General features: G+C 38.6%; 1 protein-coding gene and 1 pseudogene across 4 annotated transcripts; one reads left to right on the forward strand and one right to left on the reverse strand.

Moving 5' to 3' along the window:
• Positions 1-4,203: 4,203 nt before the first annotated feature.
• Positions 4,204-89,956, reverse strand: FERMT2 (fermitin family member 2). Of its 4 annotated transcripts, XM_030319119.1 has the most exons (17): positions 89,916-89,956; positions 89,334-89,499; positions 56,362-56,595; positions 36,667-36,801; positions 27,374-27,406; positions 26,809-27,034; positions 26,596-26,698; positions 25,018-25,125; positions 20,556-20,690; positions 19,671-19,720; positions 18,417-18,541; positions 12,057-12,163; positions 11,701-11,922; positions 9,067-9,087; positions 8,310-8,434; positions 7,281-7,422; positions 4,204-5,477 (listed from the first exon to the last, which is right to left on the reverse strand). In XM_030319119.1, exons 2-17 carry the CDS (start codon positions 89,488-89,490, stop codon positions 5,304-5,306), a joined length of 2,097 nt encoding a protein of 698 aa, XP_030174979.1. In that variant the 5' UTR covers positions 89,491-89,499; positions 89,916-89,956; the 3' UTR covers positions 4,204-5,303. The 4 variants fall into 4 exon arrangements, with proteins under 4 accessions (XP_030174979.1, XP_030174981.1, XP_030174980.1 ...); XM_030319121.1 differs by lacking the exon at positions 27,374-27,406; XM_030319120.1 differs by lacking the exon at positions 9,067-9,087.
• LOC115516463 lies at positions 32,834-33,411 on the forward strand (annotated as a pseudogene).
• Positions 89,957-118,244: the final 28,288 nt, after the last annotated feature.

Here is a 118,244-nt window from a genome sequence, read left to right on the forward strand (position 1 = left end):
AGATAATGCCTGGCCAATGAAGCCACATGAGACTATAATTAGATTCCGTGAGATAATGGTCTCAAATTATTTTAAGTGCTTATATTTTTTAGCAATATGTAGGCCTGTGCCCAAATATCAAAAGGGAAACTCAACTAGGAGTTGAGCGTATGCGTACTGGTAACTGTTTAATAAAGGAATAGAGGATTTTCATGTACACATTCAGCCTGGGAAACTTTGTATTGTTTATTAAATAAAGCAGAGAAAGCCAGAGAAGAATCAGCACAGTGGGAAATAAGGTCACCAGATAAGGCTTTTTTTGCTACTCTGTTTCCTGTTCTGGGTGGCTCTACAGTCCACTCTGAGAATTTCATTCCTTTTACTCAGATTGAAAATTTCCCATTTCCTGTCACTCTCTACCACCTCCCCCATTCTTGAGCTGCCAAACCGAAGCCGTTCAAAGAGATGAAGACGCAGTTAATTTGTCGAAGAGCTCAGAGCTTTCGGTAAACAACTTCTTCCTGGATATTACTGTGTAGAGATGACTGGACCTTTATCAGCAGATTAAGAATTGACCGAATTATTATCGTACCACGTCTCTTAGGTCTGTGCCCACACGGCACAGCTCGTCCTTGCCACAGCAGTGCCGGAGAGCCACAAAAAGAGGGAATGGCTGCAATAGCTGCACAAACGTTTGGGGAGGTGGGTGTGACAGGATTTTTTTTTTGGAACAAAGCAGAGCACGGATGGCAGCAGCGTTATGCGTGCAGGAAAGGCTTCAGTAAGGATTAGTGATGATGCTGTCACAAAGGGCTGAATTCAGAAAGCCCTGTTCTCTTAGGAATTCTCAAAGCCGTGAAGATGTTACCACATTTTAAGTGATTATTCTAAAACCAGCAGCAGACCTTGTCAAAAGTCTATAGGGTAGAAACGGTTATGAAAGGTATGGTATAGGACTGCGTCTTAGAGGATCAGAACCAATTTTGCGTTACAAAACCTAACCTTTCACTGGGAAAGTACTATAATCAGTGTAGGTATAGTGTTGAGTACTTTAAACATTTGTCTTTAACTGTGTGTGGGATTTCTTCCAGATAAATTAAAGGTCAGAAACCCAGGTTGGTCTGATCCCATCACATCAGCAACTGGTAATGAATTAAAAGCACCTTAATAAGGCTTTTTTTTTTTTTTTTTGAAGTGTGGTTGACACACGATGCTGTCTTAGCTTCAGGTGTACAACACGGTGACTTGGCAAGTCTATCCATTATGCTGTGCTCACCACAGTGTAGCTGCTGTCACCATGCAGTGCTGTTTCAGTACCACCGACTGTAGTCCCTATGCCACACCCTTTATCCTCGTGTCTCACTGCATAACTGGAAGCCTGTCTCTCCTCCTCTCCTTCACCCATTTTGCCCATCCCTCACCCGCCTCCCCTCTGGCAGCCATCAGTCTGTTCTCTGTATTTATGGGTCTGTTTCTGCTTGTTTATTCATTTCCTTTGTTTTTTAGAGTCCACATGTGAGTGAAATCATATGGTATTTGTCTTTCTCTGACTTCATTTAGCATTATACTCTGTAGGTCCGTCCATGCTGTCGTAAAAGCCAAGATGTCATCCCTTTTTATGGCTCAGTGATACTCGTGTGTGTGTGTGTGTCTACTGCATGTTCTTCATCCATTCATCTATGGATGGACACTTTGGTTGCTTCCACAGCTTGGCTATTGTAAGTAATGATGAAATAAACATAAAGGTCAAAATTGTTTTAAAATATTGTTTTTATTTTCTTTGGGTACTGGATCATATGGGATTTCTATTTTAAAATTTTGGAGGAACCTCCATATGGTTTTCCACAGCAGCTGAGCTAGTTTGCATTCCCACCAATAGTGCGCGAGAGTTCCTTTTTTCTCCATATCCTCACCAACACTTGTTTCTTGTATTTTTGAATCTAGCCATTCTGACAGGTGTGAGGTGGTATCTCATTGTGGTTTTGATTTGTAAAGTCTTTTAACATAAAAAAAAGAACAAAAACTATGTTAAACATAAAAACGTACAATTTGCCACAATGTTGCTTTTTTGTCTAAGAGCGCAACTGCCAAGAGACTTTCCTTCTACAAAGTTTGTGTCTCTAGTTGGTGTCTCTGGTAATGTGTTAATTAATGCCCATCCTTTCCTAATGTGTGTGTGTGTGTGTGTGTGTGTGTGTGTGTGTGTATATATATAATCACCACATGTCCACTTTAAATACCTTACAGTTCTGCCAGCTTTACCTTGGTAAAGCTGAAAAAACTAAGTTCATGTCTCTACGTCCCTGACCTTTGAAGTTCAAGGTTATGTAAAAAATAATCTGTACCAAGTTAAAATTACTGATTAACTACATCATCGGCAGGTCTCTAACTTGCTGATTTAGGAGAAATAGAGTTGGAAGAGAGCTTCGTAGTTCTCCTGTCCCCAGTGCCTTCATGTTTACATGAAACTGAGCCACACAGCAGAAACCTAAAACTATGTCTCTGGAAACCTTGGCCAGTGTTCTTTTCATGGACTGATGTCATTTCTGTAGTGGGACTACTACCAATGGAGTTCCTCAAGATCTGTGAAGTGTTTACTGCGTAGGAAGGAAATCTGGGTCCCACTTCTAGCTCTGCCTTCGCACTAATTAATTATAGCTGGGAGACTGTGAACAGGTCACTTGGCCTCTCATCTAGAAAATGAGGATGGGTTGTATGATTCTTTAGAAGAGACTGTGTATATGGAAGTATTTAGCATGTCTCCTCACATGTAACTGGTGTGCAAGAAGTATGTTTGTTTCCTTCATACTGAATCATGCTGATGCTGTAAGAATTCTAAGTTGTATTAATTCCTTGATTTCCAAAATAGCCATCATTATATTCAATAAACAAATATGTGTTAACTGATCCTAGGTAGAAACGATGAGGCTCAGACCCAGTCCTTAAGGGAGTAGCTTATTATTATGGGCAATAATAATGATGATTGCTCTTAAGTTCCAAAAAGGACCAAATTTAGTGGCTGTTCACGAGTAAGAAAATTTTTGGCTGCAAGGAAACTTAGAAGTGTTTATGGAAGAGAGAACCCTGGAGCTCTTTCTAAAATTTCTAAAACCCCAGAAAGATGGGATCTGAACAGGTGGGAGACTGGAAGAAAGTCTGTGGAACGTCATGGAGATGGGCGAGTGTAAAGTGTGTCCAGAGAACGTGGGCCACCCAATTTGGGATGAAGGCTGTTGGAAGATGAGAAAAATGCGGGCTGGGATACAGACGATAGGAGACCTCTTAGCACCTGCCTGGGGACTTTGGCTGTTATACTATAATCAACCAAGGTCATCAGGGTGGCATATAGCCAGTGCTGTGCTGGGACTCAATTAATGTCAAAATTGCCAGTATGGCAAGTGGGGCAAAACCGAGAGACAGAAAAATCAGCCATCAGGAGAGAGGCTATTCTCACTTGTACAGAGGCCTTAAGACTCTAAGGGACTTGAGTATGCCTTCGTCTAAATCTACCTCAGGGCTTTTACCAAGTGACTATACAAGTTGGTGACCTGTATTTAAGATGAGAAAAGGAGATACATTATTTAAATGTTGTTTTAATGGGAAGAAGCCCTTATATTTGGAACAAGGATTGTTATGACCTGGACTTAGAGTACAAAGAAAAGCCATGGAGAAGGTGATAGGAGCTTTGCTTCTAGAGGCCATGGCATCCTGGCAGGCCCAGGACAAAGACCTGAATTCAGGTGTCCATGATAGCAGTGACAAAAGATTGCCTGAGGGAAAAACCAACCAGACTTGGCCTGATCAAATGCAACAGATAAAGGGAAAAAGTCCAGGACTGAAGTTTTGCATCTGAATGATATAATTAGCATTAACACCAGGGAGCAGATTCATACATGTGAGTTGTGGTCTTTTAGACCAGGAGTTATTTTGCCGTTTAAAACAAATTCTGCCCGAGGCAACAATGTCTGTTCATTTGTCATATTTCTGTTTATACAATCTAATATTTAAATATTATGCGGTTCATTTTTAAGTAGTAGAACAAAAAATGGGGTGGAAGAATCTGTCCTAGAGGTTAAGTATCAACTATCTGGTGATACTCTGGATACCAGCAAGTTGTTCTCCTAACACAAGAGGTAGGCAAAGTTCTTCCCAAAGGCAAGAGTTCATTTCTACGGTTAATGCTATGGAAACAGTAAAAACACAAAGTACAAAAAGAAACATAAATAAAAGATCTTGCTTTTATTTAAAATAAAATGCATTTATACAGTCTTTAAACCATGGATTATTGGACAATACTGGTAATCCACCCCTCCCGGCCCCCTCTTGGGTTATGTGACCTAGGAATTTTGACTATAGCACCAATGCCGACTGTAACAGCGCAAAAGACAAGAACATGGCCAGTCCAGGCATTAGAGTTAAGGACATTGTGGCAAATCATGACTATAATGAAGTCATTCTTAATTTAGCAGATATGAAAACTGCACATTAATTATATTTTTAAAAGCATTTAATTAATGCAAAGATGCTACATCTAAGACATTTGCTAGTTGTGAGTAGTTTTTTAAAAAACTGTACAATTTATAAAATTTGTGTTTGTACATTAGTTACACAAAATGCATACTTCATAGACCTTTACTTCATATTGTAATGCAAAAGTTGCATTATTTTAGGCAGACAGTGAATATGCTGGTGAATACTAAAAGTGTTGTAATACAACAGGGTGTGAAAGTCAAAACACAAGACAATATACATACATGCTTATTCAAGGACAAAAACAAACCAAGCATAAGGGACCGATAGCATTTTCCTTCAAGGTCAAACAATAACATTATTGAATATCAGGCATCTTCCACAGGCCTGATTTATTTGGGGATGGGAGTGAGGGATGGGGAATCAATAGCTACCAGAAAGGAGGCATTTTTAAAACACATGATCAAATTAAACATACATTAAAACACATGCATTAAACATGATAAATAGACTTCATATAGTTTAAGCCCTGGATAGCTTTAAAGTAGATGGCTTGAGTTTCTTAGTTTGGCTAGCTTAAATCAGTGATGTTTTGTTCCTGACTTGCCCACTACTTTCGTTTTCAATTCCTGGCCCTAAGGAATGTGTGCCATATTCATGTCCATATATTGTATCATGATAGCAGATTAATAGTCGTGCTTGTTAGTGCACATATTAACTGGTCTGGTAAGGCAAAAAAGTTTTCATGATAAAATAAATTTCAAGCTTACTTTATTAAGCAGCATATAACAAACAACAGCTTTCAAAGTTAAATATTGTTATGGCCATGGAGTTTCATTACACAATATTTCTATTCACACCCAGCCACTGGTAAGTTTGTAGAACATCTCTTCATCTAAACTCTCATTTTGGTCTTTCGCACGCGTTGAGAGAAATATGTAGCCACCAATGAATTCGTGAACCACTTTGCAATCTACTTCGGTACATATGAAGGACAATCGTACTTCATCTGCAAACTCTACCGTGACCTGGAACAAAGACAAAGAACTGTCAGTCTCAGTAAAACTCCACATGGTTAGGCACAAGTGACGCTACTGTGCTGTTTAATGTCTGCCCTATCACAAGACTATTTGTCGACCCTCAATTTTTTTTAATCCTAAACTAATAATGCCTTCAGTTCCAAAAGAATACAAGTTGACTAGCCCCTCCCCGACTCCTTTTTAGTTTTCATGTTCTGAAAAGGAAGACTGAATGCAAAGGGTTTAGGTCATTATGTTCCCAAATGGTCTCTGGTGATTCAATTAATGAGAATGTCTCTCTTCAAGGCCTGAGAGAAAACCTACTTCCTGCATTTAATTTAATATTTGCTTCAGATACTTAACCTTTAGGTATCATGTTTGAATACAGTAACAACCCCTCTTATCCATGGGGAATATATTTCAGGACCCTAAGTGGATGCCTGAAACCATGGATATAGTACTGAACCCTACATACACTATGCTTTTCTTTCCTTTACAGATACACCTATGATAAAGTTTAATTTGTAAGTTAGATACTGTAAGAGATTAACAATAACAGAATTATGACAATATACTATAACCAAGTTATGGGAACATGGTCTCTCTCTCAACATACCTTACTGTACTGTACTCGCCCCTGTGATAATGAGAAATGACAAAATGCCTATGTGACGCGATGAAGGTAAATGACATAGGTGCTGTGACATAGTGTTAGGCTCCTACAATATATCAGGAGGAGGATGGGTTATCTGCTTCTGGATCAAGGTTAACCACAGAAAAGTAACCTATTATTCGATGCAGTAATAGGAAGTGCTACAACAAACCCAATGTCCCTAAAACACACAGCTTATCAGTAAAAGACTGTATTTATGTACTTCAAGTCTGGGGGCAGCATGATATACAGTAGTAGCTGTGCCAGGTTTTAGATCCCCTGAGCATCTGACTTTGAATCCTGATTCTGTGACTAAGTGTGTGGTCATAGCAATCATGGCCCACAGGCCTCTAAATGTGAGTGTCCTCATTTGTAAGGTAGGGACAATCCAACTATCCCGCACAAGGCTGTGGTGAGATTTAGAAATACAAAAGCATCTAGCATCATGACTGGCACAGAGTAGGCATTCAATAAACAGCAGCTGCTACTAGGAGTGAAAGGGATTTAGCATTACAGGAAAACAATCTTCTAAGCAGATCATTATATTCTTAGAGTTCTAATAACTGGGCTAGTTATGAACTAGGCAAGTTTAAGTGGGAAATGAATAACCAACCATGTTTTATACTTTACTTTAAGAGGTAATGGTGCAAACAATCTATAGAATTTACAGGTCTTTTAATTCTTAAGTTTTAGAAGGGCTATATATATATTTAAAAATTTTTTTTCTTGAAGTTTATTCATTTTTGAGAGCAAGGGGCAGAGAGAGAGGGGGCCACAGAATCTGAAGCAGGCTCCAGGTTCTGAGCTGTCAGCACAGAGCCCAACGTGGGGCTTGAACTTGTGAACTGTGAGATCATGACCTAAGCCGAAGTCGGACACTTAACCGACTGAGCCACCCAGGTGCCCCAGAAGGGCTATATATTAATTCAAGTAACATCGTTATAGCTTGCCATTTATTTATTTATTTATTTTGAGAGTGTGCGCATGAGCAGGGTAAGGGCAGGAAGGGAGAGAGTGAATCCCAAGCAGACAGTGCGCTAACACTGCAGAGCCCAATGCAGGACCTACGTCTTACAAACCTTGAGATCATGACCTGGGCCAAAACCATGAGTTGGATGCTTTAACTGACTGAACCACCCAGGTGCCCACCCCTAGCTTACCATTTTTATTTCCCAGTTCACATTCCACTGTTTCATGTTACTGAAACGCCATGTTTTAATTGCGTCTCCTGTGCTGGCATCCATCCTAATCAGTCTGTTATATGCAATTCCAATAAGTTCTTCTTTTTTTCCTCCTTGGAACCTATAGTATTAAAACATAATAAATGTTTAAAAACACGTTGGGGGTGGGAGGAATGTTGCTCTGTTTTTCTTTTTTTTTTTTTTTAAATTTTTTTTTCAACGTTTATTTATTTATTTTTTTGGACAGAGAGAGACAGAGCACGAACGGGGGAGGGGCAGAGAGAGGGAGACACAGAATCGGAAACAGGCTCCAGGCTCTGAGCCATCAGCCCAGAGCCCGATGCGGGGCTCGAACTCACGGACCGCGAGATCGTGACCTGAAGTCGGACACTTAACCGACTGCGCCACCCAGGCGCCCCTGTTTTTCTTTTTTAATAGAGGGTGCAAGTGAAGCGAGGGGCAGAAAAAGAAAAGTGGGGCTCATCCGATGCAGGACTCAAACTCACAAACTGTGAGATCATGACCCGAGTCAAAGTTGAGTGCTTAACCAACTGAGCCCCTGTTTTTAAGATGTGCTCTTTAACTCTCAAAAAAGTGATATTCTTATATAAGTAAAAATAGAAATGCTATCATTTTGAGTTTTTTTGGGGGGGAGAGAGAATGCACAAGTGGGGGCGAGGGGCAGAGGGAGAGAAAATCTTAAGCAGGCTTCATGCTGAGCGTGGAGCCCGATGCCGGGCTTGATCCCATAATCCTGGGATCATGACCTGAGCCGAAATTAAGAGCTAGACACTCAACTGACTGAGCCACCCAGGCAGCCCAATCATTTTGAATTTTTAAAGTAAAAATTACAAGAATAGAAAATACATTTCGATATTCTTTACTGTAAAATTGCTTAATGGATCTCAGCAGGTACTTTAAATGTTTAATTGAAATAGATTAAGTAGATTAAGTAAAAACGTACACATTAAGATTTATACATAGATGTTTAGTAGCAGAACCACTGACCTTGCAATAAAGTGTGTGATGCCAAATTCTGGTAATGACTGCCATGCTTGAATAAATCTCATCTTGGCTTCAATTAGACTCATCTGAGCTACATTCTGATGGGCCTCCAAGATTCTTGCTGTTATCTAAACATGATTAAACATCACCTTTACCATCAGACAATATTCTTTCATTGCAGGAGCAAAACAAAAGTAACCAACTGTGCCCCACCCCACAATTACCTCTAAGAGTTGGAATTAGGAAATTTCTGAAGCCACATTTAGGAATTTTAGTTAAATAATGACTCTTCAAAATAAACCTTGATGTATTTCTTTTTGATTTCAGTTTCCACATATCCAGAAACAAAAAGTACTTTCAGGAGTAATAACTGCCACTCCCAAAACATATTCCAAGGACACACACATATTTTGCTTTTATAAAACGATATGTTCTAATCCTGTACATGACAGGTTTTAAATTTAGCACCAAAACACAATATCAGAATGAGTACCCGCAATATAAATTCGTAGTGGACTATTTATTAGCACCTTTAATACTTGAAACCACCATAAAGATTTTTTTAATTTCTAAAGGTATCATTAGGAAAGTTAACTTTTAACTTAAATTATACTCACTTTGGGATGACTACTCCCACAAAGAGTGGAAATCCATGAAGGCGATGGGGTGGGGGGGTGGGGTGGGGGAACTGTAGCTAGGGCTTTAAATATTTTATGTATTTATTTTCTTTCCTTTTCTTTTTTAAATATGGAGAACTTACCAAATCTCTTATATAGCCTGGCTGTAGATGGCAATGCGAGGAAAGAAAAAGGAAGCAGAAAGAAAAAAAAAGGCAATCAGAAAAAATGGCAATGAAGCAAAGAAAAAGTTGCGGTAACCTGCAAACCAAAATTCCAGCCAAAAACCATGCAAAAAAAATTACTTCAGGTAGAAACCAAGCAAAGTAAATGCAAGCATGAAAATGAAAACGAGAAAGCAGCGATTACTTTCCACTTTGAATACTGAGAAACACTTCCATATTATTTTAGATTGTTAAGTGTTACTAAAATTATGGGTAGAAATTTGTAGGGAAAAAAATAAAAAAGAGCAAATACCCTTTTCCCTGCTCATTTACCAGTTCTTACTGGTTAGGGCAGAGCTAATAATTTTAGTAGGAAATCAAAATTAACATTCAAAAACCTTTAATGTTTTCAGATTGAGTCAGCTAATATGACCCATGCACCACTTTTCAGAAATAAGTTGAAGGCATAAAATAAGTGCAGTGACCTTACTGTTTCTTTATTTACACAAGAAAAGCAACCCCCCTCAATTACCATCTGTTTTTTGCATCCTTTTTCCTGGAAGGGAAAATGAAGAGATGCTATATACTACACTAGGAATGGTGGCTATACACACAGTAGTCTCTTTCAATTTGTATTAACATGGATAAAATACCCAACAACTCTTTTCTTTAAAATGTAAAAATGCAGTTTGGGAGTCACAGTCATATAAGGATATATATATATATATATATATATATATATATATATATATAACAAGTTTAAATAATATACAGTTTTGGGGATTTAAAGTAGATTAAATATAACAAATTCTCTATATTGGTGGGCCCAAAGGAAAACCTTATGCCCTGATAGGAATAAAGGACCCCATGGCCTGAACCTCATCCTACTGGACTCCTGAACACCACTGTACTATATAGTTTAACTATTAAGCCCTATGTCCAACGACGAGTACAGCATGTGACACACAATAAGCAACTAAACTTCTGCCAATCAGCACTTTCTAGGTGTCAGGGCAATACATGGTCTCTACCTTCTGGGAACAACCCATAAATTCAGTCAGGGAAAGAAGGATTACAAAAGAATGTGTGTTTGATAAAATGCCAACGTGGAAGACAAGGCTGGAAGAATCCTTAACCACAGACCACACATACTGCCACCCCACCAGTTGAAGACAAATAGTCACTGTTTCTGTCCCCCAGAGAATTTTCACTTGACAATCTAGTTGAGAAATCAGGGTTGGAAAACTATCTTTTAAAAGTGAAAATCATTTGAGAGGCTTCTGAGAAAACAATTCAGTACCCATCTCTGACAGCTAAGCCAACATTTGGCAGTCTTCACAGTTAGACTTGAAGATCTTTTTTTCCTGGTACCTCACAGTGAAAGAAGCTTGCTAAGATTTGAAACTGTTCCTTGCCTTTGAAGGCAAATGGATTTTTTTTTTTACAAGTAATTTTTACTTGATTTTTTTTTTTACAAGTAATTTTTAAATGAAATAACGAAGAATAAAAAAATAAAATTAGTACTTGATTCACTTTCCCTTTTTAACTTACAATCTACATTCCACAAATCTCCCCAGGGCAGCATTTCCTCCATTCCTCACTACTCCCACATTGTAGGGACTGTGGGATAAACAATTTCCATGTAGCTTACACAACCTCTGAAACTTAAAGACAAATACTTGGTAATTAACCTTCTGAACATTTCCAGCTAAGTAATTTCAAACACATATGATAAACATTATATTTAAAGTTAAGAATTAGTAAGTGTTCTGGGTATTTTATTGGGCCCTCCCAGTAATGTTTTAAAATTATTCTTTAACAGATAAAAATCAAACTAGATAGAAATGAAGTATTTATTTTAAAGGCCTTCTTCACCCCACCTCACACTGAAGCCTTTGCCTTTTATGGCATGATGTTTGGTGTAGAGAATACTGGGGGCTATCCCAAACGAAATTCCCCTGCAAAGAACCTTTTATGTTGTACTGAAGAACCATTTTCCTAAATAGCAATCCTTTTATGGTATTAATTTCCAGGAAAGGAATTCTAAACAAAGTGAACAAAAGCAGTGAATTTCAGTCAAAATTTACCAAACTCTGTCACATCACGCAAATCTTGGTTTAGGTTTTTGACTGTTAAGAAAAGACGATGTTAAAATGTAGACTATTTCTACCATTGTAAAGTTTATCTCCAAAGCTGGAAAAGTCCATTTTGACAGTGGGAAGTTGTTCTACACTTTGCCGGGAAATGCTGGCTGTGCTTTATACCACACATATATAAGGAATAAAACTGCATGAATTAAGGAATTCAAAGCATCCACACCATTTCAATTCCCTGAAAGAACACCCTGTTAACAGAGCGGTTTCCTTAGGTTGTTTAGAATAAATATGCTTCCTACTATTTTACCTTATGATCTGTCCTATTAAAATGATAAACATTTTTTAAAATGACTTAACTGACTGAAGGCCATCCACATCCTATTTTATATTCCAGCCACCTGATATGAAATTCAGACCATCATTAAAGCCACAAAGTTTTAACAGGGGAAACTAAATTTACAGTACATGTACAAAATCATACGAGAAGAAAAGAGATGAAATGAAATGAATCAAATACCTGCTTGTTCTTGTACTTTTTTAGATAGCGAGGGGACACCAAACATTCAGGATTTATATCAGTTGTGATCTGCTCTGGTATTAACTGAGGATCTGGGTTTAAATGCTGCATCTTCAGGAAGGAAAGAATATTTTGAACTTCTAAGTTGTAAGAACTGTCTGCCATGGTCTTGCCTTTGGAGGCTAATCTGCAGGCTGCCATCCAGTGTGCATACTGTTTTTCCTGTTGAAAAGAAATACTGAAATATGAAATGTATCACATGATGGGTCCTTTAAGTAGAAAATGTAAGGACGACTGGTCAACTCACTAGGGAACTGAAGAAAACTGAAGTTCACACTTTTAATTGGAAAACTTACATTGTCACAACGAAGCCAGATTTCATTCATGCCCTCTGCAACTGGAATCAGGAGTTTAATGTTAAATTTTTGGCCTGAAATGTTTACATCTGGGGTAACTTCACATCCTGTAATAAAAAAATTATTAAAATGGTCAAATTTACCTTTAAGAAATCACAAGCCGCTATAGGTAGCTCTCATTTTATGGTATCTTAACATGCTGAATTTTGCTGTTTTGGAATCTTTAAACTGGGAAGCAAGGTTTTATTGCCCAATAATTGTTTGAGGTGGAGCAAAAGAGATCTAGTGTAGAAAAGGGGTATAATGCAGTTTGTGGTCCTCATAAAACTTCATTGAAGAGAAGGAAAGGGTCCTGTTAAAAGGATATTACCAAAAAACACGACCCCACAAGTTTGATATTGTGCTGTTTTAATATCATTCAGTTCCTTAAATCTCAAGGTATTTGGGACTTTTAAGTTGCTAAATGTATAGGGATAACATTTTGGTAAGAATAAGCGACTTTTTAAAAGTAACCTCTTTGCCCACTGTGGGGCTTGAACTCATGGCCCTGAGATCAAGAGTTGCCTGCTCTACTGGCCAGAAGCCCCAAGAATAAAGGACTTTTATGATGCCTTTTCTGTGAAGCATTAGCTAGCAGCTTTACAGATGGGCACACAGGTGGGCTGAACATACACTCAGTTAGATGGCAGGATAATGGCTGGCATAAACAAGTAGTAACCAGTGTAACATAGTGGAGAGGCACCCTGCAATCTGACCTTGTTCCACACCTCTCTGTCACTTAATTACTGCCCATTTGTGGAACATCTCTAAACCCAAATTTCCCAACCTTAAAACTCTACCTCACAGGAATGCTGTAAGGATAAAGAAGATAACAGACATGTCAGAGCTTTCTAAACGGTATTCCAGTTATCACCCTCAATGTGTCTTAAGACCATCAAGTCAGCTCCTAGACTGTTAGCAGGGCCTGTGGTCACTTTGCTCTGTGTACCGGAGCAACATCTCTCTGTACGGAGAGTATAAGGAACAAGATAATAAAGCCCTCTACATCTACCACAAAGAAAGAACAAATACAAAGCACTGTATTGAAAACAACAGAATATTGTACTTTTTTAAATGTTTATGCACTCTGATAAGAGGGAGTGGGCACCACACGCACATGCAGGGGAAGGGCAGAGAGAATCTCAAGCGGGCTCCACACTGTTAGCGCAGAGCCCAACTGTCGAGCCGGACGGTGGCTTGATCCCGTGAACCGTGAGATCATGACCTGAAATCCAGAGTCAGACGCTGAAACGACTGAGTCACCCAGGCGCCCCAAGAAACAGAACATTTTAGATAAATGGAAGATCCTCTTCTCCTTTCCAGAAACACCTATCATGAATTTAGTGGACTTTCTCCCTGTTTGCTTTCTTTTAAAAAATATTAGCTACAGCATTTACCTCTTTCTGTACAAGGATTACAAACTATCAGGAAGTTTGCATTTAATCTGCAAAGGTAACACAAAGAGGAGATGTTTGAAGATAGTTCTTCTGCAGATTTCATTACTCACTGAAGCAGACTTAAAAGTACACAATCCCGGGGCGCCTGGGTGGCTCAGTCAGTTAAGCGTCCGACTTCGGCTCAGGTCATGATCTCACGGTGCGTGAGTTCGAGCCCCGCGTCGGGCTCTGTGCTGACAACTCAGAGCCTGGAGCCTGTTTCAGATTCTGTGTCTCCCTCTCTCTCTGACCCTCCCCCATTCATCCTCTGTCTCTCTCTGTCTCAAAAATAAATAAACATTAAAAAAAAAAAATTTTTTTTTAAAAAAATAAAAAAAAGTACACAATCCCATAATCATGTCTCTTTTAAAAGTAATACACCAAAAAAACCTAAAAAGCTTGGCAAGGCATAGTGAGTTGTAACTCAAGTGCTACTTACTGTAGGCGCAGAGGCACCTGTCAGGCCACACATCTCAGACAATTTTCACTCCGTGCCACCTCGGGTACCTACGACCATGGCAACGTGCCACGCTTCACTGTAGCCCAATTGCTGCTCCTCTGACACGTTCTAACCGCAGTCTTCAAACTCTGAGTCCTGCAGCCCTGACACCTTCTCCCCATCATGTTTTCACTTCTTCCTTTTCCTGAGTCCAGCCTGGACACCACTCACCAGCTATCACATCCAACTCCCTAGACTCACCGTATTTCCATTAATACACATTAACCAAGACCTTAACCCTGGCTCCATCCAACCACCTCACTTTTACTTGCCCAAAATAGGCTGCTGAGCACTCTAAGGAGGGGAGGGGGAGGAAAAACCACAAAACCAAGCAGATAGGTTTCACCAGAAATTCATGGATTCCCAAACTCTACCTGGCCCTCAACACTTGCATCCTGTGTTTTCAGACACTCTCAACAATGTTTATCTCAAATCTTCTCAGGCCTCCGATGCCGCTCACTCTCAGGGGACAACTTCATATCTTTTTTCCAAGAAAGCCATGAGAAGTAGTCACACAGCTTCCTACCACCACAGCCGATAAAGCTTGCTGCCCTCACTCCCACAGTGGGATGGCATCTCTCTGATCCCAAGTGGGATGTTTTCTGCCATCCCAGGAACCTTGCTCCATCACAGAGATCCTCTTCCTCTTCCAGACACTACTTCTCTATTTCTAGTGTGATGTTTCCATCAGCATTTCACTTCCTTGAGTCTCTCCAATCTTGAAACAAAATGCCTTCCTCCTCCACCTTATACCTCTCATACCTCTCTCTGCTGTTACTGCCCTCTTTCCTCCCTCCTTATTATAGGTAAGGTTCATCAAAAAACTATCTTTGTTTCCTATTTACTTCTCAGTGACTGTACTTTGGCGCCCATACTCAAAAGGCCACTGAAATCCGCTCCAATCTGTTCGGCATCAAGGCCACCAACCACCTCCAATGTGGCTAAATGCTATGTCGGCTTCACAATCTTTATCTTACTTTTCTGTACTATTTGATGCCAGTGATTATGCTGTCCTTTTTGAAACAACTTTTATCTTAGTTCCCACCATGTCTCATTTCCATGGTCTCCGTAAGCATTTTTTGTTTCCCTTCCTCTAATCTTCCCTGTATCTCAAACACAGGTGTTCCGCAGGGTTCTGTTCTTAGCCTTTTCATATTATAGACAACCATTCTAATGGCTGCCATTTATCATTAACGCTAAAACTGATACCATCAGTATCTGCAGTGTGGATCTCCCGTGATCCAGTGGCCTACAAGTTACCTCCAACAGCTATCCCACAGGCACTTCAAATTTAAAATAACCCAAAATTAAACTCACTGTCCTTCTCCCTGAAATAAGCTCTTCTATATTCTCAACTCTATCCATCCAACTTGTACGAGCCAGAAATAAGTCCCTCCCCATAAGCCTCTCCCAAATCAATCACTCAGGATGCTTGCTGACTGGGCTTTCTCAGGATCTTCTGAACTTGAACCCTTTTCTCCATCCATATTGATCACCTTAATCTGGATCATTGTCACTGTTCTAAAATTATTCCTGTATACTGTAGCCAATATAAATAGGATGGATCCCGTTATTTTCATGTTAATACTTTCTCAGTGACACTTCATTGCTGCCAGTTTAAAAAACAATCCCTAACATTTTTATCCTCCAAAACATGCCGATTTCTTCAGCTGTTGTCCCTCATCTATGTAGAAATCAGATTCAATAGCCACTAGGAAGCATTCATCCTCTGCCTTGAACTCTACATTCCAACAGCACAAAACCCCCTGTGGTTGCTGATGCTTTTCTCCAGGAATTTCTGCATACCAGTCTCTGCCACAAGGTTTTTACCAATTCTCCTTCCTTCCATGGGCCTTGAGTTAGACACTGGATCTAACTCTGGCATTATTTCTGCCAGGATATTCCCCACCATCGCTGAACACTGAGACAGCACACACCCTTATCTTTGCTCCTCCTTGGACCTGTTACTGTTTAAAGTACTATTCATTGCCCAAATTGTCACTGTTTATCTCCCAAATGCTCTAAACACCCAGAGGGGTGGGTCTGTAACCTGTTCCTGCTCATGTCTCCAGGATCTAGCACAGCTGGGGCACAGGAATTCAATCAGTATTTGAACTGAATTTGTTTTTAGAACTTTTCATTTTAGATCTCCAAAGGCCTTAGAGAACATCTAGTCCAAAGTCCAAAGGCATGGAGAACACTCTCATTTCTTAGAGGAAGGTACTGAGGTCCAAATGGGCTATTTTTCTAAAATCATAGGGCTTATTTAGTAGCAGAACAGGAAGTAAGCCACTTGATTTTTAGGCTAGTGATATCTTCATTAGTGTGATGTGTGGGAAAATGCTCTTTTGGGAGGACATGGAAAAGGTAGGATGACAGCACACTGTAAGCCATTTTCCATACTAGGACTTGACTTCTCAGTCATGCAGGGGGGAAGGTTAGGGATGTAACACGGTTAGAGAAAGCAGGGGCCAGAAGACAGATCTAGTCTCTAAATCAAGAGCAGATAATCTGGGCTGGTCCTGGGCAGCTGAGGACAGAAGCAAGAACAAGAGCTGCAACAGATTCTAAAAGTAACAAATAACAAAAGAGACCCAAAAGTTAACTCATGGGTCTTGGAGAGAAAGGCAGTTAGCCTAATTCAAAGTTTTAGGAAAATTACAGTATTCTAACACATGGGCAGAGCAATCTTCTATGCAGGCCAGGGGTTTCCTTTTTTTAAAACAACAGTTCAGATAACTAGTGAGCAGAACACTGAGCAGAGATTTGGACATTTCGTTGAAATATACTAAAAATATCCTAATGTACTATGTAGAAAAGAAAATGAAGACTATAGATCAGGGAAAGCACCTTTATATTTTAAGCAATAAATACAATATTTTGAGAATAATTTCTGTGAATGAGTCAGGGGCCCCCTTCTTGGGTACTTTTGTCCAAATATGGACATTTCTAGTTAGAAAGGCATATTGCTTTACATATAATGATAAATGTACATGCAAAATGTAACCCAGAGGAGAAACGGGTTGGGCCGATAGGAATGAACTTCTTGAACAACTAGCCTGCCAAGGGAACTGCAACCAACAGGCTGAGACACCAGGAGGCTACCCCGCAGCTCCATAGCCTGGAAACACCATGCTCCTTTCTCAATTCTGCCTCTCTAGCCCCATAACTTAGTTGGGAATTGAAGTCTTACATGAATGCATCTGATTGGAATAAAAATCTCACAGCAAACAAGTCCAGAAAATGTATTTTAGTTTTCTAGCCTTTGCTGTAAGAGTGTGGAACAGTGAGACGACAATCCACCAAGCATGCTGGTGCCAAGGGTGCAGGGAGTGTGGTGTGGGCACATAGGAGAGCAGTTCTCGCTGGAAGTGAGCCAAATGGTTTTAGTGAATATCCCCATAAGTGAAGTGGTGATCAACAATCTGCAACACCCTGCAGAAAAATCACGGCAGGAGGCAGCAAGATGTCCTCTAGCCATAGAAGAACCAGACCAACCTGGACAGGAAATTCTCCTTCTGCCTGAACCACTGCATCAGTCAGATAAAAGAAGTGAAGGAGCAGTGTGAAGAACCAAAGAAGTCACCCAAGTGGGGAGTGAAATGGGAAAAAAAAGACCAAAGCCAGTAGCTCTGAGTCCTCAGCCAGGAGCAACTCAGGCCACAGCAAACAAGGTTGCCACAAGGGAGTAGAAACATGTCCAATAACATGTGCCTCAAATACCAGCCCCTTAGTGACAGCTTTGGATTTGAAGAGACAAGAGGAAACCAAAGAGATTCAGGTTGTTGACGAGGAGGAGCCTCAGAGGGGTATCCTGGGGCTACCCCAGGAGCCAAACTGAGAGCAGAGTGTCGAACGAAAATGTTCAGGAAGAGGTGTTGTGGGAGGGTTAAGAAGTTGGCCAAACCCCATAGGTGCCTGCTGCCCCATTGCGGAGCCAAAAAGAGACTGGGGGTCGTGAGGGGGACCAGCTTATCATCAGTGAAAGTCAGGAAGAAGAGTAGGATGCTGATGAGGAAGGGAAAAGCCAGCAAAAACGGAGAGGACTACAACACGGATGAGAATGAAGAAAACCTGAATGACCTAATGCTGAGGATGAGAAAAGAGGCACCACAGATTTACTTGACGAGAAGAAAAGTGGAATCACTTCAAATGAAGACTGTACAAAGAGATTACAACGAAATATTTGTGGGAAATGGAATGCTTAAAATTGTGACAAAAACTATGTACCAAAAAAAAAGAATCTAGACCTAAAAAAGTACCATAAAGGAGTAATGTATCTGCTGAGAAACACACCCCTGCCCCACCCTGCAAAGCGAAGTTTACTGACTGTTAGCCAACAGAAAGTTTCTCCATCAACACTGGTCACTCCAAGGCTTTCCTTACCTCTTAGGTTCATCTGATGAGCTGGTGTGCCACTGGATTCTTCTTTGCTCTTATAGCAAGAAATAGATGTATCTTTAAAGGTGCACCAATATTGCTTGTAACCTTTTAGAGTCAGTTTTTTTGGCCTACATGTCAAACAGAATTAAGAGAAAAACCACTTTTGAAATAACTTTATCAACAGTATGTTTTAGCAGCAAAGTTTCAAAACATTAAAAGTCTGAGGCCAAGTTTTACATATATTCAACTAAGTTCCCTTGGGCCAGCATGTTATATTCAATGTTGCTGTTATTGGATTTGTCCCCTCTCGATCAATCTACTCAGGAAGATCTCAAACAGTGAATGGGTAGAGGAGAAAGGAGGGCCAACAATCTAGTATTTCTGTCAGTGGTAGCCATCTCTAACACTAGCAGGTCACATGGAAAGGACAAGAAACAAAAGGTGAAGTAAATGTCACCAATCGGAAAGCTCCTAGGTCCTATAATCACCAGCAGATTCCTGAGTGTGTGCAAGGCTGCCTTTGGAGCCTCTCTGAACGAGGGTACTGGTCTCTCTCAGGGTGTAACTGAATGGTGCTTCAACTTGCCACCCAAGGCCAACACGAAGATGACAGTAATCATGACAGAGAGTGGGTAAGTAAAGGTGTGAAATGCGAGAAGAAAGGGGGTAGGGAGCGGCATCTGATATCATGCCCTTATCTTAGAAACTTTCCATACGGTAAGCTGTTATATGTTTAGCTACAGTAAATGGTTTATTCCATAATGGCTTCACACCTTCTATTCCATATTACCTCCTCTCCTTTCTCCCTTTTCTGCTTTAATGCCTAGATTCTGTGGACTGTGCCCAGATTGATAAAAGTCTAGATAAGATACACAAAAACCTTATTATAAAATATGCCTTGAACAAATGAATAAAATTCAATAGAATCTGGGGCTCTGAACAAGGAAATAACTGCTGGCAATAATAGTTCATTATGTCCTGCTTTTACCCGGAGGGGATGTTTTATACTAAAATGCCACTGTATGTTTCAGTCTACATGATGCAATCTAGGTTACATAATCTTTGCTTTTCCCCTTTAAGAAAAATGTTTATCAGATAAAACAACTCATGAGTACTGCAATTTTAATTTGGTAAAGATGGTTATTTTCTCTCATAATTCATAATGCATATGCTAAAGTAAATTCCAACATGAATGTGACTACAAAATTGATACTTGTCATTCATTAATATTTGGAATTCCTCCCCTTTTGTACTTACTTAAAAACTTTAATATAGTCAGCAAGTTCAGGAATAGAAGTGATGTCACCCTAGGGAAAGAATTAAATCATTTTTTTTTCTGATTTTTCTTGAAATTTGAAACTCTGATATTTAGTATCTGCCATCAAGTATCAGTTTATTCAATAAACAAAATTACATAACATACAGATTATTAAGGTTTTAAAAGTACAATCATAATGTATGGTCATATGTACAAAGCCATTTTTTTTAAAGTTTGTTTTGTGAGAGAGAGAGAGAGAGAGAGAGAGAGAGGATCCCAAGCAGGCTCCACGCTGTCAGCGCAGACCCCAATGTGAGGCTTGATCCTACGAACCATGAAATCATGACAGAGCTGAAACCAAAAGTCTAACCAACTGAGCCACCCAGGCACTCCACAAAGTCATTTTTAAGTGGCATACAAAGCTAATAAAGGCAGTTCATATAACCTATAAGAACATATTATTCTAATTCAGCTAAAATTGTTTACATCTGCACATGAAAATTTTATAAAATCCTAACAACCCTTAGGTCAGTGTTTCTTCTGTAACAACTAATTCCTAAGCTTTAAAACTAAACTTAGCATTTAAAATTTTTCCCAAGATCTGCTTTTCTCTTTTTGTAACATTTTAAATGTGAAGCTCCCTGAATGGATGTTACCATGACTTCACTCTACCTTTTCCTCTGCAGAAATGTTCTTCCACTGCTTGTGAGAGAACGTGCAGATATCTCAAGATCTATCTTTACTGTATCCTAGAGACTAGAATATTAATTTAAAAATTTTCCCTGAAAGTTTCTGGTAAGTCAACACCTGTGTTCTCTAAAGCATTAAATCCACAAAAAGGTAAGAATTCAAACTAAACTAGTAGGGAAAAAGATTCACCATACCAAAATTGTTGATGTTTTCCCTCCTTCCAAAGTGATCTCCAGGTCTGAAAGAGCAGCATCAACTTCGTCTACTTCTTTGTCACTGTTGTTCAAATGATTCTCTGATGTCATGATTGACAGCTTATTGATGTGATACTGAAAACAGAAATGATATTTTATTTAAATGTCTGTTCTAACTAGTAAAACTTTAAAATGAGATCACTATTCGCATCTATATTGAAAGCTTTTCATTACCTAACTTAAAAGATATAGTGTCCAAGAACTAGAATAGGAAAATAAATGGCAGTGCACCTACAATCAGTGTCCTAAACATCCCAATAAATATTTATCCAGGATATATAAAAATGATTTAGTTTGGGAAGCCCTAGGACTTAGAGTTAACAGGTTGTCCACTAAGCTCCACATGAGCAGAGATTTTTTACTCTTTTCTCCCCACTGCAGTATTCCGTGTGTCTAGAACAGGTCCTAGAACCAATGAATACTGAATGAATTAACAGAATATGCATCAGGTCTTTTGTAAAAATATATTAACATTGATTACCTTGTGTTACTATTATTACCCTGCAGAAGAAAATGAGTTGAAAGCTAAAGCCCTTCTTCCCCAGGCCCCCCAGCCTCAATTCAGTGCTGAAAACATGAACAGAGGAAGATGATGTTTATATCTCAGTTACGTAACAATGATAAGATGGATTACATTTATATGTGAACACACACACATGCATATTTGTGTATATATACCAGAGTAGTGGTAAATACTCCTTATGCAGCTAGAAAAATCTTTGCATAAAGAAAAACTAGTAATGATTTTAAATATATTTAGGTCAGTCACTTAGAACAAATATTAATAATCTATTAGATTCTGATGCTAAACCTTACAGAGGTTTCACACAAAGGTAAGTAGAACTTTTGAATCATTTAATCAGTTACCTCTCTTTTTTTTTTTTAAGTTTATTTATTTTGAGAGAGAGAGAACGTGCGTGTGTGAGCACGAGCAGGGGAGGAGCAGAGAGAGGAAGACAGAATCTCCAGCAGGCTGCACGATGTCAATGCAGAACCCGATGTGGGGCTTGAACCCACAAACTAGGGCTTGAACCATGAATCATGAGATCAAGACCTGAGCTGAAATCAAGAGTTGACACTTAACCGACTGAGCCACCTAGGTGCCCCTAATCAGTTTCCTTTCAAAGCATTAAGTAGCACTCCAAATTTCTAAAGTATTCATTCATTGAATAGGATCTGTTCATGGGAACACTGAATGAACTAATCTGAGGCCAACTGTCAGTGTTCCTCTGTATTTTAAGATTAGTGAATTGATAATGAATAGTCTCTGGCTATACCTTCAGCTGTGCTGAAATGAGATCCCTCCAGTGATAGAAACTTCCATGTTCACAAATCATGGAGAATGTGGTAGGTTGAGGCCCTCAGGAAGTTGCCTCAAATGTCAGTAACATTAAGAATCGTCAAGAGAGTTGGTTAAAAATACATATTCTTAGGTTCACCCCACAGAGATTTTAATTTAGCAAATCTGGAGTCCAGCCCAGAATCTGCATTTTTATTAAGTGACTTAGGTGATTCTGATGCAGAAAGTCCTTTTAAGTTATACTGGAGAAACCCTGGCTATGAATGGGAATGGTCATAAAACCCCAGCTTTGCTTTCAGAGGTGCATCGGTTATCTTTTAAATGTTACAATACAGACTCAGACCCAAATACTTTAAAAACAGTGTTATTAACCTTTCTGTTTTTGATCCACTCCTCCTTACTTTGTTTCCTTTTACTATTGTAGATAGAAGCCCCAAGTTCAGAGTGCAGACTGTCTAAAATAAAAAGAATAGGCATTTCTTTTTTTTTTAAATTTTTTTTTTCAACGTTTTTATTTTTTTTTTTTTTGGGACAGAGAGAGACAGAGCATGAACGGGGGAGGGGCAGAGAGAGAGGGAGACACAGAATCGGAAACAGGCTCCAGGCTCTGAGCCATCAGCCCAGAGCCCGATGCGGGGCTCGAACTCACGGACCGCGAGATCGTAACCTGGCTGAAGTCGGACGCTTAACCGACTGCGCCACCCAGGCGCCCCAAGAATAGGCATTTCTTTCCCATTTTTTCAAAGTTTCCCCCTTCTGTACTGGATGGATTCTTAGAGCCTTTGGTTCAGTTTCTGGGAAGGCTTCTAAGAACTCAGGATTTCTAGTCCAAAATTCTCTTATAGAATCTAGATTCTAGGGGCACCTCGGTGGCTTAATCAGTTAAGTGTCCGACTTTGACTCATGTCATAATCTCACGGTTTGTAGGTTCGAGCCCCAGGCTGGGCTCTGTGCTGACAGCTTGGAGCCTGCTTCAGATTCTGTGTCTCCCTCTTTCTCTCCCCCTCCCTCTCTCAAAAATAAACATAAAAAAATAATAATAAATCTAGATTCTAAAATGGTTCAGGAGAGCGATGCTTTGGGACATTGTGTCCACAAATTAAAATTCAGGTCTTGAAGTGTTTTCTACTGCACTAAAATGGACTGTCTACTGTACACTGGGTGAGGGAAAGCTATGAAATGATCCTATTTCTGTGAAAATACAACTGTGTGTGTCTATCTGACCCTTGGACAACATGGAGGCTAGGGGCACTGACTCTCCCAAAACCTTACTAATAATAGTCTGCTCTTGACCAGAACTTTATCAATAAGAAACAATTAACATATATTTTGTATGTTATCTATGTATATACTTATTCTTACAATAAAGTTAGAGAAAAAAATGTAAGGAAAATACATTTACTGTAATGTATTTATCGAAGAAAATCTGCACGTAAGTGGACCCATGCAGTTCAAGCCTGTGTTGTTCAAGGGTCAACTATATTCTCACTCAGCAAATTTTTTTTGAGCACCTACTATGTGCTCATAGGTACGTCTGTATCTGTTGGTTTTTTAAAAAGTGCATTATTTTTATAATAAAAAGATAAATACTATGTAATAAAAGTCTGTGATTTTCCCCCATATACATTTTATATGTACTACTCTTCTGTCATTGGCAAAACCGTCACTAGAAAATTATAAGCCTATATTCTAAGTGAGAAAGATGTAGGTAGAAAACTATAAACCAAGTGAGATACTTTGAACAAAATTACTCCAGAATTTAATTCACGAAATTCTTCAGACAGTCTGAATTATCCAAAAACACAACAGAAGATTCTTAACTAGCTGATTAAACAAGTCTCTACCTAAGCTAATTTATCTGCCATCAAAGATTTTCCTTGTTTAAGCTTTGTTTCGACTCCCTTCTTTTATCATATAAACTAAGGAGAAATGAGCTTTTCTTCCATTGTAAATCGGACAATTTTTTAAGTCTTAACCAGAAAACCTTCCTGGATGCATAAAAGCATTTGGAAGACTGGGAGCATTTTTATTTGTGTTCTAAAGAGAAGAAAATAAAATCCTTTTTACAGTGAAAGCTTTTAATAAGTAAATGTCAACTTTGCTTCCTGTACTTAAAGAACACTAATTTTGTCAGGACTTCTGGCAAAACCAGAATTCTACCATAATCTGAGAACATTCACCAAAGCCTCATTCAACTATGTGAACTGTAAGAATGACTAATCTGTGGTCAGCTGGATCCCAGTGTCTCTAAGAAGGCAGATCTGTGGATGCCTCCCTAATGTTATTTTACTAAAGGGGGAAATTTTTGAAAATGTAAGCACTACCGTATTCTTAAAAAGTTGGTATGCAAGAACTACAGTTGAGAAAACACTGGTTTAATCTAAGGAAAACATTACCTACTTAAAAAAAATTTTTTTTAAATGTGTGTATTTTGAGAGAGAGGGAGCGCCGTGTGCCTGTGAGCAAGGGAAGTGCAGAGAGAGAAGGAGACAGAATCCCAAGGAGGCTCGCACTGTCAGCGCAGAGCCTGAAGTGGAGCTCGATCTCATGAACTGTGAGATCATGACCTGAGCTGAAATCAAGAGTCAGACACTTAACCGACTGAGCCACCCAGGTGCCCCTATCTACACCTTAAGGATTATCATTCTGAAAACTAATTTATGTTTTGTTTCAGTAGTCCATTAAAATTTATCACCTTTAAAATGTATTATTTTTTCTATAGCCACTTAAAAATATTATCAGCCCCAGCTACTTAGGAAATATGCAAATAATAAGCTTCATTTTAGAAATGGGATTTTCAACGTAGATCTTATTTCTAAAGCAAAATGGGGTAGTTTTAAACTAATATATATCTGGGGTGGGAGAATAGTTTTCTTCTATAGGATACAAAAAAAATAGCTGAAGTATATACCACTAAACTCTGAAAAGACAAAAAGTTAAATTCATGTATTTACTTTGCCTTCTAAGTGTATATTCATTTTCAACACAACAAAAAGCAAACACTATCAAAATGCTACTGAAATTACAATGCAACTTTACTATTTAAAAATAATCCCCTATCCTTTCCATTGAAAAGTCCCATTTACCAATACTCTCCACTACCTGCAGGGCTGCAAACATCATCATTTCTTCTTCTGTGCATTCAATTTCTTCTAGGAGAATAGCCCATTTGGCCTGCTCATAAAGCTGATTGATTCTGATTGCATCATACTGCAGCAAAAGAGACATAATCCTTTTGTAATACATCACCTTTAACATAAAATAACTTGAAATTTGAATATTCACGTTCAACGCTTGGAAAAAAAAGTTTTAATATACATTTTTTTCCTGGGATTTTTATTTAGTATCAAATACTCAATAATGAGAACGATACTTACAGGGTTAAGTATGTCTATATATACCCACATCTAATTTTCCATTAAAAATAACACTGAGATGTCCAAAACATTATTATCCAATATTAGAAATAGATTCTGTGTTATTTTACAGGGAAACAATCATCAGATATTCCAGAGTTCTTAAGAAAATGAATCTGATTTGAAAGACATTTAAAGGGTAAAAGTGACTGCTTTTCAGTGTTGGTACTGCAACCTGCCACACTAAAATGTTATAATCAGAGAGTAAATTATTTTAGGGAACATCTTATTCACTAGGGTAAAGCATGCTTAGACAAAGTGTCAGGTCCTTGTAAAGAGCAATTATTTTAAGAATCTGAAATAAGAGAGTACATATTTGTACTTGCGGAGAAGATTTATTTATATATTGCTGAATTATCCATTTAGTTACATTAAGAAAAATTAATAGTAATGTCTTAACAATACATAGCATCCCCTTCCCCAGCAAATGTAACTATGTTCCTAAAACAACTTTGGTTTTCCTAAAATGAGACATGATATGACCTAAAAGGGACTAAAATTATTTTTATAGTTCCAATATATACCTTTTACAGTTACAATAAAGAATTACTTAAGCACATAATAAAAAATGAAAACTATATACATGAAAAACTAGACACTAATCTAGACATGAAAAGGATGAGAGGTAGTCAAGAGAGGTTCCCTTCCTCCCAAGGATGATAAATAAGGAAGCAAAAGATCCAAATCTCTGTGCCATATGTATTCTAGGGAAAAATACTTGAGATTTCATAGCAAATTTAACTCTTCTAGGAAAAGCAAAGTGATACAATCATTTGATACTAAAAACATATTACAAAGTTTGGCTATTAAATAGGAAGAAATGTAGGCTTAAAGAATTTTTAAGCAACATCTTTTGATTTATAATTAGAAATCTGAAAGTCATTTAAAAGGTACTATTTCAGAAAAATCTTCTTTTACAAAAAGCACAGCTGAAGAGAAGTGTTAAAAAAACAAAACAAAACAAAAACAACCCTAAAACTAACTTTACCAATTCTGTAGTACCAAGCTAGTGCTTTTAAAAATACAAATCAACCAAAAGTTCAATTATTTTAACAAAAAAGAAAAAGGTTTAATTATGCTTCCGACTTACTAACACAATAGAATTATTTCAAATATAGATGCCTTTGTCTAAAGCTTAGGCTTTTAATATTATTCAGACTTGCTATATATAAATGATTCCTAACCCCACTAACTGCAAAAACCAAACATCCAAATGAACAAAACAAAAAGAAAAAAAAGAAGATCCCTCTAAAACCCTCGGTACCTTTGGATTCAAATCAAAAAAGCTGTAATACTTGAATCGGAGAAGCAAGGCCTCATTTTCCTTCACATCCTGTTCCATGAGAGATCTTGAGGAATCAAGCCACCTGGACAGATTAACGAGGGCATTAGAACAAAGCAAGACAAGATTAATAAAGTATCTCTACCTCTCACTGGAGAAAGAAATTCTTCAACATATCTGCATTTTAAAACTTACCCTTGGTTGATTTTTGCTTTGTCAAGAAGAGCCTGGGGCTTGAACATTTTTGCCAAGATTTCCGGTGATGTGATTGGCTGACTGACAGCAAGTATACCAGGGTTGCCTTCTGACAAAGCACTGTCACCAAACCAAGCAGAAGTTGGTGACAAGGGGCTTCCATCATGAGCGTCGTAAGTGGGGGTCATTGTTTTACTATAAAGTCCTGGGCTTGAATATATACTTCCTAATAAATAACATGAAAAACAGGTAGTAAGTATGAAGCACAGAATCTTAGTTTTCAGTAATACATACTACGATGATATAAAGCAAATTGTGAAACAAAAGCTTCATTCTGGAAGGAAAGCTTAGTGCATTATTTTACCTGTCTTGAAAACATGTAAAATTAACTTTAACTCTACTTGTATAACATTAGAACATGTAATAACAAGGTCAAAAGAATATAATTAAGTTGGCAGAAAATCTGGGGGAAAAATCAGTTCAAGAGAATTAGAAGGAAGACAAGTTAAGGATATAGCTGAAGCAGACAGACCAAGTTTTTGTTTTTAATTGTGGCAAGGCTCACCTTTCAGAGGGCCAATGTAAAGAACATCAGTGCCTATAGGAAAGGAAAGAAAGGAATTCAGAAGATAAAGGAAAGGCAACAATAGAAGACAGAAACAAAGAATGAAAAGGAAAAGGAAATGGGAAAAAGAACACAACAGATTTTTTCCTAATATGAATCATAAACTAAAGTTAAGTATTTCAAATGAATTTAAGAGTAAAGAATCTTAGAAACTGTAACCTAACTGTAAAATAAATGTTTTTGTCCAATCAAAAGAATGAAATTGTGCTTAAGTGTCCAGGGACAAACATATCCACTTTTATCACCCTTTGAAATCCATACCTTGTTCTAAGAACTCAATGTAATTGAATAAATGCACATAAATTAAGAGAACAATTTTGTGTTAATGTTTTCTTTTTTCTTTTTTTTTTTTTTTAACGTTTTTATTTATTTTTGAGACAGAGAGAGACAGAGCATGAACGGGGGAGGGGCAGAGAGAGAGGGAGACACAGAATTGGAAGCAGGCTCCAGGCTCTGAGCCGTCAGCCCAGAGCCCGACGCGGGGCTCGAACTCACGGACCGCGAGATCGTGACCTGGCTGAAGTCGGACGCTTAACTGACTGCGCCACCCAGGCGCCCCAGTGTTAATGTTTTCTTATTGAACAGCCAAACTGGTTCCAACAGATTTATAAATAAAGTATTAAAGCAAAGGGGTAGATAAAATTTTGCTAACAAAGATACATTTTATAATTAAGCCCCTGAAGGCAGGGATATTGTATCTTCTAATTCCTCAGTGTTCAGTAGGCCAGACACAAAGTAGTGGCTACATAAATAAAAACTTGAATTAAATCAACTGACAATATATCCTCTATCACCTAAATTATAAAAATTAAGGAGATAAAATTAAGACTTAAAAAACAAAAAGTTCACAATGGCATTAAGTAAAAGCACCTCCCCTTGAAGTCCTAACTCTGTTCATTATATTTTGTCTTCGTAATTAAAAAATGTGTAAATAAGTATCAACACTGTTAATGGATGATGGAAAGAGAATGGCTGTTTCCCTTACCTAATTTAGGAATATGTTTAGGAATTTCCTTTCCACTCTAACAATCCTTCCCTACCACCTCACCCCAATACAATGATAGAAAAAATTACCTATGAAAAATTGGTGACCATGCTAGAGATTTTTGTAGTTGTCATGACCTAGTCTAGGAAAAGAACACAAAGGAAAAAAAAAAAAAAATCTTGCTAGCCACAGGGTATCTGATTTGATGTCCCCAGTAGGTATTCTTCAATGTTAGTGACTAAAGCAACTTGCAGAATCTAAATGTTGTTAAATAAGCAACAAAGAAGGCTGTCAACTCTCCTTTTTAGCTTTAAAGAACACTGGAATAGTGAGTGATATCCTTAAAAGCTAGAACTTTAAAACTACAACGGCATTTTGTGAAAGGGTTACTACTTGGGCACCCATACTTATTAAAAGGGCTGAAAACGGGTGCCTGGGTGGCTCAGTCAGTTGAGCGTCCGACTTCGGCTCAGGTCATGATCTCACGGTTCATGAGCTCAAGCTTCACATCGGGCTCTGTGCTGACAGCTCAGAGCCTAGAGCCTACTTCAGATTCTGTGTCCCCCTTTCTCTCTGCCATCCCCTGCTTGCACTCTCCCTCTATCAAAAATAAATAAACATTAAAAAACATTAAAAAAAAAAAGGCGGCGGGGGGGGGGCTGAAAACATTACTCCAGCTCAGCTTGGCAAAGAATAATCCTGCTAGAGCATATATGTATAAGGGATAGGAAAACACTATCTTCTAGGCAAAATCTTCTCATTGTGTATTTCAAAGATCTAGCAAAATAAACCCTTTACTAGGAATGTCAGAATATTGAAAATTCATTCCTAGTATGATGGACTGTAATTACGATTCAGAATTAAAGTTAGAATTGACAATTTTCTTCATGAAGTTTCTAAAACGAAATATATTCCCCTAAGTCGCACAACATTTAATGGAATCAGCCACCCAATCGATTCTCTTCCCGCTCAATTTCCTATACTTTGTATATTCTACACTTCATATTTGATCACTTCGTTGTTCCTATTCTTATTCTCTTAGGCACTCCACAGTCATAACTCATTTAGTGTTTCCAACAATCCTATTATTCTCATTTTAGAGGAGCAAATGGAGTCACAGAGAGATTAGGTAACTTGTCCAATGTCAAAAGCTATTAAGTTTCAGAGCCAAGCTATAAATCAGCCAGTCTGACTGAAGCTATACACACTGCCTCCTGGGCACCATAACTTATTTAAGCCATTTCCAATTGGTGTGCATTTATTTGTTTAGAATTTTGACTTCACCACTGCTACTGCAAACAAATGCCTTGCAACAGTTGTGTTTGTACCTATTTCCTAATTCTATCAACACTGCTGGGACAGAGGATATATGTGCATTTTACACTCCTTCTAAGTCTCAGTTCAGTGACAATCCCAACTACCCTGTAATTCCTGATTGCCCGATTTAAACATATTTGAAAAAAATAAATAAATAAAACTTACTTGAAGCAGAAAGCTATTACAGGGCAAGATGAAGCAACATATTTAGTCAGCAATAAAATGGGAGTTTGCTGAATTTTGTGGTATGATAACAAAAACAGTAAGGAGGAGACAGAGTTCAACAAGCACTACATTTTAGGGCCACTTACTATAAACATTAAAAACCCTATGTAACTTTAGAATTTGTCTCATAACTTGGTTACTATAAATTATATTCTTATACATTCTTTTTTAAAAGAGAGTACTAAAGAATTTAATACATTTTAGATAATTTCTCATCAAAATATCAATCTCATACCATATTTAGAAAACAAATTTCAGGTAAATTAAAGTGCAACCGCTCTGGAAAGCAGTGTGGAGGTTCCTCAGAAAATTAAAAATAGACCTACCCTATGACCCAGCAATAGCACTGCTAGGAATTTATCCAAGGGATACAGGACTACTGATGCATAGGGGCACTTGTACCCCAATGTTTATAGCAGCACTCTCAACAATAGCCAAATTGTGGAAAGAGCCTAAATGTCCATCAACTGATGAATGGATAAAGAAATCGTGGTTTATATACACAATGGAGTACTACATGGCCATGAGAAAGAATGAAATATGGTCCTTTGTAGCAACGTGGATGGAACTGGAGAGTGTTATGCTAAGTGAAATAAGTCAGGCAGAGAAAGACAGATACCATATGTTTTCACTCATATGTGGATCCTGAGAAACTTAACAGAAACCCATGGAGGAGGGGAAGGAAAAAGAAAAAAAAAAAAAAAAAAAAGAGGTTAGAGTGGGAGAGAGCCAAAGCATAAGAGACTGTTAAAAACTGAGAACAAACTGAGGGTTGATGGGGGGTGGGAGGGAAGGGAGGGTGGGTGATGGGTATTGAGGAGGGCACCTTTTGGGATGAGCACTGGGTGTTGTATGGAAACCAATTTGACAATAAATTTCATATATTGAAAAAAATAAAAAATAAAAAAAAATAAAAATGTTGACATTACAGGAGTTAAAATATATAAATATGAAATAATTACATAAAAGCATAAAAAGGAAATGTAGAAGAATTGTTATAATACTTGTGAAGATTTTCTTAACCAAGAGTGAAAAACCCCGAACTATAAACAACAAATTTGACTACGTAAAAATGTAAAACTTTGGCACAGTAAAAAAGACCACAAAGAAGATTTAAACAATGCCAGTATAGGGAAAATATCTAAGATACCAAAAGATTAGTGTATCACTAAAACAAAAATATAAATAAAATGGATAAAGTCCATGATTTGAAACTAATAGAAAAAAATGTAATGTCTAATGTACATTATTCAACTATTATTCATACTAGTGTTTATCAGGGAAATTAAAAATGTAATTCTGAGATACTATTTATTGTCATATTAGCAAAATTCAGTAAAGATTTACAACATTTAATATAAGTCAGAAGGTAGGAAAAGGGGCATTTTCTTTTTTTTTTTTTTTTAATTTTTTTTTTTCAACGTTTATTTATTTTTTTTGGGACAGAGAGAGACAGAGCATGAACGGGGGAGGGGCAGAGAGAGAGGGAGACACAGAATCGGAAACAGGCTCCAGGCTCTGAGCCATCAGCCCAGAGCCTGACGCGGGGCTCGAACTCACAGACAGCGAGACCGTGACCTGGCTGAAGTCGGACGCCCAACCGACTGCGCCACCCAGGCGCCCCAGAAAAGGGGCATTTTCATGTACTGTTGATGGGAGTGTAAAACTATTACTTTTACACTCTTTTTTAGAATATATTTGAATTTCTGGGAACTTTTTGGAGTAGAGAAACAGTTCAATATACATTTTCTACATGGAAAGTTTTGGCACTATTTATACTAAACTGGGGAGACCTTTTACTCCAACACAGAAAGATCACCAAAACACTGTTTAATGGAAAAACTCCAACGGAAGAACAATACATAATACATACTAGGCTACCATTCACGTTATAAAAACAAAATGAGACATGCAAGTGTATCACATAGAAAAGGTACTGGCGAGTTGTGCTCCAACTGTCTACAACACAGTCACACAGCAATCAAGAAATGGCTACTTCTTAAGAGGGAGCAGCAAGGGAATAAGTTGAAGCAGAATTTTCACCTTCAGTTCATTTTCTATACTATTGGAATTTTTTTTATAACGAGACTGTATGAATTCTGTAATTAAAGGAAGATAAGATCCATGAGTACATTATTACCACGTGAGAAAACACAAGTTACAAATGTATAACACCCCACCCCCAACCCCTCGGGAGCTGCCCGTGGCTTTATTTATGAATCTGGTTTTTGGGTAGTCAAAGCAGGAGACTCCGCTTCAGTGCAAATCCCTCTTCCAGGAGCCATGACTCACCAGAAAAGGGTGCTCGGATTTTGTTAGACACGTTTGCTTTGTGTAAATAAATGTTTACAATTTTATATTAAAGAGGAAATAAGCGTTATTTCTGAGTGTGTATTTTTTACTTTAACAGATTTTAAAACTATGATCCTTTATATATGTGTTTTGGGGGAGCTATGATAAGTTTTATGGCAACCAGTTGGTATTGTTAACTTTCTATTGTCATCAAAGTACATAAAAATGCTATTAATCCCCTTATCCTCCTCCTGCCCTTAACTCTGGTATACACCAAAAAGAAATCTTTACTCTCCTTCTTTTATCATTATAAAATAATAAATGTATTTTGCTAGTATGAAAAAAAACACAAATGTATAACACAGTCCCACTTTCATTAAAAACAAAAATGAATACATAATTCTATAATATTTGAATTTTTACACTCAGCATGCATTATTTTTATAATTAAAGAACAGTTTAAAAAAATACCTTGGGGAACCATAAAGTGAACTACATGAAGACTTCAGCCCTGTACACATGGGGCAGAGTCAGCCAAGAGGCAAGCAAAAGCCAGAGCTGTCCTTGCAGCCCATGCGAGGATGTCTCCCAGCCTCAAAGAAGGTGCTTGGCTTGGTTAAAGCCAACCCTCACACTACTCCTTTTTAATTGGAAACATTTTAGGATTGGACCAGAAGACTGTGTTCCATCAATGAAACCCCACAGGCTTGGGCAGACACCTGTGGCTCCTCAACAAAAGATGTTCACCTGTGTCTACACATCTGAGCCTTCCTAATGAGAGCTCATTTCCCTTGTACTGTGGATCACCCAGTGCCAGAAGAAAGATTTTTGAAATATGAAAATTACTTTTCAGCCTCAAAAAGGCTCTTTGAAAAAAAAGCTGAGTTGGGATAGAGGCTGTTAACTCAAAACCAGATTGAAGTGTTGGAAAATGTCTTCAGAGTAAACTGCTATCCTGGCATTGATATTGGAGAAGACTAAGCTCAAAAACTGAACCTAGAAGAAGAGAATCCAGATCTGGTCATACAAAGCTGAAAAGGTCCCACAGACAATCACTTGTTTTTAATAGTGAAAAAAAAATTTCAACACAAATCTCCTGGAATAGGAAGAAAACTAAACATGTGAAATTATCTTACAATTGCAGAACATGAAGAATCAATGGAAATATCAAGTGTTAAAAATGTGATGTTTTCTGCATTTAGTCTGTTGTCATTTTTTCCTGAAAATATACTGTAAATATTACTATTATAGCATAGGACCTATTATATTTGGGCACTTTTAGTTACAATAAAGCCTTTCCTACATATTTCAATAAATATTTTCAGAAAAAGGCAGCTATTGTTTGAACAAATTTAATAATTTAGTTTGCTAAAAAAATAAAAATTAAAAAAAATTAAGTATCTTAGTGCTTAAAATGGCAAGCTCCAAATAGGAAAAATGGCACCTTGCTTAAGTGATTTTCCTAACAGTGCCAAACTAGTGAAGTATTGATTAATTTCTGTATATTTTAGGACCCAGAATTTTCCTTTCTCTAAGCTGCCTTTAAATTTTTTTTTTTTTTTCCCCTGATGCAAAAGCAAAAGAAGCCTTTATTCGAGCTAGCTCGAGCTCAATCCCCTACCTGCACCGACACAGTGGTGAGATACCGGGGAGAGAGCTAAAATTTTTAAGAAAAGTTTCTAATGAGATAATTTTCTATTTCTATTTACATAGTAAATCTTAAATTAGTAATCTGTTAAGTCAGTACTATACTGTAAAGTTAATTCTTACTTGGAAAAACTCTTCCCCAGACCCGGGATCAGGCTAGTTCAGTGTGTTCCCTCCCTCATAGGAAATTAGAGATCTGCTATTTTCCTTCTTACGGCTAGGAAGTGGTGAAGCACTCAAGAACATGCCATCTGAGCATAGCTGTATGAGCAAGGCATTTAAAAACTCATAAAATTTTATAATTCTGTGTAAGAATTTGACTAAAGTCTGGGAATCAATTCACTCATGATACTTAAATCTTGGAACATTATTTTTTAAAAAAACATAGCCTTGCTGAAGTATAATTTACGTGTTAATATTTTACCAAACATTCCTATTACTATTCACAATATTTATTTCAAATATTGTAAGTGGAGAGATGATATTATGTAATGCTTAGAAACATGAATGTTGGGAGCCAGCAAGTCTGGATTTGAATTCTAGCTCTGCCCCTTATTATAAGCTTGGGCAAATCATGTAACTCTTGTCGGGTTCTTTCCTTTTAAGTAAAATGAGGATAATACCACCAAAATCACAGGGATTTTTGAGGATCAAATGATAAAGCATGTATTAAATAACAGTTATCATTTATCGAGTATATATAGAATTATTGACCATGCTCACACTGAGATGCTCATAATTCAAAAAGTATGCAGTATTAAACCGAGCCTGAAGAGTCTATCTAATCCTTACCATACCTGCCATAGAGAAATTCTTGTGAAGCATAGTGTCTGACATCCTGAAGATGTCATGTATTGAGATACATCGACCTGTGCTATTTATTACAGACACAGTATGCAAGTGACCATATTTTTCAGTATTTGGTCCAATAATCAACTAAGGTGCTGACAAATCAAAAAAGCATATAAACTAGATGGAGTATACATCTGTAAATATTCATCTGTAATTTAAAATCTCTCCAGTTTACTGTATGTAACACCTCAAACAAAACAAAAAACAAAAATGAACCCACATTACCTAGTCCCACTTACATTCACTAAAAACTGAAAGCAGGGATGATGTCTACTGTCAGATGCCTTCAGCAATATAAATCACCATGCATAAATCAAATTTTAGAATTAACCTTACTCTAATGAAAGACACACTACCTCCTCAATCTGTAGGCTTCTTGCCACTAGTAACAACTCTATTCCCTTTATTCCCTCCTCCACATATGACTGGATATAAGTTTGATATTCTAAAATTATTTATTTTGTAACATGACTCTATAATACACTGTCTAAATTCCTCAGCCTGACATTAAATACCCTCCAGTGTGATCCTGAAGTTCCTTGGAGGTCTTTCCCCGTGAATTGGCTCAGCTGGATTATTCACATTGTGTACTATTCTTTTGCCAAAGTGTTCCTTGTCAATATCATTCTGCTTGGATTGCTGTTTCTTACCATCAAAATCCTAGTCAGTGGAACTTTTTAAAAGCTGAAGTCACAAACTCAGTTTCCCAACCTATAACTAAATATACCCTATTTGGAATTGTTTTGCCTTCCGAATTCCTGTAACACTATTTGCTACAACATTTATATATTACCTCCTAAAGTACAGTAACCATGTTTTTCAATTAGCCTATAAACTTATAAGAATGGTCTTATTTTTTGGTATCTCCTAAGTGCCAATCAGTACATGTATAAAGACATAAAAGTTACAAGTTACATATCCTTAGACATTCCTAACCTTATTGTGCCATTTCTTCAACCTTAAAATGAGTAATAATATAATCTGCAATGAGCTGTAGTGAGAATTAAGTGAGTTTCCTCAAATAAAATATGCTAAAGTAAATTTACATGAGCATAATGTATAAAATGGGCATACACTAAGCACTAAATTGTTTGTTTTCATTATTGTTATCACCCCAGAATTTTTAAAAACCAAGAATAAAGTGATTTAACTAATTCAGTTCATTATGGTAACTATAATGTCCAGTCTCTGCATATGCCCAGAACTGAAGAACCATGTAATTTAATTGGTCATCTAGCTACCCAAAAGACACTGCCTATGCTCCTGCTAGATGCCACATAATTGAGTTAGGTTCTGGTAACAAACACATGAGAGACAGTTCCATCATGCAAGGAACTCATAATTATTAGGTAAAAATATGCAATATAATACCAAACACAGAAAAGTCCAGTGACTTAAGATAGAAGGATGCTTAACTCAGGTTGGGGAGGTAATGGAAGGAAATTTGAGAAAGCTTCTTAAAGGAGCAAAGCCTTAATAAAGGAAAAAGGTGGAAAGGCAAAGGGATCAGCATATGCAAAGCACAGAAGTTTTAAGTAACCTGGCAAAAGTAATATCTTAACTAAGTAATCGTGGTTTTCAAAGAATACAGGAAAAAAAGAGCTAAATACTACAAAACTGCTGGTTTCTGCAGTGCAAAGAACTGAGCCCACTTAAGGCACTGCCCCTTTTTGACTATTCCTGAGCAGTGAACCAGCCTTCCTTTTTATTGATGCAACTACTAACACCTGACATGATCTACACATGACAGACCCTCCCTGGTGGTGATTTCATGATTGAGAGAAAAAAATGCTGAAGGTGAGTTTTTTAAACTTGACTACTCTTCTGACCTTTGTAATCCATTTGTCAGAAAGACATAAGTATACAGACACATCTATGGTTCTCACAATGAGCCTTTGCTCAGTCAAAGTCTCACCTGATCCAGGAGTGATAAGAGGCCCCTCTAATTCAAGTGCCTCATCTTCAGACTGGTCATCTAGCTTTTTCTTTTTTTTCTTTGTTGGATCTCTGGGTTTTTTCAAGAGAGAAAGTTCTTCAGGGTGTCTGATATCTGTTAAAATAAGAAAAAAGATTATTTTACTAGCATAGTGTAAAATTTAAACACTTTATATCTGATAAATTCATCTATTAATCCACTCCAATATAAGAATTCATAATTTCTTTCTGTGTACATATGTGTTTGTGTTGGGCCAGACATTACTGCCACGCAAAACACTAAAGTATGGCACTTCTAAAAATAATCTACCAAAGCATTCAATTCATAGCTATGTAATAAAATAGTAACCTTGAATTGGAAAGAAAACAATCTGCTAGAGTACAGAAAGAAAATATTAGAACTCTTATTTACATATTTATTTTTTAAACATTTTAAAACCATAAAAAATTAAAATTTATATCCTAGCCATAGCAATTAGGCAAGAAAAAGAAATAAAAACATACCAATTGAAAAGAAGTAAAATTGTCACCATTTGCAGATGACATGTTAGTATATATAGAAAGCCTTAACTACCCCATCAAAAAGCTGTTGGAACTGGGGTGCCTGGGTGGCTCAGTCAGTTAAGCATCCAACTTCAGCTCAGGTCATGATCTCACGGTTTGTGAGTTCAAGCCCCGCACTGGGCTCTGTGCTGACAGCTCAGAGCCTGGAGCCTGCTTTGGATTCTGTGTTTCCCTCTCTCTCTGCCCCTCCCCTGCTCACACTCTCTCTCTTCTTCAAAAATAAACAAACATTAATAATAAAAAAAAAAACTGTTGGAGCTAATAAAACTGAGTGAAGTTTCAGGGTATAAAAGCCTATTGTGTTTTTATACATAAATAACAAACTGAGAAAGAGACATCAAGAAAACCAATCCCATTTAAGTAAAATACTATGGAATAAACTATACCAAGAAAGTGAAAGAACTGTACACTGAAAACGAGGAGTTGATGAAAAAAATAAAGACACAAACAAATGGAAAGATATGGTGTTTGTGGATCGGAAGAATAGGTATTATTAAAATGGCTATATTACTCAAAGCAATCTGCAGGTTTTTTTTTTTGTTTTTTTGTTTTTTTAATTTTTTTTTCAACGTTTATTTATTTTTGGGACAGAGAGAGACAGAGCATGAATGGGCGAGGGGCAGAGAGAGAGGGAGACACAGAATCGGAAACAGGCTCCAAGCTCTGAGCCATCAGCCCAGAGCCCGACGCGGGGCTCAAACTCACGGACCGCGAGATCGTGACCTGGCTGAAGTCGGACGCTTAACCGACTGCGCCACCCAGGCGCCCCAGCAATCTGCAGGTTTAATGCAATCCCTATAAAAGTCTAACGATACTTTTCACAGAACTAGAACAAATAATTCCAAAATCTGTATGGAACCAAAGAAGACCTTGAACAGCCAAAACAATCTATAGAAAGAAAAACAAACCTGCAGGTGCATGCTGCTCGATTTTAAACTATACTACAGGGGTACCTGGATGGCTCAACTGGTTAAGCATCCAACGCTTGATTTCAGATCAGGTCATGACTTCATGGTTGTGAGACGGGAGCCTGACGCTGGGCTCCACACTGAGCATGGAGCCTGCTTGGGATTCTCCCTCCCTCCCTCTTTCTTTCTCTCTCTCCCCGGCCCCTCCCCCACTCATGCACATGTGGTCTCAAAAACTTTACCACAAAGCTGTAGTAATCAAAACAGTACAGTGTTAGCACAAAAACAGACATATAAATCAATGGAACAAAATAAAGAGCCCAGAACTACACACACACACACATACGGTCAATTAATTTATGACAAAGGAACTAATAATATACAATGGGAAAGAATAGTCTCCTCAATAAATGATGCTGGGAAAACTGGTCAGCTATACTGAAAAGAATGAAACTGGACCATATATGAAAATTAACTTAAAAGTGCTTGAAGACTTGAATGTAAGAACTAAAACCATAAAATTCCTAGAAGAAAACATATGGTAATAAGCTCTTTGACATCAGTCTTAGAAATATTTTTTTGGACCTGACACCAAAGGCAAGAAAAACAGAAGGACAAATAAACAAATGAGACTGCATCAAACTAAAAAGCTTCTGCACAGCAAAGGAAACCAATAGAACCAGAAGGCAACTACTGAATAGGAGAAGATATTTGTACATCATATATCCAATAAGGGGTTAATATCCAAAATAAACAACTCATACAACTCAATAACAAAAAAAAATCCAATTAGAGGATCTGAACAGACATCTTCCCAAAGATACACAGATGGCCAAAAGGCACATGAAAAGATGCTCACCACCACTAATCATCAGGGAAATGCAACTATAAATCACAATGAGATATCACCTTACACCTGTCACAATGGTTATTATCAAAAAGACAAGAAATAATACGTGTTGGAGAGAATAGGGAGAAAAGGGAAACCTTATGCACTGTTTAGGAATGCAGACTGGTGCAGCCACTATGGAAAACAATACAGAGGTCCCTTAAAAACTTAGAACTATGACATGACCTGGCAGTTCCACTACTGGGTATCTATCCAAGGATAACGAAAACACTAATTCAAAAAGGTAGCTGTTCACTGCAGCATTATTTACCATAGCCAAGATATGGAAGCAAGCTAAATGTCCACTGATAGATAAATGGATAAAGAAGATGTGGCGTGTGTATAAACACACACACACACACACACACACACACACACACACACACACACCACACTCTGGAATATTACTCAACCACAAAAAAAGAATGAAATCTTGCCATTTGCAACAACATGGATGGACCTAGAGGATATTATGCTAAGTGCAATTAAGTCAGAGAAAGACAAATACCACAATTTTACTTGTCTGTGGAATGTAAAAAACAAAACAAAACAAAACCAAGATGCAGTGATACAGAAAACAAACTCGTGTTTGCCAGCAGAGAGGGGAGTTAGGGGGGTACAATGGGTGAAGGAGGATCAAGAAGTACAAACTTCCAGTTATAAAATAAGTAAGTCATGGGGATATAATATGCAGCATGGGGAATATAGTCCATAATATTATATTAATTTTGTATGGTGACAGATAGTAAGTGCCCTGTGGTGATCATTTTGCAGTGTATACATGTGTTGATTCAGTATGTTGCATACTTGATACAAATATGATATTTTATGTCAACTATACCTCAATAAAAAAAAAAACCTTTCCATTACATGGTAGCCATCATTCATTCTGTATGTTGTAAATTACACATGACACATGAAGTAAATTTAAGTACTTTCGTATCATTACCAAATCTGAAAGTTTTAATCAATTCAAACTTTTCTGCCTTGTATCAAATGGCTATAAATTTGTGTTTATCTTACTCATTTTCATGTGAAGAATCTGGTAAGAGGAAAAAATGGCTAAATGACAGTAACAAAAAGAATTAACAGCCCATATAAATAGATATAGAATATTATGTTACATACCCTGTCCATAAATTGTTGCAAGAATTGTTAAGAAGTCAGTTTTACCTAAATTGAGCTAAAGATTCAATGGAATCTTTGTCAAAATTCCAACTTGATCTTTTATACAAGATGACAAGTTGATTCTAAAATTCGTATGGATATGAAAACAATCCTAGCATAGTCCAAGCAATTTTTAAAAGACTAAAGTTGGAGAACTTACACTACCCAATATCATATAGCTACTGCAGTTAAGACAGTGCAATTATTAGCTACATGATAACATGTATATATGAAGAGGAACCAGAAGCAGACCCACATATAAGTAGTCAATTATCTTGGACAAAGGTGCCATGGCAATTCAAGAGGAAAAGAAAATCTTTTTTCAATAAACAGTGCTGAATGAGAGATTCATACATTAAATGGATCATAGACTTTAAAAAAGTAGACAAAGATTTCTTACATAGAACACACACATTCCACAAGAAATTGTCCTTTATTAAAAAACAAATAGGGGTGCCTGGGTGGCTCAGTCGTTTGAGCGTCCGACTTCGGCTCAGGTCATGATCTTGCAGTCTGTGAGTTTGCGCCTCAGACTCTGCGCTGACAGCTCAGAGCCTGGGGCCTGCTTCAGATTCTGTCTCCCTCTCTCTCTGTTCCTCCACTGATCACACTCTGTCTCTCTCTCAAAAATAAAATAAAAACATAAAAAAAATCTGCTCTTTGAAGAATACTGTTAAAAAAAGGCAAGCTGTATATTGAGAGAAAATATTCACAAAACATATTACATATATTTGACAAAGGACTTGTATTTAAAATTTATACAGCTCAATAATAAGCAGACTAATGGGCCAAAGATTCGGATGAGCACTTCACCAAAGAATATATAATGGTCAGGAAGCACAGAAATACTCAACATTATCGGTCAGTGAAATGCAAGTTAAAACTGTGAGACATTATGTGCCCACAGAGTAGCCAACATTAATAAGATTGATAATACCCAGTGTTGGTGAAGATGTGGGGAAGGAACTGAAACTCTCATACTCAGCTGGAGGGAATGGGAAACATTTCTCAAAACTGTTTGGCAGTTTCTTATAAAGTTAAACACACAACCCAACCATTCCACTTTGAGGTACTAACTGAAGAAATTAAAAGCACATATGTAACAGCTTTACTCATAAAAGCCAAAACTGGAAATAACCCAAATTGATAAACAAAATGTGGTATTTTCAGATCAGTGGAATACTACTCACACTTTGGAGCACAACTCGTGAGTAAAAAGGGAAAACTGATACCTACAATAACATGAATGTATCTCAAAATCATTACACTAAGTGGAAGAAGCCAACTAGAAAAGCATATATCCTACATAATTCCATACATAAAATTGCAAAAAATGACAACAAATCTCTAGTGACGGAGCAAATAAATGGTTGCCTGACTAAAGTTTGAGAGCCAATGCCAATATTCTCTATCCTGACTATTGTATCCTCAAATTGTATACTTTAAGTGGGTACAGTTTATTGTACACCAATTATACCAAAATTAGATTAATTAAAAAATAAAGAGTGTAAAGAGGAGAGCCAAGAACAAACGAAAATGAAAAATGGAGCAGAAAGGAGGAGGACCGGTCTACGTATCTGGCAGCACTATGCTCACTGTATGTCAGGGTCTGAGTAGAACAGACGACAAAATACAAAAGGACCGCATAACCTGTGATGTTACAGACTGCTAAGTTACTGGATCAGAGTTTTATACGTGGCAGTTTGTACCTTCAGGAGCTCACAATATCCATTAGATTCAATCCAGTATTACAAAGTCAGGAAGCTTTTTGTTTGTAGGGGACCCGAAACTAGGAACGGAGCAGACAGGTGTAGAGCTGGTGAGACATAATCTGAGGCACAAGCGCACAGCCCAGCTAACCGAATCCTGATCTCAGTTCTACTACTTATTAACTGTGACTGTGGACAAGCTACTCAGCCTGCCAGCGTCTGAGTTTTCTCACCTGTGAAATAACAGTACCTCAGGAGGTGGTTGTGAAAATTAAATGATTGATATGGAGCCTGGCACATAACAAGTACTTCCTATTAGGTATTAATTTTTTTCTTTAATTTTCTCTATTAAAAAATATACAATTATGGTAGAAATTTGAAAATTATAAAAGTGGTTGAGTCACTTAAAACCTATTCTTGAAAAATGGAGTATGACTATGTATATAAGTGATTATTTTAATAGATGTATAAAATTCCACTGTGTAAATGCAGTATAATTTAATGATTCTTCTAATACTGAACCCATGATAAATAATGACTTTACAAATATCTGTGTACATATTTTTCCACATTTTATTACTTCAAGAATTCACTAGAGTGGAATTACCAGATCAAAGGTTATAATAATTTTAAGGCAAAAGTGGAACAAGATGGGCATATGAGTTATTTAAAACTGGGCATTCCAGTTTATATGCAAACTGGAAAAACAGTGTATTTCCTTGTTTTAATTGACATTTATTTATTTACTAGTCATGTTGAACATCAAGAGTTTTCAGCCATTTATATTTCCTTTGCTCACGTTTCTATTAGGAGTCTTCAAATCAAAGTTAATCTGTATGTAAACTGCAAACCACACTGGACTTTCTTTTTTTGAAAGATGTATTTTATATATACTGTATCCCATGTTTAAAAAATAAGTCCAAAAAAATCTTTTAGTAACTATATGGTTTTTTGGTTACTCTGTTGGTTATTTGAATTTTACTCTTAGGAACACTCTGGTCCAAGTCATGTTTTTGTTTTATTCTGTATTAACAGGCTATTTTCTGGGGAATGTTTTTCTGAAATACAAAAACAGAATTACCAGAAAAACTGTCCTGAACAGACATGTTACAAGAGAATAGGTGAACACAACTGTTCTTTAATTATTACTAAATTTGGGGGAAGTACATTTTAAGTACTAAGCGGCAGAAACCATGTTAAAAATAAATGCTTGTTCCTTAAGTTCTCTCTTTATCTAGAGAGGGAGAGAGTGAGTACAAGTAGGGGAGAAACAGAGAGAGGGAGAAAATCCCAAGCAGGCTCCATGTTGTCAACTCGGGCCAGAGGTGGGGCTCAAACTCAGGAGCCGTGAGAACATGACCTGAGCCAAAATCCAAGAGTCGGATGCTTAACTAACTGAACCACCCAGGTGCCCCAAACTCTGTCACTTTCTTAGAAGCTTCCAGGCATAGCTGATTTCTTTTTAAAGTTAGAAATATTGCAGCATATTGTTTAGCTAAAGTTACCCAGTTAAAAATCAGATTCTCTTCATTCTTATATATTCAAGGTATAAAGTTTATCAACTTATCTTCCAATGCTGTTTTTGAAGTTTAATGGATTAGCACTAATTGCTATGATTATGTAGATTCAGAAATTCTTAAGATATTTCAAGTGTATCTTTTGAGCCATAGTTATCTTATTAATAGAACTGAATCACCATTTTCTAGAGTACTTTTAAAAGAAACAAGATTTAACATGCTAAGGGACCAAATCACTTATGAGTTGCATTTTCAGTTCTCAGTATACCCTCAGCTCTAAATGCCATCACTGCCATGGTGGGAGAAAACAAAGGCATTAGACAATCCCAAGCTTCTAAATAATCAGTTGACTACACTACTTCAGTATCAAGTGGGGGCAGGGTGGTGATGGTAACCTATCTCTCCACCCATTGGTTCCCTCAAAGTAAATCATGTGCTGGTAGAGGGTGAAAAATCTAGAAAAGTCTAGAAGAACATACAATGAGTCACACCTGAGAGATAGGACATGCCTCTGTCACAATTCACCATAGGTTTAGTGGAAGAGGGGAAGGCAAGCATGTTTAATTTGAAAAGGCATCCCAAATGTTTCTGGCATGTCCCTTCTGCTTGAGAATCACTATACTACATGAGTCATCCTTTGAGATTTTTGTTCCTAGGTCATTTCCTGTCCAGTTCACAAACCAGCTATTAATGTTATTAGAAGAATGAATCCTGTTAAGTATAACTAGCTTTCTGCTCAGTCATAAGTATATAAAAAGGTCATAAGCATATAAGAAAATCATAACCATATGTGTCCAGGACAATTGCTTGTGAAGTTAAAAATAATACTCATAATACACGCTTTGGCCATACCCCATACACTCTCAGTGACTCAGGGCTTCCAGCAGCTTGTTTTATAAAAACTCTAGTGATGGATGTTAACTAGACTTACTGAGGTGATCATTTTACAATGTATTCAAATATCATTATTTTATATATCTGAAACTAATGTTATATGTCAATTATATCTCAAAAAACATTAAAACAGGGTAGCCACTGGCTATACGTGAAGGTGGTTTTTTTCATTTCGTTATAATGAAAAAGCAAAGTAAACCTACACCCTCCACATAAGACACTAATGATCTCATTCATACAGGAATTTAGGACTGATTTACTTACTGTGTCTTGCATCAAGAAAGACTAAACTGGTGAATTTTGAAATCTGAATCACATGTAAAAGTGGGCCAGGTGAAGAGCTTAACTAATTAAAGTTTATACTTAACTAAAATATACCTGGAGGACTAGGAGATATTTTGTCTTGAGACTTTCTTGTTACACATCTGTATTGAGCTGGTGCATTAATTCTCACTACTCTCCAAAATCATACAAAAAAAAAAAACATATATATATATATATATATATATATATATATATACATACACACATACATATAAAACATGTACTTATAAGAACAAAAAGAATGGGAGAAAACAGCACATAAAAAAGTCAGAAAAACTTGGGGAGACATAAGCCAGATTGGGAGAGTAGTCAATGATGTAACAAAGTGGAGAAAAATAAAATTAAGGGGTTTGCAAAAGGAGATACCAATGGGAAATACGCTGACTCACAGTACCAAACATCAAGCACTGAAAACAGACATGAAAAATGAATCCGGTCCCATAATGGATTAAACTTACCTCCTAGATACATGCCCTTTAGGATTTCTTAGAAGAGAATCTAAACAGCCCTAGGGAAAAATCTTTTAGATAGTGACATTTGATAAAGCTTACTCGGTAGCTAAATATCCTAGAGAGGGGTGACAAGCTAAACCTATTTGTATTTGTAGTGCCCCATTATTAAGTATATGAATGGACAATCAATGATTGATAGACATTTGATAAAGGAGTCTGTGGAGGGTTACAATTCTAGAGATAACTCCTTAAAATTTCTGTCCCTGGTTATACACAATCATACACTAATCTAGAGACTGCTGAGAAGAGACTGCAAATGGAATGAAGACTACTAATCATCTGATTTAAGGGAGATTATCCGGATTCTTTCTGTGGGTCCAATGTAATCATAGAAGGTCAGCCAAACAGAAGAGGAAGGCAGTAGAGTGAAGCACAGGAAAGAGGAGCCAGAAGGGAGGGCCAGACAGATGTGAAGAGTAAGGACTAGACTTGCTATTGCTGACTCTGAAAATGGAGGAAGGAAGCCACCTGTTAAGGAATTTGGGAGGACTCTAGAAGCTGAGAATGACCTCTCACAGATAACTAGGGGAAACCCTGGTCTCTACAGTCACATAGAACCAAATTCCACCATGAAGAATTCTTTCTCAGAGACTTCAGGAAGGAACACAGCCCTGCTAACACCTTACTTTCAGCTTTATAAGACTAACTAGAAGAGCCAGCTGAGCCACACTGTGCCCAGACTCTTAACCTATGGGAACCATAAGCTAATAAATTTGTGTTGTTTTAAGCTGCTAAGGTTATGGTAAAATTTGTTATGGCAGCAATGGAATGAACGCACAGAGCTTCTAACATGAAAAAGACCTAATGAAAAGAAAAACAACTTGTGAAACCAGAGATAATGCAGAAAATAGAAGAACAAAACAAAACCTTCTTAAATATAGTTCTTAGTAAGACAATGACATCTATGACAGATGAATAGCATGTTATAAAGAACAGCTAAAGATTAAGAAAGATCTTAGGAGATGCAGTGAAAGCAGTTCAAAGAGGGAAATATATACTAATATATACCTCAAGAAATAAAAAAAGTCAAACAATCTAATCTTACACATAAAGGAACTAGAAAAAGAAGAACAAAGCACAAGGTGAGTAGAAGGAAGGAAATAAAAATGAGAGCAGATATAAATGACATAGAGCCTAAAACAAAAGAAAACAAAACAAAAATCAATGAAACAAAGAGGTGGTTCTCTGAAAAGATAAACAAAATTGATAAACCCTTAGACAGACGCATCAAGAAAAAGAGAGAAAGGACCCAAATAAAAGCAGAAATAAAAGAGGAGAGGTAACAACCAATACAGTAGAAATGCAAAGAATTATGAGAGAATACTAAAATTATAGGCCAACAAACAACCTAGAAGAAATAGATAATTCCCAGGAAAATACTATCTTCTAAAACTGAATCAGGAAGAAACAGAAAATCTGAACAGACTACCTGTAACAAAAAATAAAACCTACCAAAAACCTACCAAAAAATAAAAGTCAGGACCAGATGGATTCGTGAATGAATTCTATGAAATATTTAAAAAAGAGTTAATACCTATTCTACTCAGAGTATTCCAAAAATAGAGAGAAAGGTTCCAAATATATTCTATGAAGCCACATTACACAGATACCAAAAACAAAGACACCACAAAAAAAAGAAAACTACAGACCACTATCACTGATGAACAGATGCAAAACTCCTCAACAAAAACTACTTTCAACAATACATTAAAAGGATCATTCCCCATGATCAAGTGGGATTTATTATGGGGATGCAAGGATGGTTCAATATTCACAAATCAATCAACATGATACACCACATCAACAAAGCAAAGGATAAAAATCATATAATCATCTCAACTGCTGTGGAAAAAGCATTTGGCAAAATTCAACATCCATTCATGATACAACTCTCAACAAAGTGAGTGTAGAGACAACATACCTCAACATAATAAAGGCCATCTATGAAAAACCTATAACTAATATTATACTCAGTGGCAAAAAACTGAGAGCTTTTCCTCTAAGATCGGGAACAAGACAAGGATGTCTACTCTCACCACTTTTATTCAACAGAGTACTAGAAGTTCTAGAAACAGCAATCAAAAATAAGAGGCATCCATACTGGGTACAGAAGAGGTTAAACTGTCACTATTTGCAGATGGCATGACACTATACACAGAAAATCATAATGACTTTGACACACAACTACTAGAGGTAATCAGTAAAACTGTAGGCTACAAAATTAATACCCAGAAATCAGTAGTGTTTCTATATATATTTCAATAATGAAATAACAGAAAGAGAAATTAAGAAAACAACTCTACCTAATAATTGCACCAAAAAGAATAAAATACCTAGGAATAAACTTAACCAAAGAGGTGAAAGACCTATACTCTGAAAACTATACAATACTGATGAAAGAAACTGAAGATGACACAAACAAATGGGAAGATACTCCATGCTCACAGACTGGAAGAATTAATATTGCTAAAATGTCCATACTACCCAAAACAATCTAAAGAGTCAATGTAACCTCTATTAAAATGCCAACATCATTTTCACAAAAATAGAACAAATAGTACTAAAATTTGTATGTAACCACAGAAGACCCTAAATGGCCAAAACAATCTCGAGAAAGAAAAACAAAGCTGAAGGTATCACAATTCCAGATTTCAAGATACACTACAAAGCTGTAGTAATCAACACACTATGGTACTGGCATAAAAACAGATGCACTGATCAATGGAATAGAGAACCCAGAAATAAACCCATGCTCATATGGTCAATTAATCTGTGAAAAAGAAAGCAAAAGGGGGGGGGCAGCCTCTTCAATAAATGGTGCTGGGAAAACTGGATAGCTACATGTAAAAATAATAAAACTGGACTACTTTCTAACACAAAAATAAACTCAAAATGAATTAAAGACCTAAACGTGAGATCTGAAACCATAAAAATCCTAGAAGACAATACAGGCATTCTCTGACAATGACCATAGCAACGTGAAGCAAGAGAAACAAAAGCAAAAATGAGACTACACCAAAATAAAAAGCTTTCCACAGCAAAAGAAACCATCAACAAAACAAAAAGGCAACCTACCGAAAGGGAGAAGATATTTGCAAATGATTTATCCAATGAGGGGTTAACATCCAAAATATATAAAGAACTCATATAATTCAACACCAAAAAACAATCCAATTAAAAAATGGGCAGAAAACCATTCGAATAGACCTTTTCCAAAGACATACAAATGGCCTACAGATGCATGGAAAGATGCTCAACGTCACTAATCTCCAGGGAAATGCAAATCAAAACCACAATGAGATATCACGAACACCTAGTCAGAATGGCTAAAATCAAAAAGACAAACAACAAGTGTTAGCAAGGATATGGAGAACAAGGAACCCTCATGCACTGTTGGTGGGAATGTAAATTAGTATACTCACTGTGGAAATCAGTATGGAGTTTCCTCAAAAAAAAAAAAATAGAACTACCATATGATCCAATAATTCCACTACAGGGTATTTACCCAAGAAAAATGAAAACACTAACTTGAGAAGATATATACACCCCTATGTTTATCTGCAGCATTACTTACAATAGCCAAGATATGGAAGCAACCTACATCCACTGATAAACAGATAAGGAAGATGTGGAGTGTGTATGCATATATATTACACATTATATATCTGTGTACACACACACACACACACACACAGAATATTATGCAGCCATAAAAAGGATGAGATCATCCATTTGCAACATTATGCTAAGTGAAATAGGTCTGAGAAAGTACAAATACCATATGATTTCACACATATGTGGAATCTAAAAAAAACCAAATCAATAAACAAACAAAAATCAGAATCAGACCTAATAAATACAGAGAACAAACTGATGGTCGCCAGAGGGCAGGGGGTTGGGAGGGATGGGTAAAATATGTGAACAGTAGCGGGGGATAAAATAGCATCATGTATAAACGTGTTGAATCACTATGTTGTACACCTGAAATTAACATTGTGTCAACTATACTCAAAAACTTTAAAAAAAAAAAAAAAAGAAAGATCTTGGGTATTAACAGTGGGAGAGGGAGTCCTTTTTGTTTTAATTCTTTTTTTCTTTTTGAGGTTTAACTTACGTAAAATCCACAAATCTTAAGTGTATTCATGAATACCTGAGTAACAAACATCCAGATAAAATAGAAAACATTGGAAATTTTAATTTGATAGTCACAATAAAAAATCCAATAGAAGACATGTTAAGTCAGGTAAAAGAATCAATCCAACAACAATGCCTAATCAATTACTAGTAACAGAGAGAACAGAGAAAATAAAAAAGAAGAATTAGGGCATATTACCATGAAATTTCAACATGGCAGAGAAAAGAAAAGATCGTGAAATTAGTTTCCAGAAGGGGAAAAACAGTTTACAAAAGGATGAAAATAAAAATTAAGAACACCATCAGGACTATTACTAGCAACACTGAAAGCCAACACACAACTTAATAACACTTCCCAATTTTGAGGAAAAATAACTTTCAAACCAACAATTCTATCAAAGGACAAAATAATGTTAACATCTCAAAAATTTATATCCCATTCACTTTTTTCTTACTGTGCAGATGATACAGTCCACCAAAATAAGTGAACAAATCAATACTGGGGAAAATGCAAGGATTAAATATGAGAGAGGAGAAGACATTGTGCCTGGACGATGGTAAAGGGAAGTCCTGGAGCCAAGACTACATACTTGAGACTAGAAAACATCCACTTCAGATTGGAGCAGGAGTACTGAGCGGCTTCAGAGTTTGTCTAGGGAAAAAAAGGGGGGGTGGGGGAGGGAGGAAGGAAGGAGTAGATGATATCATAGAGAATGTAGAATACAGAAGAATCAGCAACTGATACAGGTTGAAAACTAAGCAAATGATAAACAAGAAGGCATATGAGAGGATAAAGTACACACTTTGGTTCACCAAGTAAAAATATATACCTTGTTGAAATAATGTAAATAGTAATTATTTAGTCAAAAATTATAATAGTTATGATAAGGGGGAAAAGAAACATTACAGCAAAAAGAAGTGAACAGATATCTAAAGCTGATAAAATCAAGAAATAATGGTATATTATTTAGAATTATGGAATCAGGGGCACCTGGGTGGCTAAGTAGGTTAAGCATCCAACTTCAGCTCAGGTCATGCTCTTGTGGTCTGTGAGTTCGAGCCCAGCGCTGGGCTGGCTATGTGCTGACAGCTCAGAGCCTGCAGGTGGATTCAGATTCTGTGTCTCCCTCTCTCTGCCCTTCCCCCACTCACATTCTGTCTGTCTCTCAAAAATAAATAAACATTTAAAAAATAAAAAAATAAAAAAAAGAATTATGGAACCAAAAGTCAGAAACAATAAAAGAGTAGAAAGTGGCACTAATGTGAACAGGAACTGGGGAGAAAGAGGGCAGAAAAGTGATTTTATAAGCCATTTTTTCTTTTTCACATTTTAAAATTAGTGTTAGTTAACATAAAGTGTAGTATTAGTTTCAGGAACAGAATTTAGTGATTCATCAGTTACATACATACCTGGTACTCGTCACAAGTGCCCTCCTTAATATCCATCACCTATTTAACCCATTCCCCCCTCCCCAACCCTGTAAGTCCTTTTTGACTTTAACTCAATATAAAAGAGGCAGGAAAATACAACCCCTTACTAGCTATTAAAGGGGAAAAAAAGAAACTAACAGAAGCAGAAACAGTCTAATTTATGAAAATACTTTTCATTTGGTATCCTTTTTCTTCTATCTGAAAAACTTGCTATAACCTTTTCATGGTTCAGGTCTGCTGGTGATGTCTTTCACCTTTTGTCTACAGAAGTCTCAATTTTTGTCTTCATTTTAAAAAGATTTTGCAGTTGGGTAAATAATCCTAGGTTTCTTCCTGCAATAATTTTCAGATGCCTTCCTATTGTCTTCTGGTTCATGTAATTTCAGAGAAGTCTGTTACTGTTCTTTTATTTGTTCTTCTGTATGTTTTCTCTGTTAGCCTTTGAGGAATTTATCCTTATTCTGGTTTTCGGCAATTTAATTCTGATGTATCCTGGCATAGTTTTCTTTAGGTTTATTCTGTTCTAGGATCATTGCATTTCTTAGATCTGTGGGTTTATGGTGGGTTATGGTTTAAACCATCAGTTCTTCAAATAATTTGTGTCCCTTTCCCCAACTCCCATTCTTTGTGGGACTCTAGTTTCATGTATGTAGACCGATTAATCATTCTATGAGGCCAGCATTACTCTAATACCAAAAACCAAAGGCATTATAAGTAAACTATAATAGGCTAATGTCTATGCAAAAATCTTCAACAAAATATTAGCAAGTAGATTCCAACAATGCATAAAAAGAATTATACATTGTGACCCAGTGGGATTTATGCCAACCATACAAGGGTGGTTCAACATCCAAAAATCAACATAATTCATCTCATCAAAAGACTAAATTTAAAAAAAAAATCACATGATTATACCAAAAGATGTAAGAAAAAAAAAAAAAGACAAGGTCTAATACCCATTCATGATTAAAATCTCAGTAAATGAGCATAGAGGCACATTTCTCAACCTGATAAAGAATACCTACAAAAACCTTTTAGCTAAGGACACACTTAATGGTGATAAAGTTGGAAGTTTTCCCACTAAGATCAAGAGCAAGGCAATGATATCTCTCTTACCACTGCCTTTCAATATCTTACTTGAAGTACTAGCTAATGCAATAAGAACAGCGAAAAAAAGGTATACAGACTGGGACGGAGAAGACTGTCTTTATTCACAGGTATGATCATCATCCCTATAGAAAATCTGAATGCATCAACAAAAACTCCTCAAATAATTATAGCAAGGTTGAAGGACACATAGTAAAGGTACAAAAGTAAACTGCCTTCCTATATACCAGCAATGAACAAGTGGAATCTGAAATATAAAACATGATACTATTTTCTTAAGTATTTTTTAAAAATTTTTAAATATTTACTCATTGTTGAGACAGAGACAGAGAGACAGAGAGCATGCAGCACAGGGGCAGAGAGAGAGAGAGGGAGACACAGAAACCAAAGCAGGCTCCAGGCTCTGAGCTGTCAGCACGGAACCCAATGTGAGGCCTGAACTCATGAACCGTGAGATCATGACCTGAGCCAAAGTCGGATGCTCAACCAACTGAGCCACCCAGGTGCCCCTAAAACATGATACTATTTACATTAACATACACAAAAAGAAGTACTTGTGTATAAATCAAACAAAATATGTATAAGATCTAAATGAGGAAAACTACAAAACTGTGATGAAAGAAATCAAGAAATAAATAAATGGAGAGATGTTCCATTTTCATGGATATGAACACACAATATTAAGATGTCAGCTCTTCTCAACTTGATCTACAGATTCAATGCAATCAAAATCCCAGGAAGTTATTTTATGAATACCAACAAACTAATTCTAAGGTTTATGTGGAAAGGCGAAAGACCCAGAATAGTCAACACCATATCAAGAGAGAAGAACAAAGTTGGAAGACTGATGCTACATGACCTGGAGACACACTATAAAAGTAACATAATCAAGATAGGGTGCTACTGGAAAAAAAAAAAAAAAGCGAATAGATCAGTGGAACAGAAATATAGTGCCCAGAAATAGACCTATATAAATACAATCAACTGTTCTTTGACAAAAGAGCAAAGGCAACACAATGGAGGAAAGATAATTTTTCAATATATGATGCTAGAACAATTGGACATCCGCGAGTAAAAAATAATTTAGACCCAGACCTTACACCCTTCACAAAAATTAACTCAAAATGGATCACAGTCCTAAGTGTACAATGAAAAACTATAAAACCCCTAAGTAACATAGAAAAAAATCTAGATGACCTTTGGTTTACTGATGACTTTTTAGATATGATGACAAAGGCATGATCCATGAAAGAAATAACTGATAAGCTAGACTTCATTAAAATTAAAATTTTCTGTTCTCTGAAAGAAACTGTCAGAGAATGGAAAGACAAACCAGACAGTGGAATATCTAATAAAGTACTGTTATCCAAAATACACCAACTCTTAAAATTCAACAATAAGAAAACAACCTGATTAAAAAATAGGCCAAAGGGGGCGCCTGGGTGGCTCAGTTGGTTGAGTGTCCGGCTTTGGCTCAGGTCATGATCTCTCAGTTCATGAGTTGGAGCCCCATGTTGTTGGGCTCTGTGCTGACAGCTCAGAGTCTTTAGCCTGCTTCGGATTCTGTGTCTCCTTCTCTCTCTCTCTCTGTCCCTCCCCTGCTCATGCTCTGTCTCTCCCTCAAAAAAAAAAAAAAAAAAAAAAGGCCAAAGACCTTAACAGACACCTCACCAAAGAAGATGTACATATGGCAAATGAGCATATGAAAAGATGCTCCACATCTTATGTCATCAGGGAAATAAAAATTAAAACAATAAAATGTCACTGCACATTTATCAAAATGGCCACAATCCAGAACACTGATACCACCAAATGCTGGTGAGGATTCAGAACAATAAGAACTCTTACTCATTGCTGGCACAAATGCAAAATGGTACAGCTACTCTGGAAGACAGTTTGGTGGCTTCTTAAACAACTAAACCTATTTTTACCATGTGATCCAACAATCACACTCCTTAGGGTTTACCCAAAGGAGTTGAAAACATAGATCCATACAAAAGCCTCCACACAAATGTTTATAGCAGCTTTACTTACTAACTACAAAACTTGGAAAATATCTAAGATACTCTTCAGTAGATAAGTGGAGAAATAAAGTGTGGTACATCCAGATAATGGGATATTACTCACTGCTAAAGAGAAATAAGCTATCAAGCCATGAAAAGATACGGAGGAAACTTAAACGCATATTACTATACAAAGGAAGCAATCTGAAGAGACTACCTAGTGAATGACTCCAATTGTAGGATATTCTAGAAAAGGCAAAACTATGAAATAACTATAAAGAGATTAGTGGCTGCTAGGGGTTGGGAGAGAGAGAAGGATGAATAGACAGAGCACAGAGGATTTTTAGGGCAGTGAAACTGCTCTGCATGATACTATGATAGACAAATGGCATTATGCATTTGTCCAAACGCACAGACTGTATAATACCAAGAGTGAATCCTAGTGTAAGCCCTGAACTCTAGATGATAATGATGTGTCCAGTGTAGGCTTATCAACCGTGCCACTCTGGTGTGGGATGTTGACAGCAGGAGGTTGTACATGTGTGGGGACACAGGGTAAATGGGAACCCTCTGTACTTTCTGTTCAATTTTGCTATGAACCTAAAACTGCTCTAAAAACTAAAGGTTTTTCCCTTTTTTTTTTAATTTTTATTTTAGAGAGAGAGCACGCGAGTGAGGGGCAGAGGAGGAGAGAAAGAATTCTAAGCAGGCTCCACACTCAACACAGAGCCCCCTACATGGGGCTTGATCCCACGACCCCAGGATCATGACCTGAGCATGTCAAGAGTTGGACACTCAACTGACTGAGCCACCCAGGTTCCCCTCCTCTAGTTTTAAAACACAAGAACTTTAGATGGCTAATACCGATACGAAAACATACTTAGCTTTATAAATTAAAATGAAATACTGTTATTTTTTCACTCAAAGAACCAAACACTAAAATCCAACAATATTCAAGTGTTAGTGACATTTTGGGACAATGGATTTTCATATGTTGATGGTTGGAATGTAAATTGGTACAGCAGTCTGCCCCCTTATTCATGATTTTATTTTCCACGCTTTCAGTTAACTGTGGTCTGAAGCAGATGATCCTTCTTCTGACGTATCATCAGAAGGTCAGTAGTAGCCTAACTCTATGTCACAATGCCTACATCATTTGCCACACTTCATCTCATCATGTAGGCATTTTCTCATCACAAGTGAAAATACAGGACAATAAGATATCTTGAGAGAGAAACCAATTCATAGGACATTTATTGCAGTATATCTTTATAACTGTTCTACTTTCTTATCTATTATTAATCTCTTATTGTGCCTGATTTATAAATTAAACTTTATCAAAGGTATGTATGTATAGGAAAAAGCATAGTATATATAGAGGTACAACTATCTGTGGTTTCATTCTTCTACCGGGGCACAAAATTGGGGGACTACTGTATAACCAACCACTTGAGAAACTCGTGCATACAAATACAAAACTGCAACAAAACAAAACAAAACAAAAACACCCACAGAGCAATGGCAGTAACATCTTGTTTATGGATATATATACACACACAAATATGGATAAATTCATGTGCATGTGTGTGTTAATGTATTTTTAAAAGTACTAGAGGAATACACAGTAACTTATGATACTGATAGCTTTGTGAAGGGAAATTATGAGAATGTGACTCAATAAGTTTACCTATATTATTATCACTTTTTAAAAAAAAGTTTTGCAAAATGGCAAAAATTTCAGGTATTAATTCTAAGATAACAGGAATTAGGTAATTTTTATATAATTCCTTATACTTTTCTGTATTTTATTTTTTCCAAAAAATTCCATTAAACATAAAAAAAACACTGTAATTTCAGTCATTAGATCAAAATAGTAATGTCCTAAAGCTCCCCTAAACCTATGCTACATCAGAATTATGTACCAGTGATAATGACAATAGTTCACATTTTCTCTGATCGTTGAATACTTTCTGTCATGACATAACTGGGTCAGCCAAAAATAATCCACATTTCATTTCAGAAGGCATAAAGAGAATTACTATAAGACAGTTCAAGTTGTAGACTGCTTAAGGAAGACAATACTCATAGTCATTTCCTTAAGAGCTGTGTCAGGACCTTCAGTGAAAGAAGTGACACAATCTGCCTGAATCACTAAAATCAAAAGGAGACTTACATGAAAGAAAACAATGCAAAAGCTACACTCTGAAAATAATGCCTTTTTTCTTCTCCTTCCCAAGAAATAAATTAAGTCATCAGAATGAAGTGTTACATAATAATACATACCTGATACACTTCTAGTAAGTCAAGAGCCTATGTTAGACTCCTCCTGATCCATCTTACCTCAACTATTTATCTTAAAGGAATACAAAACTTTAAAGAATAAAGTGAAAAATGAACACACATATACAAATATAGATAGCTCACCCCAATCCCTATTCCATGAAATAAGCTAAGGGTCAATATCAGTCATATATATGTCACACAACTCATAATTTCAAGAAGAATTTAATACTTACTAAAAGTCTTACAGATGTCAGAAACAGCTTTGAAGACTCTATCAGAGAAATTCACTTTCACCTTCACATACTTCATGTTGGGAAGTTGTAGGCGGAGAAGTTTGTGCTGGGGGGTGAACTGAAGCTTGGCATCTGCCTGAATGCCATACTTATCCAAGGTCCAATGTGTTTTAAGAAGCCAAGTTTTCTTCTTTTCCCACCAGAGAGCATGGTCAGACCAATCTTTTTTTACATCTATAAAAAAACAAGCAATAAATAAAACACTTAAAAAAAAATCACTAAGATTACCTTAAGAGAAATTACAAGAGGAAAACTAAATTGGGTGTTTAATACAAGCAACTAATTAAATACTAAGTGTCTTTATGTGATAGGTACAAAAGAAATAATAAATAGCTGAGAAAACACCCTCTGCCTATGACAGGCCATAAACAAGGTGGCTGAGGCCATATACAGGATAACTAATAATGCTTACATCAGGTGCAATATGGGACACACAGCATGAAGAGTGACACTAGAGTCACTCAGAGAACAAGGAGAACCCTGGGGACTAGACTCTGAAAAATTAATGAGGTTGAGTTGGTAGGTTCTGAGCCCAGCTTTGAGGAATGGACACTATTCTGATAGGGCAGGTGAGAAGGCTGAGGTTTGTTTATGAGGCTGCAGATGTGTGCTGAAGTGTGTAAGGAATACTGAAAAGTAAGATGCAGAATCAAAGTGAACAAAAACGAATATCCTAGGCGAAGAACAACATGTGAAACAAAACCCATGAGTAAGAGAAAACAACAAAACCCAAGAAACTATGTCCCAACCATAAAGGCTGTCCCAAATACATTCCAAGTAACTTACAAGTTACACTGACCCAACTCCCTCCACCATATTTTGATACAAGCATAACAGAAAACATTAATACCTGTTAAACTATTTTACAGCCTTCTGCAATTATGTTAGATGAAATCAAATTAAGGAATAAACACAAGATCTGGCTTCCCTCAAAAAGCAGATCATAACAAAAAACCTGCAAAATAAAATCCAACCTCAGCTAGTTTTTATTTTTTTTAATAATTTTTTTTAACGTTTATTTATTTTTGAGACAGAGAGAAACAGAGCATGAACAGGGGAGGGGCAGAGAGAGAGGGAGACACAGAGTATGAAGCAGGCTCCAGGCTCTGAGCTGTCAGCACAGAGCCCAACATGGGGCTCGAACTCACAGACCGTGAGATCATGACCTGAGCCAAAGTTGGACGCTTAACTGACTGAGCCACCCAGGCACCCCTTCAGCTAGTTTTTAAATAGCAATAAAAGTAGAGACTTTTTAGATCACTTATGCATTGAAGTAGGAACTAAAAATGGGGACAGGATATTTCAAAAAAAGAGTAGCCAAACAAAGCCTTCCAGGGGAAGAAAAAAACCTGGAAAATAACATTCTTGCAAGTAAAAACAAAAGCTATTATTATAAAAAAGCTCATTTTAATACAGATTTTAAAAAGCATTGGTCAACTTTAAAAACACGAGCTTAAAAGCATATACTAGTATGAAACTCTTTTTTAAAAAAAAAAGGCTTATTTATTTATTTTTATTTTAATTTTTTTTTTGATCACAAAGTAACATCATTTAATATTAATATGTGATTATAAAACCTTAATATTTATTTATTTTTAAAGAGAGAGAGAGCACAAGCGGGAAAGGGGTGGAGAGAGAGAGGGAGACAGAGAATCCCAAGCAGGCTCTGTGCTGACAGCACAGACACGGGCTCAAACCCACGAACGAATGCACAAACAATGAGATCATAACCTGAGTCAAAATCAAGAGTCAGACACTTAAATGGGCCACCCAGGCACCCCAAATATGGAACTTTTTAAAAACACAACTTGTATACCTGAAAGCCTCATGTAGTAAAAAATAAAATTTCCACATTGAATATGTGCCTAGAAACACCTTCTCTAATGGTAAAACTTACATGATTGAACTACTCATTGTGAAAGAAAACACATCACAAGTGGAAAAACACTTTCAATTCTCTAAGTGTTAAAAAAAATCCATTAGTAAGTACTTTAATGGGAGAACTATAGTTACTTGCAAGATTATATTGCCATTTTGAAATTTTGGGAAATTTGGGAAAACCCAATCATGTTATTTGAAGTTTGGCTGTGGAAATATATGTAACTCCTGTCTTATAAGCACTCACTTGTATCTTAAATTATTTTCCAGCACAGGATTTGTCAATTAACTTTTAGAAACCGCAAATCTGATCCAGCTCACAGAAAATCACCAAGGTTGGGACCTTTTCATTTGCTGTGAGATAAATTGTCACACGTTATAGACAGTTTACTTTTCTCTTCCTGAATAGAGAACCTAAGGCAGAAAAAGATAACCTGCAAAGAATGAACCGAGGTGAGTAAGGCTGAACTGAACTAATGATAGGTAGGCATACAACACTTTCTTCCCCATACCTCAGTCCATTTGCTATATTGTACTCTGGTGCCAATGTCAAACATTAAGGAAGCCTTATCTCCCACTGGGGAGAGAAGGGAAGAAAAAGCCGTACCCTACTAATTACAGCAATAGTCTGCAAACACAGACTTCTATCATTTGGGTTCCCCCAAAAGGCAAACCTGAGATGAGTACTTTGAGGGGAAGCACACTTGAGGGGATTAAGAACAGTAGACGGATGGAGAAAAGTCTATTAAGGGTTCATTGACTGCTGTGGATAACTGGAGTTCAGTCGTGCTAGAGACCCTCCGAGGAATTATGCAGAACATGCCTAAGAATTGTCCCCACTAAGAAAAGAGAAGCTGGGGTATCTAACCACTTTCTTGGTTAAAGACTGCTCCCAGAGCCATTAAATTCCTAGTACTTTCCAGCTGTCATGCTGGCCACCATTCACTCAGGCAGAGCACACTCACAAAGCCCCAAATATTTGTATCAGGACTTCTACAGAAAAACTTTGTAGGCCCCTGATGAGATGAAAATATCAACTTTGCATTAAGTAGTCTTCAAACTCTAACCCCAGAAACAGGTACCTCCCCTGATCTTCCTCTTTAAGAATCTGACCCTCTCCATCTATTCCACCTCCCTTTCTCACAACAAAGGAGCAGCCCACCTGCATCTATCAAGAATAAACGTAGATAAGATCCAAAGATTATGTACTAGACATCCTATGAGTAGACTGTTCACCTATAGAAGAAAATCTTATTGACTGGTAAGAGCACTCTTTTTTTTATCCACAGAAAATGTGATTAACAATAAAGAAAAATTACACAAAATAAAAGCAGAAACAGGACACCAAAAAAGATCAGAAGTGTCAACAATGCACATGCCAAGAGACAAAAACCGAGAAAAGCAGGCATTCTGACAGCAAAAATAGTAGACATGTTGGAAGATGGGATGGCTGGACCCTGGGAGACTGTGACATAATGTTGAAACAGGATTTTTGGTAGCATTCTTAAACACCAGGAACCTAATTGGCTTTAATTACAGGGTAATTGCTACTATAGAATAAGAACAAACAGCATCCATAAAATATTACTTCAACAAATATCCACTAAACAAATACAGTGTGCCAGAGGTACTGTTCTAGTACTACAGACACAGTGATACTAAAAACAAGGTCCTGGCATCTTTGAAGAAGGCCAATATAGTAGAGGGAGGCAGTGAAGACAATAGGTAGGAGATGACATCAGAGAACTAGTCAGGAGCCTTGTAGGTTATAAAGTGGTGTATATTTATTTATTATATTTGTACTATTTTATTTATTATATTTATATTACATTTATTATAAAGTGGTGTCTATTTATTTATAAAGTGGTGTATATATATTTATTATGAGGATGAGAGAAGCCACTAGAGCAGGGGCTTTCAGCCTGATATTAGAATTATCTGAGCAACTATTCAAATATACTAATGCCTGGACACAGCCCAAACCATTCTTGGTGTGTGTCTAGAAACTGGTTTTTAAGCAGGGGAGTGTTAAGTTTCAAAATCTTTACTGATAATTTTGAAGAAATGCAGAGGTACAGGTGTGCAAATTGAGTGTGACACTGAGAGACTGGGTAAGAAATTAATGTGGGAGTGGAAATGATGAAAGTCTGAGTGCAATGGCTGGGCAGTGAGGAAACAGTAATAAGGAATAGAGAGAGCTTTTCCTGAGTATTTTGTTACAGTAAGGAGCACAATAATGGATGGCAGATGGACAGAAAGGGATGGCAAGTCCAAGGAGTATTTTTAGTTTTGTTTTTAAGAAGGGAAAGCTGTTACATATCATTTAAACAGAGACTGGAATAATCCTGTGAAGCTCAAAATACATTAACAATGACCATCATTCCTTAATTTGTTCTTCAACAGTCACTGTGTCACAGTTTGACTTCAAAACTTTTTAGAGACTTGACTGAGCTCTCTTACATACGCAAAACAATGTTTTCTCACCTTCTAGAAAATCTTCCTTTGGTGTTGGCTTCGTATTACACTATGTATCCTACTTTGAAACTAATATCTACACGTCAAGCCCCACAACTAGCTTGTGATATCCCCTAGGATATCACAAGAATATAGCTATTCTTTTTTTTTTTTTTTAAATTTTTTTTTTCAACGTTTATTTATTTTTGGGAGAGAGAGAGACAGAGCATGAACGGGCGAGGGGCAGAGAGAGAGGGAGACACAGAATCGGAAACAGGCTCCAGGCTCTGAGCCATCAGCCCAGAGCCTGACGCGGGGCTCGAACTCCCGGACCGCGAGATCGTGACCTGGCTGAAGTCGGACGCTTAACCGACTGTGCACCCAGGCGCCCCAGAATATAGCTATTCTATTCAGAAGCAGCAAAGACAAATTTTATACACTGATCAGAATCCTGAGAAAAATGATATTATACCAATTGAGAAACATTCACCAAGGCAAGCATAAGAGCCAACTGTAAAACTGAACAAATTTCATGTGTTTGTGTGTAAAGCAGTGTATCTTGGTGCAACAGCTCTTGAAAGTACTTAAGTTATCTAGTACATTACAGTACAGCTTGTCTCTACAGTGACAAGTTAAACCATAACATATGCAACTGTAACTGCCATAAACACTATGTGCGCAAGGGTAGATTTCACACAACACATATGTTTATATATTCCTCCAATTAAAGACTGAGTAGAAGCATAAAAACTTTATGTTGATTTTATTTATTTATTTATTTATTTATTTATTTATTTATTTATTTAAGAGAGAGAGAGAGAGAGAGAGAGAGAGAGAGAGAACGAGAACGAACGAGAACTCAGGGGAGGGGTAGAGGGAGAGAGAGAAAATCTTAAGCAGACTCTATGCCCAGCATGGACTGACTCGGGGGTTGATCCCAAGACTGTGAGATCATGACATGAGCTGAAATTAAGAGTCGGACACTTAAACTGACTGAGCCACCCAGGTGCTCCTATGCTGATTATAAAAGTAAAATGGACATCTTTAAATACTTCTGAATAAATACTGAAAAGGAAATGAAAATGCTATTGATTAGTAAAATAATGGTTTATTGTTTTGTGTGGTATTAGATTTATAAAGAAACGTTTGCATAATCTAAAACTTTAGAACAACTTTCCATGTATGTAACTCCCTTCTACATCAAAATCTAGGCCCTGCACAAAGTTCAAAACAAACATTTCTGATTTTTCAGAATGGCAGCCTTGGTGTTTCAAACACAGCATCAGACAACTGAATGTAACACACACACACACACACACACACACACACACACACACACACAGGAATAATCGGCCTAGTACTTGCCACGCATAGGAGGAGTTAGCAAGCATCACCATAAACGGACTTGTTTTATCAGCATTATAAAACCGTTCAAGGGGTAGATCACACTCAACCAGGTTCTAATGGTCAACTTTTCCAATGTTACAATTTTCAGTTATATTCTAGGTATAGTGTAACCACCTCCTTTTATTTGGTATATTGTGATTTTATTTATTTTTTTATGACTTAAAAAAATTAAATGTTTTCTTATAATTTTTCTCAATTTAAAAAATTTTTTACAACTCATAAAATTTTTACACAATTCAAACTTTCATATCAGTTACAAATATGGTACAAAGGCCTCCCCCCCCTGAAACATTCATTCATTCATTCATTCATTCATTCATTTTACCCTTTTAGAAAAGTTTATTTATTTAATGTCTACACTCAATGTATAGATGTACAGGGGCTCAAACTCATGATCCCAAGGTCAAGAGTCACATGCTCTTCAAACTGACCTGCCAGGCACCCCTATTTAACATATTCTTTTTTTTTAATTAATTAATTTTTAAAATTTTATTTTTATTTTTTTATTTTAAATTTTTTTTTCAACGTTTTTTTATTTATTTTGGGACAGAGAGAGACAGAGCATGAACGGGGGAGGGGCAGAGAGAGAGGGAGACACAGAATCGGAAACAGGCTCCAGGCTCTGAGCCATCAGCTCAGAGCCCGACGCGGGGCTCGAACTCACGGACCGCGAGATCGTGACCGGCTGAAGTCGGACGCTTAACCGACTTCGCCACCCAGGCGCCCCTAAAATTTTATTTTTAAATTTACATCCAAGTTAGTTAGCACATATGGTATACTGTGATTTTAAATTTTGTATCTAGATAGTCAGAAGCAACATACCAGAAGTACAAACCTTCTCAGAAAAAAAACCTAAGGGAAAATATACAATAAAGTCACTGTTTGTTTTCTTTTTTTAGGGGACAAAACATTATTCATCAATTTTGCCTTTTTAGTAATTTTTTAGAATTCAAGAACTATTTTTAATTTCATATACCCAATAAAGGTCTTCCATAATAAATTTTATTAGTATGTGCTGATTTTTCAAAATATTTTGCCAACACTGAATAATGTATAGAATTGTTGAATCACTATGTTGTACACCTGAAACTAATATAACAGTGCACATTAATTATACTGGAATTTAAAAATAAGGTTTTTATTTAAATTAATTAATTAAAAAAAACACATTTTGCCAGGATTCTGGAAAGAATTACTCCTGTATTCCTTATTTAATTTTTTAAAATGTTTTATTTATTTTTAAGACAGAGAGAGAGACAGAGCATGAGTGGGGATGGGGCAGAGAGAGAGAGGGAGACACAGAATCTGAAGCAGGCTCCAGGCTCTGAGCTGTCAGCACAGAACCCGATAAGGGGCTCAAACTCATGACCTGTGAGATCATGACCTGAGTGGAAGTCAGACGCTCAACCGACTGAGCCCCCAGACGCCCCTATTCCTTCCTTATTTAAAAGATCCAATCATGTTGTGCTCTGTTACACATAAAAATAACACTATTTGCTAGGCATGCAAATTCATATCATTAAAATCGCAAACGGCTAAAACACTAACTGAATCAATATAAATCTTCCTCCCTGACTATAACAGAATGCTCAAATTCATGTAGTTGAGTATTTATCCTACAAAGACACCACATGTATATTCTAAGGAACAGAAGGCTTAGGGTTTCATTATTGGGGTGCTAAGTATACAAATATTGCTTATTCTACCAAATGGCTTTGAGGCATTCACCAGGTCCATGAGTCACAAAAGAAATGCAAATATTTCAAATGCTTTCTGCTACAGAAAATATGTCCCTCTTTATGCAATGACAGCTATCTTACACTCTAGAAAATATGAACAGAGAAAGGGGATACACTATTAACACATTATTTAATCTTGTCCTAATAGGGCCACAATTCCTTCTTGACCATTTTGATATGCAATTCTAAAACGCAACTATTTACTTTCATTTTAAAAAAATTTTAGGGGCACCTAGGTGGCTCAGTCAGTTAAGTGTCTGACTCTTGATTTTGGCTCAGGTCATGCTCTCATGGTTCGTGGGTTTGAGCCCTGCATCAGGTTCCACGCTGACAGCAGGGAGCCTCCTTGGGATTTTCTTTCACTCCCTGCGCCTCTCCTGCCTCACCTGCTCACGTGCACTCTCTCTCTCTCTCAAAATATGTATAAAAAAATTATAGATGAAATAAAAAATTAAAAATTTTAATTGTTTAAAAGTAAAAACAAAAAGCCAAATAGAAAGTTAACTGAATTAACTTATTCAAGTACTCACATTTTAAAAATAAGTAACTAATTAGTAACAGTTTGAAATAAACAGGAAACAAGATGTTACTTTTAAGTAGCTTAGATTTCTAGTTGCATATTTACGAAATAATATTCATTCAGGAAGGAAGTACAAAATTTGTTTAGCATTCTCAAACTTCCATAAACCAGAAGCAAAGTTTACATTAGATAATCTTTGCTAAGTCAACATTTTATTTTAAATTATAAGTACACAGACACTTGCTGGGCACATGCCTTATTTTTTGTAAACAGATATTTTTCTACTGCGCAAATATTATATACACTTTCTGCTGTTTCCTTTTGTTTTGGGATCCTCTTAAAACCCCAAATTAGGTGGTAATAACTACTGCATGTCAAGAATTTACCCTGTCTTTACCGATGGCAAAGAACTCTTCGATCCTAGTAAGCTATTAACAAAGCTACTAATAAACAACTGGCTCTGACACCACTGCAAGCAAGCCATGCAAACCGACCAGGCCAGTCCACATCACAGGCCACGGTCCTCTTGACCTCCAAAATGAGACTTTCCAACTCTTCCACTGCACCATTTACTTATACTGCCTAATCACTCCTCTACCAAACTTAGAGGATCTTCCCTCCTTCACTTCACAACCAGACTGACTGAAACAATTACAGGCACAACTTGTTTTATTGTACTTGCTTTGCGGCAACCCAGCTTTGAGCGAATCTACTGGCACCATTTTTCCAAAAGCATTTGCTCACTCTGTGCTTCTGTTACAGTTTGGTAATTCTTGCAATATTTCAAACTTTTAATTTTTGTTATAGTGATCTGTGATCAGTGATTATGACTTGCTGAAGGCTCAGATGATAGCATTTTTTAGTAGTAAACTATTTTTAAATTAAGGTATGTATACTGTTTTTTAGACATAATGCTACTGCACACTTAACAGACTATAGTGTAAACATAACTTTATATGCACTGGGAAACCAAAAATTTCATTAGGCTATATTATTGGGATATTCATTTTATTGTGGTGGTTGAGAACCGAATCCAAAGTATCTCCAAAGTATGCCTCTATTATAAATTTTATTATCATCAGGGTCTAAGACACCACTGGGCAATCCTAGGTTTCTTTCATCCACTGCTATATTTCAACCTTCACAACCTTCCTCAAATTCATGACTATCCTCCCTCCTTCTAGGTAGATAATCATGGATTCTACTTCAGAAAATACAGAAACTATCAGACTGGAACTATTTCACCTACATGCCAACCAAATCTAAAACCCTCTTGCATTTGAATCTGTACAGATCTTCTGCCTTTGTGTTATGACAAAAGAAGTGTCTAAGTGTCTATTTATCTCAAACCCATCCTATTAACTATGCTCTGCTGCTCTTCCCACCTTCTAGGAACCACACTTCTTATACTGGCCCCCTAAGGTATCTCATCCATTCCCATGGCATTAAATGGCATCTATACACTTAACATTTCTAATTTTTATCTCCAGCCCAACCTTCTGCATAGAGCACTAGCTTATACAACCTACTGCCTATCCCATATCTCCATCTGGATGTTTCGCAAGCATCTCAAACTTAGTATATCCAGAACAACCCAATTTTCTCCAATCCCTACTATCACTAAATAGCACTAACTGCCAACCCAGTTGCTCAAGCCAGAATCTAGAGGTAATGGATTCTTCTTTCCCCACCATCCCCCACATTTATCAGCAGTCCTTTCAGTTCAACTTCCCAAACTCTCCAGTTTCCACTGGCATGAACTTATTTTGTTCAGGTCACTATCACCTCTTCCATTGACCACCGGAACAGCCTCCTAACCAGTCTCCTGATTCCATTCAGCACTTCCCACATAATATCCAAGGTGATCTACTCAACACTCATGTCATTCCCCTGCTGAAAAGACTTTAACAGCTTCCAAATGCACTCAAAATAAAATCCAAATGCCTTATCACAGTCTACAAAGCCCCACACACTATGGGTTATTTACTTCTCTGAGTTTACCTTGTGCTACTTACCCTTCCTCTGCTTCAACCACACTTTCCTTTTATTCCAAGAACTAACAACCTCTTTCCTGCCTCAGTTGCTGTGCACATGCTATTCTACTCTGAATGTCTAAATACCTCTCATCTTTCAAATTTTAGTTTAAATTTCATGTTCCCAGAGAAGGCTTTTTCACCACCCTAAGATAAACCTTCCAATATCCTATGTCCCTCCATTATCCTCTATTTCAGTACAGTGTGATACTGATGATCAAAATTAGCATTCGTTTTGTTTGTTGTTCATGGGAGGGATAAGTGTTTTCTTCCCTACTAGATTATAATCACTAAAATGAAAACAATGTCTATTTCAACCACCATTATATTGCTAGCACCTAGAACACTGCCTGGCACACAATCCCTGATAAATGAATAAATCTTCATATTGAAAATTTTAAAGACCCTTCATTACTACCCCAAGAAAACATTAACCCCGAAGACACCACCAAGAAAAAACCCATTTTGTCTTCAACTTTAGAACTGAAACATGCTTCTATACTAACCAGAAACACAAGGGAGATTTCCTTAGACATGGGGAAACCAAACTGAACTGACTTCCTCTTCTTTCTCACATCTTTAAAAAGAATGAATTACTTTGTCCAAGACAAACCCTACTGTATGATATGATTATGTTCCAAAAGTTCATTTACCATAAAGAAACATTATAAACAATAGCTACATTCCAAATCAGACTGTTACACAATAAAATAACCCAAGGTATATTACTAACAATATTATATCATACTAAACATGTATCACAAGTTTTTTGGGGGAAATATGTAGACAATGCTTCAACCTGAGATGTTGTAAGGAAAACTGTCACCAGTGGCATCTACAGAATCTGGGTTAGAGAGGGAAGAGAAGACTGCTGGTAAGCTGTGGGGAAGATAAGGGCTTCCTGCTAACCTAGGGTCCTTGGCTTCTCCCTGTCCTCTTTGCACAACTCCAGGAATTAACCTGCCTCCTTCCTCTTTTCCAGCTGTAATTTGTTGTCTTAAGCCAAGGTTTCTTACATTTACTAAGCTACTGACAGAAGAGTTTTAGTCTCTGCTTTCCTCTCTAACTGCTGAAATAAATATACAAACTCTTCCAATGTTTCTAATGAAATGCCAATAATGTATAAAGACAGGGTCTACAAGTAAAATTAATGCTTCAGTAAGTTTTAAAATTCTCTCTATGATGTTATCCCTAATATCTACTGAAATGTAAGGACATCAGATATTAATTTCACTATTCAATCACGTATTCTTTTGTCCTCAGCTCTCCTTCCTCCTCACCTTTCAGAGGTGAGGATGCTGAGGATCCCCTCCCTTGATTTTAGGATGTTCCTTCTTGTTCTTGTCTCTTTAAGTATTCAGACCTTTAAAAGGCAAAGAGGAAGCAAAATGGATGAAAAATATTATTCTTCAGGTGCACAATCAATAAATGAATTAATAAACATTTTCCAAGTATTTACCATTTGCCACACTAAGCTAGGCCTCAGGAATATAAAATTAGTAAGACCTCCCATCCTAAGGCACTTACCATCCCAAGTAAGGGACACAGACCAGTAAAATGAGCTAAAAAGGTAAAAGAACAAAATGCCACAGAAGCAACCAACTATAAGGAAACAGATGAATTGGGCTCTGAAGAAGAGGTGACATATTACCTGGAACTTAAGAGACATGGGAGTTCCAACACATGCTAAGAGGAACTATACTACAGACCATGGAGGCTCTAAATCAGATTATTTTATGAAAGTAATTATGATGGGATTATGGAGAACGAATCAGAAAAAGGAAGAGCCTGGCAGCAAGAAGTTTAGTGCAATGTTCTGGAAGCAGGATTCGATTTAAGGCAGAAGCTGAAGAGAAGGAGCCAAATATGATGAACATATATAAGTTAGACTCACAGGTCTTAATGATAATGACTATAGATCAGAGAGGACAGTTGGAAAGTGGAGAGGAAATCTAGAAAGCTCCTAGCTTGAGAATTAAGTGGACAGTAACAAAAGCACTAAGATTTGTTCATTGAACATTTAATATATATGGGTAAAACTTAACACATTCTCATTTAATTCTCACACAATGCTAAGCATTAAATACTACTAAAATCCCCGTTTTAGAAATGAGAAAACCAAAGGATAGGTGTTACATAACTTGGCCAAAGATCATAAAGCTAGTATATACAGAAGCAAGACTCTGAATCCAGATCAATGTGACTTCAGAAGTGGCATTCTTTCTTTTTAAGTTTTTATTTTAATCACCCGGTGCCCATCACAAGTGCCTCCTTAATCCCCATCATCCATTTTACCCATCCCTCCACCCTCTGGTAACCATCAGTTTGTTCTCTATAGTTAAGAGTCTGTTTCTTGGTTTGTTTTTCTTTTTCCCCCTCTGCTCATTTGTTTTGTTTCTTAAACTCCACATGAGTGAAATCATAAAATATTTGTCTTTCTCTGACTCACTTATTTCACTCAGCATTATACTCTAGCTCCATCCATGTAATCGCAAGTGACAAGATTTCACTCTTCTTTATAGCTGAATAATATTTCACTGTATATATATACACATCTTCTTTATCGAATCATCAATTGGTAGATACCTGGGCTGCTTCCATATCCTGGCTATTGTAAATAATGTTGCCATGAACTCAAGGGTGCATGTATCCCTATGAGTTAGTGTTTTTGTATTCTCCGGGTAAAGAGTGGCAACCTTAAACAACACTCCATTAACCAAGATAAAATTATTCAGAAGAGAAACAGATTTGGACCTGTTAAACTGAAGTCAAAGGACTAATGTTAAGATTGATTTACATTTCACAGTGAAATCCTGATGATTATCCTGCACATTTTGTATAGGAAATACGTATTCAGGAGTGAGAAAGAAGGCAGACTGGACATCTGCAGGAAAGTAAAGATTATTAAATACAGTGGAAACACCAGGTCTTCCCAGAGGGAGCAATGAGAAGTGAGATAGGCTTCATATGGGGAATGTATTTCCTCCCTTCCCTTCCTTAGCACCCGCTTTTCCTCCCCCAGAGCTAAGTGACCTGCACTGGTAAGAATACTATTTTGGGATAGGTTTCAAAAAATCTTGAAGGCAAATGGCTACAGCAGACAGTAAAATTCTGGTGAGAGGTTCAACAAACTTTCCATGAAGTCTAACCTCACCAGACCTTACCGCAACTTGTTTAGCTTGTGCCTTTCCCCCACCAGTTATCACAGAGCTGCTATGAGGCTCATGTAAACTGGGAACTGAAAATGTCCTCAGAAATCAATCCAATCCAGGGCCCCTGGGTGGCTCGGTCGGTTAAGCGTCCGACTGTTGATTTCAGCTGAGGTCATGATCTCAGTCATGAGATCGAGTCCCATATCAAGGCTCAGCGTGAAGCATACCTGAGATTCTCTCCTTCTGCTCCATCCCCCTGGAGAGAGAGAGAGAGAGAGAGAGAGAGAGAGAGAGAGAGAAAGAGAGAGAAGAAAGAAAAACTCAACCTAATCTAAATTCTTCCTGTAGATAAGGAAACCAGCTCCAGTGGAATTAGTGACTTGCTTGAGCTCCCACAGTTCCTCAGTAGCAGAGATGAGATCAGAATTCAGTTATCACAGATATCTAACTGATATGTCAACTGAATAGTCAGCATGACAAAATGGGTTCAGGGACGAAATTTAGGTTGATCCAGTTCTGCCCAAAGTAAACACTGCCTCCCTGGCACAGAGAAACCCTATCACCAGAGAGACTGCCACTCTATTAGGGTCTCCAAGAGGTATGTGGAAATAGTCATTCAAACCATTCCATTTCCTTGTTCTAATACTATCCATATGTATTGGAATACCAATTTATTGATATATAATGGACCCCATCACCCACCACACACTTACCAAGAAGCTAATCAATTCAAGATATATACTAAGAAAAATAAGAAATTATACCAGAAAATTATGAACTAGACCATGAAAATTGTAATTCAAGAGAGGGAGGGGCTGGTCATAGAGGAGGTCCTGCCTAGAATCAGCCAAAACTACACAAGTCTCTCATCAGGTCAGTCTCTAAACACCAAATGTGAATGTATAAATTATGAATGTTTCAAACTGATTTAATAACAGCAAATATAAACATACCTCATTTTATTGTGCTTCACTTTACTGCACTTCACAGATAACTGTGGTTCTTAGAGATTGTACATTTGTGGCAACCGTGTGTCAAGCAAGTCTATCTGCAATCGTTTTTCCAACAGCATTTGCTCACTTCATGTCCGTCACATTTTGGTAAATTTCACAATATTTCAAACTTTCTCATTATTACTGTATTTGTTATGGTGATCTGTGACCTCTGATGCTACCATTGTGTAATTATTTTGGGGTACCACAAACCATGCTCATGTGACAGCAAACTTAATCGATAAATGTTACATGTGTTCGGACTGCTCCACGGGCCAGCTTTCCACTACCTCTTTCCCTCTCCTCAGGCCTCCCTATTCCCTGACAATAACAATACTGAAATTAGGCCAATTAACAGCCCAGTTATGGCCTCTAAACGTTCAAGTAAAAGGAAGTGTTGCACATCTCCCACTTTAAATCAAAAACTATAACTGATTAAACTTAGAGGCTGAAAGCTAGGTCTCTTGTGCAACACAGCCAATTTGCAAATGCAAAGGAAAAAATCTTCAAAGGAAAGTGTCATTCCAGAGAAAGCAGGAATGATGAGAAAGCAAAACAGCCTTATTGCCGGTATGAAGAAGATTTTAGTGGTCCGGATAGAAGATCAAACCACCCACAACATTCCCTTAAGCCAAAGCCTAATCCAGAGCAAGGCCCTAATTCTTCTATTCTATGAAGACTGAGAGAGGTCAGAAAGCTGACAAAAGTTTGAAACTGGCAGAGGTGACTCATGAGGTTTAAGAAGCCAACTTCAGAATATAAAAATGCAAGGTGAAACACCTAGAAGATGCAAGTTATCAGAAGAAAATTTAGTAGCTAAGATTAATGAAGGTGGCTACGCTAAACAAATTTTCAATATAAACAAAAGAGCCTTATATTGGAAGATGTCTTCTGCGACTTTCATAGCTATAGCTAGAGAGAAGTCAATGCCTGGCTTCAAAGCTTCAAAGGACAAGCTTACTCTCTTGTTAGGGGCTTATGCAGCTGATGACTTTAAGTTGAAGCCAATGCTCATTGACTATTCCAAAAATCCCTAGGGCCCTTAAGAATTACGCTGAATCTACTCTGCCTATGCTCTATAAATGGAACAAAGCCTGGATGACAGCACACCTTTTTACAATATGATTTACTGAATATTTTAAGCCCAACGTTGAGACCTACTGCTCAGAAAGAAAGATTCCTTTCAACATACTACTGCTAATTGAAAATGCACCTGGTCCCCCAAGAGCTCTGATGAAGATGTACAATGAGATTAATGTTGTTTTCAAGCCTCCTAACACACCATCCATTCTGCAGCCCATAGATCAAAGTGTCATTTCAATTATCAAGTCTAATTATTTAACAAATATATTTCATAAGGCTAATGCTGCCATGGATAGTGAGTCCTTTGATGGACCTGGGCGAAGTAAATTGAAAATCTTCCGGAGAGGATTCACCATTCTGGATGCCATTAAGAACACTCCTGATTCATGGGAAGAGATCAAAATATTAACATGAACAGGAGTTTGGAAGAAGTGGATTCCAACCCACATGGAGGACTATGAGGAGTTCAAGACTTCAGTGGAGGAAGTAACTGTAAATGTCGTGGAAACAGCAAGAGAGCTAGAATTAGAAGAGGAACCTGAAGGACTAAATTGCTGCAATCTTGTAATAAAACTTGAATGGATAAAGTTGTTTCTTATGCATGAGCAAATAAAGTGGTTTCTTGAGGTGCAATCTACTCCTAAAGATGAACACAAAAGGACAACAAAGTATTTAGAATAGGACATAAGCTTAGTTGACAAAGCAGCAGGAGGGTTTGAGACCATGGACTCCCAATTTTGAAAGAAGTTCTACTGTGAATAAAATGCTATCAAACAGCATCACATGCTGCAGAGAAATCATTCATGAAAGGAAGAGTCGATCAATGAGGCAAACTTCATTGTTGTCTTAAATTATTTCTTTAAGAAATTAACTGGGGCCACACCCACCCCACCATTTCAGCAACTATCACCCTGATCAGTCAGCAGCCATCAACATCAAGGCAAGAGCCTCTACCAGCAAAAAGACCATGACTTACTGAAAGCTCAGATAGTGGTTAGCATTTTTAGTAATAAAAGTATCTTTTTAATTAAGGTATGCACATTGCTTTTTTAGACATAATGTTGTTACTGCATACTTAATAGACAACAGCATGATGCAAACATAACTTGTATATGCACTGAGAAACAAAACAATTCTTCTGACTTGCTTTATTGCAATATTCACTTTATTGCAGTGGTCTGGAACCAAACCAGCAATTATCTCTGAGGTATGCCTGTAAAACTCAAAACAGTTTCTGTTAGCAACTATTTAAATATTTTAAGAATGCATATACTAATATGCAAAATTAAGCTGAACTTTAAAACAAGCGAAAACCGCAAACAGGTCTCAATAGCAAATAAGCAATCTAGAAAAACTATGTAATCACTTTTGGTTTTATATTTGAGATTTATGTTATTATAAATTAATACTCTACCATCTAAAAATAATTGGAATACCTTCCAAGTCATTTCCTCTCTTCCTGGTTTGACTCTTCAAAAGTCTAAATTAATCTTATTTTAAGATTAATTCTTCCAGAACTACTCTTTAACAACATAATTCTCAGCAGTGCATTCTACACTCCATCACAACACCATCATCTAAGACTTAAGTTTCTATAATATGATCATTAATATTCTACAAAGAAGTATATTGCTGATTTTCCATAGCTATTAAAAACAGAAACAGACTGCATAAAGAAAGTCCCAACACTACCTTAGCTAACATATTTTGTTAATCAATAAGGTACAAAAAAAAAAAAAAAAACTGGCAATGAAGCATGAAAATATTTCATAACTCCATAATTGTCCCCCATTCCACTCCACTCCATCCAACAAATTAAGGGAAGACTACACCAAGATCATGCAAATAGTAATTATATTAACCTAAACTTTAAATCTTTGAAATTGGATATATCTCCTCGAATCCTATTGTTTCTTCCTCTCCTTCAGTTTTTCTTGGAACTTACCTCTTAAGCAGCTATTGAATTTGTCCCTTTCTCTCCTTTTACATTGCCTTAGTTGAAGTCCTCAACATTTCTTGCCTGACTACTATAATCCCATTTTTTTGCAAAACTAAGTTACCTTATAAAATGTAAATTTGGGGGGCGCCTGGGTGGCTCACTCGGTTAAATGCCCGACTTCAGCTCAGGTTATGATCTCGTGGTTCATTGAGTTCAAGCCCCGCGTCGGGCTCTGTGCTGACAGCTCAGAGCCTGAAGCCTGCTTCAGATTCTGTCTCCTACTCTCTCTGCCCCTCCCCTGCTCATGCTCAGTCTCTCTCTCTCTCAAAAATAAAATAAACATTACAAAATTAAAAAAAAATAAAAAATGTAAATTTGGTAATTTTACTTCTCTACTTAACTTTCCAAGTTCCTCTCTTGCTAGTGTTTTATAGGATCTTAATAGGTTACACAAATCTTAACCATCTGTGCCCCACATCCCTCTAGCTATCCCCAGCTACAACTCCTGCTTTGGCCAAGTCTGTGGCATAACTAGGTTTTTCAGAGCTCCTTGCCTGGATACTTTTTTCTTTGCCCACTCAGAAGGTGATAAAGTCCTACAGTAGAATCAGCTCAAATATTACCATCTGAGTCTTCACTGACCCTCCTGTCAAAACAGTTAAGGTACATATTAGCACTCTGAATAAGACATTACACTTCATTATATTTTAAATAAACAACTTCAATTGAGGGTCTTTGAGCTTATTCATCTTGTATCTCAAAGACTGAATCCAGGGTATGGCACCCAGAATTAAACCAATAAACATGTGTAACAGGGGTGCCTAAGTGGTTCAGTTGGCATCTGTTGGTTGCAGCTTGGGTCATGGTCTCATGGTTTGTGAATTCAAGCCCACATCGGACTCCATGCTAGCAGCATGGAGCCTGCTTGGGGTTCTCATTCTCTCCCTCTCTCTCTGCCCCTTCCCAGCTCGCTCTCTCTGTCTCTCTCTCAAAATACTTTAAACAAACAAATAAATAAATGTAATATAGAGGCAACATGTTAAAAAACCTTAATATGGAAAATCGTTATTACTCCATGACAAAAGTTTTTGTCAAAGATTAAAAACTGTCAGTTTTAGGTGAAATAGGAAAATGAAAAAATAGAAAAACTGGTATTAAGTGCAGTGTAATTTAAAACATTAGAAACATTGAGAACTGTTACATTGCTTTGTAAAAATTTATCAAGAGTTGTTTAAACAGTGCTCACCTATGCCTTGGCAAATCGTTGTATTCCTTCTAAGTTTGGGTCAACTTCCAACATTCTATCCTTTGCACTTTCAATGTCATGAAATATCTCTGAGAGTTCCTTCCATAACAATTTTTTTTGCTTGTGTCACTTTGAGACATTTTCATCCTTCTTGTCATACCACCTTCCTCATTTATGTCAACTTATCTGCCTTCACTAAATCCCTTTGGCTGCATGTCAGGTCTCTCAATGGTGACAGCATCCACAGTCCATGGTGAGCTATTTCTTCTACAATTCCCCATCCATGTGTGATTCCAATTTCACTCCCAGTATTATCACTCTTTGCTGTACAATTCCCACTGTCAATGATCCATTTTTGTAAAATGTGTCGTGAGTTTATTAGTGGAAGACAAAAAGGCAACACTGCTACACACTGTGACTATGCATGAACTGTGTAACAAATATACAGTGACCAACCATGGGCAGACTCTGAAATAAGTGACATGAGTGTCACTGGGTCACAATGCACACCTGTTATTTACATAATGAAGAACAAGGAGTTCTTACTTCAAGCAATTATTCATTCTTAAAGTATGGTGGAAACTAAAATGGGAACCCTCTTGTTGGATGGCTGGTGCTACTGACCTAAACCCTGATAACTGAAATGTGTATACTGAAAGTATACAAAGCACTGATGGTTTCCAAAAATCTATCTGGTATGTCATTTTCTTTTTAAAATGGTTTTAATCTGTTAGCAGATGCTGTAAACTGCTTCAAAGTTTACACATCATTCAAATTGCCAATATACTCCTTTTTTTTTTTTTTAAGTAGGCTTCATGCCCAACATGGGGCTTGAGCACACAACCCTGAGATCAAGACCTGAGCTAAAATCAACAGATGCTTCACCGACTAGGTCACTCAGCACCCCCAACTGCCAATATATTTCAGTTAAAGTACCCCATTCAAGGGGCAAGTGGGTAGCTAAGTTGGTGAAAAGTCTGACTCTTGACTTCAGCTCAGGTCACGATCTCACAGTCTGTAAGATAGAGCCCCACATAGGGGTCTGTGCTGGCAGCGTGGAGTCTGTGTAGGATTCTCTCTCTTCTCTCTCTGTGCCCCTCCCCTGCTCATACGCACTCAAAATAAATAGACATTTTTAAAATACGAATTAAAAAATAAAGTACCCTATCCAACTTTAAATTTAAAAAATGATTATTTTTACATTAAAGCTTCAAAGACTGACTAAAGTGGATGGATTGATCAATTACAGAACACACTTAGAAACTAAAAAGTCACAAATTGGTATTTCTTTGATATAACTCACTGACTGAAAATTTAGGAATTGGGTCATCAAAAGAAAACAGAATCAACTAAGCTTACAAATTGCCTTTTGAAGTTATTCAGCAACTCAAAATAATGTCTATCAATTTCAATTTGTTACTTAATACTACAAAATATACTAACCCAAAGTAGTTGAGAAGCTTTATCAGATCACATAAACCGTGCATGCAACTACACAGTGCCCACAAATAGAGGAAAGTATGCCAATTATTCATTTCCAGTGGGTGGGTAACTTTCTATCCAATCCTAAAGGCTTACTACTAATTTGGTTCAACTTGGCTTAATTCCTAGAAGACTGGACTGGGGAGTTCATGAATTATCAACATCTGACAAATTCTAAGACAGTAACATCAGGGTTGAATTTACCAGTTAGTATTTGACTCACAAATGTACTAACTATATTTGTCTTTTAAAGGTGATCAAAGGTGCTAACCATTCTACAGTTCAAAAAAGAAGTAATTTAGTGAGAATATTTTATTGGCTTTGACATTTTAAATTTATCTCAGAAAATACTAACAAATCCTCATACAGGAGTCTAGACTACTGAAATAAATATTTCTTGGAATCCAAGAGGTCTTTACTGCTTACATCTTATGTTACTGACATTCATACTTGAATGAGCTTCAAATTGGAAAAAAATCTGAGGTCTCTCCCTGTTTAAAGTCTTTACTGGTATCTCACAGCTCTTAGTATATATAACACTAAATCTTTTAAGCCTGGTTTATAAAGCACTTTAAGCACTTATTTCTTATGCCTGTCAAGCCACTAGTTCCCCAGGACTGCTCTTCCCTCATCAATAGACTTCTTTCAGTTCCTCAAATGGCCACCCTCTCTCACTCCACCTCTCAGGCTGGTACTTCTCATCTTCTCCCAACCTGTTCTTCCTCCAACCCATGCCCTTATGCTAACATCCTCTGCCATTCTTCTGGCTAATTCCCACTCCACCTTCAACTTAAAAGTAATTGCCTCCGAAAATCCTTCCCTATATACCAGAGGTCAGGTAACCAAGTAGATACTCCCATAACTATTTCAATTATCAACACTCATCAAATTATAGCAATTACTTATTTAAAGATTGTCTTGCCCCTACGACTACAAAATGAGTGAAAATAAAGAATGAGTTAATTTTGTTCACTTCCCATCTCTCCCATTTGTAGTACAATGTCTACCATTCAGTAGATTCTCATTTAAAATATTTAAGTGGGTGAGTGAAGGAATAATAGGAAAGAGTATCATCTTCTTACCGAACTTTCAGGTGTCCTCTCTATAATCTTATCTCCTACTTCTCCAAGCTATTATTCAATACACCATAAATAGTGCAGTCACAATCTGGAATGCCTTTCTTCCTTCCTAACTAACTTTTCACTCTGGCCCCCTTCAAATAAGACCAGTCATTGCTCATCCTTCTAAATCTCCATCATCTTCCTGTACTACTTTTTTGGCATTTCACAACCAGACTGTCAAAGCAATCTTCTGTTTTCATTTTGGTACTAGAAAGCTGCTCACATTTTAAGCAGGGACTATGCCCCATTACCGAATATAATTCTTGGCCCTCCATAAACGTTTGCTGCTGCTACTACTGATGAGGTCAAGTTTATGTACCTCTTCTATCCCCACAAAGTCTCCTGCTATATACTGTTATAACCTATCAAAAATAGAGTGTGAGTGTACAGAAGTATATTCATGCAGGAACATTTATACACAAATGTCCCATCTCACTCTGAAGTCTTTCGTTCCCTGTCTAAGATCTTTAAGGCATTTATTTATTCCTTAAACCCATAAGGTAAGATACTTAATAGTGAGATATTCCAAAGGTCCATCAGGATCCTCAATAAAATAACAATTATTACAAACTAGTACTTACCAGGTTCCCAAGAACCGTTCTATGAACTTTACACATATATATTCACTTAATCCTCACAAGAAACCTATAAGGAAATATATAATTACCCCCATTTTACTTGTAAGGAAATCAAGACACAGCAGTGTTAAATAACTTGGCCCAAGGTCACAAAGCTGATAGACAGCGAAACCAGTATTCAAACCTAGGCAATCTGGCTTCAGGTAACGTATTCAGAAAGTTCAGAATCATTCAACAAAATTCACAAGAGCAAGAAAATAAGGTGTTTCTGGTCAAATACCACATAAATACAGTGAAAACAAAGTAGACAGACTACTTCAATCTACAATTCAAGTTTACGTTTTAGGTTTACATAGTATTTAAAATATAACTGGTGATAACATTTTATTGAGCTCTTACTAATTACCAGGGATTCTGTGAATCCTTTTAATACCATCCTTAGTTCTTATACTAACTCCAAGAAACAGGTAAGAAGACTAAGGTTAAGTAAGATTAAATAATCAGAAGTTAAATAACATGCCAAGGTCACATATAAGTAGTCATGTCTTAGACAAAGTTCTTAAACTAACAAAGTTTACCTTTAATGAAAGCATTTGCCTAAACCAGAATTTAAATTTATTGTAAATACCTTCCAGTTCAGCATAATTTATCTATAATTTTGCATAACTGGTGCATAAAACCTGCTTCTAAAACATTCTTGTCATATTTTCTTTATAATACTACCAACAGTGATGCAAGGTAGCACAATAAAGTTAAAATACATTCCTGGGGTGCCTGGGTGGGCTCAGTCAGTGAGTGACCAACCTCAGCTCAGGTCATAATCTTGCGGTATGTGGGTTTAAGCCCTTCGTTAGGCACTGTGCTGACAGCTCAGAGCCTGGAGCCTGCTTCAGATTCTGTGTCTCCCTCTCTCTCTGGCCCTCCCCTGCTTGTGCTCTGTCTGTGTCTCTCTCAAAAATAAACATTAAATAAATAAATAAATAAATAAATAAATAAATAAATTCTTAATATGGTAGAGAACAAGTATTATTTGGCTTACCTTTATAAAAGACATATTCTCAATCATTTATAAAATATCATTATTTATCTAGCTCAGTAAAAGGGAAAAATTTACATACCACTAAAAGAGCCTGGACTACAATCATCATTATTATCATCACTGCATTTACAAAGTCTATTCTGAAACACTTCATATTCATTAACTAACTTAATCCTTTAATAATCCTATGATAAAGTTACTATTCACTCCATTTTACAGCTGAGCAGCCAGAGGCACAGACAGGTCACACAGCACAAGGTTGTACATTTAGAATATAGTAAATTCAGGACCATCACAGCAGCAGGCTGTCCCCACACCCCAATCTATGCTCCACAACAAGAGCATTCTATCACAGCAACAGAACTCAACACCTTGTATAAAACTGTAAATTGATAACAGCAATCATTTGCTCTTTTTCCAAGTTATTTCTAAATTCAAAGATTAGGAAATTCCACAACTACATTAAAGAATATTAAGCTGGGAAGCACTTATCCAATAGACATCTTCATCTATCATCAATAAAGCTGGCACTTTGTTGGTGTTTTATTCATAAACCTGAGTGTTCCATTAAGAAAAAGATATCTAGGGGCGCCTGGGTGGCTCACTCGGTTGAGCGTCTGACTTCAGCTCAGATCCCATCTCACTGTTCGTGGGCCTTGAGCCCCACGGTTGGGCTCTGGGCTGACAACTCAGAGCCTGGAGCCTGCTTCAGGTTCTGTGTCTCCCTCTCTCTGACCCTCCCTGCTCGCACTCTGTGTTTCTCTCTCCCAAAAATAAACATTAAAAAAAAAATTAAAAAGAAAAAGATATCTAAATCATCATTACACTTGCTTTGAAATTACCATCTTTGAAATACTTGATATAGTTTTTAGTTACAGCATAATATAAAAACTAAGATAGTTAACTACTTGAGAAAAGATTCACTACAGATTATAAAACAGATTTCATCTCCTCTGAGCTAGAGATGATCAGCTTCCTAATTTTGGAATTATATAAAGTTGCCCAAGGAAACACTGAAGGTGGCTGGTCCTCATACAATTAGATAGTAGATAATCAAGTCCAAAAACATGAATCATGAAAGAAAATCCAAATTTAACCTCACATTTTAATCATTTACTACTTATCTTCTTCTCTTATACAGCATAATTCACTTAAGAGCAGAATTATTGAAACTGAGGAAAAAATACAAGATAAAATTTTCAAAACATTTTTCCAGGTAACTCTAGGTAAGTCACTATGAATAAATAGTATAATATTCTCAGTGAAGGAGAGTGGACCAGGATTTGAATAAGGATCCTTTTTTTTTTTTTAAAGATTTTATTTTTAATGTTTATTTATTTCTGAGACACAGACGTGAACTGGGGAGGAGCAGAGAGAGAGGGAGACACAGAATCCAAAGCAGGCTGTATCTAGGCTCTGAGCTTCAGCAGAGAGCCTGATGTGGGGCTCGAACTCACAAACCTTGAGATCATGACCTGAGCCAAAATCAGACGCCTGAGCCACCCAGGCATCCCTGAATAAGGATCCTTTTATCCACAACAGGATTATTTTATAATGGTGTATCATCTAGTTGAAGGAGTTACCACATTTGAAAAACAATGATCAAAGAACTCTAATAAAATTACAAAGAGAAGGAAACAAATTTAAATGAAGGCTTATTCTGTGTTTACCTATACTGTATAGATAAGGAAATTAAGATTCTGAAACATTGAAAACTCTGATTAAAAAAAAAAAATCACACAGCTATTAAGTGGTGGGATTAAAGATTAGAACCCAGACTTAATTCCTCTGTAACATTCCTAGAACATTAAATTCTGAAACTTTTCTTTGATTATTCAAAGATGCTTCATGATAGTATTTGTGACTAAAACTAAGTTTTCTAGTAGATTAGTAACAAATTGGTTTCCATTGGACACCACAGGTTAGGCAGATTTCTTACATATGACAACTTTAAAAGGCTCAACCCAGAGAAGAAAAAAATTGATAAAATGGACTTCATCAAAATTAAGAACTTCTGCTCCTTGAAAGATACTGTTAAGAAAATGAAATGACTACTGGTAGACTGGGAGGAAATACTGCAAAACACATATCTGAAAAAGGACTTGTATCTAAAATACATAAAGAACTCATAACACTCAATAACATAATTTTTTAAAAAACAGGCAAAAGGTATGAAGACATTTCACTAAAAAGATATACACATGGCATAAACACATGTGAAAAGCTCCCCATCATTAAGGAAATGTGATTTAAAATCATAAAGAGATACCCCTACATACTTATTAGACTGACTAAAATTAAGAAAAATATAAACAAAAGACCTGACAACACCAGTGCTGGGGAAAGACTCAGAGCAACTGAACTCTCAAACTGTTTTCTTCCAGTTCTCATACAGTACTGACAGGCATGCAAAATAATGTGGTCACTTTCGAAAAGATGGCAGTTTCTTATAAATTTAAGTATATGCTTAGCATACTACCCAGCAATCCCACTCCTCAGTAGTTATCCAAGAGAAATGAAAATATATGTTCATGCTAATGTTTACAGCAGCCCTATTCATAATCTCTCCAAACTGGAAATAACACAAATGCCCTTTAGCTGGTGAATGGATAAACTTGGTAAACATCCCTACAATAAACTACACAGAAATAGAAAAAACTGCTTTTACACTCATGACACATAGATGAATCTAAATGTACTATGCTAAAAAAAATTTTTACTTAGAAAAATTTTATATTATGCTAAGTGACAGAAACCAGACTCAAAGCTACATGCTCTGTGGCTCCATTTATAGGACATTCTAGTAAAGGCAAACTATCAGGGCTTTTCAGGAGTTGGGGTTAAGGGGATGGACTGATTGTAAAGGATACAAGGAAACTTCTTGGAGTGCTAGATAAATCCTGTATCTTGACTACAGTAGTTTTACATGACTACATACATTTGTTAAAGCTCAGCACATTGTACTAAGAAGGATGAATGTTAAGGTAATGTAAATTGTACCTCAGTAACATAAACATCAACAAAAAACTAATATAAATGCAATTATGCAAATAATTCGTTACAAATGAATTATAATGGATATGAATTTGTAACCACAAACCCAGTGTAGAACATCATACCTCCATTTTAAAAAATCACTTAAAAATATTCCTTTAGAATATTCGCTTAACTCATACAGGGCATATATACCATTTTGTAACGTACCATAGCATTAGCATTATTGGGTTTTATTTCAGTAAAATAATTATTTAAATAAAAATACTGCATGCATTCACTTTTTTCCAAAACCAATTTCATTAGTTTCTAAACGGGCTGAATGCTTTCATGTGCCAAGAAACAATTTTATATCATTCCTTTGTTATAACTGAATAAAAAAACATTGCTCTTATAAAAAGAATTAATTTACTACTGAAGACCTCATGGTTATAGATTTTTCAAATCTCTGTAATACCATCATCCACTTATTGGTCCATTTGACTTCAGAAATCTTAAGAAAACAGCAGTTAAATAGCTTTTATTACATTTGAAAGAGGTAGGTGTGTGTCTGGAATGATAGCTATTTTTCTCGTTTAGGGGGTGAGAACACAAAGCAGCCCCAAACTAAACTCTGAGGAGTACAAGTCTCTGTTTTCAAAGCTGTAACCTATTAAATAGTCCAGATTACATTTAACTCCTTTTAAAAGCAGTTCCCTTCCTCCCCCCACTGCCCCCCCCCGCCCCATTCTGTATATTCAGGGGCTCTCAATGCCAGAGAAAACAGCCCCTCTCATTTGTATAACACTAATAGTTTATAAACGCATTTTCTATTATCTCTTTTAATTCTCACCAAGGCCTATGAGAAAGTGTTTTGTTTTTTTAATTTCCATTTTGTAGACATCAAAACCCCCTTGGAAGGTCAGATTAGTTGTTCAAAAATCACACACACCAGGTTAAGTGGCAGGGCCAGAATGCTGTTTTTTTTTAATTTCTTTTTTAACGTTTATTTATTTTTGAGACAGAGAGAGACAGAGCATGAATGGGGGAGGGTCAGAGAGAGGGAGACACAGAATCTGAAACAGGGTCCAGGCTCTGAGCTGTCAGCACAGAGCCAGACGCGGGGCTCGAACTCACGGACCGCGAGATCATGACCAGAGCCGAAGTCGGCCGCCTAACTGACTGAGCCACCCAGGCGCCCCCAGAATGCTGTTTTTTATTACTCTGGTATCCATTAGCATCTACTACAGCCTGAAGACAGCCAACATTATGGGAAAGCTATACCTAACAATGTCTAGTAATACTAGCAACACTTGATAGCCACAATGTATTATTAAAGGAGAGTGAGTAAAGAACAGTTTAGTGACTACTAAACGTGGAATGAAATCCTGGATGGAAAAAACCAAAGGCCATTACTGCAACAAGAGGCAAATTTGAATAAACATGCGTATTAGACAATACAACTCAATCAATGTTTAATTCCCTGAATTCGATAACTGTAACATAATACGTAGAGAAAGTCCTTGTTCTTAGGTGATACATATTTTAAATATTCAGGAATGAAAGGTTATGATATCTGCAACTTACTGAAAGTGATTCAAAAAAATGTATGTGTGTATAGAGAAATCAAATGGCAAGATGCTAACCGGTGACCTAGGTGAAGATTATACCGTACTCAGTTATTACTACTGAATATATAAGATCGAAATTTCAAAAGGTGTTGAAGATGAAAAGTAAAACATTAATATTCTCTAAGTTTTCTTAAACAGCTATTAGTCATTTCCAATGAGATCTTTTGTTAAGAAACTGAATTTAAAAAGACACAATTTTTAGTGCCTCTGTAAGTTAACTCTAGTTGAATCAAACAGTATTGGTTCATTTAAAAAACAACAGGGTTCATGTTAAAAAACAATTGGTTCATTTAAAAAACATGGCAGCAAACAACACATAATATTTCTGAGGAACAGCTCATACTTTTTTAATGCTATGGCAATTTTTAGTAAAATTTACATACTGTCCTTAATTTTAAGAAGCCTAACATCTGCTAAAAACAGATAAAATCCAATGTCCAATTCTTATGGATCATTAACAGTATTCCAAAAAGAGTAGACATGCTGTCAGATAGTACATACTTAGCTAAAATTCAATCCATTTCAATATATATGATTTTACCATTGAGTGTTTCTCCCATCCCATTCCAAAAGATTTTTTTTAACAATTTTTTGTAATCTTAATATATTTCACAATAACTGCAGTGAAGTTGCACCATGTACATTATTTTATTTCCATGAATTCAACCATAAGCCCTCAGGGAAAAAACACTGTGGATTTCAACAGCATAGACACCATTTCACTAACAAACATGCCTTCCCCAAGGAGCACTAAGCACAAGTATGAGAATGGAGCTGTCCAGTTAACACATGCCTTTCTCCCTGTGCATCTTGCCAAGCTTCACTCCTAGTATTTAAAGGATTCTTGTGCAACAGATCCCACAATGTAAGCCAACTCTTCACCTGGTGCTCAACTAAAGAAATTTATTTTTAAAGTTTCTGAAGGAAAAACTAGCTACTTTGTACTTCTAGGAGACAATAAACGTGTAACACAATTCACAACCACTTTAAGAGATTTTCAAAGGTTATTTTAACTAAAATCTATTTTTTTGTCACATGTACTAACTTCACAACTTAACTCTATCTGAACATGCAACTCCAACATAAATGTACACTATTATTTACATCAAGAACATAACACACTTCAATGCAAGGAGGACTTCTTTCTAAAGGCTACATTCAGAAACATTCCTTAAACTTTCTAGGTCAACTCCATGTATTTCTTTTTAGTTATTCCTGAGTCCACCAATTTGTACTTTCTTTCTCTATATTTTAACCTGATCTAACCGCACTTCTATATTTTAACCTGATCTAACCGCACTTCTACATTCTTCCTACTCATAGACTCACAGCAAAAAGAAACTCAGAAATCACAATCTAGGGGTGTCTGGGTGGCTCAGTCGGTTAAGCATCGGACTCTTGATCTTGACCTCAGCTCAGGTCATGCTCTTTCAGTTCGTGAGTTCGAGCCCTGTGAACTCACAAACTTGTAGACAGAAATCCAGAAAAGAAAAAAAAAAGTTCAGAAAAGACATTTATAAAGTGATGCTGAAACACAGTGAAACAAAGCAGCTCTTTGGCATTTAGAATCCTCAATACTAAGTTCTGAGTACTACTGACTAGAACAGTTTTAGTATTTCTTGATCTGCAGAGGAACATAAGGGAATCCCATAAAATTGGGCCTCTTCCTTACAAAACTTAGTTTTGAATACAATTAGCTTATCATTTTATTCTGATGTCTTATTTTTATAATTCTTATCCCTGATGTTCTTTATATTAACTCTACTTTTTTGTTTTTGTAAGTTGTATTTACTTAAGTAATGTCTACACCTAACATGGGGCTCAAATTCACAACCTTGATATCAACAATCACATGCTCTTCTGACTGAGCCAGTCAGGGACCCCTTATTAACGCTTGACTTTAAAATAAAAAACACTCTACAGGTTTGAAAAGTATTTTTAACAAAAAGTACAATAAATTTTTAAAATTCTATTTGAAGCTTTCAACCTGGATTTTTAAAAAATAATAAGGTAAAAATAACAATTTTTCATTTTCATAATGAGGTATAAACACTGAGGGGACCACTGTGGAGATTATTTCTCTAAATCAGCCTAAACTAAGTCATAGATAGAAAAAGTTTTCTGTGACATCAGGATAGAATTCTCTAAAGCCCACTTCTTCATAGCATACACTCTTTATTTTCTTTTAAAAGGTCAGTGCAGAATAACATGAGTTTTACACTAAGATTTAAAGAAGCTTTTCAGATCTTTGAATCAAAGTCAGACATCAAAAAATCATAGTTTAATGACCTTAACTTAAGTGCGAAAGTTCTTTATAAAATTCCAACCACATCGGGGCACCTGGGTGGCTCCGTCGGTTAAGCAGCGACTCTTGGTTTTAGTTCAGGTCATGATCTCGGTGTTCATGTGTTCAAGCCCCATGTCAGGCTCTACAGTGACAATGTGGGGCCTGTTTGGGATTCTCTCTGCCTCTCCCCCAGTCTCTCTCAAAATAAATAAACTTAAATAAATAAGTAAATAAAATAATGTTGCCGATACTACTAAGGAAGCATTATTTAGTTTTTTTTAGCTTGCTTAATAGAAGTGCCTAAGTTTGGGCTGAACACTATACCTTCACAATAAGGCTGACCTTCAAGGGCCAAACCCAGGAGTTGTGTCATGATCTGTTTCTGATCACAGACCTCTTTGAGAATCTAATGAAAGTTAAAAAGCCTCTTCTAGGGGTGCCTGAGTGGCTCAGTTCGTTAAGCATCTGACTTCGGCTCAGGTCATGATCTTGTGGTCCGTGAGTTCAAGCCCCGCATTGGGCTCTGTGCTGACAGCTCAGAGCCTGAAGCCTGCTTCAAATTCTGTGTCTCCCTCTCTGTCTGCCCCTCACCTGCTCATGCTTTGTCTCTCTCTCTCTTCCAAAAATAAATATTAAAAAAAAAATATAAAAAAAATAAAAAGCCTCTTCTCAAAATACTCCATATGTGCACATACAAATTTTTATTATTTTATTTTTAAAAAATATTTATTTATTTAAATAATCTCTACACCCAGCATGGGGCTTGAACCCATGACCCCAAGATCAAGAGTCACACGCTCTTCAGACTGAACCAGACAGGAGCCCCACATACAGAATTTTAATAAAATTTTGAAGGGAGGAGTCATCATACAATCTATCAATCCATAGAAATAATTGTTATCACTGGTTACACAGGAAGAAATCCTTAAAACTTAATGCTTCTGGTATTCATACAGATTCTGATGAGAGTAAGAAGAACACCAGACAGGCATCTGCGATCTGAAGATGTTGGTGAAAGCTGCAATACCTTCTGTTCTATGGTACCATAACTTCCAAAGCCATAGAAGTCGGATTCTGGTAAATGTCCATCTCTGCTCAGCAATCCCAAGACTCATGACCCTGTGCCATATCCACCTCTTATCATCTAGATTCTGCAAGCTGCTTTCTTTCATCTACTGTAGTTGCTGACAAGTCCACCCAGTCCACCCTTTAAAACCTTCAGGGACACAATGTTTCAAAAGGCAAGCCACAGCAGTTTTAAGCAACTCTGAAGAAAGTTCCTTTTTAATTTGACTAACCTGGTTTGTAAATTTTAGATCCTGCCCTACTGAATTTCTCCTCTTCTCAGTACCAGTAGGTAACAAAATAGTTTACCATTCAAAGAATCTAATCCTAAAACCAGGAGCAAAAAATCATTTAGCTCTACTTTTACCAAACAGATAAGTCAGAATAATGATGAAAAGCACTTTCTATTTGGAAGTCAAAATGTAACAGATCAGTACTGTTCAGTTCAAGAAAAATGAAAGGTTTCCACGTACACAGCATTTCCTACTTTGCTGAGCTTCTTTCACTGCGTAAAAAATTAAAAAGTATCAACATGAAAAGATTCAGATTATAGTCAATATTAACATCAGTTCTGTCTGCAAATAGTTTATTCTTTGTATCTCTATTTATGTCTGTGATTCTGCAATAAACAGTTCTAATCAATGCAATATAAATATAGAAATCATTATTTATTCATCAGAAAAAGACTGGCTTTCAAGAACTGTAAGCTGTCTCAGTCACCTTCAACAGCGCCTTTTTCATAATAAGAAACATCTCTTATTGAAACCAGTGTATTAATAAGGTCCACTGATCATATATAAGCAATCTGACACAAATGCTTGTTTCCTTTGAAAACAAAGGAAACACTAATAATTATATTTGTTATTTTCTTCCTTAAATTATCCCACACTAGTGCTGGACAAAAAAGATTCACAAGTATTTTACAAACAGTGATTGATGCAGTCAATCAGATAGGAAAATGTTAACCAACAGTTAATTGGATTAACACTAGGGCAAAAATCTCACTTTCAAACGACTACTCAGGGGGGCTCGCTTTCCTGGGCTCTGTCTCAGCCCAACAATGCACAGTCCTAAGGAAGAGTCTACCTGGTAAGGAGCTTCTTTTGGGTCCTTCAGTAATTAAACTTCCTGCAGAGATACAAAGAACGTCCACTTAAATGAATTTTGGCCTTATTTTGCAAATTCCATTGGGGCACTATTTCCCTAAATTTACATGGTAGGTATACAACAATCCCTGAGTTAAGAAATATGTTTCCTGATAAATAACCACTTCTCTAATTTTCCAGAGTGCCTTGAAGAATAAATACTGTGTTTAAATAAAGACCCCCTCCCCCCCACCAAAGGCAGTGCCACACCTCACCTTATCAGAACTGCAAGACACACAAAAGGCATGTTAAACTCAGGAAGTCGGACCTCTGAGCATTTCTCTTGTGATAAAATCATCTATACAAACATTTCAGTTGATTTTTAAAACTGAAAATTCCATCACAAGCAAAATATGCACAGCAGAATTTTCTTACAGTCCATATTATTGGATACCCTAGTATTTCAACCTTGTCAGTTTTAAATCAATGTGGTATATACACTTGTACCCAAGCAAATACTGAGTCCCGAATTAGTTTAATTATGCCTGTTTTTTAAGCACAAAATTCTTTTATGAGCTTGTTAATATACAACTGAACACTCGAAATAGCTTATTTAAAGCAGGACTACAGATAGTCAAACACTGCCCCACCCCTCGTAAGAGTGGATGACTGGAACATTTTAATACACTCCATCACGTAGTAGCACAGCTATAAGAACCTTCATACTGGCACCAGAAGTTACACATTTTCCAGTACAGTTTATACTTCAAAGAATTTCTGCATCATCCTCAATACCAGATGTCGCCAACATTCAGGTACACTGAAGGCAAGTTATTGATAACCACAAGCCCTGTTAACGTCCCCCTTTCAACATAAACTTGCGCTCTTTTCTCATTTCTTTCAACGTGAAGTCGCTGAATGCAAAGAAATAGAGTGTTTTCGCAATTTTAACTGTTTACGCAATTAAGTTTATTAATTGGAAGGCTGGAATCACTACATTATGAAATTTTCAAACAGTAACGACGTAAAACAAGATACAAAGGTGAAAAAGTCTGTTTCCTTCAACACTGAAAGACCTTTGAGTTTTGCAAAGTGTTTGCGGGATTCCAAGCAGGATTTCCAAAATCCACCCCTCCCCCAGCCGCCTCCCCCTCCCCGCAGCCTCAGTCTGGAGGTCGTTATCTTGCCGCGGCTGGGATGCTACTCACCGAGTTTTTCCACCAACTTGAGCATCACCCCTCCAATGTGCACTTCCCCGGTCACTCTTAGGGTGACATCGCGGTTCAGGTCCGTCACATGGACGCTCAGTTCCCACGTCCCATCGGCGTAGCAGCCATCTGGCATCCTTATCCCGTCCAGAGCCATGGCTCCTTCCTGCGAGCACGGAGGAAATGGCTCTCGTAAGCGTCACTCCCCCAAAGGAAGGCAAGTCCCACCGAATTCGCAGGGTCCGCCGCGGAGCGGGAGGAGGCGGAGGCCCCGAGGGTTTCCGCACGAGCTCGGGAGCGCGGCGGCGGGGCGGGAGCGCGGGCGGGATTGTGCGCCCCGCGCCCTTCCCGGCGGCCGCCCGCGCTCCCGCCCCGGCGGCGGCCCTCGGCCGGACTCGGCGCCGCCCGCCCGCCCCGCGCGGCCCCAGCCTAGCGGCCCTCGCCTAGCGGACCGCGGCGGGCTTCACCTGCCGTACTGCCGGCCGCGCCGCGGCGCGGGGCGACGCCGCCCGCCGGCCCCACGTCCCTCCTCCCCGCCCGCTCTCCCCCTCGGGTCCCCGCCGGGGTCCCGGCCCCTCTCACCGCGCGCTCCTCGCGCTCCCGGCCCGGGGCTCGCGCGGCAACAGGCGCGGGGGGCGGCGGCTCGAGGGGCGGCGGCGCCCGGACCCCCTCCTCAGCCGGCGAAGCGCTGCCTCCCGGCTGGAGCGACTAATGGAGTCCTGTCGTCGCGGCCCCTAGCCTCCCTCCCGGCGCTCCACCCCTCTCTCCCCGCCCCCTCAGTCGGACGGCTCGGGCTGGGCGCGCCTGCTCCCTCCTCCTCCGCCCGGACGAGCAGTCGCGAGCGGGCCGGACCGCCTCGCCCCCTCCCCCACTGTCCCCCGCGGCCGCGCCGCGGGCTAGGGGCCGCGCGGACTCCCGGGCTGGGGCGGGGGGGAGGGCGGGGCGGCGCGCGCGGTGGTGGGGGGAGCCGAGCGGGGGAGGCGGGGGGCGCCCGCGGCGCAGCAATCTCAGCCCCGCCGAGCCGCTGCCCTTTTATGGAAATGAAGGACCGGGAGTAGGGATTGAATCCAACATCCGGGCTCTCGGCGGCGGGACCTGAGGAGGGGGAGCGAGGGGAGCGCGGGCGGCCTCCCGCGGGGGCGCGGTGGGCGGCCGGGCGCTGCGTTCCGCTCTCGGGCCTCGGGCTTGGCCGGGGCCCGTGGCGGTGGGTGTCTGTGCGTCCAGCGGGAGAAGTGGGCTTGTCCGTGAGAAACGGCCACAGGAAATTCCCAGGGCAAGGTCGTGTGGAGGGAACAAAGTCCCCCGCCCCCTCCCCACGCCTGGAGCCGGTCCCGAAGTCTCGGGGCGGGAAGAGGTGCCACCCTCCGGGAGCTGGAGAGAGGGGTTTGGGAAGTGAAAACTTTAGGAAGTAAATGGCCAAGCTAGCTTGCATGAACATCCCACAAAAGAATGAGAAAACCCGGAGGGAGGCGAACCACAGAAACTGCTTTGCAAGCAATGTCCGGCACAATCAGCAACTCCTACTGGACTCCCAAGAGTTTGCGCTGTTAACCCGTTCGCAAGCTCCAGCCAGAAGCGAGTCAAATACCCTTACGATGGTCACTGGGGGGCGGGGGGCGCGGGGGATGCAGTACTTTCAGAAACTTTCCCCAGCTGCTCCAGCTTTTTGTATTTCTGTATCTTTATACGCAGCTTAGAGGTAACAGTCTAAGTCTTTTAGATGGCTAAACATCTTCTACCCCACCCTCGGTCACACCTTGAAAGAATTCTAATGGCTCAGGAACGGTGCCAGCAGGTTCAGGGAAGAACTAGAGAACTTTACCTGTTGAGACTGCCTAGTGATAGAAAAAGGTCCCCTCCTGCGTCCTACTCTACTTCCAGTTCCCCAATTTACTGTTGCATTCAACTCAGAAACATCCATCCAGGAACCTGCCTTGTTGGCAAACGCGTGCCTTGAAAAATTCAGGTCAGGAAGACACAGCTAAGGTATCTCAGGGCCCATAAAAGACCCCAGTTTTCAATTACTTTGAAGAGGAACCTACTAGGCAAATAACCCTTTTGTTCATCAATGCAATTGGGAAACGAGGTTAGAGGCTTCAAGAAAAGGGTGGGACCCGTAAAAGCGAGAAAGGAAAGCAACGGAATTCAGATGCCAGAGGTTTGGCATAAAAAATAGGGAAAACCACTACAGTATTTTCAGCTAGTCATCATGGAGAAATTGATGCCTCAAGTCGGTAGTCTCTCCACTCTCCCAATTATTTCTACTCATGGAGGGAGGTTCCAGACAATTCTCTTGGAAAGCAATACGAATGTCCAGAGAGGAGGGAATATTTGGGTGAATTATGGTGTTAAAAATATACAGGAAAACGTTACTAAAATAGGGAATTACTTGTTAGGGTGAAAAAAAACCTGTACATGTGGCTGTAACATCACAAGCTTATCTATTCTCAAATATTCAGAGAAAAAAGACTGGAAGGAAATACACCAGGATGTTAAGAAGCCGTCTGGGTGTTGAGATCATGGGAGATTTTTTTTCTTCGTCATTTTCTAAGACCCCAAAGCTTTGCATTCAGAACTTAGTTCTATCACTACCTTAAATTTCATCCAGCATCTCAGTTTCTCTGTGCATGCCATTACAGTCACAATGATGGAATAGGTATTTGACTCACAGCAGGATTTTCAGGGGTTTCCTTTTGTGTTTTTTAATGTCCCCAAATGAAACATGAGTTCTTTGAGAGCAGGGACTTCAAATGCTTTGCATTGCCCACAAATTTAGCTTGAAAACGAAGGAAATGGAAAACATGCTGGCATCAAATCAATACAAACGTCAAAGAAAGTGTAGGCGGTGGAGAAACCTCATTATCAGAGAAATCCTGGCTTTGACATTTTAGGTGTTTGTTTATTTCCACATCTTATCTTAAAAATATTTGGGGAAAGGTATAAGGATGCAAGAACTATGAGATAGCATGCATTATGAATGGCACAAAATGAGGGAGAGGGAGGGAGAAGGTGGAAAATGGAAGGATAGAGCTTTATAATGGAGCCAGGAATGAGACTAAGAATTGTACCTTAAGGACTTTTGTAAGTGTTCCAGTAAGTTCCAAGTAACTACTGCTTCTCAAATACGCCTTTACAGAACCAAAAATATCCATGTCCTTTCTGAATATTCCCTTTCCTTCAGACAGATTGGTCGAAGCTGTCATGTCTCAGAAACCCTTTTAACACTCAGTTTCCACATTCTCGTTCTTTTCTCACTCTCCAGTGAGTTACTTTCTGAACAACCTCCCACCACAGCGTCTATTGCTCTGACTACTGCACACTTCTGTGAACGTTCCCTACATTTAGTGACAGAGGAGGATGGTTAATGCTGTAAATAACAACTCCATTTCTTAACATGTGAAATTACTTAATTATAGCGTGACAAGAGACTTTTCTTTTAGATGTTTTCTGCAGAAAACCAGTAGTTTATATTTGAGCAGTATAGAGCACAGGAAGGCAGTGACCCCGTGTTAAGTACCATTGGAGGAATAATTAGATTAGGATGGGTGCAGCTGGTCTCTTCCGGCCTTCTTTTTGAGTATTTCAAGCTGGCGCATGTTTTGAAGATGAAAGAGTCAGACTCCAATTGCTGAAACTGGGAATTTTTTGTGTGTGTATCAAGCGAGACTTTCAAGTGCATTTCTTAAATGTTTACTTCTACCTAATGTTTTCCACTGTATTCATGTGTGGAATCTTATCTGAAATCCCCCACTAGAAGCCCTAAGACAATGCAATACTTGTGGTACTTACATCATGCTGAAAAGTAGCCGAGAACTCCAGTGTTTGGAAGAACAGCCCAAGCACTGAAAGCAGCAATATCCAAATAAGGTACCAAGCACTGGTCTTAGATTTAGACCAAATGATACCTCACAGATCTGCCGTCAAATGCAGCCCTCAGACTTGGTAATCCACAGGCTGACTTCAGCTTTTTCTCTGAACCTACTTAAACTGTGCTTTATATTTCTAAAAGGTTAACACAAAATATATCTACTGGGCTTGAAAGAATGAGAGGTTGGGTGATAGGAAAAACTAAGAGAAGGTTTGTGTGAGTATGAATGTGTAAGGGTGGCTAAAAATGCACTTTAAAATGCCATATGAGGCCAGCAAGATGAAATGTAATGAATTATTCTTGTCAAATACCAGGTGAGCAGAATTCTTTGTCCCAGGGATTGCCAAAAATGGAACATACTGGTAAAGCTACTAAGAGAGTAGAAATCAAGGGGAATGGAGTGTGAGCTAAGAATGGGAAGGAAGGTTGCAAAGGCCATTTTTTTTTTCAATATGTAGAAGTGGCGGTCATGGCAAACAGCAAGAAAAGGACTGGCAAATCTAGAATCGAGGAAGATTTTCTAGGGGTGAGGATGTTTCCACACAGACCTAAAGGAGGGCTCTTAGGCAATGAAATCTCTACTTCAAGGGGAAACAAATGTGCTTACTTGTATTTACTGCTCTGGAGTACAGACAATTTTTGTAGGAAACCATGCTGGGTGATACTAGAAAAATTTTTTTGAACATCATGACATCTTGGGAAATATTCTGTCCTTGACAAAAATATGAAGAGTTCATACATAGGCTCACACAAAGTAGCTGTGTATTTAGTACAGTGAATGGCACTGAGACAGACATGTAGACATATAACACCTGTCACAAGGTCTTAAAGGAACACCTATCTAATGTAGGAGGCTTCTATTTAAAACATCATAAAAGATATCCACATGCAAAAAGAATAAATTAGGTCCCTACCTTACACTGTATACAAAAATTAACTCAAAATTAATCATAGACCTAAAGTTAAGATCTAAAGTATAAAATTCTTAGAAGAAGACATAGGAATAAACTGTTGTAACCTTGGATTAGGCAATGGCTTCTTAGATAAGACATCAAAGCAAATGCAACAAAAGAAAAAACTAAACTGGATCTTATCAAAATAAAAAAATACCTAAGTTTCAAAAGATAGCATCAAAAATGTGAGAAAAGAACCCATAAAATGGGAAAAAATTTTGTAAATCATAGATCTTTTAAGGGACTTATATCTAGAATATATAAAGAGCTGTTATAAATCAACAACAAGACAAATAACTTGATTAAAATGAGCAAATCTGAATAGACAGTTATCCAAAGAGGATATACAAATGGTCAATGAGCACATAAATTGATACTCAACATTAGGCACCAAGGAAGTCCAAATCAAAACCACAATGAGACAACACCTCATACCCACTAGAATGATATAATAAAAAAGAGACAATAACAAGTGTTGGCTAGGATGTGGAGAAATTGCAGCCCTCTACTGGTGGGAATTCAAAATAGCTAGCTGTTTGGAAAAACAGTGTGGCAGTTCCTCAGAACATTAAATACAGAGTATCACATACCCCAGCAATTGTACTCTTAGGTATATACCAAGAGAGTTGAAAACAAATGTCCACACAAATATTTGTATACAAATAAAAATAGCCAAAAGATGGAAACAACCTAAATATCTTTCCTTTGTCATTTAAAAGACATTGGGATGTTTCCATCTTTTGGCTATTATCAATATTTGTATACAAGTATTTAAAGAAATGATTCATGAAAAAAAATCAGAAGGGAGAAAAACTATCACTCTAACATCTAAATTGTGAAGTACAAATCCACTACGAGGACTATGATAACCTCCAAAAGAAGGTCATCACTGACGTCATGGAACATTTTATGAAGAAAAGAAATCTAACTGGATCTGGAAGAGTAGATGGAGTCAGGCCTACTGAGAGGAGTCGTGTGTGAAATCATGAAATCACGAGGCAGACATGAGCATGATATGCTCACCAGTCACAGAGAAGAAAGGAAGAAATGCTAAGGAGATGCTCTGGGGAAGAATGGGCATAGAGTGAGGCCAGATGAGGTAGGTAGACTCTGAGACAGAAAACAGCAAGCCATTAAAGAGTCAGTGCACGGTGGGGGCACCTGGGTGGCTCACTCAGTTGAGCATCTAACTTTGGCTTAGGTCATGATCTCATGGGTTGTGGGTTAGAGCTCCACGTGGGGCTCGGTGCTGACAGCTCAGAGCCTGGAGCCTGCTTTGGATTCTGTGCCTCCCACTCTCTCTGCCCCTCCCCCACTCAGGTTCTGTCTCTCAAAAATAAATAACCATTTAAAAAAAATTTTTTTAAGTCCCTGCATGGTAGTAATATCATGAAAACAATGTTGAAATAAGATTAATCCAGTAAAAATATGCATGCTGGATTGGAAGAGCGAGGGACTAGAATCCAGAAAGTTGGCTTGGAATCTGTTCATAACTTAGATGTAAGAAAAAGTCTTTGGCTGGTAAGGTAAGTAATAGGGGTTGAGGGGTGGAGGGAATTCCAAAAGAGATATTATCAAAAAGCTTTTGAGCATTTTTGATATTCTAAGTAGTATGCACTTTATATGTTCGTTACAACAACCCTGAGTTTTTATTATTATCCTTATTTAGTGTGTGTTACCTGACGGCCAGAGAACCAGGACTAAAACCGAGGTCTGAAAAAAAAAGAAGTCATAAGTGCTTCAAAGTTTTTATGTTTGGGTGATCAGGCAGGAAGAACAGTTGGGTGACTGAGCGGAGAAACAGAAATAGGAGGGAGATGATTTCAGGGAGCAAGGGGAAGATGAGATGTTTTAAAAATGAAATATTGAACTTGGGGTGAGAGCCACAGATCCCAGTGGAAACATTTAGAGGGCAATTAGGTACATAAACCGGTCTATCTTGTAAGAGGCTCAGATCACAGAGAGAAATCAGCAGCACAGGGGCAAGCCTGAAGAGATGGTTCAACCCCCAAAGGAGACTGACTCGTGGGTAACTTGCTCTCTAAAGGCAGAAGCTGGAAGAGGAGTCATCTAACGCAATTGAGGAAGGGATCAGAGGTGAAAAAAATCAGGTTAGTTCAGTGTCAGGCAAGCCAAAATAAGGAAGGGGGGGGGGGGGGGGGGGAAAAGGAAAGGAAGGGAAAGGGGGAAATAAGGAACCATTTCAAGAAGGAAAAGGTGGTCAGTAGTATCAAAGATGCAGAGAAGTCCAGGAGAATAAAGAGTAATTGAAGAAAACAAAGACTGGCAAAAATCATTTTACAGCTGACTGAAGACAGGACTACAAGAACTAGTATGGTAATTTGGAGGTGCCCCAGGAGCAAAGACAGTTTCTCAAAACAAGGGAGACCGGAGCATGCATAAAGACCATGGAAATTATAACGGGGAAATAGTTTCTTTAAACCAAGATGCCACTGGGATGTTTTGGGATAATTCCAAAGATTCGGGGAAATAGGAACAGCCCTAACCACAACAGAAGAAATACACGCCAGTTTCCAAGGTTTGGGTTGGGTTAATGGAAGGCTCTGACCATCGTATAGAAGTGGATACACCCAGCAAATCGTGCATAAACTTATTTATTAGTTCTTAAATGTTTATTTATTTTTGAGAGAGAGAGGGAGGGAGGGGCAGAGAGAGAGGAAGACGGAAGATCTGAAGTGGGCTCTGTGCTGACAGCAGCGAGCCTGATGTGGGGCTTGAACTCACAAACCATGAGATCATGGCCTGAGCCCAAGTCAGACGCTTAACCGACTGAGCCACTCGGACATCCCTAAACATATTTAAAGAAATATTTAGTATTAGCCAACAAGGGGGTGTGGCTGGCTGGGTTATTGTGCTGTTCAATGGATGCCCTCCCAGGAGGTCAGATTGGGGCCAGGATGTAAGAAAGGAAGGATATGATTAAGAGATTATTTCAGTACAACTAGGGCAGAGATTCCAAGGCACATAAGGGAGAACCAATGGTGACAGCACAGATGCCAATTTGCCCAGGCACAGAGGTGCTCCTGGGGACCCGCTGGCCCGGGACAGTATAGTCACCACTTGCAGATCACTGCAAGGCCACAGGCCAAGCTGTCTTCATGCCATCAATTCCTACAACACACCAGAAACTGACTTGCTCCAGAGTTTCCCTGTTAATGAACACCCTAGTCTCCTCCCTGATTTCAGTGTTATTTAGTGTTTAGCTGGTTCCTCCCAAGTTTCAGTGCTAGGTAAACCACTGTCTCCCAACCCCCTTTCTGTGAAATGATCCCTACTCTTTTTGTGCTTTGTGTTAGTGTCCTCCTCACAGGTATAAACCTTCAATTCTTTCCAATCCAGGAGTTGCACTTCCACTAAAAGAGCCAAACCAGAAAGTCACCTACAATTCCAATTGCCTTGGGGTCAACCCAGTCTAACTTAGAAGGACAAAAGTGCTTTTTATCTACTTGCTCCTAAGAAGGTGCTCAGGTGACAGAGAATTGGCTGCAGCTTAACATCACCATCTGGTGCCTGGGAGGTGTCACTGCAAATCTGTTCTGTCCTTTAGAACTTAGTAAACAAATGGAAAAAGCATCCCTGCACCCATTAAAAGATAAACTCTTTATTTTTGGATCTCATCCTCTCTTTCACACTGTGCTTTTGGAGGTATCCACCCTATTCCCACATCAGAAGTTTTTCCTGCTGCATCTAATTCTCCCTTTCCTTCCAGATCATTGTCATTACCCTATAAACTGACTCCAGCATCTCCATTTAAAGGAAGAAAGGAAAAGGCCTCTTTTGATCACAAGGATCCCTCCACTACCCATTCACTGCTCTGGTCCCCTTGAACACAAAACCACTTACAGAAGATACCTACATGCAACATGTCTACTTCTTCAATCCTAAATCTCTTTTTAACTCACCCCCACACTGGTCTGTTTCCACCACTGCCCTGCAACCTTTCTTTCGGTCACTAATGACCCCTGTGTTGCAAAACACATGGTGCTCTCTTTCAAAACGCGCGCTCCTCTTGGAATTTGGAAATTGCCATGTCCTTGTTTGCCTTCTACCTCTCTGTCTTCTTTTTTTCAGTCTTCTCTGCTGGCTTCTTCTCCTCTAGCCCATGTCTAAATTCAGCACAGCAGGTGTGGGACCCTGTCTGGGCCCTCTTTTCTTCTCTACATACGTTTTCTCTCTGGCTGAGCTCCTCCTACCTTGACACTTACAAAACTGCCTCTGTGCTGATGATTCCCAAATGTTCAGCCCAGACCTGTCTTTGGGGCTCTGGACTTGGAGATCAATGTGTGACAGGCATTTCAAACCAACACATGCAATGTGAAAATTGGCTCTCCCCCAACATCTACCCCTGTTCCAGTATTTTTCATCTCAGGAAACAACGCTGCTATCCATCTATTTGCTCAGCCTAAAAATAAGGTATCAGCCTTGATTTCCCACCTTGCTTTACCACCCCTCCTCCAGTGGCTAATTTAATGCTAAGTCTGTCTCTGAAATAGATCCCAAGTTGATCCATTTCTCTGCATCTCCACCATCACCACCCTAGTCCCAGCCACTATCTTCTCACTTGGATTATTTATTCAGTAGCCTCCTAAGTGGCCTCTCTGCTCTTTCCCTCTTCAGTCCATTTCCTACACAGTAGCTAGAGTGATCCTTTACATGTGCAAATCACAACCTTAACTCTTCTCTTAGAAACATCAAGGGTTTTCCATCAAACTTAGGATAAAACCCGAACTCCTTACAATGGCTTAAAAGACATCACAGGATCTGGGTTAACTTACCTGGCTGACTTCCTGCTCACTGTGTGCACTTAGCCTCCTCACTCTTCTGTCTTAGTACTTGCCATTCCCCCATGTCTCCAGCCTTTTCTCTGGCTCTTCCCATGACTCCATCTTTCTCAGCCCCAGCATCATCTCTTCAGAGAGGCCACGCACTTTATAGTAACCTTTGTCCCCACTCCCAAGTTACTTTCTATTTCCTCATCTGCTTTTTTTCTTCCATAAAATTTACCAAAACTTGAAATTATCTCATCTGTTAGCTTGTCTCCATCCCACCCAGCCTTCCCCTCTGCCATTACAATGTCAGCACTTTGAAGGGAACTTCCAATTGCATTGTGATGACTGGCTCCCTGGGCACCATCACTGTTGCAGGTCCACATGAATGGAGGTCCTTGTGGCAAGCTGCCCTCGTCTGCCTTGTTCATAGCCCCCAGCACCTAGCACAGTGCCTACCACACGGAAAGTGCTCCGTAGTTGTGATATGAATGAAAGAATGAAATGTAGATGATCCCAAACATACACCTCAGATCCATGCCTCCAAGAAATGTAAATTCTAGGAGATCATTAGAACCAAGAGTATAAACATCACATAGAAATATTGATGTGGGGGTGCCTGGGTGTCTCAGTCGGTTCAGGGTCTGACTTCGGCTCAGGTCATGATCTCATGGTTCATGAGTTCCAGCCCTGCATCGGGCTCTCTGCTGTCAGCACAGAGCCTGCTTCAGATCTTCTGTCTCCCCCTCTCTCTGACCCTCCTCCACTCACACTCTGTCTCAAAAATAAACATTAAAAAAAAAAGAAATGATGTGTTTCTCAGGGCCATGTGCATATTTAGTAGCATGGTGCCTCTGATCTTTGAGCTGTAAACAAGTGTATCAATGGACATAGGTACTGTCCTCATCTTCACAAGAGAATAGTCCACTTGAGAAAATCAGTTTGAATTCAAGCCATGAGGTTTTTTTCCTCTGAGTGTTAAAAAAAAAAAAAAAAGTATTTTCCACTCTTCTCCACTGTCTTTGAATAGTCAACCTTAGCCCCTTCCAAACTAGACTCACTCCTCCCTCTCCCATGACTTCATCTCCTATTTGCCATTGAACATTGAAGCCATCTGGGTAGACACTTCTTGACCTATGCTACCAAACCTTTAACCCTGCCTGCTTCTGCACAAGGTGCCCTCTCCTCCTTTGCTGCCATTAGGCAGAGGAGACATCGTGTTCTTATTAAAGGTTAATCCACCTGCGCCCTGCATTCTATTTCCTCCTATTCTGGATTCATAAATTCTCAATTATCCATCTCTGGGGGCTTCAGACCCCCTCCTTAATGCTGAGACTTTGTATCAGCATTTAAATATGCTCAACATTTTAATGTCTTCCCCAACATTTGAAAGGCTGGATGGAGGACAGGTCACGAAGTCTACCCTGGACTTCACTGTCTCCTTAGTTGCTGTCCTCCCGTCATAGTTATCGAAACTTCTCAAAAGCATTTTAAGCATGTATTTATACTCACTGTCTCCGTTTCCTTACCAATGAACCAATTTAATCCCTGTTTCTGCCTTCCATTCCACTGAAGTAGCTCATGTTGGGGTCATGAATTACCTCTCACTGTTGAATCAATTCATCATTGTTTCTGCCTCTCATCCCACTAAAGTGGCTCACGTCATTAATTACCTGCACATCACTAACTTTGAAAGGCATTTTAAACCCTTACCTTATTTGATTTCTTAGCAGTTCTTAATCACTTCATCCTTGTGATACTTCCCTTGTCTCCTGTCACACCTTATTTTCCTGGTCCTCCCTTGCTTCTTCTCAGACCCATTTGTTGGTTTATGTTCATAATAACCATGATTTGTTGGATGGAGTCCTTGGGGTTCTGTCTGAATCTCCTTCTGTTCTCATTCAAAGATCTCTTTTTAGGGGTGTCACCCTAAACATTAAATATTAAAAATTAAATCAGATAAAACATTTGGCAGACCTAATGTAGGAAATGGTCCTGATCTGGTTTTGAGGAGATAGGCTGGAAGGCTTACCAGGGCTTTTCTATTATTTACTTTAAAGATTCTGCCAAAGAGCAAAACCCATATGCTCAGTTTCAGGCACATGCTGTGAAATTGTTATTCAGAGTCCTGAAGAAACGAGTGTGTTTAATTAGAGGTTGGAGGTAAGGTGGTAAGGTTTGGGTCCTATTTTGAGTGTATTAACTAGAGACCGGACTGCCCAGATGCCATACCGCAGGGCTTGAACTCACAAACTGCGAGATCATGATCCGAGCCAAATTTGGATGCTTAACTGACTGAACCACCCAGGCGCCCCATGTAACAGATACTATTAAAGCTCTGTCCTAGGGGCGCCTGGGTGGCGCAGTCAGTTAAGCGTCCGACTTCAGCCAGGTCACGATCTCGCGGTCCCTGAGTTCGAGCCCCGTGTCAGGCTCTGGGCTGATGGCTCAGAGCCTGGAGCCTGTTTCCGATTCTGTGTCTCCCTCTCTCTGCCCCTCCCCTGTTCATGCTCTGTCTCTCTCTGTCCCAAAAATAAATAAACTTTGAAAAAAAAATTAAAAAAAAATAAAGCTCTGTCCCACAGTGGGTACAGAGCAATGGTCTCCTAAGTATATTCTCTGAACCAGCAGTATCTGCATCACCTAGGAATCTGTTAGACATGCATTCTGCAACCCCATCCCAGACCTACTGAATCAGCAACCCCGGGGTGGGCATCTACAGTCTGGGTCTTATCAAGTCCTCCAGGTGATTACGAATATTTGGGAACCACTAGCTTGTAGTGTATGAGCTTCCTTTGTCTCTCTGAGGGGAGGCTGCAGTGCTGGGAATTTCACACCCCTGGAGTGCCCTTCAACTATGGAGGGATGGGAGTTGGTGGATCAACGTTCCAGCCTCGTACCCCTTAGTAAGAGATTCTTAGGGATGCTCCACAAAGTCTCTCGAGAGTCCCCAGTAGGATTGAGCCCAGTTACCTACAGTGGTTACTTGCTCATTAATTATTTTTCTTCCTTCTTTTCCTTGTCTCACTTCCTCACTCATTCACAGAGCTTTCCGGAGCCAACTCTTAAATAAGTCACTTGTGCCCAAATCCTTACCTTAAGGTCTGCTTTTGGGGAGACCCAGACTAAGACATATAATACAAGTACCCCATGTGAAGGAAGCTTTCCCTTTACCCCAGGCTAGATCAGCTCACCTTGTTACCTGCTTTTTGTTTTAGCCTTTTTCTTTTGCATCACGGCTTTCCCCACAGTTTATAATTATATATTTGTGTGATTCCTTGGCTAGTGATTTCTGTCCCACCTTGAAGGAATGCTATCTATCGCACCTGTTATATCCTCAACACCTCCCAGGGCCTGTAACAAACATAGACACGTAGTAAATGTTTGTTGAATGAACAATGAATGGGTGGTACCATTTCATGCATAACTTGCGGAAGGCATATCTGAAAAATTCTCAGGTTTTCTGTCACCTACATTTCAACACATTTTTCTTTTACATTTCTTCCAGGCTTCTCTTTTTTCCTAAGGTTCAATTTTTTTTTTTCACTCCATGTTTAGGGCATTGGCATTCTCCACATAATACTACTTTCTGTTAATTATGTCTGGATTTACCTTTTAACGTATTTCCTCTCCAACCAATACATTTGTCCTTCTAACAATGGGAAAGGCTCATTTTGTAATAGTATTTTTAATTTGCAAATCACAATATGCCTTGACATCCATCTTCAAAGCCTATAAAGGCTTTTCAACTGAAGGCTTCATTGGCCTTCTCACTTCTAACGGAGGTGAACATATAAATACATACCGAATACTTTCGCATTTCTGAGATAATTTAGTTTTGTCTGTGAAAAAATGGGGATGAGGACACTCCCTCCTTTCTCCCACACCTGAAAGTCTTTGCCCATCTCTGTTGCCTACATGCCCAAAGAGAGAGTTCTGTAGTTTTAAGTCAGATTATTCATTTGGACTGTTTTATTAATGGATGAGTTTACGTTAAAGTTTGCACCTATATACATTTTGTGTGTGTGTGTGTGTGTGTGTGTGTGTGTTAGGTTACCACACCTGGGGCAGCCTTAACACCTTTGTCTCATTCAATGTGACTTCCAGAGACTCAGACCTCTCCTATTTGGGATGAAGAAATGATACCTCACCTAAACCTTCAGTGCAAGCTACATTCTTCAGTGCAGCCCGAGACCCCCTCCCTCCTTGTGGGAATATAAAGTGCTTGCTCAGCTATTAAAGAAGTAGAACTTTGTTTTGCCTTTGGCTCTTTCTTTTCATGTGGTCAAGCCAACTGAGTATGCAGGATGCTTGGTGGCGTGGGATCTGGGAAGTCCGGGTCTCTAGTTAATACACTCAAAATAGGACCCAAACCTTACCTCCAACCTCTAATTAAACACACTCGTTTCTTCAGGAACTCTGAATAACAATTTCACAGCGTATGCCTGAAACTGAGCATATGGGTTTTGCTCTTTGGCAGAATCTTTTAAATAAATAATAGAAAAGCCCCAGTAAGCCTTCTAGTCTGTCTCCCCAAAACCAGACCAGGATCATTTCCTACATTAGGCCTGCCTAATGTTTTATCTGATTTAATTTTTAATATTTTGGAGGATGACTTTCACAATTTCCCTGAGGAGACCATTTCATAATTTAATATTTATCTCTCAGACAGGCAGTGTTTCCAGTAATCAACCCAAATTTTAAATTTTCATCTTGTTCTCTTGGATATTATTTCCTCTCTGTGAAAAGTTAAAATTTTCAAATATGGTATTAGCGTACCAATAATTTGCCAGGTCCTTCAAAAAAATTAATACCCTGAACCATTTGTCTTTATTGTTTTTCTGAACACCTATGTTTTTTCTATCCTTTTATTATCTCCTTGAACTTATTTTCTACCTGTGGTCTCATTCTGTTTTTAAGTTGAAAATTCTTTATAGTGACTTTTTTTGTGGTAAAATACATATAACATAAAATTTACCATTTTAGCTAATTTAAATTTAGCTAATTTACAATTTAGTAGCATTAAGTACATTCACACTGTTGTGCCTCCACCATTACCATCTGTCTCCAGAACTTTCTCATCTTCCCAGACTGAAACTCTGTATCCATTAAATACTAACTCCTCCTTCTCCCCAACCACAGTCCCTGGTAAATACTATTTTACTTTCTGTCTCTATGAATTTGACTATTTTAGGCACTTCTTATAAGTTCATTCTTATTTTTTAAAGAAGGTAACACATCTGGACTCTAACATGCTGTGATTTTAAATGATTACAAAAATAATAATAACCGGGGCACCTGGGTGGCTCAGTTAGTTAAGCGTCTGACTCTTGGTTTCAGCTCAGGTCATGATCTCATGGTTTATGAATTCGAGCCCCACATCAGGCTTTGCACTGACAGCACAGAGCCTGCTTGGGATTCTCTCTTTCTCCTTCTCTCTCTGACCCTCCCTTGCTCACATTCTCTCTCTCTTTCAAAATAAATAAATAAAGTTAAAAAAAATATTAACCTTATTATAGCTGTATTAACTCAAGGGTAATATTCAAAATATTTTTTTAAATTTTTTTTAACATTTATTTATTTCTGAGAGACAGAGAGAGATAGAGCACAAGCAGGGGAGGAGCAGAGAGAGAGGGAGACACAGAATCCAAAACAGGCTCCAGGCTCCGAGCTGCCAGCACAGAGCCCGACGCAGGGCTCGAACTCATGGACCACGAGATCATGACCTGAGCCAAAGTCAGCCACTCAACCAATTGAGCCACCTAGGCGCCCCTAATATTAAAAATATTTAATGGCTGGCATGGCAGGGGCACAGGGCAATCAGAACAAAGCTCAGCCCAGTCAGGGTGGATGATGGATGAACATAACAATACAACCTGACTTCCTGCTTACAGCTACATGGCAACTCTTTTTCTCCTATATAACTCACTCTGATGTTGCTTTCTTGCCTTGTAGTTTTAGATATTTTGATTTCATGTAATAATGTGCAGGTGATTCTACTGGCTCTGTGGATTTTTCTGCAGGCCTAATGGAGTCCTAAGCCCCCTAAAAAGTACATGAGGGAGAAGAATAAGCTCTGTGTTTCAAGGAGAATGCTGTCGGTAGCAAGCCACAGAAAACTCCATCAAAGAGTCCTATGGAAGACAGGGCTGGAGGCTTGGCATAGAAGAGCATTCTGATCTGTCAATTTTAATACAAGTTAGAATTTATGGTGATAAACAAAAGGAACACATTTTAGGGGCACCTGGGTGGCGGAGTCAGTTTAGCATCCGACTCTTGATTTCAGCTCAGGTCATGATCTCACGGTTTGTGAGATTGAGCCCCATGTTGGGCTCTGCGCTGACAATGAGGAGCCTGCTTGGGATTCTCTTTCTCCCTCTCTCTCTGCCCCTCCCCTCAAAATAAATAAATAAACATTTTAAAAAAGGAACACATTTTTACAGAGGATACTAGAAGCTAGCACTCTGGTGGGAGGTAACAGTATAATTTTCTTTTTACTTTTAAAATAATTTTCAGGGGCGCCTGGGTGGCGCAGTCGGTTAAGCGTCCGACTTCAGCCAGGTCACGATCTCGCGGTCCGTGAGTTCGAGCCCCGCGTCAGGCTCTGGGCTGATGGCTCGGAGCCTGGAGCCTGTTTCCGATTCTGTGTCTCCCTCTCTCTCTGCCCCTCCCCCATTCATGCTCTGTCTCTCTCTGTCCCAAAAATAAATAAACGTTGAAAAAAAAAATTAAAAAAAAAATTTTTTTTCAAAAATAACTTTCATATAGGGGCACCTGGGTGGCTCAGTCAGTTAAGTGTCTGACTGTTGGTTTCAGCTCAGTCATGATCTCACAGTTTGTGAGTTTGAGCCCTGCATCAGGTTCTGTGTTGGCAGTGTGGAGCCTGCTTGGGATTCTTCCTCCCCCTCTCTCTCCCTCCCCCCACCCAGAATAAATAAGTAAACATTTTTTTTTTTTTTTCAACGTTTATTTATTTTGGGACAGAGAGAGACAGAGCATGAACGGGGGAGGGGCAGAGAGAGAGGGAGACAGAATCGGAAACAGGCTCCAGGCTCCGAGCCATCAGCCCAGAGCCTGACGCGGGGCTCGAACTCACGGACCGCGAGATCGTGACCTGGCTGAAGTCGGACGCTTAACCGACTGCGCCACCCAGGCGCCCCTAAGTAAACATTTTTAAAAATGACTTTCATATAAACATACAGTGAATACATGCCAGAAATTTATTTAACTTGTTAATGAAGGAAACAGCAGGATGGTAAAGTGATCTAAAGAGGATCTAAGAAGGTGATATATTGGATTGGTGAAAAGCAGAATGTTGGAGTAAGATGGCAAAATTTGATACAAAACAGGTAAATGTCCTACAGGGTAGTAAAAGCATGACTTTTGAAATTATCTTACTCACTATCGATTTTCTATAAGGCAATATTTAACTTTACTGAGTTTAGGTCCTAATTAACAGTAAACAGAAATCAAACATTGCATTTCCTAGAGAATCAGACTTGTTAGGTGGTCTTGTTAGATAATACTTGGATACTTTTTCTTTAAATTTTTTTTTTCAACGTTTATTTATTTTTGGGACAGAGAGAGAGACAGAGCATGAATGGGGGAGGGGCAGAGAGAGAGGGAGACACAGAATCGGAAACAGGCTCCAGGCTCTGAGCCATCAGCCCAGAGCCTGACGCGGGGCTCGAACTCACGGACCGCGAGATCGTGACCTGGCTGAAGTCGGACGCTTAACGGACTGCACCACCCAGGCGCCCCTTGGATACTTTTTCTTTACAGTGATGTGCAGAGAGCATGGCTTCTCAAATCTCCCCACTATCCTTTTGGGTTGATGGAAGGATTCCTCCTGCCCAGAAGGAGGTCCTGTAAGTTGGGAGAAGACTTTAGTTGGGGCTCACAAAGTTTTTTGTACCCCTAATCATGTCATGCTAAACCTTGGCTTATGCTTAGATAGTTACAAAGTATGCCTTTAACAAGTCACAACATCTAACATTTGGGTTCCAGTTCCAATTTCTTACTGTGTCACCAGTGCCATAGGTAAACTACAAGAACAATACTGTGAGCACCATGTATCCTTTACTTAGGCTCACTGATTGTTAGCACTTGTAAGTTTGCTTTGTCTCTTTCCCTTTCTTACACTTCCACAAACACACTTCCCTGAACCATTTGAAAGTTAACTGTATACATCATGAAATTTCAGTCCTAAATATTATAGCATATAGTCCGAAAAACAAGGATTTTTTTTTTTTTTTTTTTGGTAGTGGATACTGCAATGCTTTGTCTAGATCCCCCTTCAGGGATAAAGAACTTATTCCTTCATAGTTTTGGAGTGCCACTGGCATATAGCCCTTAGCTGTTCATCTTCTCTGGAAATTATCTTGGCTGAAGAAACTGTGTAGCCCAAGGTCACACCCCCTCAGGGCCATCTGTATCCTATGACTGACTGAAGCAGAGGCATGAAGGCCTGGATGCCTTTGTGACGCAGCATAACTCGGAAGGGTCGCTCCAGTGTCACGTCCTCCAGGGTTCATGAGGCCTCTGTTGAGACTGCATTGCAGCCCAAACTTTCTCTCTGCCCAGCAATGGGCAGAAATGCTTTTTATTTTCCCCCTTCCCTTCCTTTCCAAAGGTATTGATCCCAAGAGCACTTCTTAATAAAATTCCTGCATACTAATCTCCATTTCAAGCCTCAGGTTTGAACAGGTTCAAACCTCAACCTGTTTGGTGACAGAAGTGGCTTGAGAGAGCTGAAACTAATATCAATTGTAGTGACCCACTCCAGAATTTTACCATCATGACAGCTAAAAAGTATTTTCTCATGTTAGACTTAAACTCTCCTGTCTCAATGGTCTCCAAGATACAGTAATGGAGAAAAGCAAAGCATCATGAGCTTCCATTTGTGGGGAAAAAAAGAGAATACATTTATATATATGTTTATACGTGTGTAGAATATCTTTTTAAGGAAATACAAGAAATCTGTAGTAGGGTTGCCTCTGGGAGAGAAGATCAGGGGTCTGGGGGTAGAGGACCTACTTTTTTTTTTTTTTTTTCTGTAAGCCCTTTGATATTATTCTCATTTCTATCATGCACTCGGACTCTTTTTTTTAAAGAATGCAAACAAAATGAGACAAAATGGTAATTGTTGCTAATTTGCGGCGGTAGGAATATGGTTTTGTTGTATTGGTTGCAATTTTCTGTAGTTTTATAATTCTTTTTTTACGTTTTTTATTTTATTTTTGAGAGAGGGAGAGAGAGACAGACAGAGCGTGAGTAGGGAAGGGGCGGAGACAGAGAGGGAGACCCAGAATCCGAAGCAGGCTCCAGGCTCTGAGCTGTCAGCACAGGGGCTCTGATGCGGGGCTCAAACTCACAAACCATGAGATCATGACCTTAGCCAAAGTTGGATGCTTAACCAACTGAGCCACCCAGGCTCCCCTCTGTAGTTTTAAAAATGAAAATTTCTAAAACCAAACTCATCTGTTTATTTTTTCTTGTGGACGTAGGGACCATCCTACTTATTGAAACACTTCACTTACTTGTAAGGGGCAAAGAATTTCTCAACCTTTTCTTCTATGAGTTAACAACCTGAATTTAAACTTTCATCGCAGTAATTTATTATCTATTGATTTGATGATCATTTTGTCACTTTTCTTAGAACCTTAAGCACATTGGCTACATTTTTTTTCAGAGTATAGTTGTCAAAACTAGATATAATGCTATTTACCAAAGATCTAAATAATGCAGAGGAAAGGTGATTTTTTATTTATGGCCTAACCTTACAGAATCATGTTCAACTAATGCTCTGTGAGATTTTTACTCAATGTGAGCACACTCTGAAATTTTGATTAAATCTGTTGGGATTTTTTTTTTTTTTTGACTTAGAAAACAAATGAGGTCTACAAAGCTGTAGGCCTACACTGCTGAGCTTACCGTGCAAGGCAGAGTGAAGGAGAATACATCCTCTCTGCAGGCAGGCAGAGGCAGGAGAAGAGAGAAGTGGCCGAGGCAGGGATGCACAATGCCTTCAAAACTCGCCATCACAGGGGCGCCTGGGTGGCTCAGTCGGTTAAGCGGCCGACTTCAGCTCAGGTCATGATCTCGCGTCCGTGAGGGCTGTGAGTTCGAGCCCCGCGTCGGGCTCTGTGCTGACAGCTCAGAGCCTGGAGCCTGCTTCAGATTCTGTGTCTCCCTCTCTCTGACCCTCCCCTGTTCATGCTCTGTCTCTCTCTGCCTCAAAAATAAATAAATGAAAAAAAAAAAAAACAAACAAAAAAAAAACAACTCGCCATCACACCAGTCAGGCCTCCTCCTGTGGTGCAGAAAGAGGAAGGTAGGGGGGAAAAACAGTTCCTACCTCAGAGAGTTGCTATGGGGACTAAATCTATCAATACATTGCAACTATTAATAAATGTTAAATTATTTTTATATTTACTATATATCCTATAATTATGAAACATAATATATAAGTACATGAAGTTATATTAAATTACATTAAATTAAATAGGTTAAAGAAATTCAATTATACTATAAATATATAAATATTAATTCATTTAATATTAATTAAATAAATACAGACAAAGCACTTAAAAGAGAGTTAGGCATATGGTATATGTTCCACAAATGTTAGATATCTTTATTTATTTTTGTATCACCAGTATGTAGCACTGTGCCTACCACTTCTTAGATGTGTAGTCAATGTTTGTTCACTCATTCATTCAGTCATGTCCAACTTCCTATTGACTTGTTAGGGGAAAATTGCTTCTTATCCACTCCTCTGGTTTCTTTTTTTACTCTTTTCTTTTCTTCTTTCTTTCTTTCTTTCTTTCTTTCTTTCTTTCTTTCTTTCTTCTTTCTTCTTTTATTTTAGAGAGAGAGAGGAGAGAGAGGAAAAGGGGAGGGAGAGAGAGAGAGAGAGAGAGAGAGAGAGAGAAAACCTTAGGCAGGCTCCAAGGTCAGCATGGAGCTGATGCAGGGCTTGATCCCATGACCCTGGGGTCATGACCTGAGCTGAAATCAAGAGTTGGACACTCAACTGACTGAGCCACCCAGGCACCCCATCCACTCCTCTGGTTTCTATGAGGAAGGACGTTCCCAGCACACTTGGCCTCTTCCCACACCCCTCATTCTGACCACAGAGGTGGAGTGGGTTACCTGGATGGTAAGTCTGGGAGAGGATCTTGAGGGTGGTGGTGGTGCATAGCCTGGCCTCGTTCTCCTCTCCTCTCTTGGATCCATATTCCATTCTTCCTCTTGGAGGTGAGTTCTGTGAGAGACTTGTTCCATGGGCATGTGTGTTGAGCAAAGACTAGGGGAAGTGAGGCTGCCTGATTTGGGGTTTTGTGTTGGGGTTACCAATGTTGCTCACATGCAAACCTCAGTTTCAACAACTCTAGTGATCATAAAACTGATATTTTTATCTCCATCTGATTTTTTTTTCATCCCTATCTTCTCTCTCCACTGGCTATAAACCCAGGAAGGGAAAACAGAAGACCCACTTATGAGTACCCCTCTTCAAGCCTCAATATCACTTAACAAATACTTTTGTGGTAAGTGCTGGGGAAGACAGAGTCAAGATCTGAGGCATGAATCAGAGTAAACTCCAAGAAGATATGGTCAAGATTCCTAGGTTGAAAGACATGCAGAGAAGAGAACTGGAAGGAAGGCTGGGGAGCTGGACAGAGAGAATGAGAAGGAATATAGATCAGATGAGGCTGATATAGGTAGACGGGGACACATGTATCCTCCGAGCAGCAGAAATGCCATTCAAGAACTTTGCCTTCTGAATGACCTCTTTGGCTGCTCTGTGGAAAATGGATTGTAGGAGACAAAAATGGATGTGGGTAGATTAGCAGGAATCAAATCCAGAGGTTTTATGCTCTCTGAGTGGATTAAAATGATGGGAGGAGAAAAGAAGTGGGCAGACTTGAAGGATATTTAGGAGGCAAACTTGTCAAAATTTGGTGCTGGATTGGATGTGGGCAAGAAGAGAGATTGAAGTGTCAACATAACTCCTGGATTTTCAGCTTGCATCACCAAGCAAATGAATGGGAGGCACCATTCAAAGATAGCAGGAACAACGAAAGACCAAATTTTGAGAGAGACTATGAATTCAGTTTGACATGCTGAGTCTGTAATGCTTTTGAAATATCCAAGGAGAGATGGTAAAGCATTGAATATATGGATCTGGATTTCAGAGGAGAGAGCTGGGCTGAAACTGCAATCATGAGTCACTGTGCTATATTTATATACCTTCTCTCTTCTTTCTCCCTCTATACTCTCCCCATCTCTCACTTTCTCTATATAGTAATTAAAGTAATATATACACAGTAATTAAATAGACTCTCCCTATCTCCCTCTTTCTGTCCCTCCTGCCTTCCTTCCCATATATGTAGTAATTAAATTAATAAATATATAAAGTAACTAAATTAAAATTATATGTAGTAATTAAGGACAAGGTGTGGTGAGATCACCTAGGGAGAAAATGTGGCTAGATGGAGGAGAGATGCTTAGTCAACACTGAGCCATGACCTCCAACAAAGAGGTCTGATGGAGGAGAGCTCACAAGACAGACTGAGAAGAAGCCAGAGAGTGAGAAGAAAAGCTGGAGAGTGTGGAGTCAAGGAAACAAAGTGTCCAAAGAGGGGGCGCCTGAGTGGCTCAGTCGGTTAAGTGTCCAACTCTTGACTATGGCTCAGGTCATGGTCTCACAGTTTGGTGAGTTTGAATCCTGTGTCAAGCTCTGTACTGATAGTGTGTAGCCTGCTTGGGATTCTTTCTCTCCCTCTCTCTCTCTGCCCCTCTTCTGCTAGCTCTCTCTTTCATTCAAAATAAATAAACTTTAAGCAGGTGTCCAAAGAGAATGTTTGTTGCACTGAATTGAAGATCTACAACAAATGTCCGTGCACCATAGATCCTGATTTTTATACCTCGTATCCAGATTCTCAGAAGTTGCTTTACTGTTTGCTCACTACCTGTGCTGGAAAATACCTTGCCTCTCACATTCTTTGTGCTTGATATTTACTGAATGCAAACTCTATCAAAATATCTGGGGTGAACGCCTGAGGCTTGTAGGCAGAGCTTCTCAGGGGCAAATGATAGATGGAAAAGAAGTAGCTCCAAAGCCGGAGACCCAAAGGGACACACCAAATGAGCAAGATGAGAATGGGAAGAGGAAATGGTTTACAAATATTTTCTGTTTTACACGTAAAAGATTGAATTCCTGGGGTAATGGTGCCCCAGATGTTACAATAGTTATAGTGCTTGAGCACCTGCCCACGGCATATATCCCAGGACAGCAGGGTGACACCATCAGGGGAAGACACAGAACAAGGAGGCAGTGCTATGGTGTGACAGAGGCTTGGAGTGAGTGGGCAGGTGGAATGTCATCATTCACTTCTTCTCAATATGTCGGGATGCCACTGGCTAGGAATATGAATAAGAATTGGGCCTGAACCCCCCTTTCTCCCTTTTGCTCATTTTTGGCCTAAGGATTTTTGCTTTTTTTAGGGAATAGTAAAAGTGTCAGCCATCGACATTCTCTTCTGTATATATTTATAGTTATGAAAGCAAGAATTATAAAAACTAGGTGGTACAATTAGTCACAAGCTTCCTGAGAGCTGGAACTTTGTTTTCTTCACTGTTATAACCCCAATGCCCGATGCGGAGTAGGGGCTTAGTATGCTGTCCATGAATGAATGGATGGGTGGGGGAATGAAGGAGTGAGTGAGAGGTCATCTTTACCAGTACTTATACACCCAGGGAGATACATCATCATCTGAAACAGGCCACAGACACTGGCTCCCTGCTAGGGACACAAACATGAAGCGTCATGAAGCACCTGTTAAAGCCTGCTGGATCCTCTCCCTTTTTGCCTCCTGTTTTCCCAAGCTGTGCAAATGGGAGAGCTTGATTAACTCCTCCATTGACGTCACACTGGCTAACGAGAAAGTAGATCATCAGACCACAGAAAGGGAAGATCCAGCATACACTTTGCATTCAGTAGATTCCCAGTAAACTTTTTTGACTCACTCATGATTATCTGAATGCTATCGATGCATTCAAATCTACAAGGCCTCATGTTTTGCCTTCTGGGATACACCATGAATCAGTTAAGGTCACTGACAGGCTGCCTTGTTAGTGGCAGCTCCCAAGGACTAATACATTCCTGAAAACTGGAAAAAAGCCAACTTCATGTCTTTCTGAATGAAGAATGAAAGGGATGACCTCGAAAATTATTAACCCAGCAGCAATACCCTGAAAAGTAGTACAATAAATCAGCAAAATATTAATTTAGAAATGCTGAGAGGAGAATAAAGCATAAGGTATGGTTTTATAATAAATGATCCTGTCTGACTCACCTAATTTCCTTCTAGGCAGAGGGATAAACCTGGTGGAAGGAAAGGGAACAATAAATTAAACAATTTTTTAACCTATCCCAAACTTCCATTTGTCTTACATAACAATTTAAAATGAGGAAACCATATTCCAGGTAGGTATATTGGTAGGAGGATTAAATTCTAAGAGGAACCATTGTCAACCACATAACAAGTGTGTTTGAAAGGGATTCCAAGGGGGTCATGTATTCATTTATTGAAGACGTATTTATCGAACATTTACTATTTTCTAGGCACTGTTCTAGATGTTGGAGCTACAACACTGAACACAACAGCCTAAAATCCTTGCCCCATAGAATAGAAAGCGTGGGGTGAGGACTTACACTTTTAGATAAAATGGCTATTGGCAGACTTGAATAAGGTGTGAGAGAGTCATGCAGGTATTTGGGGATGAGCATTTCCCATGTGAAAACTGCACGTACAAATGCCCCGAGACAGGGTGTACCTGGTTGGTGTTTCACATTGAGGCTACTGTGGAGTGAATAGGAGTTGAGGTCAGAGAGGTAGCAGGGGCCAGATCAGGACACTTTACTACTTCCAGCAATGACCACGGGATGTTCAGTCCTGGGTAGCTCTTTGTATTTGTGGGGAACTCTCCATCATCTAAGTCTAGGTAGGGGGCAGATTACCCTGAGCCCCAACCTTTACAGAGGAAGGGACCCTCTCCCCACTTCCTGGTCAAACATGGGGCGAGTAGACTTGGACAATTGGCTGTTCCTGTTTAGGACTTAGAACCACAAAGGAAAGAATTAAAGCCTCAGGCCCAGGCCCAGTGGTTCTGAGAGCACCGTAGCCTCGTGTCTGCAGTGCCAGCAGCTATGCCCTGAGCAGAGTGTCCTCGTGGTGCCACTGGGGATATGCTTTCCCGCCAGACTCTCACAGGTCTTGCCCCGTTCTGTGTCTAGTTCTCCAACCTTCCTGTTTTCAGTAAACAACTCGACAAAGCCAATGAAAATTCCTTTCTCTTTGAGTCAGAATTGCTTCTTGTGCCTTGGAACTGAAAATACTGACTGATACACATGGAACTCAGGATTATAATTCAAAACATCCTTTACAGCTAAAGTGCTGATTAATAAGAAGCAGGCAGACATACAGGAAGAAAACCAACTAATGCTAGATTCATTACGACTGCCCAGAACTGGGACTTATAATGAATTGTCAGCTAACACAAAACAGGTCTATAAGTGTGGTAGCTCATGTTTCCAAAGATGCTGCAGTGGTATCTCCCATCCTACATGCTCTTCTGCACTGTGACCTTGGCACTCCCCAGTAATTGGGGGACGTGGAGCGTGTTTCCTCTCCTCTTTAATCTGCACTGGTTCTGGGATCTGTTTTGACCAATAAAATGTGACACAAGTGATGCTATATAATTTCCAAGGCTGTGTCTCTATCTTGGAAGCCAGCTGCCATCTAAGAAGCTCCATCATTGCTGGACAGAGACCAGCAGAGAGATGCCTGAAGACACCTTCAATACTCCAGCCCCGGTCAAACTCCCAGCTGAATGCAGCCACATAAAGGCATCCAGGCAATGTCATATGAAATGCAAAGACCACTCAGCTAAGTCCAGCCCAAATTCCTGATCCACGGAATCATGGGTAAATAAAATGGCTATTGTTTTAAGCCACTAAATTTGGGGTTGTTTGTTATACAGCAATAGGTAACTGACTGAAACATACAAATATTGTCATAACACAAATTTTTTTTGAGAGAAAGAGAGAGCAGGTGCATGCGTGTACCTGCGAGAGGGGGGAATGGCAGAGGGAGAGGGAGAGAGAGCATCTTAAGATTCTCCACACTGGGCGTAGAGCCTGATGGGGCTCGATCACATGACTGTGAGATCATGATCTGAGCCGAAATCACAAGTCAGATGCTTAACCAACTGAGCCACCCAGGAGCCCCCCATAATACAAATTTTTAATTAAGCACTAAATTCCATGTGTTTTCAACTAGGAGGTTCACAAAGATAGGTGTGGGGGGTGGGTAGAGGGGGAGGCGGAGAGAGAGAGAGAGAGAGAGAGAGAGAGAAAGAGAGTGAGAGAGAGAGATGAGGGAAGGTCATGGAAATGTCTGAGAAAATTGAAGAAGAAAGAAGAAAAATGAAAACCGTCAACAGGAGGGCTCATCTTTCTCTCAGGACCATATTTGAATCTGAGAAGGACTGGAAGTAAATGTATTAAAATGACCCACGTTCAACTGTTAATCACACGGAATCTGCATCTACCATTCCATTGTCCAGTGTGGAGACATGACTGTACTAATTTTGCTCGCTGGTGTATCCCCAAGTGACTGGAACTGGGCCTGCCTGGTAAATGCTTGTTGGAAACTTGTGGCAGGAAATAAACAAACACACATGGAAACAGCAATATAATAACTTTAAAACTTTACCTAATAAGTATCAGAAATGTAACAGAGTAGTTCATCCGCATTAGGGTTTCCAAACTGATGACTGGTGAGATGGGAAGAGGTGGGGTGCATTGGAGAGCGTTCCAGAAATCTGCAAAGTACATATGATACCATTGCCAGAAACTCAGAAAGGGTTCTGAGGGCTAAAGTTCAAAATAAAGTCAAGGTTTGTGAAAACTATCCATAACCTATATTCTTCAGCAATAGTTCCCTCTAATTTAGACCTCTAATTTTATCTCTGTCTTTTTCTTTTGGTTTATTTTCTTAAATCGGAAAAAGGTCTGCAAACTGGAAACTATAAACTATACATGTGAAGAGATAAAGGGGATAGAGCAACTTGCTCCTCTAAATGAGTTTAGGTCTCTAGGCCCCGCAAACAAGGTCTGGCAGAGGGGGCCGTGGCCTCGTGGAGTGCCCTCGGTTGGGTCTACCTCAGGAGGGCCTGGAGGTCCATCCTTCCCGAGGGGAAATGCGTCTGGTCTTACAGGTTTGGTCTTAAGCCCAGACATTATTTAGGCTGAGCAGCTTCATAAGACCCTACCCACGCTGCTCCCCTCCACCTCCACCTTTGAGGAAATCAGCTCTTACAAGCCTTTTGAGTAGGTTCTAGTAGTTCCGTTGGTTCTTTCCAACTCGTCACTGCCCTCCAGCAGATGTAGCGCATGCCATGCCTAAGGGCTCTTCTCACTAGGCAACCCTGACAACCAGGCACATGTGAAGGGGCAGCTGGATGCCGTCTCCCTCTGGCCCAATGGAACACCAGCTTCCATAGCACCAAGTACGTACAGGATCACCATGTGGCATCCCACACAGAATTCTGTTCTGTACCGGGGAGCAGTCAGAAAACCCCCATCTGACCTCTCAGCCTCCGGAATGAGCAGGGCTTCGACACTGATGCATTACGCCCTTCTCCAGAGGACTTTGGTGCTCTGGGTACAGATATCCATGCTGATCCTTCCCTGTTTTGTAAACCTCTGCTGAATACAATGCATTAGCATACCGAATAATATTAAAGTATTACTGGTCATCAAAAGTACCAACATGATTGAGCTTTTTCCCAAGGGGAACCCTGAATGCTGCTTTGTCCAAATGACCTTGGCAAAACCTGCAAAGCTTACACATACACTGCCTGCTCTGTTAAAATGAACTCATACTCTGCTATATCGTCCAACATTCTTATGGATAAATGCCCAGAAGTGAACTCATAAAATTAAATAACTTTTTCAGGTCATTGATCTATGGTCTAACCTTAATTTATCCTTTAGCAAATGTCCTATATTAGTTGGCCCACAGATTAAATGGTTTTTGAGGTACAGAGTCAAATGGTAAAAGAATTATACATTGAATCGTACAGAATCATATCAAGATTACATGTACATCATTATAAGCATTGTTTGAACAAAAGATTAGAAGCAACTCAAATGTCTATCAGTGAAGGTTTGGTTAAAGATACTGTGATACGTCCACATGCTAGAATACTATGCAGCTGTTCAAAAGAATGAGGGGGTAAGTAAAAAAAGAAGTTCAAAAAAGTGTCAAGCTTTGGTAAAGAAGGGCAAAATATAAGAATGTATATTTGCAATTAGCTTGTAGGTGCATTAAACAACTCTGGAACTAAGAATATGTTAAGAAGAGTGACATGTGGAGGACAAACACTGGGTTAATGGAGACATGGGTTGGGGGTAGAGGGAGACATTTTTACTGTATAACTTTAAAAAAATTTTTTTTAATGTTTATTTTTGAGAGAGAACGAGAGAGAGAGGGAGAGAGAGAGACAGAGTGCAGGCGGGGGAGGACAGAGAGAGGGAGACACAGAATCCGAAGCAGGCTCCAGGCTCTGAGCTGTCAGCACAGCGCCTGATGTGGGGCTCGAACCCACAAACTGTGAGATCATGACCTGAGCTGAAGTTAGGTGGCTCAACCGACTGAGCCACCCAGGCGCCCCTACTGTATAACTTTTTATGTATTTTGGTTTTGACCCATGACAACATAGTATCTATTCAGAAAATGAAATTTGAAAGATGATTAAATATGTTTAACAGCAAAACTTCAGTAACTCAGGTCCTATATATTGGGCATTTGTGGTGAATTGGATATGTTAAAGGAAGGGGTGATGAAATTATATCTTCATTCTATGGGGAAGAGAGAATATGCAGAGACAGAGACAGTGTTGTTTTTCCAAGTCTGCAGCTCCTGTGGGAGAGTGATGGGAACAAAAGAGGGACATGCCCCTATCCTCATTTTAGCTTTATTCAGGTCCCCCACAGGAATTTCAGTGCACATGCAAGTTTTTAACAAAAGCCTAAAACGATTGGAGGTTTATGCATTCAACAAACGTATATTAAGGACCTACTAGGGAGACACAGACATTATTAACAGTCAATTCCAATCCAGTGGTCAGAGGGCAGGCAGTAAGATGGTGTGATAGTGGTAAGTAAGATGGTGTGGTAGTAGGTAGGCACAACACGACATGAGCATAGAGGAAAGCCAGGTCCAGGCTGGGA

Source organism: Lynx canadensis, chromosome B3 (assembly GCF_007474595.2).
Source record: "Lynx canadensis isolate LIC74 chromosome B3, mLynCan4.pri.v2, whole genome shotgun sequence".
In the NCBI taxonomy this organism is placed as follows: Eukaryota; Metazoa; Chordata; class Mammalia; order Carnivora; family Felidae; genus Lynx; species Lynx canadensis.

Bases quoted from the DNA above. Each gene is read 5' to 3' on its own strand.
- FERMT2 (XM_030319119.1), bottom strand. From the start codon at position 89,490: ATGGCTCTGGACGGGATAAGGATGCCAGATGGCTGCTACGCCGATGGG. The intron at 25,126-26,595 runs GTACCGAGGGTT...CTTTTGCTGCAG, and splicing joins TTTTTGATTTGAATCCAAAG to TATGATGCAATCAGAATCAA. The intron at 7,423-8,309 runs GTCAGTGGTTCT...TTAATACTATAG, and splicing joins ATCACACACTTTATTGCAAG to GTTCCAAGGAGGAAAAAAAG.